General features: G+C 43.6%; 6 protein-coding genes and 1 long non-coding RNA gene across 10 annotated transcripts in view; 6 read left to right on the top strand and 1 right to left on the bottom strand.

Moving 5' to 3' along the window:
• The first annotated feature begins 11814 nt into the window (after nucleotides 1-11814).
• On the top strand, nucleotides 11815-19848 carry LOC115380254 (uncharacterized). The gene is made up of 3 exons (XR_003930304.1): nucleotides 11815-12034; nucleotides 18495-18581; nucleotides 19744-19848. It is a non-coding gene; the product is annotated as an uncharacterized LOC115380254 (long non-coding RNA).
• A 4930-nt stretch (nucleotides 19849-24778) lies between these two features.
• LOC115380253 (uncharacterized) lies at nucleotides 24779-30468 on the top strand. The gene is made up of 2 exons (XM_030081346.1): nucleotides 24779-26830; nucleotides 30338-30468. The coding sequence occupies exon 1, from the start codon at nucleotides 25802-25804 to the stop codon at nucleotides 26723-26725; it is 924 nt and encodes a 307-aa protein (XP_029937206.1). The 5' UTR covers nucleotides 24779-25801; the 3' UTR covers nucleotides 26726-26830; nucleotides 30338-30468.
• A 20118-nt stretch (nucleotides 30469-50586) lies between these two features.
• Nucleotides 50587-58855, top strand: dipk2b (divergent protein kinase domain 2B). Its single transcript, XM_030081326.1, has 6 exons — nucleotides 50587-50816; nucleotides 51767-52031; nucleotides 55125-55298; nucleotides 55397-55685; nucleotides 58077-58265; nucleotides 58601-58855. The coding sequence occupies exons 1-6, from the start codon at nucleotides 50587-50589 to the stop codon at nucleotides 58792-58794; spliced, it is 1341 nt and encodes a 446-aa protein (XP_029937186.1). The 3' UTR covers nucleotides 58795-58855.
• Nucleotides 58856-58957: 102 nt separating this feature from the next.
• On the bottom strand, nucleotides 58958-105625 carry kdm6a (lysine (K)-specific demethylase 6A). Of its 4 annotated transcripts, XM_030080276.1 has the most exons (31): nucleotides 105134-105625; nucleotides 104928-104991; nucleotides 100507-100615; nucleotides 100116-100165; nucleotides 90898-90956; nucleotides 89003-89047; nucleotides 84854-84974; nucleotides 79626-79680; nucleotides 79136-79170; nucleotides 76187-76280; nucleotides 73001-73127; nucleotides 71349-71447; nucleotides 70709-70928; nucleotides 70155-70295; nucleotides 68532-68624; nucleotides 68308-68385; nucleotides 67983-68090; nucleotides 67134-67532; nucleotides 65772-66673; nucleotides 65035-65164; nucleotides 64733-64838; nucleotides 63680-63885; nucleotides 63096-63148; nucleotides 62924-62998; nucleotides 62576-62724; nucleotides 62365-62479; nucleotides 62065-62252; nucleotides 61424-61565; nucleotides 61108-61234; nucleotides 60560-60730; nucleotides 58958-60000 (listed from the first exon to the last, which is right to left on the bottom strand). In XM_030080276.1, exons 1-31 carry the CDS (start codon nucleotides 105301-105303, stop codon nucleotides 59974-59976), a joined length of 4458 nt encoding a protein of 1485 aa, XP_029936136.1. In that variant the 5' UTR covers nucleotides 105304-105625; the 3' UTR covers nucleotides 58958-59973. The 4 variants fall into 4 exon arrangements, with proteins under 4 accessions (XP_029936136.1, XP_029936137.1, XP_029936138.1 ...); XM_030080277.1 differs by lacking the exon at nucleotides 89003-89047; XM_030080278.1 differs by lacking the exons at nucleotides 89003-89047; nucleotides 90898-90956; nucleotides 100116-100165; ... (1 more) ...; nucleotides 104928-104991; nucleotides 105134-105625 and adding an exon at nucleotides 85738-85802.
• Nucleotides 105626-111793: 6168 nt separating this feature from the next.
• On the top strand, nucleotides 111794-115372 carry fundc1 (FUN14 domain containing 1). Its single transcript, XM_030081430.1, has 5 exons — nucleotides 111794-111883; nucleotides 112421-112574; nucleotides 113438-113513; nucleotides 113624-113752; nucleotides 114455-115372. Exons 1-5 carry the CDS (start codon nucleotides 111808-111810, stop codon nucleotides 114530-114532), a joined length of 513 nt encoding a protein of 170 aa, XP_029937290.1. The 5' UTR covers nucleotides 111794-111807; the 3' UTR covers nucleotides 114533-115372.
• Nucleotides 115373-115863: 491 nt separating this feature from the next.
• On the top strand, nucleotides 115864-129644 carry efhc2 (EF-hand domain (C-terminal) containing 2). The gene is made up of 15 exons (XM_030081325.1): nucleotides 115864-115905; nucleotides 116681-116869; nucleotides 117303-117453; nucleotides 117548-117771; nucleotides 117869-118120; nucleotides 119519-119626; nucleotides 120147-120285; nucleotides 123122-123290; nucleotides 123414-123556; nucleotides 124238-124434; nucleotides 124898-125031; nucleotides 125773-125967; nucleotides 127129-127221; nucleotides 127585-127684; nucleotides 129516-129644. The coding sequence occupies exons 1-15, from the start codon at nucleotides 115864-115866 to the stop codon at nucleotides 129642-129644; spliced, it is 2265 nt and encodes a 754-aa protein (XP_029937185.1).
• Nucleotides 129645-139262: 9618 nt separating this feature from the next.
• The window catches only part of ndp (norrin cystine knot growth factor NDP), a 13828-nt gene continuing 8911 nt past the window's right edge, over nucleotides 139263-144179 (top strand). The window contains exon 1 of the mRNA XM_030080843.1: nucleotides 139263-139377. The gene's annotated coding sequence lies outside the window, so the exon portion shown is untranslated. The remainder of the gene's footprint in view (nucleotides 139378-144179) is intronic.

The raw sequence follows: 144179 nt of genomic DNA, 5'->3' as shown, positions 1-144179 counted from the left end.
TGACACAATGACAGATAATGTATTGTTCATGCATCATTAATATCATTGTGATGATATTATTTATGAAATATACAAATACAGTATATCTTTCATTTCATTGTCATCTGTAAAGTGCAACCTATAATTCACATTATTCACTCAAAGAGTTGGGGCCAAAAACAGGAAAGACATAATAGCAGGGTATATTCCACTTATAGATTTGCACCCAAACCAGGTGTTAGTGTTTTGTGACATGAAATCACATCTACTTTGCTCTTGCACACTCATCGGTGAGTTTTTCATCACAAATGCATACTGCGTGGCCAAGCGCTCTTCAACCAGAACTTTATTTTAAATCCTGGTGGACATCCCGAGGTTTCCACAGACACCAAATATGTCCTGCTGAATTACAGGGAAATGTGTATGAAATGCTGCACGAGACAATCATGTATTTCCTGTCTGATGAAATGTTGCAGCCATAAAACAATAGGTTCTCTTGGGTTTGGATATTTCACTCAGTAGAAATGTGATGTAGCTTCAGTTGCAGAGGCATTGCAATCAGAAGATACAGAAAATGTATGTGACATTGTCATACAATATGGAAAAACATGTTTTTTTCTCTCACTTTGAAGCCACTTAAGGGGAATTTTAAGAGAAAATCAGAGTTCGGGGGGTTAAATTTAAACTGTAAAATAGCGAGAACTTATAACTTGATATCAGGTATTAAAAGAGACCAGTGGCAACCTTGGCAAGCTCGCTGTACCGCACAGTTTACCCAGATGGCCTGTGTGTCTCTATAGGCTAAATCTTTACACATTGCTCGGCATAGTGCAGTCACAGTCTGGTTTCTCATTTTCCTGCAGCTCTCAGACAGATGGCCATATCAGACGCAGCCCCCTGTCTGCTGGCACCACTCACTCTCTCACTCTGTCTGCTCACACAGCTCAGCTCCCTGAAAGATTACGCAGAGAAAACAGCGCTCCATACTGTATGTTCATTTGCTCCTTTTTGAGCGGATACACAATATGACACATCCGCGCTCGCGGCTCCGCACATGTATATGTATAAGTTAGTCATACATGTTAGCGCTGGTGAGGAGGACTGGTCATTGTGGGTGAAGGCATGTGGGTTTCTTGTCCTTAATTCATACAAAATTAGCTTTCTTTATACTGCGTATGACTAAAACAGCATTTGACTCATATAATTGCAGGATATAGAAAGTAACACTCCACCAAGCAGTGATGTAGCTGTTGTGAAAAGGTAAGACAAGGTTATCGGGACATATTTGCATGCCTACAGATGTGTCATACAGCTGGTAGGCAGTGTAGGACCTGAATTTGAACTTTTAAAACCCTTACCAACAGTTTTGCATGGGTGTGGATACCATGATGAGTACGGGTGACACATGGGTGGAGAGTTGCAGTGACATTTGAGAGACCACATGGCATTATAGTGACAGTTAACCCTAAAACAACATTTGACCCATAAAACATCCTCACCCGAAGTCTATAGGTCACACAGATCGTTTTTAACCACAAAGGTCCATGTAAAAAGCATGCAACCCACAAAGTCAGAATTTTCAGAATGGCAGTAATTTCCAAGAAATGTTTTTGGGCGAACAGGCGTCTTGTACTTTCTGGCAAAAAAAAAAAAACTCCCCCAGTCACCAGACGGCCTTCAGCAGGCAGGTTGGACTTGACCAAGGTGGGCAGAGTGAGGCATTAGGGTTATCTGAGTGCTTATGAGTCTGAACCCCTGAAACGCAGAAGCACAAGCAAAATTTTACTCATTCACTAATAAAATAAGGTTTTTCTCCCACACTTTATAAAACTTTCAGTGTAACATCATGAAAATTAAATGTGTTGTGATGTTACAAAGCCATGCCATGCACTTTAATATACTGAGAGTCCAATCATCATCAGGAGGAGACTCACAGCCTTTCAGGTTTTTGCCATAAGTGCTGATATTTTTCAACTGGAGCTGCTGCTATAGCCAACATTTATGCTGATTTTCTGTATATTTCAATTTATATATATATAGATAGATGTATTCAAAAATTACCAGCATTCACTGACTTCCTTCGGGATTTTATTCGTTGTAGGGTAGGAAAAACCCTGAATCAGGCTTTAGACCATCACTGAGCACAAAAACTCTTCCTTGAACCCTGTGATAATGAAATTCTTAGGTGAGTGAGCAGCTCCTCGAGGCAGGATGAGGCGGGTTTTACTGCAGGGTTCACCTGCTGCCACCTCTGAAGCCCCCACCATATTGGCAGTGGGCAACACTGACTGTCCAATGTCAGATTTATAAAAAATATCAGCAAATTGATACAGTTGTGTGGCCCTAATTCTTATAATTGCTAGCAGAGTTGAACGATACACTAAAAAAAAAAAAAAAAAAAAAAAAAAAAATCATATTGCAGATATTGTGACTGTGAAGATTCACAGAGAAAAAAAGCAAAACATTAAAATGATAATGTGATTTTTGCTGGGTCTTTACTTTGGAGAATACAGCTTTTATGCCAATGGTATCTCAGTGGCAATGTGTACTTCATTTATAATGGTATTTTTTTTCTCACACATTTCAACTTTCTAAAAGAACTACAGCTATTGTGATTTGGATATTACATGGATATTACACGGTTTCAATATTATTTTGATTATTTGTTAAGCCTTTATTTATGGCTCCCTGCTTTACACCTTTTCACTGGACCTTTGATCGATGCACTGAACTGACGTTTTATTTCCATGCCGTATAAAGATTGCATGAGGAGAAGTCCAATATTAGAGATGGACGTCAGACTCAGAGGCACGGTTCCCCCGTCAGTTCCGACGCACTGGGACCTCTGGGCCGGGATAGCCACTCCAATAATGGAAGGTGGTTCTCCAGGAAGCCCAGAGAGAGTCCGCTAGTCTGGGGTGTGGAGGCTGGAGAGGAGGGGACCAGCCCTGGGGTGTGTGGGTGGGGAGGGGTTGCAAGACAGAGGAGGCATGCGGAGGCGATTCAGGGCCGGGACAGGCAAAGGGAAGGCAGCCGAGGAAGGGAGGAAGGGGAGGGAGTGAGGGAGGGAAGGGACAGGGAAGTGAGAGCAGGAAACGCTTGGTCGGCACGGTGGGGGAGAATGGAATGTTTCACAAGAACGCTCTCCGCCTGGTAGCGTCAGGATGAGGGCGTCTGCTGCCGATGCTGCTGCTGCTCAGACAGCCACCGGTCAGTGGAGGAGGTCATGTGTGACACAGTCATTCTCACACACACACATACACACACTCTCCTTCTTGCACTCACACATTCTCCACTGTGACCCCTCACCGCCTTGGCCAGGCTTGCAGCTCGTATATCCTGTGAGTGGGCCAGCCAGCAGCAGAGTCACCGCCTCCACAAAGCCCACATTGGGCCAGATGCAGCAACATACTCTTAATTTTCTCTTATATTTTCTCATATTTTTCTGTTGAGAGACAAAAAAATAAGAGAAGTCACCTCCAGATGCACCAAATGTTCTTAACCGTCCAAATCTGCTCTTACCCAGGTGTACTGAATGATGAATCCCACCTGTTCATAAACTGGAGGCGTGTGTTTGACCGTTTATTAGCATAAAGTAACACCCCTCATCACCATATAAGGGTGGATGTCGTGCCATGTGCTTTAAAACAAGGCTGTAGGAAGAAAAAGAAGCTCAGCAGCTGAAATCAGAGTTGATTGTGATGGTGTCAAATTTTCCCTCTTGGGACAATAAAAAGTCTGAAATGAACTACACTGAAAAAAAATGTGCTGCGAATGTCATCTCGGATGAGGGACGGACAGTTGCTGAAATAAAATGAAAATGGTTCAGTGTTAAAACGCAGACGTTGCCTCCATGGTGACGACGGCAGGAGGACAGGACAGTTTCTGCAGCCGACAGAGATGCAGTTCTTCTGTATAAACACCCTAAAATTAATTTACGCACATAACCATTTTAATATGTGTTCTAGTCTATAGGCTATTTTGCTGTTATTTTAACAAACTCTCAAATGTCTGCATTCAAATATTCTTGTTTTAAAAATCTAATCCTTTAAGTACTCTAAAACATAAAATAATCTAAATTTGATTATGCATTTATGTACATTGAGGGTTTTTTTTTTTTTAATTTTCTTCATTTTTTTTTTTTTTTTTTTTTTTCCATGTGTTGGACAACCAATTTGTGGACTGTGACAATGACAAACCTTTTTCCTGTCTTGGTAAGAGTGCTGTTGACCATTTTTCTTACCTAAGAGAAAAGCAAAAATAAGAGAACACTCATGAATCCCAGAAATCAGTGAGCACTAACAAAATAAGAGCCAAGTGTGGATACAAAAATGTGAAGAAATTTGTTCATATATCTATTCCTACGTCTGGCCCAATAATTGTGTGGCTGTGTGAGGGAGAGAGAGAGACAGGGAGAGAGGGAGAGAGAGGGGCGCCCTGAGCTGCTTTTCCTCTGACACCTCAGCGAAGGGAAGAGGAAGAGGAAAGGGGGAGGACAAGGGAGGAGCGGAGAGGAGACACAGGGCAGGGAAGGTGGGGTGGAGTGCTAGACCGGCGGGCTCCTTTAAAGGAGTCACAATGCTGTCACACAGTGAACAAACTGTACACACACACACACACACACATTCACATACAACTAACAATCCCAAAGTGGCTATAACAAGCAAACCAAAGGTAGAAAAATCCAGGTTAAGTTTATCCCCTTGACCCCATTCCCTTAAATTTCATCTTTGTTCGCTTCAACGTCAAAGCAGGAAAAAAAAAAAAAAAAAACTTTTTTCCGCATTGTGCAACAGTGTCACATACTGTACATATTCTGTATCTGCTGCTTTCTTCACTGGAGCTATGTCACATTTACACTGAGTGAAATGTTCAAACCTTAGAGGCTGTTGTTCTATGGCTGCATCATTACATAAAATATCGACAGGTCTTGATTTTATACACATTTCCCCAATAACTCAGCAGGAAATATGTGGCATCTTTGGAAACCTTGGGATCTCCACTGGAATTTAAAATAAAGTTGTTTGAGTTTGAACAAACTTTGGGCACAAAGTGTGCATTTGAAATGACATGCCCACTGTTTTATAATGGCAGTTAAATAACCTTGAATTAAATCCATGTACAGTAACACTGCCATTTTCTCTCCAATGTGGCAGTCACACCACGGTGACATCACATCACCTGGCATTAGTCCTTTTTTTCATGGTTTTTAACCAAAAAGAGACTGCATCAAATGCAAATACAAACACAGTATAAAATATATCTTGGATTTTAACAATAACTTGACGATCACCATTATTTGCACAATCAGTCCTTCTGCTGTTACTATCATCAATATTATTACAGCGAGGTCTTCATATAACCCTATATAGATTAGCTAACCATTATGTGTCAATGCATATGTGCATGTCTGATGTAATTAGAGACGTTGTCATAAGTAATGGAACATTAAGGCATGACCAAAATGCATCACAACTAAAATCCCATGACAGCAGCTGCTGTGCTCTGGCTGTGTCCTGGCACCAAGCTGCCTGTCTGTCACCACACCAGCTACTGGTGGGCTGCTGGCACTGGCTGAGGTATCCCTGTGTGTGTGTGTGTCTGTGTGTGTGTGTCACCAAAAGACATGGGTTATCAAGGGGGCATAGACACACACACTCACACACACACGCATGCACACACACGCACACACACACACATGCTACTGCAGGGCAATGGAGAGGAATGTAGAACAAGCACTCCGGAGAGATAAGACGTGAAGTCATGCCTTCCCAGCGTGACCGTGACATCACAGCTGCATCTCTGTGCTCACTCTGTCCCTGGGCAAGATACACACTGGCCTAATATAGCCATCGTAACTCATGCCACACACACACGCACACACACACACACACACACACACACACACACACACACACACATGCACATATTTCTCACACTGCTAGGGGCAGAGGTCTGCCTGACATACTTTTATCTCCTGCCCTTGGCGGGTTGCTTGTCTGTGTTGCTATGGAGGTGTGTTTGTTCATATGTCTGTGTGTGGCCGCGGGTGTGAATGAAGTGACGTCGCTGTTGTGTCCGCTCTTGTCCATTATTGGCTGGGAGACTGCGCCCTGGCAGAGACAGGTGCTGCTGCTGTTGCCGGTCCTTCATGCTGCCTGTGTGTGCCGCTCTGTGTGTGTGTGTGTGTGTGTGTGTGGTCTTGGGATTGCTGTCATAGTCTAAAGGTATCTGCTGAGCTCTAAGGTTTATGCGCCGTATCGATTGTGTGTTTTGGCTGCTCGGTGATGTTTGGATCGGTACCACAGGGCAACGACCAGGCGCCAGAGTGCGTCCGGTGAGATGATCAATTAAGATTTTGACCTGCCGAGCACTTTGAGGCTCTCTTATGGAGCCATCACTCGCCAAGTCCAAGTATTTGCAACAAATGAAAAGCCGAGTGGAAAAAAAATGACAAGACGTCCTCAGAATCACCCAAAATGTTTTTTTTTAATGCTCATTTCAGATAGAAAAAAATAAAGACATAATGGTCACAATGGCTGTGGACAGTCCCCCAGAGAATCTTAAATTATGTATTTCAACAACATGGCTGTCAATTTTACAAACAGATTATCAATGTCAGTAAAATTTCTCTTGGTCAGCTGTAGGCATTTATCTCAGTTTATGTCATTGGAATCTCTATTGGCTTTTAAAAATAATGTCAGCTCAATGTAAAAAATGTGTCAAACACATTCAACTGAATTTCAATGGATGCGCCTTTCAATATGGTAACTGTTTAATATCTATAACGGACTGTTCAGAGAAAGTATGACTGAAATTATGTGATGCATTGCAGTTTATTTTGCATTTTCTCAATAAATCATGATATGAATTTTAAACAAGTGGCTCTATTTTAGCTGGACATGAGTGTGAGAGAGGCTTTAAATGCCCAGGCAGGTCAAGTCAAATGTCTCTCCCATCTGGCGAATTTTGCGATTGTTTGATATTCCCTTTGCGTATAAATAATACTGGCAAGTGCTTTTTTTGGGGGGGGGGGGGGGTTGTGGAAAAATATTAAATATGGTCCACAATTAGCTGATACTACAGAAAAATGGTGTCTTTTCCTAAACTAATCAAGTCGTGAAAAGGCTGAGTTAGCGTAGTGGCAGTAACACAGTGCTCATATTTTACTGCCATCATTAATAGAGGCCAGTTGGAACATGTGTACACTCATATTTCTTCAAGTATGATCAAGTTGTTCTGTGGGTTTTTTTGTCATTTCCGTTCCACTAGTTGCAATAACCAAATGTCACATTGACTGGATTATTAGCGGATGCGTCACTTGATAGAATCATGCAAATGGCTTAAATGCTCTGTTGTCTTAATCAGAGTATTGGCACTAGCCGCATTATTTTGCGCATGTAAACACAGCCTCTGGTGTGTGTATCCGACTCTCAATCTGTCTCTCATTTTGAAGCTGTCGTATGCAGCCATCGCTTCCTCTGTCACTGCCTCTCTCCTTCCCAGTGCTTTTAATCCTCTATCTTTTTCTCTCTAACTAATTCTCTCCCTTTTTCTCTCTCTGTGTGTGTGTGTGTGTGTCTCTCTCTCTGTCACTAACAAGGTCGGTCACCCGTTAAAGTGCTTCTCAGGCCGACCCAGCAGAATTCCCAGGCTGCTCGGCTGCCTGGGTTCGCACCTTTTTTGTGCACAGGAATCTCAGGAATCCCCAGCTTCCTTTCCACCGCAATCTCCATTGTATGTGTGTGTGTGTGTGTGTGTGTGTGTGTGTGTGTGTGAATGTAGGAAAGGTCCCCGCCTGTGCTGTGCGTGTGTGTTGAAACACATCTCCGCCCTTGTATCCACCCAGAGAGGGAGCAGCAGCGCTCAGGCTGTGCCCACAATAGACTGAGTCACATTCTAAAATGGCAAACCTCTCTGTTACTGTGAAACTTTACTCTCTAAGACAAACTGAAGGACTCTTACTTTCTTCTCTATGCGGTATTTAGATCTGATAATAAGTTGCTTTAAATGGAAGCTTTGACTGCAGTCGGAGTCTGACTGAGCCACTTCTCAATTGGGAATCCATTCACTCTTTTGTAAATTGATTTAAGGGTTGAGACAAAGTATAATAATTATCCTCAATTTATAATTGTAAATAATACGTAGCAAGAATTCCCTTAATTGTGTTCAGAATTTGGCATTGTAAGAATATTTATTAGCAGTTTGAAAAATACAGGCGTCAGTCTGTCAATTTTTACATTATAACAAGAAATTTTAAGTTGGCACTTTTCAAATAAAGGATTTAATCTGTCCATTTTTACATTAGAACATTAAGAAACAGAAATTACTGTCATTCGTATTTTGTTCAATGGATTGTTTGTTTTTGCGTTTGAATTAATTTTCTATTTGATTTACTGTAGACAAATCATTTCTCAAAGCCATTGCTGCAGCACTATTTTCAGTTTAAAATGAAATTAGCCACTTGTAAAAAATGATTTTGTTCCCAATGACTCATTGTCCCTGGCTTGCCGAGCAGCTGAATAACAAGCTCAAGAATAATCTGTCAGATTGCTGCTTTTGGCAGGGAAGACCATTCACCAAATTAAACGCTTGAACCGAAATAGCACTACACAGGAATAAAATGTTCATTTGTTTTCAGAACAACCTGAAGGAAAACGAACAGAAACCTCGGGGTATTTCAGAGCATCCACTCGGAGGTGATAGTGAACCCGGGCCAGAGGTGATAGTGAACCTGACAGGGCTCTTATATAAATCCTCCCGGTGACTCCGACAGGTTAGCGCTGCTGTTTATCCGCAGGTCTGGAGTCATTTAGCCGCTCGATCTCACCCTGAGTCATCTCTGCTCGGGCCCAGCCTGCTGCCAGAGCCCAGCGGCACCCATTGAACACAATGAGAAACACACAGAAACCGATTCTCTGGCCTGACACACGACAGGCCGTGATTCATCCACGCCCACTCACTCTCCACATACGCGGTGATAGAGCCATAGGCCATTAACTTAGACGTTATATTCCTCCGGGATGCCTGCCTGCCTGCCTGCCTGCCCGGCCGCCGCGCTCCGCTGAAGTCCATTAGTCAGGTGGTCAGCGTCAGCGGCGAGGCGTTAACACGTTAAAACAAAGCTAACACCACGCCGGCTACCGGGGAGCAGAGACTTACTTACAGTACACACTAAAAATACAACATGTTGCACAATGAAATGGATTAGACCACGCAGCTGTAAAAAGAGGAGTCATACAGCCTCTTGCCTTCTCATTTTCTCATTTCTTTTTAACAAACAGAATTTCCAAGTGCAGTAGCCACAGTTTTATGGATTCATTTTTGTTTTTTTGTTTTTTTTTTTTCTTCTTTCATGCCGCCATGCAGGAAGATGATCTAACAGTCTGCTCTGAGCGGTGGCAGCGCGCTGAGATGTGTGTATATGGGTCAGCCATTACTTTACCCTACACTTACCATGACTCACTGAGGTCATTTAAATAATTATGAATGGAGCTTGTCAGACAAAGGCGGTGCTCGGACTTCGCTAACCTTCCTCTGTGTACACGCGCGCATGACTCTGTGACTGTGTGTGTGTGTGTGTGTGTGTGTGTGTGTGTGTGTGTGCGCACGTGAACATACGTGTTTGCGCACCACAGTATGTGTAAAGGGAGCGCAGCATGGGTGCAGCACGGCCTTTGATGAGTCACATGGCCTCGCGTGAGTAACAACCCAACTATGTAACTCTGGAAGTTTGAGTCTCATCCGAACCCCAGCCCACCCTTCCCTCAAACCCCAGGCGAGGGGTGGGTGTGGGGGCGGGGGGGGTGGAAGGATGAGGGGGGCGTCTGGGTGGGGTACAGAGGGAAGGGGTGTGGTGGGGCTGGGACGGCGAGTGCTGAGAGGTGTGGTTGGCAGGGATGCCGCGCTCCCGAGGCAGAGAATAGAAGCGGGATAAAATAGCAGGATGTAGGTGAAAGCCGGGATACGAGAAGTGCTGGAAACAAGTGTGGTGAACCAAGGGCAAGGGGTGTTTTCAGGTCAGCGCTGGAGGTCGGGATCTGGCTCGGAGTCAGGGGGTCAACAGATGGTTAAGACCCCTTTCCCTTTCATTATTTTCTCACAGTATCACTGGCTCCTCGCTATAAATAATAATCTGGTAGAGTCAAGTTTACCATCCTGTCCCTTCATCCGTAAACTCAGGTACTTTCTCACCATTGATTCAATCATGATAGGGGTTTTCATACTTCAGTCTTTTAGTTTCATTGAGCCAAGCACCATAAATCAAAGTGATTTTGCCCTGGGAACCCTTATATAAAAAGATATTTTGCATTGTGCTAAGTATTAAATGCTATTAAATTGTTTAGACGCCATATAACACTGACAATAAAATAATCAATCGTACATTTGTTTTATTTTGTAGCAGTTTCTAGTGAATTAAGCAGCAATTACAGTGAGTGAAATGAGACTATTTCTTATTTCGCTGACAGACTCCTTTGGAAGCCCCTCTGGGACACCTGGGGGGTCCTGCGACCCCACTTTGAACACCGCCCGTTTAAGCAACAAGCTGCCTGCCTGCTTACCTCAAACAATTTTAGCCACATGATTTCACAGGAAATTTTTTTGTCACGCACAAGTACACGCATGGAGTCTTTTTTTTTTTCCTGAATAGCTCTGAGATAAGAGCCCAGTCCAGCTGAGGTGAAACTGCATGTGTGTGTTCTGTATATCTGTGTATATGTTTGTTTATGTGGGGTGTATGTGTGTGTGTGCAAGTCAGTGTGGGTGGAGGGTACGGTGCTGCCGGCGAAGGCTGGAAGTCATAAAGGCCCCTCTACTGTGGGCTCTGTGTGTGTTTTCAGTGTGGGGGGCTTCTGCTCATGTCCTGCCTGCTTTCCCTTATTTAGAGACGGGCCCTTTCTACAGACGCCCCAACTCTCCAGCAGGGGAGTTTCCTGCTTTTAAAGACCCCAAGCACACATCCAGAGAGAGAGAGAGAGAGGGAGAGAGCGAGAGAGCAAGCGAGAGGCTGCCCCTATTTTTTTTCCCCTCCCTCTCTCCCTCCTCCTTCCCTCCTCTCTCTTTTTTTTCTGAATGGATGTCCTCTCTCTAACCTCAATTGAGAGCTGTGTAACAAGACACTGCCCTCCACAGCAATAGGCTCAGCCCCTCTTTAACAGCCACACTATAAGAGAGCGCAGCGTCGGTCCTGAGTGTGTGTGAGTGAATGTGTGTCCGTCTGTGTCAGTCAGGGGCTGAGGGAGAGAGGGGAGGGCGAGAGGGGGAGATAGAGATAGAGCAAGAGAGAGAGAGAGAGAGGGAGAAAGAAGGGGGAGGGGGTAGCGTAAGAGGAAGAGAGAGAGAGAGAGAGATATTGCTGTGAAACATGTGATAGTGCTACTTTCGGCAGGGCTGGGCTTAGGGAGTTTAACGGCTGTGGTGTCTCCAGAGCGCTGGGAAAGCACCTTTAGCCCAGAGGGAGCCTCACACACGCACACACACTGGCTGTGTGTGTGGCTGTGTGAGAAAGTGTGTGTGTGCGCGTGTGTGTGTGTGTGTGTGTGTGTGTGTGTGTGTGTGTGTGTGTGTGTGAGCCGGCTCGAGTGCTGCTGCTGTCACTTTAAGCCTGTTACTGATTACACTCAGAAGAATGCAACGGGAGGAGGAAAAAGACAGAGAAAGAAAGAAAGAGAAAGACAGTGTGAGAAGCAGAGATGAGGAGACGTGTAAGGATGAATTCTTTTATGAGCTGGGCTCGGGCAAGTTTTGTGTTACTCGCTCTTACAGCCGCGGACAGTGACGTGGGTGAGAAGTTAGGCAGTTGTTACCCAATAGCGTCTCTCTCAGTCTCTCTCTCTCTCTCAGTGTCCTTCTCTCTGAGGGACCAAGCAGAGATAAAAGTGAAGGGGAACCCCAGATTGTAGCAAGGACAGGGGCAAAGGGACACCCAGAGTCAGAGGAGGAAAAAGGAGACACCAAGAAAAGACAGCCGAGAAAAGGAAAAAGAAAAAGAAAACGGGGGGACCCCTCATTCCAAGCCCAGCGACGGGAGGAAATGCTACTCTCACCCAGACGGGTAAGTGAAAAAAAGACAAGAAAAAAAAAAAAAAAAGAGAAAAACGCACTCCCAGAAAGCAGTGCTGCTGCTGATGGATATCATATGTTACACGTTAAGGTTGAGAAACTGCTCCCAGATCCTTAATAGGCAGAGAAGCACAGAGGACTGGGGGGCAGAATAGGAGGCTTTCAGTGCAGGGCTGTAGACTGTCAGCAATCTGATAAAGAAACTAGATCTGAAGAAGTGTGAAAAGAGAGGAAAGTGCCTGAGTGTGAAGCTCCACCACTCGTTTTTTTTGTGTGTACATATATATATATATCTATATATATATATCTATATATATATATCCACCAAGCCGGTGAATGATTATGTAAAACATGCCTGGTCTGTGTTTGAATGGTCAGTGGAGTCAGCGTTACCTCACAGCAGTGTGTTCACATTACAATAGAGCTGATTCACTGTTACATAGCCTAGCCAAGCTGTCTGGCTCTCACTCCGCTCCTAGGCTTACTTACTATGGCCAGGATTAGATGGGAAGTAGAATGTATGGTATGTACTATCCTCGGAGCTGTAATAGTATATGTGTGATGACATAGCCTCATTTGACAATGCCTTTTTTTTTTTTTTTTTTTTTTTTTTTTTTTTTTTAAGCGAGACGTTGACGTCAGGTGTAGCCATGTGACAGAAATAGGCATTTGTAATTGACCTGGAGGCACTTGAAGACTAAAGACCGACGTACAGTGCAGTCACTGTTTTATAAATGCTACTTCCTCCCTCTCCTTCTGTCATTCGGCCCCCCACCCCCCCCTTTAATCTGACACAGATAGCACAGTCGACTCCTTTTGCTCAGCAGCAGAGGGCATGAATGAACTGAGAGTAATGGGAGGTGGGGAGGAGAGGGGGTATATACAGTATCATACAGCGCCGGCGGCACAGCAGTGTGGCTTCTTTATGAATGGACATGGCGAGGTTGATATGATTGGCTGAGGGGAGAGTGACGACTAACGATTGGTCAGCGGGGACTTGATGTTTAGATACATTCTGCCCTTTGCGGTCGCCTCTATCTCCCCCGGTTACCAGCTGTTCAGGCGACGTGGTGCGCCTGTGCGTATGCATGTGTGTATATGAGTCTGTGTGTTTTGTACACGCGCTTGTTGAGTGTGTGTGTGTGTGTGTGTGTGTGTTTGTGATTGTGTGAGACAGAGAGGGAGTGTTGGAGGAGCAGTGTGAATCAGTGCTAGGGGCTCTGGGTTACATGTGTTTGTCTAAGGGGGGCTTAGTCACAAGCTGAACAGTGGGGTGTGTGTGTCTTAAAGATGTGGACTTACAGTTGTGGCTCTCTGCCCAGCTGTTGTTCCTTAGCGCATGTCTCTCTGACTAAGACGTTACTCTCTCCAACTATCATTACTCTTACTCACTTGTCATGTAATGAGAGGGTGGGTCTCCACTGCCATCGCACTACAACAGTAAAACTCTAGGCTGAATCACTCGGATAAATCAAAGAAGCAAATGTCTCCTCAGTTATATTTTTGCAATTCTTTATTTCAGCAAATCAGCCCCCAAAGGAATAAAGACAAGAGGTTTGTGGATTTGATAGCAATTTGAGGAATTGACACCAATTTGTGGATTTAAATAGATGCTGACAGCAGCCTCACATAGTAACCTAATTACTTGTAAAGGCTGCCCCTCCTCCGGAAAGACACACGAACAATGGCCACCCCTAAAATTAGCTCTCAAGGCTACCTGTCACAGACAGGAAGACTGGGGATCGCACCCAACGCATAACTGTGTGTGTGTGTGTGTGTGTGTGTGTGTGTGTGTGTGTGTGTGTGTGTCAGTGCATGCATGTGTGTGTGTCATCTTCCTGTGAAGAACGCGGCCACAGATCGACCATGCACACCATCACTGTGTCAGCACCTATGAGCAGCCCAGCCAGGCCACACATGCACACCATCCCTGTCTCTTTGTTTTACTGCAACACAAGGACAGCCACTCCTTTTGCTCCACCAAAAGATTACTACAGCTCCTTCACTCCCCCATTCACCACTCCAGCAAGACTTTATTTGGTAGTTTATGGCACAAGGAGGTGTGTTTGTGTGTGTGTGTGTGTGTGTGTGTGTGTGTGTGTGTGTGTGTGTGTGTATTGGTGATAAGGAAGCAACCATAAGTTGGCGCGCAAGGATCTATCAGCACTTATCGTGCCAGCATTTCCGGCGAGTGTGTGTGATCGCACGGAGATTGGCGGCCAGATGCATCGCAGGTATCTTGATTATGCCGATTAAATTCCCCTGTGGAGATTAGCATGGAATCTGCCCTCTGTCTTATCGCTCTGCCTACAGTGTGAACCCTGCCCTGTCCTACTTGGCAGCCTGGCTGTGCGGCCCAGCCTAGTGCTGCCATCAACCTTAAAAGATTTTACTTCCGTGCACTTTGGATTGAAGAAAATTGACATTTTAGCTAGATCTTGCATAACAGTTTTTGTCTGCGGGCTTTAATTTTGCTGTCATTTTTTCAGTGACAGCTACAGCAGCTACAGCTCTGCATGACAATAGTCCAAGAGGAAGTGTGGGCGGTAGTGTGGAGAAGAGGAGGCGGTTAGTGTTAAATGGCCAGGCTTGTTAGTGTTAAATGACCGTGTTGCTGGTCAGCGGCGTTATTGAATCATCTGGCGGGGTCCTGCTTGGTGAAAGGTGCCTTGTCTGATTGCAAATGATTCAGTGAGGTGGGAACAGCTGAAGCCACACGGTTTCTATGACGGGGCTTCGCTCGAACCGCATGCTAAAACAGGAGCGCGCACACACACACACACTACAGTCTAATGTCACTAGGTAAGATATTGTGACATACCGTAGTTACTCCGACGGCTGCGGAGTTATGTAACTAAAACTGGGTTAAGTAGCACAAGAACAATTAACCATCACTTGACTCATTCTTTCTTTTCTATGCTTTCCTCCCCCTCACTTTCCTTTTCGCATGACTCGTCTTTGTTTATACAGCAACAAAAAGTCACTCCGGCTCAAAGTCTGTCATTCACAAGGCAGATCTCAGAGTTAAGATCTCAGCAGCATAACTTAGATGTCACAGGACTGCAGCCGGCTCACTTTGATGTAACGACACTCCAGTTTGTGTGCGCTTGCGTGTGTGTGTGTGTGTGTGTGTGTGAGTGTGTGCGTGAGATGGAGAGAGTGAGAACGGGCTTATGGCTTATGTGTGCCCGCACAACAGGAGGAGCCTGTTACAAGATATGCGTGTGTGAATGTCGGCGTGCATGTGCGTGCGCCTTTGTGTACTCAAGCACGCTCCTTCCAACAGTGTACAGCTAACCACACACACCTGGCCTGTTTCCTCCTTCACCCATATATGGGCAAAGCTTCCCCTACCTGGGCCCCGCTCTGAGAGTGCATTGAATTCCAATAAGTGGCAGTGTCAGGAAGAGGCTGTCGAGGCGGAAGCACGTCATGGAAAACCAGGATCAATGGGCAAGGCCTGCAGATCCGTGTTTTTAAGGTGTTCCTTTTGTTTTCCAAAGGTAATCAGTTAGTGCAATGACTCAACCTGGCTGGTTATTCAAATTGGCTGCAGTAGTGGGACTCCAGTAAGGAACAACGGTCATGTAGCGGGCTATTACACAAGCCAAAGACAAAATGAAGACAAGTAATAGAGCAAATCCCTGCGATTTCTGTGGATTAACTAGATTATTATATTGAATACAACGTCAAGAGAGACGGCAGAGTTCAACCAGCCACAACGCACCGCTCTTTTGCGCTGAAATCCTCTGTGGCGCAGTCACGAAGTTATCTTCCCGAGGCCCGTCCAAGCCATTTATCGATGTTTGTGTTGGTATTTAGGGTGGAGGCACTTCAGGTATCAGTAGCCAGGTCATAGCCCTCTGAAACAGAGCTTGCATTATAGCTATTCTAGGTAGCCTTGTGTTGGAGTAATGAAGCAGATTTATGGCTGTGTTTGCCGGGGTGTAATGCTAGTCTTGCCTGGAGCCTGGGACCCCACAAGGGCCGGGAGGGGGGGTGGGACACAGGAGAGCCATTACACTGGCTCTGGAGGATGGAACACCTTCCATCCTTCCATCCCCTGCTCTTATACTTCTATTTTTTCCCTCTCCTGCCTCCTCCCTCCCTTGCTCTCTGCACATTTGCCAGGCCTTCATAAAGCAGCTTAAGGAGGGAGTTAGCTTTCCTTGGTCGTCTTGCCAGCTCTTTCCCATCAGTCCAGCCCCCTGGAAGTGCCTGCAGACACCCCTCTCTCTGGGCCCGGGCCTGGGGCTGGGGCTGGGGTACAGGCCTGCTGTTAGAGGCTGGGGCTCTCTCTGGAGTTGCTCTTTGGCTGTCCTGCCTTGGGCCTGGATTCAGTCTTCAGGTTGACTGGCTGTGCAAGCCACCCAGCAGCACCCAGAGGAGCCATTTGGGATCACTTTACATATAAAGCCTGTTTCATCTCCCCAGCTTATAAAGACAGAAAGTGAGACGGCAAGAAAGAGAGAGAGAAAGGGGAAGGGGGGCGGAGTGACTTCACCAGCCTGTCTGGCAGTGGCCATCCCTTGGATAGCTGGGGAATATTCTGGGACAGGGAACTTTGGAAAGGGAGAGGGGGGTGGCAGGGAGGGCTGGGCTTCCATAACCTCTGTCTCCATCAAGCGGCAATCTGAACTATTGGCTTTCTCTCTCTGGTTGGACGCTTTCTCTCACCCATCACAACCAATCAGACTCGTCGCCATGGGTCTAATGGAACCTGAGGAACTGAGAACCGATATCTGATTGGCCGCTGGCCTCGTGGAATGACTGCCTAATTGGTGGCAAGCTGGTAGTGAGTGCTCTATTGTGAGCCTGTCTCCGACTCATCTTGCAGACTAGGCATTCCTCTCAGTCGCTTTGGGAATCGTCTCAGAAAGTCAAACCACATCGATTGGTGAAATGTGGAATTGTCCATTTTCATTTCCTGAGCCCGGCAAAACTGCTGAAATCACGTTGGTGAAAACGATCAAAAATGTGATGACTCGATCAAAGGTATTGACTACACACACGCAGCGGGGAGTTTTTTTTTTAAAGAATGAGTGAAACACACGCGTGCTGTCAGACACATGCGCACAAACCGGGACGGAGGGAGAGAGGGAATGCATCCACACCCAGCTCACACATCCTACACATCCACCCACACACACACACACACACATGCCCACACATACTTGAGCAACAGACACAGCGCGCACACGCAAACGAACCAATATCACATACAGTACTGCAGAACTGCAACTTATGTTTGCACAAATACACACACACACACACACATACTTGTACAGTGGTCACCCCCTACTTTGAGGCCAAGTCAGGGTAATGATTCAGTTCCTCTTTGCTGTCCTCAGAATGTGTGTGTGTGCGTGTGTGTGTGTGTGGATGCATGTGCATGTGTGCATTTCTGTGCACATGTCTGTATAGGTTTCTATTTGTGTGCACAGATGTCACTCTATGAATCTGCTTCTAGTGTGTGTGTGTGTGTGTGTGTGTGTGTGCATGTGCATGTGCATGTGTGCGTGTGTGTGTTTGTGTGTGTGTAAGACTGTGAATGTGGATGTGGTCAGGCCCAGTCATCTTCCAGGCAGCTAAGAGGAAACCCACATCAACTGCCATATACCACACTCTAGGAATAGCCTTGCCCAGTGCAGGCAGGAATGGAATGGCACGCCTGGCTTCACCCCTCCTCACGCTTCCTCACCCGTCCCCAGGCCTCCTGCCTCTCACCCCTTCCCAAGTCCTTCCTCCTCAATCTCCACTGCACCCTTCCCTCGGTCTCCTCATGCAACCCTGGATCAATGATTTCGTTTGAATTCAACGCTGTGTCCACTTTTCTGCCGTGTTGGCCTGTGCTGCTTTTGAGGAAAAAAAAAACAACAAAAAAAATAAATAAATGTGAGCGAGTCTGTATCAGTCCTTGGAAGAAACTGCTTATGAGCTCAGGTGTGGGAGGGTTTGAATCCCTCTGCAATCTGTCTCTGGTTGTCCCGGCCCCCCCCCGACCTTGTCCCGCTAAGCATAGCCTGTCTTCAAAAGGCGAGGCCTTCACTTTCGAGTGGAAAAAGCTGATTGGTTTACGTAAATTTGACCCCTCTTCCTGTCGGCAGTGGCAGCATCACTAAAGCATGGAAAAAAACATAAGATAAGAGAGAGAGAACGAGAGATATGAACAGAGAGAAGACCTTATCGCCTTATCGCTGGCCCTGTGAGCTTAGTCAGGCTCACTAGTCTAGACCTGTTAATATCTCACACTTTACAGCCTATTGACAGTGCGGTTGTAATTGGGTTGGCAGCTTTGACATACGTAATCTCGTTTTATGCAAAGTGACTTTCTACATGTTTTACTGAATTTGTGCTATGCGGTTTCCTTTATATCATTTGCACCACTGACCACTGCAGCTTTGGATTGCCTGACATCAATTTTTTTTTTTTTTTTTTTTTTATTCTGGCAGGTCAGCTGATCCTGAGCAGCGTTGTGCCCCACACAGAAACAGTGTTGAATCACCACATGCTCCAAGCCATTCTGATCCTCAGGAAAGGTAAGAGTCCATATTACTGCCATATATCTTTACCTCTTTTCTAAAAGTTTCTCTCCTTTCCTCCACTTCGCCCTTCCCATCTCTGTGGAAATTGCACTTTCCAAAGATAAAGCCAGAGCCTGCAGCCAGAGCCCTTATAACCCTTTGTGTCCCCTAATATAAAGCTTCCAGGGAGAGTACACCTCATTGCTTTGAACTTTCGGCTCATGTGCAGTATCAATCATTATGCATAACTTAAGAGGGTGCAAGGCACAAGAAGATGTCAAAGAGCCATGCAATACAAAGTAGTGTGGGACGATGAAACTATCGTTGCCGTCTCGACAACGGTGGCATAAAACCGTAGTGTGAAACACCTAGAAACAAAGAGGAGTGAGACAGGAGACAGCCACAGTGTGCTGGAATGTATGGAGGGCTGAGGAGAGGGTGGGTAAGGGAGAGAGCGAGTGCAGTTCCTGTTAATAAAGAGAAATTGGAGTCAAGTGACCATCAGCTGGTCAGAGTATGTTTGATCAATATAGTCATGAGGCCTCAGGTATGCAGAGCTGGACATGCGACCTCAGAGAGAGAGAGAGGGAGCTAAGCTATGCGATGCTTGTCCTTATTTCCATTCTTCCTCGCTCCTTTCCTTTCCTTTCCTTTCCTTTCCTTTCCTTCCCTGTCCTTTCCTCTCCTCTCCTCTCCTTTCCTTTCCGTCACCTGTATGTAGGTCTGTTAAGGTCTGGTCAGTGCTCCCATTATGTGTCAGAGCCGCGGTGGAGCCGGCATGGCGGTGGCCGCTGCCTGCAGTGCCTCAGGGCTAATGGGAAAGAATGACAGGAATCTGCAACTGATAATGCCACGCTCCGAGATGTTCGTCAGTGGATAATCTCCCATATCCTTCCTCTCCCTCGGGCTCCTCTTCTTCTCTGCTTGATCTTTTCCCTCAGCTCACTGCATCCACACTCTCCCTTCTCTTCTGTGCCTGCATCATCCCATCTTCGACTTTCACATCGACTTTCACATCTGCCCTTTTCGATCACATTTTTGGTCACATCATCTCTGTCAGTCACTTTTAACTTTTTCTCCTACTACCTGCAAAACATTATATAAATGTCTCTGACTATAGTAATGTGAAGTCTGTTGTGTGTAACATATTTTTTCCTTCTGTTCGCTCTTTCTTCAGATGGACCCAGCAGCGTCTACAAAAGCGTGGAGTGCAGGGCCCTCTCATCCAGGCATGACCAAACCAGCCGCACTTCATGGCCCCCGGCTCTGGCTGCTGTCAGTTGCTCAGTAGGCAGTGTAGATCCTGTGTAGCAATCAGCAGCTACATCTGGCTACTGGGTCTCTGACGACTCTGCCTACTTCCTGGTAGAGCATTCCATTCCCCTCCCATTGGCTGGTGGCACATTCCATTCCCCTGATTGGCTGCAATGTCACGGGGGCTCCATCCTGTGACCCCACAGACAGGATGTTCTCTGTGTCACAACTCCACAACGGGCCCTTGTCAGTGCTTTTTTTTTTTTTTTTTTCCTCTCCTTCCTCTTCCCCCATTCTTCTTTTAATTCGCTCTCTCCCTGTTTTAGCCTCTCTCTCTGTCTTGCTGTCGTGCTCGCAAAAGTCCTCTCCGTACTGACTGTCCTTGGCCCAAGCCACTAAATTTCGAAGTAAAAATGTTCTTTGAATGGCTGCTGTATGAAAGTATGCACGGCTGAACTGCCAAGAGGATATTTTGCTAAAAGGAGACATATTAATTGATGAGTGTACATAAAGCCAGTGGAAGGGAGAGAGAGAGATGTCTTTGCTTTGTCCTGAACCTGGCATACAATGTAGATTTCTGTGTGGTTCAAATCTACAGCTACATTGTCTGCTGGGTTTCTGGCTAGCAATATAAGCCGCGTTTAATCCTTGCAGGGCTCTGTAGGGTAAGTATCCATCTATCCTGTCATTGTTCCTCAAATGTTTGACCTTGACAATTCAATAAAGAGAAATATTGCACACTAATACCGCTGAATGACTCATGTTGTCATTTGTCAGACTGAATAGCATATTTGGACGGGGAAAAATCTCAGTGGGTTGTGGAATCTTAAAAATCTAAATTTACTCAATGCTGCTTATCTGTCCCTGGAGTTAACCCCAAGCAAGAGATGCCAGGAATATTCTAGTAGCTCTGCAACTCAGCACAATGCTGGGTCGCTGTCTGTCAGCCTGTTGTCAGACTGCTGTCAGACTGGCTCCTTATTAGTGGGACAGCACTGAGTCTTCCCTGCAGCCAACACACACACACACACACACACACACACACGCACACACACACGCACTCACAGTGTGTCTGGGACGATACTAAAATCCCACACGTAGCAACAGTGCCCTGGAAGACATCACACACCGCTACCTATGTGTGCAGCTGTGAAAGTCACATTCTGTAGGCAAACTCTCACACACACTCTCTCTCTCTCTCACACACACACACATACTCCATGCAGACCGAAAACAACTTTTACATCCGCAGAGAATTAAGTTAGTTTAGACTTCACAAAGCATTTGAGATAAGCTCTGAATCCGATGTTTCCTAAGCTGCACACAAAAATGTGTATGAGACAGAGCACAGCTGTCCATTTATTTCTGATGATAGCCTCCCTCATATCCTGAATGCATCGGTGGCTTCTTTCCATACACACACTGCTTGGAAACCTAAAAAAGATGCATGTTTAAAGCCCATTGGGAGAGGCCAGTGAGGCAGCTCTGTAAATACATGTGAAGGAGTCGGGGTATAGAGAGACAGAGTAAGGGCATGACGGACACCCAGGGATAATGTGAATTATATTCACAGGGGACGCCACGCTTTTTTTGGGACCCTGTCACTGCCTGGCAGATGTGCTCCTACAGTGCAGGTAAAAATATAATGAGTCTGCCTCCACAGCTAAGAAAAACATAAAAATTGAGGTACAGTCATCTCACAATAGCAGGGCTAATGAATGATGGGGGCGGGATGGGAGAACAGGAGGGAGAGGGCTCTTTCTGTTCTTCAAAACCATCAAATTAAATAATCAAAAAAAAAAAAAAAAGCCACCATTTCACAGCAGTCAGTTCAAGCTTTTTGATGACAGCGGTCACGAGGGGGAAAAAAAATTATTACTTACAAGCTGCACAAATGTTTACACATACATGGAAGGATGTTCATCTCAAATGCCATCTCGCAAGTGGAAAGATTTTTGCATACAGGCAAGATGTGTCAACAGCAGGTTCTTGTGATTTCAGCAGGAAATCCTGGATGCTATTTGCATATCCTAACACATACACAGGCATGGAAAATGTATTTAATGAGTAGATGCAATTCTTTATGTAATCAAGGAACGGCGTTAAAATATTTACCCAGTCGAGCTTGTTCCAAATCGTAGTAGATATAACTGTCACCATTGAGATTACAGTAGGCTAGATTATGCACTGAAATTGTAAGATTTCAAAAAGCAGACTTAATAAACAAGCAAGGGAATCTGAAGGGATTCTGATATCTTTTATCACTACATTTGCAAAAGTGTCTCTCAGAAATGGTCATGTGTGTTAATACCAGCATATCAAAATACATATCATGGATATGTGTTGCATCTCTTGCTGATTTGCATTTATTATTAATTTTAGACTTACATGAGCTTGGTATTTCCCCATTCTGAATAGCTGTATTAATTTTCGAACATCATCAAAGGTCTTATCTCTGCATTTTACCTCTATAGCTGTAAAGCTCAGTCGCTCAGGCCCTCCTTTGTGACAATGTTCACATGAGCTGAACTAATCCACTGGGACCAACTATAAGAATCTCAACAATGTGAGTGGTTGCTAATGGTCTGTAATGGTCTGTAATGGGAGGGGTGTGGGGGCGGTTCATTGTTGCTTTGATAAGCTGTTGATGACATCTGTGGAGCGAGGACTGCACACACAGTCACAACGCAGCATAACAGAACGCCAAGGGAGAGAGTGATGAGAGGGAGGAGAAAAAAGAAAGAGATAGGGCCATCTGTCTTCCTCTATCACGCACAGATATACACATTCAAGGAGGAGAGGGTGTGGGGTGAAGGTGCTGTCATGTTAAAGGTGCCATCGGTGATGTCATCAGCTGGCGGCCGGTCTCACATGCACACACACACACACACACACACACACACACACCGACTGGCTTTTCTGTGTCACCGCCGTCAGATGAGACGCGGAGTCCTCGACGCAGTAGGGCTTTCCCCAGCAGCAAGCCTACACACAGAGGAAAGCCCAGCAGGGGATTTACATAGTGTCAGTCTCTGTGGTATTTACTGTAGAGGTCGCAAGGATTAAATTATCACCTCCTTCCCTAACCTTTTAGACAGAACGTAGGGACTGCCGCGGTTGCTTTCATGACAAACTCACCGCGCCATTACCAGCTGGATGGATTTCCCTACAACCATGACTGAGTTGAAGGTTTTGTTATTTTGTCCCCTGCCTCAAACTAAACATTTATTTAAAATTCAAAGACTCACAATTTATAGTAGAGCATCATGACCTATGATTAACCGGTAAACTACTTGCTCAATAAGTGGAGTTGAATCTCTAATGGGCTGACAGTGATATCGTAGGCAGCAGCTGTTAAAGGACCGGACCAGTGATTCTCAATGTTTGGCCGATTTAAGCCAATTAAACCACATTTTACATCGCAACAACCCATTCGCAAATCATGCTGGGGTATTAAAGATTTTCCAACATATAATCAAAATCCCTCGATTTTCAAATTTGAATTTTTGGCTGAAACACGCACCTGATAATGTTCCGTTTCTGCAGCTAACAAAGTCATTGCCTTTCAAAAATTCATTGTGAAAAGCAAACGTCTCCCCGGGGACTATTTTCTGACAGAGACTGTTTGACTCAACATTTTCAAGTCATTCGAACACAACAGTGCTCCTGCTTTTCAGGAAACCTAACGTGGACATCTTTATTACAGTGATGGGATACCAGTATGACGAAAGTTTAAAGTCTCTGAGGGTCATGAGTGAATCGAGTGAATGGATTAAAGGTAGGAAAAATGACAAAATTACAAAAGGAATGTCTCAGGGAAACGCTTACTTGCTACCTTGGGGTGCTGGTCAAGCGCAGGAAATTCAAATACGCATAAGTCAAGGCTTGATCAAGATACTATTTATCTCTACACATTTTGCAAATAACATATGAGGAGCATAGCTTGATGATTCAACATGCAAAAACCCATCCTTTGCCAAGTGTTTTTACTATTAAAATATATACATTGTTGTACAGAAAGTAAATAAATTTTTGTCCTCTTGTGTGAAGTTTTGTAAAACTAGAGTTATTTAACAGCCACTGCTGGCCCTCTGGGTAATTCGCAAATTGTAGCAATAGCAGAACAAGTAAAACAGCTTTTACAGTTCGTCCAGGACTTTAATTTTGGAAATTCAATATTCAGGAGCTGGAAATGCATTTGAAAGTTAGATTATCTTGCTCTGTCTGGATGAGATGAAAAGATGAAGAGCAGAGGGAGCAGGTTCAAATACCCTGTACACTACTTCAGTTAGATTTATGTCACTGAGGTTAAGGTCTTGGTGTGAGGCTTGAACTCACAACCTCACAGTCACACATTTATTTTAAAAGCACAGTCCCTGCGCTGTACTTGTGTCACATCTCTTGTGGCTATGAGTCATGCTGAACTGAGATCTGGGGAGTGTCACTGTTGACATTAAACCAGTCTAATATATGTGATACCAATGAGTAGTTGGCCCCGGAAACATTTCTCATTATGCGGTGATATTTTAGAAGTCAATTTCCTTTAGAAGAGAGACTCATTCCAGTAAAGTACTTTTCAATGCCACAGAGTCTCATTCAGGTTGTGCTTATTTCGGTATTACAAATTTACAAGCCAGGTTTGGTGATTAAAAAACATGGAACGATTTACATTTCACATTTTGTTTCACAGTCTGTGATAAATCTGAGTGCCGCGAGGCTCCATGGGAGCTGGAAGGCTTTGTTTCTGGCTAATGTTTGGACTGGTGGAACACACTTATTTCCAACTGATCTTCTCTGCCAGTCACACTAAGTGAGTAACAAACCGACTGTCTCTGTCTCCACGGTCCAACTAAAGACGATGACCTCTAAACTCAGCAAGAAATTACAATGGAATGGTATCCTTGATCGATTTGTTCCACCTCTTTCTCCGCTGCACTTTCAAAATATTGTGATGTGAATAGTGGGCTGAACTGTTGAACTTGCCCACTGTTGGGCTGACGGGGAGCCTAATGAACTGATGAACATCAGCTGCGGCTGATTGCACAGCCGGTGGGACTCTGGGACTGAAAAGCGGAGAGCTGGGCATTGTGTGTGTGTCTGGGGAGCGTGTTGTGTGCGGTGTGGCTGCGTTCACTCCGGGAGCGGGTGGGTGTCGTTCGCAGCTGTTTAGGGCGGCCGGCGACGAAGACAGATACGGTAGCGGGGTTAGACCGTTCCAGCGTTAGGAGGGGAGGCCTGCTGCCTCCTGTAGTTAGTTAGGGCTGGGGCTATAGGAGCGCAGCCGCCGTCGCTCTCCAGCTTCGCTGCCGCCTCCAGCACGCCGCTGTTGGCGGACCCTGCCGGTCACCAGTTGCGCCGTCTGACGAAGCCGTGGTCCCCCGGGGAGTTGGACGGTGCCACAAGCCTAGACCCCGGGGGGGGGTCTCGTCGGCCACGAAGCTGAGTAGCCTACTCATTTTAACTTGTATTCGTAATGTATGTGTGTTTTATTAGTGTGGGGATTGGAAAGGAGTTTTGGGGGGGTTGAGCTAGTTCTGGGTCGGGGTCCTGTAATTGGATGCACTCTTATTCACGTCATTTAGAAGTGCAGTTGCCTAGTTTGTAGTGTGACGGGTTTTCATGCATCTCCAGCAGTTTGTAGTGTGACGGGTTTTCATGCATCTCCAGAAGTTTGTAGTGTGTGCTCTGATGTGGTGTGTATTTCATTGATGGTGTGCACATTTTTATTGTGCAGCCAGTTTGGGTGACCCTGAAGAGTGGTAGCTCCCCCGCCTTGCTTTAACTCCAGGTGCCCCGTTCATGAATGACGGAATTTAAATAAAGATTGTCATTTTATTTGTTACTCTGTGTGGCTGTGTGTTTACTCTGGGGTTTCCGACATTTGTCCCACGTGATTCCTGGTTTTGGTCGCCTTTTGACCATCCTTGGCCCAAACACGAATTCATTACACTGGTGGCAGCGGTGGGATCTTTACTGCAAGAATGTCGGAACCGGAGAATAATCCACCACAACCTGTTGAGTTTGCCCCAAATCAAGATGCTCCCCCTGTTTCAACTATTAATGGTGCAACTCCCCGTCCAGTCTTCATGCCAGAGACCTTTACTGGTGCGGGGAGAGAATGGTCTGATTGGGCTGAGCAGTTTGAGATGGCCGCTGATGTAAATAACTGGGATGAATCACTCAGGCTGAAATTTATGGGTCTCCTATTGGCAGGTCGAGCCCGTGAGGTCTACAGTGGGTTATCAGCAGCAGCTAAAACTAATTATACCCTGTTGAAAGATGCTATGGGGAGGTGTCTTGATCCCTGTGACAGTGACGATTGGAACAGGGCTAGCTTCTCCTCACGGAGGAGGCTTCATAATGAGACAGTCCGTGAGTTTGGTATTGCTTTGCGCCGGCTGGTTGCGAGAGCCTATCCCTCCGCGGACCTTAACACACAGGACCTATTGGCAAGGGACCACTTTATTACGCATGTGGGCAGTGGGGATTTGCGCATCAGTCTTCGTAGTGCCAAACCTGCAACACTGGAAGCTGCAATAAATCTGGCTTCAGAACTTGAGCTCATCAGAGGTCTAGAAAATAGCCATTTAACTCAGGATGCTAAGGTCCGGGGGGTCTCTGAACCGAAGTCTAAGAGTGATGAGCAGATGGAAGTTTTATTGGGGGTGGTGGAAGGATTGAGGCAAGAGGTTAAGGTCTTACAGACTGCTGTGCATGCTTTTAAATCAAATCTCGTACACCCTGTCCCTGTTCAGGCAGCTGCACCTCCCCCTCCCCCTCAAGCGGTTGGCACACCTGGCAATGTTACAGTTAAACGTGAGGCTATGGAACAGAGAGGGGGGTGTTGGGAGTGTGGGTGTAACAGGCACATACGCCGTAACTGTCCCTATTTGCAGGGAAACTAGAGGGGGCGTGCACAGAGGGCCCAATGCCCGCCCCCCTTCCAGCTGTATCCACTAGGGCCCTTGAGAAGGCGGAAGGAGGTTCCGGCTATCTTGCAGCCAAGATAGGTGGGTCTAGTTGTCATGTGTTGGTTGATACTGGGGCATCACACTCCATTATACCTAAACAGGTTTGGCTCTCTATTACTAAGGGGGGGTCTGACTTGCAAGAATATATTGGGGATGCAAGAGCAGCAAATGGTGGGGCAATGCAGATTCTTGGAGGCTGGCAGACCGTGTGTCAGTTTGATTCTTTAGCCCTGGTTGCTGATTTTTTGGTGTCGGACATACCGTCTGAGGAAATCCTGCTTGGTTTTGACTTTTTGTCCAGGTATGAGGCTGTGGTTGATTTAGGTGAGAAGACTTGCCAAATAATGGGGAAAACACTCCCCCTTGTGGATCTTAACCCAACATTACAGCCTCAAATTGTTGTTGTTCAATCAGACACAGTAGTTCCACCGCGGAGTGAAGCTATAATTTCAGGCATGGTACAGAGTGCATGGGGGGACTACGCAGAGGCAATGCTGGAACCATCCTCAGTCTTGTCTAAACATTGTGACTTGCTGGTTGCCCGTGTGGTTTGTAGAGTAGAGAAGGGGGCATTACCAGTTCGGGTCATTAATGTGACTAATGATGCTTTAACACTGAAAAAGGGCATGAAAGTGGGTACTCTCTTTACTGATATCGAGGTTGATGAGGTGGGAGAGTGTATCAAGGAAGGGGATGACACTTTACAGCCCTGGACTGTTGATAGTCTCATGAGTTTATTTGGGGTGAGGGATAAGGGTCTCTCCGCTGAACAAATTGAGGCAGTGAAACAGCTATTGCACCGGAATCTCTCTGTCTTTAGCCAGAGTGAGACTGACTTGGGTAGGACACATTTGACCATGCATGAAATTGATACAGGTGACGCTAAGCCTATCAAGTTACCCCCAAGAAGGGTTCCCCTCCATTTGCAGCAGGAAGTAGCTGATAATCTGAAACAAATGCTTGACAATGGCATCATTCGGCCTTCTTGTAGCCCCTGGGCGGCCCCTGTAGTTTTGGTGCGGAAAAAAGGCGGCGGGCTCCGTTTTTGTGTTGACTACAGAAAACTGAATGATGTCACCTGTAAGGATGCATATCCTCTTCCAAGAATAGATGATGCTTTGGACAGCTTAAGCAACGCCTGCTGGTTTTCCACGCTTGATTTAGCCAGTGGTTACTGGCAGGTGGAGGTCGACCCTAAGGATCGTTGCAAAACTGCTTTCATAACACGCCAGGGGCTGTTTGAATTCAATGTTTTGAGCTTTGGTCTTTGCAACGCGCCCAGCACCTTTCAAAGACTTATGGATTTGATACTTGCAGATTTGCAGTGGACAACCTGCCTGGTGTATCTAGATGATATTATTGTGTTTGGGCGCACATTTCAGGAACAACTGGCTCGTCTTGATGAGGTGCTGTCAAAACTTCAGCAGGCGAATTTGAAAATCAAGCCATCTAAATGTAATCTGTTCTCTACTCAGGTCCACTATCTAGGCCATGTCATCTCTGCTGAGGGGGTGATGGCAGACCCTGCTAAGGTGGCTGCAGTAAGAGAGTGGCCTGTCCCGCAGAATCAGACTGAGGTCCAGAGTTTTGTGGGGCTAGCCTCGTACTACAGGCGTTTTGTGAAAGGTTTTGCAGACATCGCTCGTCCCTTACACCAGCTTGTGGAGAAAGGGAAGCGTTTTCAGTGGACTGATGATTGTCAGCGAGCATTTGATCGACTAAAAGCCAGTCTTATTACTGCTCCTGTGTTGGCCTATCCAGACCCAAGTAAAACATTCATCTTAGATACTGATGCCAGTGATGTGGGAATTGGGGCAGTTCTGTCTCAGGAAGAGGGAGGGCATGAACGTGTTGTAGCATATGCCAGTAGGGCACTTACTAAGCAAGAGCGTAAATATGCTACCACAAAAAAGGAGCTGTTGAGCATGGTGACCTTTACAAAGCATTTCAAACACTATCTGTTGGGTAAAGAGTTTGTGCTACGTACTGATCATAACTCTTTGCGGTGGCTGCATAATTTTCAAGGACTGGAGGGGCAGTTGGCTCGGTGGGTTGAACAGCTTGCTAACTTCCAGTATGAGATTGTACATAGGCCAGGCAAGCTACACGCAAATGCTGATGCTCTTTCAAGGTTGCCTGCTTTTTGTGATGGGAGGGGGCTGGGTCAGAAGTCACCAGCAAGTAAAAAGCTAGGCAAGGACATCCTTAAAGTGTGTGCTGTACAGGAAACCCCTCAGGTCCCCTCCAGCGAAGGGGGGGAGGTAGATGAGCTAGCTCAAGCCCAAATGGATGATAGTGAGCTACAGCAAATTCTGGATTGTAAAAAGCAAGCAGAGGAGTGTCACATGCCCGATGGCCCTGAATTTCAGAAGTACGCCCCTGTCTGGAATCAGCTACATGTGCAAGGGTCTAGGTTGGTGAGAATCCCTCCTGCCCATTCTGATGCTGCATCTAAAGTACAGGTGGTTCTCCCTCGGTCTTTGGTGCCCAAGGTCTTGGCACAGCTGCATGGCGATACTACGGGGGGACATTTGGGGGTGCAGAAGTTGCAGGGGAAGGTAAAAGACCGTTTCTATTGGCCAGGATGGTTTGGAGATGTCAAACAGTGGGTGAAGGAGTGTGTTGACTGTTCTTCTCGTAAGACCCAGGGTAAGCCTCCTTGTGCTCCTCTGCAGCCGTCAGTTACATCTAGACCCTTTGAACGAGTGGCACTAGATATACTAGGCCCTCTTCCAGAGACCCCTAATAGGAACAGGTATATCCTGGTTGTAGGTGATTATTTCTCAAAGTGGACTGAGGCTTTTCCCCTTCCTAACCAGGAAGCTAGTACTATTGCTAAAGTGCTGACGGAAGAGTGGGTGTGTCGTTTTGGAGTTCCCCGTAGTATTCATTCAGATCAAGGGCGAAATTTTGAGTCTACTTTGTTTAGGGAGTTGTGTAGGCTTTTGCATATGCACAAGACTCGTACATCGCCTTACCACGCCCAGTCAGATGGCCTTATAGAGCGCTTTAACCGTACTCTGTTGTCCATGTTGTCGCTCTTTGTAGAGGACAACCAATTAAACTGGGATACTTTGTTGCCTTATGTGATGTTGGCCTACCGGAGTAGTGTTCATGCTAGCACTGCATTCACTCCTTATAAAGTCTTGTTTGGGCGGGAAATTGTTCTGCCTATTGATATCATGTTGAACCTAGATACTGAGGAGCAGTTTTCTTCTGTTAATGATTATGTTTCCAGGCTTAGTGAGACATTGTCTACAGTTGTGGAAGCAGTGAAAGGGCACCAGGCCCGGGCTTCAGAGCAGCAGAAAAGCTCATATGATTTTAGGGCCAATTTTCAGTACTACTCTGAGGGGGAATTAGTCTGGGTGCAGAATAAGGCCAGGAAGCGGGGGCTTTGCCCTAAGTTGCAGAGAAGGTATAAGGGCCCTTTCAGGGTGGTTGAAAGAGTAACAGATGTGCTTTATAGGCTCATGTCTGTGGAGGGAGGTCCTGAGTGTGTTGTGCACTTCAACCGACTTAAGCCCTTTACCTCTTCTTTGGCAGTGACGACCAATCCAGTGTCCAGGAGGGCTGATCAACCCGACTCTCGGCCACCCAGACCTTCCCGACGACAGCATTCGGGGTTCCAGTTTGGCGCAGGTTGGGTCCATCATCGCCGTCCAGCCGATCTGGGGACATCACCAGGGGACAGTTTACCTCCGGGGGGCTGTGTGGCCCAGGCCCCCATGTCTTCAGGAGCTGAAGGAGTGGAGGGGGTTTTGTCTTTAGATTGCTCCGACCCCCTTGCATCCTTGAGTTCTCCTCCCGAGGATGCATCTGTGGCCTGCTCCTCTCAAGAGGAGGGGTTAGTGTCAAGCAGCGGACGTCCCGTGCGACATCGGAAGCCACCTGCTTGGTCTCGAGACTATCAGATGTCATTACAGTGACTCGGGGACGAGTCTTTTTCATTAGGAGAGGGGGAAGTGTGATGTGAATAGTGGGCTGAACTGTTGAACTTGCCCACTGTTGGGCTGACGGGGAGCCTAATGAACTGATGAACATCAGCTGCGGCTGATTGCACAGCCGGTGGGACTCTGGGACTGAAAAGCGGAGAGCTGGGCATTGTGTGTGTGTCTGGGGAGCGTGTTGTGTGCGGTGTGGCTGCGTTCACTCCGGGAGCGGGTGGGTGTCGTTCGCAGCTGTTTAGGGCGGCCGGCGACGAAGACAGATACGGTAGCGGGGTTAGACCGTTCCAGCGTTAGGAGGGGAGGCCTGCTGCCTCCTGTAGTTAGTTAGGGCTGGGGCTATAGGAGCGCAGCCGCCGTCGCTCTCCAGCTTCGCTGCCGCCTCCAGCACGCCGCTGTTGGCGGACCCTGCCGGTCACCAGTTGCGCCGTCTGACGAAGCCGTGGTCCCCCGGGGAGTTGGACGGTGCCACAAGCCTAGACCCCGGGGGGGGGTCTCGTCGGCCACGAAGCTGAGTAGCCTACTCATTTTAACTTGTATTCGTAATGTATGTGTGTTTTATTAGTGTGGGGATTGGAAAGGAGTTTTGGGGGGGTTGAGCTAGTTCTGGGTCGGGGTCCTGTAATTGGATGCACTCTTATTCACGTCATTTAGAAGTGCAGTTGCCTAGTTTGTAGTGTGACGGGTTTTCATGCATCTCCAGCAGTTTGTAGTGTGACGGGTTTTCATGCATCTCCAGAAGTTTGTAGTGTGTGCTCTGATGTGGTGTGTATTTCATTGATGGTGTGCACATTTTTATTGTGCAGCCAGTTTGGGTGACCCTGAAGAGTGGTAGCTCCCCCGCCTTGCTTTAACTCCAGGTGCCCCGTTCATGAATGACGGAATTTAAATAAAGATTGTCATTTTATTTGTTACTCTGTGTGGCTGTGTGTTTACTCTGGGGTTTCCGACATTTGTCCCACGTGATTCCTGGTTTTGGTCGCCTTTTGACCATCCTTGGCCCAAACACGAATTCATTACAATATCAAAGATGATGACACAGCAAAAATAAACTCCAGAGGTAAATAAACATGGTTGACCACTTCCATGACCAAAAAACATTTTACATACACATAGACAACCGCTGCAAAGGCTGAACCTGAACGTATTTGATAGTTCATGACGCACACTGAATCACGACAATTACGTAAAACCATGAATTACTTTAAGCAGAGACCAGTGACTAACCATCACTTGGAACTTGATATGGCACACTGTGGAATGGAAACACTGCAATTACTGCAACACACTGAAGTCTCTACAAACTGTCTGTCTCAACTGTGGTTTCACCACGCTTCACCAAAAAACTCAAAGCTGTTGGTAAGCAGGGCAGATCTGAGCATGTTCACCATTATCCCTCACCAAACCCAGTGACTCACAGTGCAGAGGTGGAACCTACCACAGAGTTTGGTGTGAAGGTTTTGGCCACTCGGCAGCACCACCAGTTGCGTAGGTGCGACCAGGCATTCAAACTGCCTTACTCAACCTGATCTGTCGGCAGATTGGACATGGTACATCTACTTTTCCAACTCATTCCCACGAATGTTGGTGCGCTCACAGACACATCTATGTACTTTGGACATCAACAGTAATACAACATTTGGGTTCATTCCCACTCCGCTTGCATTCACTTTACATAAGAGACACAGTTCAAGCTACACAACAGCGTCACTGGAGCTGTAGGGATTCAGTGCCTTGCTCAAGGACACTTCAGTAGGGTGGGTGAATGCTAACAAAGAGTTTTGAACCCAGGAACTGGATTCAAGATGTATTCTTAGGATAGATCATAAGAAATGACATCAGGAGAAATTTTACAAAGATCTGATAAGATTCTTAGAATGATCATGTGAAATCTTACCCCGCTAGTGGCATTTGCTGTTGAAAGTGAGTGTAACACATCCACCAAGTTTGGTCTGTTAACTCTTTCCCTGCCGCAAGAACAAGAGCGTTAAAAGGAGTGTACTGCTCCTAAATGAATGCAGTAGATACAGACCAGAAAACAACACAGTATTGCATTACACTACTGGTAAAACTCTTGTTCTTGTGACAGGAAATGGACCAAACCTGGTGGATCTATTACACTCACATACAGCAGAAAATGCCACAATATGGGTAAGACTCCAAACTATCACTTTAAATCCCAATCCTGAATATTTTGGGAGTAACAGTCTCATTTATAATGAATTTGTTTAATCGTCCTACTTAATTATCTCAAAATAGGGCAATTACGGTTAATGAATTTTGGGCTTAATACCATTGAGGCCATGAGACTGAATTTAAATGTTCACTAAAATAAGGATATTTGTCCACATTAATCCTGTCTATCGCCTTTCCTGTTTCTCTCTACTGTTACTATCATCTAAAAGCAGAAATGTCCCAAAAAATCTTTAAAAAAGAAGAACAAAGAACCCTTGGTTTGATATATTAAGCTATAAATCCAGCACATCACATCATTAAATCCATTAAAGCTGCACTTGGTGATTTCTGACCACTTGAGGGTGATGAGAGCAAAAACTCTAAAAGTCAGCCCTGCTCCTGGGTTCACGGTAGATTGCTTGTACAAAAATGAGAGGCAAAAAAAGTGTTTTGGGGATGGGAATGAGGGATGCATTTCAGTATCACAAGGATCCTGTTGGATTACTTGGCCTATTCCGTCTCTGACCTCCAATTCAGAAATGTGTTGAAGTCGCACACTCTCAGCTGCAAGATAAGCTGCTTTGAATGAATCTTTTTCCGTCACCAGTGCTGATTGCAGTGACACTGCAGATGCACTCACACGCCTGATTTGAAATTTGGATACGCTTTTTTGCAGAATGTGCATTTTCAGCAATTTCTTGAATGAAGTTAAAGTCACAAGGGAGGGAAGTGAAGGGCAGAGGAGGAACCAAAGAAATTTAAATTAGTCAGCTCAAACCAGGAACTAACAAAAAGCTGGTTGTAAACTGTGCAGTGGAAATAAGACATAAAAATAAAAAGCAAAAAGTATTGCTTAAATGACAAACTTGTTTCATAACTTCCCCAGATATATGCTTTTATTTATGGTTATTTCTTTTATCCTTCCAAAACTTCTTGACCATTTTTTCAGGTTTTGTGCCTTCATTTGGAGTCATGAGATGAATTAATTAATTTAAAAAAATATGTTTTGACATATCATTTGGAATCATATATGATGCCAGTCAGAGGCATCAAATTCTGCCTATGTTCCTCCATAAAATTAATCTTCATGAGAACCCAGGTTTCTGTCGGGACAAGATATTACGTGACTCACAGATGGGGGAGGGAGACTTGTGAGTGTGAAGTTATTTTTTTGCCCATCCGGATTATGAATGATATTGGGATGTTTTCCTTAAACTGTCACTTTAAAACACCTAAACATCCACTGCACAAACCGATGTATGTTATGTGCCGCCATCACTACACTGCACACTGCCTGTGTCAGGTGATTGTTATGTCTGTCTTTTTATTATGCACCTTATTATGTTACAATGAGCCTTATGCTTATATTGCATCCTGGTTTTGTGTATGAAATTGCTGATACTATTACTATTATTAATATTGCTATTACTTTTTAACAGATTTCTACTTACTTATTATTAGTATTCCTATTTTTTCATAATAAGAAACATTAGAGGAATGTTAACAACATATATAAGAACTGTTTTAAAGAATGTCTTTTTCCCCTAATTTTCTATGAAGGCTTAGAAAAGCCTGGCACTGAAAAGGCTTTGTGAATGCATCCTTAGATTTTTTTTTGTTGAAGGACACTTTTTCAAACCGCCCACATTTTTCAAACCTTTTGTCGTGTCACATAGGGATTTTGGGCATCCGTCTGTAAACTCGTCGTCGGTATGATGCAACAAGATCTCTGGAGCAGGCTCACTGGCATTCACACGACTGCAGTGCCAATGTGTTTATGCATTGCAGAGAGGGTGTGAATGCATATGAGACCACGGCGTCTGTGCATGGCTGTGAGTTGAATGTACACGCCACAATGTGTATTTGCTCTCAGCGTCTCCGCGTTGCCCCTAATCCACTTTTGTTTAACCACCAAATATTGCATTAGCAAGACAATTATAGCGTTAAACATGCAGTTCAAATGACTGTAATCTGCTGCCACGCCATTTATAGCTTAATGTTACCTTTACTGAACCATATACAAAGATGTGATCTTGTGAATGAAGCAATGCCATGGAAACCCACTCCATTGCACCGCTCTCTCTCTCTCTCTCTCTCTCTCTTCCGCTCTGTTATCCTTCCTTCCTCTCTTGCCCGAGCTCTGGCCCAAGGTGAGAACATTCCAGGTTACATCCAGGTCAAGACTACATATGAAGGATGAGTTGAGAGAGAGAGAGAGAGAGAGAGAGAGAGAGAGAGGGAGGGAGAGAGAGAGAGAACAAGGTAGGGAGAGAGACAGGGAGGAAGGGAGGAGGGTGAAAGACGTAACATATTTCCCATTTTCCTATTTGTATAGGAGTTGTTTCAGATTGAACATAATACAGGTCATCGAGTTCAAACTGTGCATGTTGTGCGCAAGTTTTACGATACTGCACTCACTCACTCAGTCACACACACACACACACACACACAAACACACACACACACACACACACAGCTACCTCTACTGCCTGAATGGAATAAGTCAGTCATGCGTGCTGATGACTGTGTCAACCTTGGCTCACTGATACCCTCCTAAAAATACCAGTCTCTTCATTGGCCCCTGCCTTCGTCATGCAGGTGACACACAGGGTGACGTACGACCACACCAGGTGATCCCTGGGTATTTCCGTCGCGAGATGGGGGTCAAAGGTGAAGCGCTGGCTGCCACCATTCTGAGGCAAACTATGTTCATTATTGCGGCATGAGGTCTCGCGTCACTATATCTGCTCGCTGGCATCTCAACTCAACTCTGAGAAGGGAGAGAGGGAGCACTGACACAAGCATGAGATCAGCATTCCGGTTGGATTCCGTGCCGCTAAGGTCTATCCGGGGGAAACCCTGACGAGGCAAAACGCACCGTGTCCCCTGTCCTGTCAGGCAGATAGATGGACAGACAGACAGACAGGCAGCTGACCTCACACAGCCGCAGCATGTGACACCGCAGGCTAGAAGACCGGCCAGCGTCAGGGATGGACCCTACTGACGGGAGAGCATTGTGAAATACTGAAGGGAGTGAGAGAGGCAGTGGATGTGGTGGTGGAGAGAGAAGGGGGGGAGGGGGCTGGGTGGACGGGTGGATACCGCCGGAAAAGAGGAAGAGAGATGGCATGATGGAAATGAAGAGCACATGACAGGAGGTTGGATGTGATTCTCTGCTCTGCTTGTTTGGTCAAGGACAGTGTGTGCATGTCTGTGTGTTGAGGGCTGTTGAGGCCCCCATTTACCTAGGTAATGACATTACTAAGCACCTGACTGCCACCATGGCTAACACATAACTGTGCTTGTTGGCCCTTACATACCAGCATACTTCACTCAGGGGGGGTGGGGAGAAATGAGGTTAGTGGTTTCTTTTAGAGCAAGACTAGCCGTGCCTGACTAACTCCTACACCCGAAAAAAGTAAAGGGAAATTGTATTGACACGAACACTGGGTTAAGGCTGTTGGGTCATTTTGTTGGGTTGTTTGCACAGTGCTGAGTGGTCTTGTGTAACTCCGCCGCTTAGCTGGTGGCTCGTTTAGCCCCAGAGACAGCTGTAACAGTGCAGAAACACAGCCCACGCACAGTCCTCACCCAGCCGTTGCATTACTTCAGCCTGGTCACTGGGTCACTCTGTGGGAAGCGGTGCAGACTTCAGGGTGTCACTGCTCGGTCTTTCCGCCACCTTTCCTCACAGCAAAAGGTGTATTTTTGTGTTTACTGGAAGACGGTGTGGATCTGCTCATTAGCTCTTTCTGCCTAATTTTACACCGAAATGATCGCTTGGAAGACTAAAGTTATCCTTCTAACACGGGTTAGAGTAAAGGCAGTCTCTCATAGCCACATCTCTGTCTCAAACTCATCTTGGTTTGGAGCAATTGTTGGCAAAAATGTTGATAGCATACATCATCAACTCTTCACTGACTCTTAATTTGAAAAACATGCACCCTCTAGTTTTTTTTTTTTTTTTTTTTTTTGGTTCAGTGACACCAATGAATGTTAGCCTGCTTCAATTTTGTCAAATACCTAAAGGCTTCTTCAGTTATTACCATAGTAATATATGCCAAAATCAGTGATGAAGTGCCTTTTTTTTTTTTAATTCCAAATTGTTACCTCCTTGTTCCTCTGTCTGGTTTTCTTCCACTGTACTTACAATTAAGTAGCAACAGGAACCGGTAAGTATTTCATATGTGCTGATTCATACGAGGGAATTACACCATAAGTTGTGGGAAATTATGTGGTAAATGTTGGGGAATTACACTGCAAATCTAGCCTCTCATGGTAGGAGAACAAGCACATTTGAACACTTTCGATGTTTCAGAGTGGAGCTTTGAGGTCCAGAAATTTGGGACAGCCCTGATAATGGACCGCAGAATGCTTCAGTTGACCAATCAGAATGAAGCATGCCGCATAGCTGTGTAATAACACTGGTGTTGTTATAGGTGGTAGAAGAAGAAGATACAGCAGGAGTGTGTCTCTTAGACTTAATGTTACACCAGGAAGCTTCTATGATTCATATCATCACATATAGTGTGTCATCATTTCATGAATCAGTGTGATAGAGGAGGGTTAAAGGCTGTTTTTTGGTGTTTGGTTTGGTGTTGGTATTATAAGAAATAACAAACACAGCCCATTGCCAGGGTAAAAAACAACAACATTAAAGAAACAGAGATTAGAAATTAGAAATAAAGACATTAAAAATTAGTTTAATTGAGTCAATGGGAGACATCCAGATAGATAGATAGATAGATAGATAGATAGATAGATAGATAGATAGATACTTTATTCATCCCAAAGGAAATTCACAGTTTTCAACAGTATCCACATATTACAAGATTAAATAAATAAAAAATAAAGAATAAAAGATGACACCGGAGATCTAAGTACCCAATGTGCAAAAAACAGTGTGCATAGATGTGGGCAATGTGCAAATTTACAGCATAAACAGATGATAAATAGCAGCAAGCAAATACACTATAAACAAGGAATATATAAAAAATAGAAATATGAAATATGAACAATTTAAACAGCAGAGGAAAAATAACCTAAACCTGAGGAACAACACGCTCCGACGGAGGTTCAGGGTTAGTGTGAAACCATGAGACCAAGTGACAGAACCCGACGCCTGGTACTGGGATTCAAGGGGTTGCTAGATATTCTTCTTACTATGCCTCTTTTTTCGTTTTTCTGTATTTTACTCGGTTCAAAGGATTCATTTAAAAAAAATAAATAAATAAAAAAACGGAACTGGTCTTCCATCTTTAATATCAAGTATTCTCATGAGAAATTGATTGCAGCTCTTTGAAGGGTCATCACATCTTTTATGTTCGCCTCTGGTTTATTATTCCGCAGCTCGTAACATTTGAGCATTTCTGAGCACGCGCGTGAGAGAATCGAAAGTTATTCCACGTACGTGTACAGGCTCACGACACGTACCGACTTCTTGTCAGGAAGCTCGGTTCATCCGGGGCGCTGGGGTTCGATGAGGGAGGCAGAAGACCGATAGGAAGAGTTTGAGGAACCTGTGCAGACTGCAAAGGGAGGAACGCGTACCTGGTAATGAGTCCGTCGATGGACAGACAGTAAACTGGGGCAAAACGCTTGGGGCAGTTCATATGCGCTTCAAGGCATTTCATATTTTTGTCATCAGCAACTCCAAGCAGTCTGCACTCCGGCTCGGGAGTTTTTGAGGTGAGCGAGTCCCCAGCTGAGAGGTTTCTTCATGCAGAAACAACTGTAATTTTTATCTTGTTTTATGAAAAAAATTGTGTTTGTATTTATTTATTTAACATACAACTTCAAATTAGTCATCAAAGGCAATCATTTATAGTATGCATGAACTCTAAAGAGTCGTCACATTCAGTGTGACTTCCTTCTCATGATGCTTCATCGTTCTCAGAGCATTTACCGTTCACCCTAACTCCTTAAAAATAGTTTTGATGTGATTAATCAGTGCTTGTCATGTAGGTGTGGGTGAGACGCGGGAGAAGCATCTGGGTGCAGACTCATAGAAGCTGTAGCCGACATGCCAAGCCCTGGCCACGGCATGCCAGAACTAGATATAAAGCTAATAAAACGATGATTACTTTTCAAAAAGGCCACACCACATTGCAAAGTGAAGCAATGCGGTTCCTTTATGCATATAAGTATTTTTCTGAGGTTTTTTTTTCTCATAAATTTACCACTTTAATCTCGAAAATTCAGATTTTTTTTTCAACCCTCGCTCCCGTGGCTGCATAATTTTTTGTTTGTCTCCCTTCAGTGACCCCGCTACGCCGTCGTACTTTTGTACTTCCGGGATTCTGCGGGTATTTCCGGAATGCCAGAAGCTCGGCACATCCCAGACTCTGCTGCGAGTCTCCAAGTCTGCAGCTGGATGCCATTTAAATACGGTGTTTCTCGCTCCTGCCCCCATGTCCCCTTCCCGAGAGCTCCAACTTTATATGCTGTCTTTTGTTCAACAGTCAATCCCATCATCCCATCAATCTGTCATTTGATATTTGTATGCATATAGATTTGAGTGTCAAAGTTTTTTTTTTTTTTTTTAGAGCTCAAGAGTTTCCTGGTACGATTTTAGATCAGTGGTTCTTGTCATGCGGCACCAAATTTTACTTTTTATGGGGTGTCACTGTAAAGCTCATGAAGAAGTCACTAGATTATAATGTGGGTACTCCACAGCAGAATTTGGGTTAAATGAACGACTCGGTGTGCTGCTTTTGATTTATCCGGCAGGTGTGAGAATTTTTAAGCAGTGGATTTAAGTCACTGCTCCACCGGGTTACTCACTTTTGAACAGCGATGATTTTTGTAAAAGGGAATAATCCCTGTTTCATGCCTGTCATTGGCAGACTTTTGAGACCATTTTGAGATTACACCTCCCTCTCTACTATGTAACCCCCTATAAAAAAAAAAAAAAAAAAAAAAAATCCTAAAGGCATCCAAGAGGAAAATCAGATTGAATCTGTGTATGAGAGGCAATCCTTTCGGTTCCTATTGGACCGTACAGTGGGACTGAAAGGTTGTTCAAAATGATCCAGAGGAATTGCCTCCAAAATATAATAGATTGAATTTTCCTCCTTGAACTCTAAAAGTCTTTTTGGCCGGAGCTGTCACTCTCTCCCGGGCTCACCTTTTGAAATAGACGCATTTCACAAATGCGAGGAGAGGGCCACAGCCGCTATTCTGTGTGAACAGTTTGATCCTGGATGTGTTGCGTCGTCCACTCTGCGCCGCTTTTCAGCCGTGAATGCTGTGCGTGCACGGAGACGATGTCAAACCAAGACTGATGAGCCTGTGGACTCGTTTCTGCTGAGAGTGAAAGCTTTTCTGCGTGGGAGAGTTGCTTTCTTGTCTGTTGCGGCCCCCTCCTCCCCCGTCCCTCCTCTCCTCTCTCCTTCACTCTCTCTTTCTCTCCCACCATACCAGCTTAGAAATGAGGAGTAAGTCCCTCTGTTTCAAGAGGTTTGGAATTAGTTTGTCTCCTAGCAACAACCATACAATACAACATGGTTTTGTGTGAGACAGAGACACAGTGTGAGAGTGATGTGTGTGTAAGTGTGAGAGTCTATGGGAATGAGTTGTGTGTGCGAGTGTGTGTGTGTGTGAGAGAGAGAGGGAGTGTGTGTGTGTGTGTGTGTGTGTGTGTGTGTGTGCCCGCGCACTAATCAGCTGAGTACACTTTTTCCACTGTCGTAGATGTTTGGTGGGTTTACTCTCATGTGGAAACCTGTTCCACTCCACGCGTCTCTCTCCTTCTCCCACTGTCACCACACACACACCTACACACACACACACACACACACCTACACACAAATCCACACACGCACACACACACACATACATTCTCCATTCACAGCAGACAGCACTTCCTCCCCGGGTTGGCATTACATAAGCGCTAAGAAGCTGAATGGAAACTGGTGATAAGCCGGTGTTTTATCATGGGGACGGAGTCAGTGACCATGAGACAGACAGCCGGAGCAGGACGGACCAACCACGGGGCTGGTGTGCATAAATGGCGGAGGACATCCTCCACACGTCAACCTCCCCGTTTCACCTGCCCCCATCCCCATTTCACCCTGATGTCACCGCTACCGGCCCACACCTGGAATCTGGGTCACCAAAGCCACCTGGCAAGCCTCCAACCCTCACCACCAAAATGCAGACTGCAGGAGGAGGCTGCTGCGTTCCATCTCTGCAAGGCTGATGTCATTAGTGGCAATATTAAAGACCGAGAAAAAAAAAAAAAAAAAAAAAAAAAAACCTCTCTCGGCTCATTTTATGCCAAAACTCGTCTTAAACACTTCCCCTGAGTGCGGGTTACACGTGACTTACTGCTCTCTGATTCAAACAGAAACTGGATGGTGCCGCTGGAGAGGAGAGGGTTAAGTTCCCCTAAGTTGGAGCTGTGAAATCTGAGAAGTGACGGGGAGAGGGAGAAGGAAGGGGAGATTTCTGGGGACCGAAGAAAAGAGGAAGATAGTCGGAGGAGGAAGACCCAGAGCGCTCCCCTTTGCCCTCCTCCTCGCTGACAGCTCTTTGCCTCTCTCCCGGTGGCGCATTCTTTCTTCTCTCCTCTGTTCTCACTGTCTTGCTTTTTGAGTGGCAGCGACTCCTCTCTGGGGTTTGTAAGCTCCTCCAGACTGGTATGCAAGTCTGTGTATTTATGTGCATGTGTGTGCGTGTGTGTGTGTGTGTGTGTGTACAAGCGCATGTGAGAGCATGCATATGTGTGGGTGTGTTTGTGCGGCGGTGTTTTTTTGCCGGGGGACGCTTTTTACAGTTACACCGCTCCAGACAAGGTTCTTTCCCTCCTGGTGTTAAAGCTCAACAGTGAGCATTTCCCACTTCCTGTACAGCGCTGAATCAGCCGCCAGGAATGTACGAGCACTGACTCACACTTCCTCCTGGATATGACAGAGCTTCCTCTCCTCCACCAACTGATTTAGCCCCTCTCTCTCTCTCTCTCTCTCTGTTCCCTCCCTCCACCCTTCTTCCATTCACCCCCACCCCGACCTCCTTCCTCTAACAGTCGAAGGCTTGAGAGGCGACCCGGAGTGGAAGAAGTGACTTTTGATCCGGCGTGCGTGCATGTTTGCTAAAAGGCAGGAGCGCTGACCGACGCGAGCGCGGCACTAAAGAGGAATAAGTCACTCACTCATCAAGCATCTGAGTCATTTGAGTTTAATTCATCACATCTATATTTAGACGCTTTAGCCCGGCCAGATGACCGTTCGTAAGAGCAGAACAGATGGATCTCTGTTGCGTCGCTCGAGCTAACAACAGGTCCGCCGTCAGCGTCTCCTGGGCAGGGCTGGGGTGAACGGCAGTTCAGCGATCATTTAGAGGATCAGCTGAAATGCACAGCAACCAGGATTAATAGACTATATTCCTATACTGATCCACTGCAGCATGTTTTTGGATCGACAAGTAGAGACCTTCAGAAAAATCTAGGCTAACTTTCCAGTGGTGTCTGGACTTTAAATGTCTCAAAAGCACATAAAACTTGTGTGTTCCCTGTTCTTTTAAAGCATAGTTCATTTCTCTGCCTTTTAAGATGCTGTAATCCAGCTTTGTGGTGTGTCCTAAATCACATAAGCCATTAGAGATGTTTTCTGCTACACGGGTAGAGAGGATAAGTCCCTGACATTCATTTCTGCCACTCATTACCTCCCATCAGTCTCATCTGTAAATGTAGGCCATTCCCTGACTACTCAAGTGTGAAGCGGACGTCTTTTTCTCTGAGCACAGTGGAAAGTTTACCTTGTGACCAAGGTGTGCTGCTGTGCTGATTATGCAAACATCCCACAGCCAGTATGCGCCTGCACACACAGACACATAGACACCCTCACACACGCATGCATGCATTCACCTGAGTCACATATGACGTCATGTGCGACAGGTGCCTCGGTGGACACAGCGGGATCTGCGGCGGCCGAGGTGTGTGTGTGTGTGTGTGTGTGCGCGCGCGTGTGTGTTTGTGTGCGCGTGCTGTCGTGTGCTCTCGGGAGTTGTTTGCGGTGTTTACACACAACAGTGCAATCGTTCAAGAGCATGTTGCGCGTCAGGGGAACTGGGAAACGGCGAGCACTAAGAGGATCTGGTGATGTCACACAGTCATAACCAAGGAAAATGTTGTGCAATACCTGCGTCACTCTGCACCGGGACAACAGCAGGTCAAAGCTGGGAGCCGGGTGATCAACTTCTAAACAACATCTGTCGTATGGAGCCCGTGGTCCACACACAGACAGAGGTGTAGAGTTGCTGGTTAGTCAAGGGCCAGTGACTTATAATGTATTAGTAGCTGGAAAGCACCGTACTGTCCTGAAAAGTCAGATAATGTGATGACTGTTTGAGCTACTTCAGATGACCAAATCTTGTGGTATGCTTGCAGAGGGAAGTCGCACAACCCCAAACCTTATCTGGCTCCCTCTGCGCATACACACACACATGCACATGCACATGCACATTCACTCACACGCTCTATCCCTGACCCCTTCTCAAGCACTTCCACATAAAAAAATACAAAAGGCACATACACACCTCGTTCCACTCAGACAATCGTGTATTCTGTCCAGCCAAGTCAATGTGAAACCAATCTGATTTTTAGGGTTTTTCTTCTGGTTATCTGCTCTTGAGGGAAAGACGCCGGGTTCAGTGGTGAGTCACCCAAACATTATGCTGTATAGCTTGGGTGGGAAATGGGAGCGGGCTGGGCTTGGTGATCTCAACCAGAGGAGCAGAAGTGGAAGGCTCCATCGATGACAGGTGAGAGGATCTTAGGACATAATGCACTGCAAAAAGTCTAAATCTTACCAAGATTATTTGTCTTAATTCAAGTAAAAATGTCTTATGTCTAGTCAAAATATCTCATTACACTTAAAATAAGACATGATCAGCTCAGAAATAACTTGTCTTTAGGGTTAGAGACACAAGTGAACAAGTAAAAATTTGCTTGTTCCATTGGCAAAATTTTTTTCTTGTTTCAAGTAAATTTTCACTTGAAACAAGTGAAAATTGTCTAAAGACAAGTAATTTCTGAGCTGATCATGACTTATTTTAAGTGTAATGAGATATTTTGACTAGAAATAAGACATTTTTACTTGAAATAAGACAAATAATCTTGGTAAGATTTAGACTTTTTGCAGTGTGGGGTTATTTTATGCCAACGGCGTCAATGAATAACAAATAAACAGTTTTCTCATGCCCATCCGTTGGAGCTGTGGAGTTTCCCCTGCTGCCCAGGTAGCAGAGCACCTGTCAGGAAGGAAGTTATTTTATTACTTGAACAAACATGACATTAAAACAGCAGATTATTCTCCCTGCCGGTCCAAAAAAAAAAAAAAAAAAAAAAAATGTATATTTTAAGCATCTGCTCCTCAATCACGGAAACAAATATTAGTCATGATTCTATCACACATAATCTGAGCGTTGACCTTTCCCCTACTTACGTTTGTATGATGCTATCATATGTTCATGGAAAGTGAATGTGACAAAAAGTGACTAAATGGAAGCCAGTGTGGGTTAATGTGCCCACTGTTTCAAATTAGTAATGTGATCCATCAGATGACAGTTAGATCTTACTCAAAAAGAGAACTGTCACATCCATTACAGCCACGGGACAACAGTTGGCTGGTCTGCTGAGTGATGCCGGTTGGAAGAGTCATGGTGATTCATACACAACAAGGGAAGGAATTTAAAGATCTTGGCTAATTGCCCAGTGCATCAATTTGGCTGCCATCTGCCTTTTCCAGAAGCCCCCAGTTGAATCCTGGCTGACGAGGATAATTTTACACTTGACTGGACAGAGATTTATTAGCAGGGAGGCAGCGAGCTAGTGATGCCCCGATGATACCCCCCAACAAGCAGCCTCAGAGTCAGGAAAACCTCCTCAAGCCAGCGGTTCCTATCTCGGACATCAAGGTATGGGCTGTCCACTTCAGCTGCGGCTCAATCAGACAGGATTTGTGGACACTGCCCCCATGTGGCTCCCTTCCAATCTGAGAGCTTCGGTGACCAGAGGAGGACGGCCGGAGCCTCTCCTCTCCCTTTGCCTTTTCAGAACTGCGGAGCTCTGAAATTAGATTAGGGTTAGATAACATTAAAATAATCTGTGTGGAGTAAAATTGGAGTAAAAAGTAGTAACAACAGAGATGTATTCCAGATACTGCAACAAGAAAATGTCTTTGTTTACAGATTTGGAGGTTATAAGTGGATCAGCAAGTATGCACACACACACACACACACAAAAAAAAAATGAATTTACTAAATATAATTGTCTTCCATGATGGATGCCACAGACCTGAATGGAGAGACAGAGCCCTATCATGGTAATCCCCTTTGATACAGCTAGGACAATTTCATTAATGTCATGGAAATTAGCGGGGTTTTATGTATGGACAGCACTTAGGACCAAGAAATAATGTTGAGCCAAATTGTGCATCTGCCGAGGAAATTAATCAGCTTTTTCGGGTGTCACGCATCAGCTAATGCTCTTCTCCCTGATGATGTTGTCAGTCATTCACTGGCATCCATTCTTCAGAGTATCTGCTGAATTACCATTCGAGCAAGCTGATTTAGACGTGTCCTTCCTGTGCATATCAGCTCTGTGTTGGACACTAAGATAGTAAAATAAATTTTGCATAAGACGTGACCTGCCACGTACCACATGAGGGCACGAGCCCGCCTGACTGGGACCAAATAGAAAAACCACAGAACAGAATTGGCGGCTAAATATTTCCCTCTGTACATTTCTTTAAGTATGACTCAGCGTTGAGATCCATTCCCTCTGATTCAACCTCATATTTTCATGGGCAATCGCTATCAAAGGAATGTTAGTAACAGGCAGAGGCGTTTCAAGAAAACAAGGTACTTACCATGGGTTTTCCAATGGCTTGATAAGGGACAAATGTATGGTCCAGGTCAAAGCCACAGTAAAATGCCCCACAAATGTCCTCTTCATTGGTATGAATTAATCATAGTTTTAGTTTCACATAGCTTGTGTGTTAATTTTTTTGTAAAATTTTTCTCTCTGGGAATATGTCTGTTATTTATTGTGGAGAACTTTTGAGCTGAAAAGGGAGCACTGAATTGATGCTGTTAACAAGAATCTAGTGATGGGCATTCAGTGTGTTCAACCTTTCACTGAGCCTATAGGGTTTAAAGAGTCAGACAAATATTAAAGGGAGTCGAGCCAGGCAACGGAGGGATGCATTAAAGTAAACAGACCACTGTCAAGTTCGAGAACTATTTGAAAAACACATGAAAAAGGCGAGGTTATCCTTTAAGCTCCGCTCTTCACCAAGGATGACTCGCAGAATCACCACATTGAGTATTTCAGTAAGTAAGCAAGATGTAAAAACAGAAATAGTACATTTACGTGTGACAGCTCAACAAATGAGGCGCTCTGCTCCAAAAGAATGCTGTTTTGATGTTTGTTTTTTTCATCATAAGTTCATCCTTCAGTTTCTTTTACATAAGATGCTCCAATTCCTTCCTTTTAAGTCACCAATGAGCATTTTAAAAGTACCGAATATACAATGGTTTTTGGCATTCATCCCCACCTGTCATATTTTAATTGGCAAATGTGTCATTGTTAAAAGTGGCGGCTACAGTACAATCAGACACAATTATCAAGAAAGCGCAGAATTCGCTAAAGGCATATTACCAGCCATAATGAGCTGGATTATGAAAATTAATACTGACCTGTGCTGAACTGAGAAACTGCAGGTGATCGTTTAGTCGGTATTTGTTTGTGTGTGTGTGTGTGTGTGTGTGACTGAAATGGCAGCGAGAGAGCTACACAGATAGAGAGGATGCAGTGCTGGTTGGTTGGTGAGATGATTGAAACTCTCACCTCGTATCTGAGTAAGGCTGCATTCAGACCGGATCTGGCGACGCGGCACCTCCCTGCAGGGTGGAGGTGTGTGCGGAGGTGTGGGCATTGCCAGATCATAACGTTTTATTTCTCTGATTCACTGATTTATTCTCAATACCGCCTCTCCCTCTCTCCATTCACTCTCTAGCTCACTCAGCCACCGCTGCTCTGTCTTTCTCTCTCTCCGGAGCTTTTTTGCGCTTCTGCTTTTTCTCTTATTTTTCTGAAATTAAAGTTTAATTTGACTTTTAACTTTATCAAACAAAGAGAAAATTTCCTCCCCTCGTCTGAGTAGCATCTTTGAATCATGTTTCAGTGCAACATGGTAAACAAGTAAACAAGGTTCTTCATCCTGTGGCTGATTGGTAGCTTACATGATTGGCCACAGCAGTGTGATGCCTTCTGGCAAAATTTAATTCTGGTTCAACTTCTTGTCGGATGGCCACTGCTTTTTTTTTTTTTTTTTTTTTTTTTTATTGAACCCCACGCAGTACACACTCCCACAGCCTAAATGCACGACCCTCATTGAAATGAATGAGAGGACTGGTGTTTTTCCTGCCTTGCCAGATTTGGTCTGAATGCAGCCTTATAAATTTCATCAGTGAGTGTGTGAGCAAAATTGCAAAACACACACAGAGTTAACCCGATGCTTCCTCTGACTCACAGCATCTACAACCTCACTCATCCAAGAAGAATCCAGGGGACTTCTACCACATGGAGACCTTGTTGTTCCCCTGGCAGTGGGAAATTGATGGTTTTGAAAATATAATGGTGGATTTTGCACTGAAAGTGGTGCGCTCCTCACTTGGCAAGGCAGCGTCCTCCGCCCCCCCCTCGGTGCATGCTGGAGCCATGTGTGTGTGTGTGATGGCCGGGCTGTGATGTGATCCAGGCCAGTTGTTGTTGTTTGAATGGATTCTCATTTTTGTATCATTCACAATAGAGAGATATCAAACACATGGAGGAGAGCAAAATTCACCAGAGCTCCATGTGAATGATAGAAATCTCATCAGGGGACATTTAAATCCATATTTCTCAGGCTGCGTGTTTGGTCTATGTCTCATCATTTATGACGTGATATTAATGCCTGTCTCAGTCACCACTGCCCCAGGCTATTTCCAGATGTTCATGTTTTGGTGGAGAGTGATATCAAAGTTCAAGATTTTTCTGTATACCTTCTGCATTTAATCAATTGTGGACAAAACACTCAAATCTTTTAGTTAAGTAAAAGTAGCAACATCATAATGGAAAAATATCTCATGAAAAGTAAAATTCTTGCATTCAAAAAGTTACCTTAGGAAATGTATAGAGGAGCTGTAGGATGGACTTATGAATGAAAAGGAAAATAGTAATTATGATGAATGCTTTCTTTCAGTGTTAAATTATTGCTGCATTAATCTATAAGAAGTATTTGTTGTAATGTTGCAGCTCCATATACTGTCATCAGATTTTATGTTTTGCTTGTAGAGCCTCATTTTGCACAGTAACAGCCATCAGATAAATGTCGTAAAACGTAGCTTAGCCTTCAACATCTCCCTCTGAAATGTAACGCAGGGAAATTATTGAAATTATTAAAGGGAAATTATTAAGTCTCACAAAATGAAACGGCCTACTTGAACACTCTAAAGTACAGCAGCCTAATTGATTATATGTGTTTAGTTACTTTATTCCTCTGAGTTACACCGCTGCAAACATCTGCCTTTATCTCTGCTTGTTGTCTGCAAACTCACAAAAATGTCGGATGGAGGAAAAATATTTTTGGTAAATTTGTAAAACGTAGTAAAAGCCGCCCTTTCTCTGTGCCGTAACAGTGCGCGAGGTCGCGTCCAGTTTACAGTTTGCGGTGTTTTATTCATTCCAACAATAAACTCTGGAGCTTCCTCGCGCCCCGCGTGGCGCACGCGACCGACCGCAACGGCGATGAGTCCCGCTTGAGTCACCGAGGCGCACCGACCTGCCTATTTCTGGGCCTTATATAAGGAAGAGCAGCGCAGGACCGCCGGGAGGAACAACCTGCGCTGCTGGAGAGGAGCTGATGGTACTCCAGTGCTGCTGATCAGGTCACGGTGACCTGATAACAACACAATACAGAAATACATATCACACAGAAAAGACCAAAAGCAACATGGCACCTCGATTTTCTATCCTTGGGCAAAAAAAAAAAAAAAAAAAAAAAAAAAAAAGTGAGGTTGTCATACTCCCATAATAGCCCTTTCTTATAGAGCTTTACGGTGTGCCTTGTCTTGTTTATTAGCAGACCGTTTATCTCCCATTGTGATGCCTCTTCAGTCTGCCTATTGGCACTTATTCTTTTGTTGTGATATTTGTATGTTTTTCCAAAAATTATTTCAGGACTGCTTTTGTGCTTTTATATAAGGGATGGCTAGCAGCATTTCTTAGAGATCTTTATTTCTTTGCCTGATGACAGCTTTTTTTGTGAGTGTGTTGGCTCAACTTTTCTCTATGATGGTAACAAAGTAATAATCCTGTTCAAATATAATACATATAATAAATGCAAAATGAGCCCAAGTGTGTGTGAGTACATTCACATGGAAATAGTGCATGTCAGTGCAGACTGAACTGCATGGAATATAATAATTTTGCCCATTTATAACATGACTTTATATAAATGAATTAGAATTAACCTTCATTTAAAAAATAATTGAAATGACTATATGATATTCTCAAAATGGGTTTCAGACTATTAGGTGACATTCAGCTTTGGAAACCATCTCCAGCTGTCTGTCGTTGCCTTGTCAGGCAGTAGATATCTGGCTTTCTGCATCAACGGTAGTCTGCGCTCCTCACAGACACATTCCTCTCAAACCCAGCACTTCCACAAATGACTATGATTTCCTCTTGGCTGCTGAAAGCACTTGACCCACACAGTCCAAGAAATATAATTTTTGCCCTTCTGTACATCCATTTCCTGTCCTAAAATACTTGCATATGTTTTCTGTGTCAACTTAAGTGTGAGTCACTTGGTTTAAGAGTAAAAACAAATAGGAGCGGAACAAATACAAGCTGACTCACTGGAGTGACTAAGCCATTTGGAATACACCTTCAGGATTTAGGCACATCTTTGATCCTCTTTATTAAGGTGAATGTGTGTGTGTGGGTGTATCTGCATGTGCGTTTGTGTGTGTGTGTGTGTGTGTGTGTGTGTGTGTGGGCGCTCACACGTTTTTACGGCCATAAGATTCACTCAGCATCCATCTCCTTCATAACTACAGTGACATCTGCTGGCTCTCACTTACACTGGCTCTTGTTTCGGTTCTGAACAGAATTTTGTCAGACTTCCCCTCATCCCACCACACTCCAGCCATCTGCAATCGTGGATGAGGAACAGATGGTTGTTACATTATCATGCATAAAATATGTGTTACAGCACGTGAGGCCCTCTCAGCATATAGCTGGAACTTGAACATATGTCAGCAGTGGGCCACCAGACGTGGCCTCTCGTGGCCGTGAATAAACTCAAATGTTAAGGATCATGTCAGAATGTTCTCGTCCTAAACACACTGACATTATTTCTCTATGAGTAGGCCTGTTTTGAGATGTCGATGGTCAGTTGTGGTCAGCTCGTGGTTGCCGTTGAGGTCAGAAGGGTGAGGAAGTGTATCCATGGCGACAGAGTTATCTGCATCCTCCATGTGTTTCCTGTTGAGGTGTGCCGATGTAGGACCAAACGACTCACAAAGAGATTACAGCAGAAGCATAACAAGTGAGAAACTGAGGGACCAGGCGCTGATAGACTACCTGTGTGTGTTAGGACTGTCGGGATATGTGAAATGAGAGCTGCCATGAGCTTGATGCGTCCTGGACAGTGGACATCAGATGGGGTTACAGTTAGAGTCAGGTGTGCCAGGGTGGTGGTGTGTATCGTGCTGCTGTGTCAGGCTCATGAAGCTCTGGAAGATGCAAGTCCATCCAAGAAAGCCCTCACCCTGAGACGAGCCTACCTGGGGCTGGACAAGTGCAACGCCTGTGTGGGCACATCCATATGCAAGAAGCTGTTCAAGAACCACATCAGGTGAGTCTGGATACACTTTGCTTTTAGAAAGTGAGGATAAAGTGATGCATAAGCCAAAAAAAAAAAAAAAAGTTAAACCATATATGTAGTTCAATACGGAAATGACATCTGACATTTTGTGGCACACTCCATAAAGAGTTCCATCTGTCTCATGTCTCATGTAAATCTATGTCAGGCTGTGCCTCAGTTTTCAGCTTTGGTATTTTCTGAAATGTCATCTCTCTCCCTTTGTGCCTTTTGAAACTAAGTGGAGGGTGAAAAAACACATAGACGCAGACTGTCAGCCACTGTTTTTAAAGAAATGAAAGAAAAGAAAGAAGGAGTCATGAATAAATTAAGTGTGGTTCAGCTGATGTAGCCGTCAGACCAGCAGACCAACTCAGCCACCTGTGGCTGTGATAATGAAATAACTGTCAAGCACAATGCCTAAAAGTCTGATACAGAGCTCTGGTGAATGAGCCCACGCTCATGACTCGCTTTGTTACAGGAGCACAATGAATGTCATCCAGCGAGCACAATAAATGTCCATCATCACACATTTTCTGAAGTTTTGGAGAAAAGACTCAGGTGAAGGATATGTTTAAGATACTGTTACGTGACTCTGGTACCATACAGGACTTAAAAAATACCCACATCTCGGTGTTATAAGCTTAGTTTCCATGCACTCCTCTTTCTGTGACCATGTGCCCACTCACAAGGTTGTCACGTCAACACTTCATGCCACCAGCGGCCCTACACCAACAGCCCAATGTTTGCCAAAGATAATATTTCCATTTCCCCTTTCAGGCTGTAACCAGAAAAACAAAAAGTGTGGTGACCATTCCAATCTGCCAAGCAGAGATAATGACAGCACAGCGATGCAGTGTTAAAGCACCTCTGACTGTTGTCAGGATAATGAATACTAATCAACATACCCTACTAAAACAAATTCCCACGTTTCATACTCATAGGTTTGATTGGTGGATGTTCCCAGAACAAGCTGTACCATCGGATGACAGGCAGAGTTTCCTCGGGAACCTGACAGATGATTTACAGAGCTGGCGTCCAGTTTTGCTGTCCTTCCTCTCTTCTCCTCATCAGCACAACTTGTCTGACCTCTTCATCTGTCGCTCTGCGGGCAAGCAGGGGCCGTGCAGCATCGAGGCTGTTCTCACTGCGACGCCCCGCTTCCAGAGGTGGAAACGGTCTCATCTGCTGCTGCCACACATGGTTCAGGTATGAATGAGTATGTTTCATTTCATTCATTCTGTCATTCATTTCTTCTCTTTGCCTCCCTTTTACAGCTCAAATGGGGCTGGAAACTATCCCAGAATACACTGAGCAGGAGGCAGGGAAACAGTCGCATTCATACCTATGGGGAATTTAGAGTCTCTGTCTACCTCATTTGCATGTCTTTGGACCGTAGGACAAAATGCACAAATAAACAAGCTGGAGCTGCAAACCTCACACGGAAAAAGCTTCAGGTAGCACCCCAGGTACTCATTCATCACCGCTGCATAGCAATTACGGCTGTGCAATATGGACAAAATCACATATCACAGTATCTTTGATTAAATATTGTGATATCAATGCTGTGATGACATTGTAGGGATGACTATTGATGCTTTCATAAGACATTTACATACAACAATCATGCCCAAGCAGGTACAGGCAAACAATAGAATAAATAGCACCGTCTAATAAGTTCAGAAAATTGCATTGTCTTACTGGAACGCAGCCTTTAAAAATAGGAACAAGACAATGCTTAGCCATATCACAACATTACAACTCCTATATCTAGACTCATATGATATCTATGACTCATATCATAATGTCAGTATAATATTGATTTATTGTCCAGCCCTGATAGCAAAGTTTCATAGTCTCTCAAATAAAAATAAATAAAATGAGAATTTTTGTATGCATAATGTATAAGAAAATTGGTAGTCATTAAAATCTGACACAGCCATTGTCATTTTTATGCAATAATAAATGCAGCACTATCTGAACCAGCATCATGTATTACGCCCAGCCACTTAACATAACAGATGTGGCCCTATATGGCAACAAGCTTTAAATACTAGAGAAAATGTCAATGATATCCCTTCAGCACTGAACAAGGCACGCAGAGAAGCAAAAAGCAGAAATATATGTGGTAAACGCGTTTGAGGCAAACCAAAAAAGCAATTTGGAACCCCTGGTGAACAATTAACTAAGAAATGGAGGAACATAGCCTGGGAGAAGGTAAGAGCGACAGTCATCTCTGCTTTGTCTGAATGCAAACAAGTGGCAGAATTTTAACACAAAACGCGTTGACCAGAACACTTCTGCCAACACAAAAATTATACCCTATAAGAGGGACATCGCTGCAACAGGTGGAGAGAGAGAGAGCAGCCTGTCTGAGATGGACCAGCCACTTTGGACCAAACATTTGCCTCCTGTTAGGATGAGAGGCTGGTGAGAGGCGTCTGTGGCGTCCTGCAGTGATAAATAATCGGCATTTAAATAAATTTCTCTAAGCCTGGCGCATCAAAATACAACAAAGGCAGCAATTATCAATAATCCATTTAGCAACAGCATTCAGCAAAGCCAAATGTGCACTGCGAATGTCTGCTGGCACAGTTTACCTTGTTGCATGATGGTGCTAGTACTTATGTGTGTGCTTGGTAGCTCTATACAGACACTGGGAAATCCAGCGGTGGTGTGAAACTCCATTTTTTCTGCAGCCCGTTGTGCAGCATTATAGGCACACGGCATGCATAGTGGAGTCAGTGAATTTATGGTTCAAAGGGCTGCAGACATTATGCAGCTGATTGTGGGTTTTGAAAGTCCAGACCTGTCCTTAGTCTTATTAAAACGTGCCAGTGGGCACAATTCCTAGGGCAGAGAGAACGTGAATGTGCATCAGTATGGCATTGCTGCATTTGGTCTTTCTCTCTCGCATGGATTTGGAAAATAAAATCTACAAAGTAGGTACTCTACTCACTAAAAAAGAATTTTATCAAGGCAGGATTCACCAAACTGTTGATCCAAGCAATATGAACCTTTGCTGCATTATTGTTGCTTTTTATAGGATTGAGCTGTACTAAATTGCCTACACCCTGAACCATTCTTATAGTTGAAATTATTGTTAATTAGATATTTTAAATCTGTATGCTTAAATGGTGGACAATATGTATGCATTGCTCAAATTGTTTGGCAGAATATGTAGAATGAATGGTAGAATATGTATATAATATGCAATGGTAAAATATGTATGGTAGAATATGCATATGTGATGGTAGAATGTGTGACTACAGCTACTGTAGTCTAAGCAGTCGCTTAAAAAAAAAAAAAAAACAATTATTTGACTGTTATAGGTGCCATTTTATTGGTTAGATTATTCATTGGTTTTTTGACAGCCTGGTGCTGTTAAAGTGGTCAGAGCTATGATTAATTTTTCATATTGCCCACCGTAACTGCAGGTTTTTAAATCCCGCTCTGTTGTTGGATTTTCAGATTTGGTTTAAGCACGTATTTGTACATACAAAATGTTGAAAAATGAGGGTGAACATTCTGGTCCCTGTTCCTGTGAATGTGACAGTGACAACCACTTAGGCATCATAGTGGCACAAGTTGGAGGCAAATACAGAAAGGCATTCTGGAGGGAATGCAGGAATTTAGGTAGTGTTGGATCTAGTTGAAAATAACTCGCATTCATATCAGAAGGCATGAATGAGAGAAAAGGAGAACAATCCTAAGTTTAAAGCAGTTTTCTGCCAGGTCCATGTTTCTTTGATGGTGAGACTGGTGCCAAGCAGTGATAGCTGTCGCGTCTCTGCACCGCACTTCCCAGAGATCACTTGTTAATCAAATGTGTCCAGTGCTGTGACTATAATCTCCCCTTTCATTTTCTGAGGATGGAATTTAAGTTACTGTAGGTGGAGCTCTTTTTTTTCCTGTTTGTTCAGTCATGGTGACTATCTCTGCTCATGCTAACTACCCAGTTCTTCTATTTGGTCCAAACAAACCACGGGCTCACCAAAATGTATCACTTCCCATATGGCAGAGGATTTTTCCCCAGAAATCCCTACCAGACATGTGACTGCTGTTTAGAGCAGCAAAGTGATATAGATTCAATCAATCTGTGGAGTAAACCAAACATTTATTTATCTGAAAATGTTGCACATTATTTTTTTTAGCATGCTCAGTGAGATTAAAATTTATGAGAATTAAAATCTGGATCCCAAATTCTAATCAGTGACAGCTCAGTAGTAATGACAGTGATTCACATTATTGGTGTTATACTTATCAGAAATGTGTGGCGCCTGTCCCCTGCCTCTCTTGCAGGGCCTGGCCCCTCCGTTGCTGCGGTGCCCCTCCCAGAGGCTGCTGGACCGGCTGGTGCGTCGTTATGCCGAGGTGGCCGACGTCGGGAGCCTCCAGATGAAACATTTCACTGAGAAAGACAAACTCCGCCTCCTGTACACTCTCACAGTCAGTCAACACCCCTTGGTACTACAGGTAAACTGCAGTCAAGGAGCTGCTGGCACCAGATACTCGTTATGTAATGTATCGTCACAAACAGAATTAGCTCCCCAGTTCTCCCCACTTCGACCCAGATGTTCCCAGGCGCTGAGGGCTGGCCTTTCCCGCGCTACCATGGCGCCTGTGGTAGGTTGATGGTGTGGACAAGCTCCAGGCCTTTGTCAGCGCTTTATGGAGCCTCCATGGAGCAGAGGGCAGATGCAGTCTACCAGCTGATCCAGCTAAGCCAGGGTCTGGACTCCAACAGCCTGGGATTCAGGCTCTACTACACCCAGCTGGGGGAGGACATGTTTGGGCTTTTAGAGGATGGCAGGCTCATCATCAGTGATGCCAGCACCATTGGAGTCATAGACCTGGTGCAAGGTAAGAGGAGGGGCTCCTAACTCAGACTGCAGGAGGTATAACATTAATGAGCAGTAGCCCCACTCCACCAGAACATGGCAGAGAGTAGCTCTAAAGGGGTAATCAAGTAAAAAAAATAAAAAAAAAATGAAGAATAAGTGAGATGCAAAAGGCTCAGTGTTTTGTAAAAAATAACAGACAAAAATAGGAAATGCACAGGTGGTCTTTGGATTTAGGTAACAGCTGTGTCAGAATAGTCCAATGCATAGGAAGTTTTTGCAATTACTGTAGCTATTAAGATCCCGTCAAAACCCACGACAGCAACAACAAAAAGGTCTCTATCTCATTGCAAAAATACAATTTCACATGGCAAGGATTGTAAAAGGAATTTTGATTTTTGCAATGGATTAGAACATCTTGGAATGTATTTATTTTGCTAGGAAATCCTGATGTACTGACCTTGGATAAAACTGATGTGTAAGAAAGAATTTCCTTTATTCAGCTGTTTAAGTACACACGTGTCAGATATACAGATTTCATCAGCTGATCCTAAACACGTTCATTGTGACTGACTAATAATGTGACAGGTCATTTATTTTCAGGAGACATGTGAGAAGAGGTTGCATATCCAAAATCAAACAACCCCATAACTATTCATTTTATCGGATCAAATCAAAACCCCTAAATTATCAAAGATGTCTGTTCAGTCTTTTTCTAGCCTTTCTTTACCACGGAGGAAGTATAGGCTCAAGCTGTTCCTCTTTTTATAAACCGTTGACTGTCAAAGTTCCTCTTTTCCCCTCCAGTAAACCATGGCATCATCGGGTCTGTTTTTAGCATGATAGTAAATCCGCAGCAGCAGAACAACTTCTATGAAAACAGTTCATGCTGCTACACACTGTTTAGTTACCACAGATGATAACCAACCAGGAGGAAACATTGAGAAAACAAAACCATACCGACAGATCAGATTAAAAAAAAAAACAAGCTTGATATAGATAATTGATATAAACATCAGAAAAACTTTGATTTTTTTTTTTTTTTTTTTTTTCCAGCGACTGTGTTCAGCTTCATTATTAATTCCTAGGGTTTTTTCCCGTCCATGCTGATAGACTGCATCACAGACGAAGACAGTACCCCACCGGAGTGTGGTGACTGCATGCACCATGGGAACATTTAATGAGACATTATGCCTTTGTTATGGTGCAGGGATCTCACTGTGACATGTTTACAGGGGATTGTGTAGAGGGAAATTTAGGGCACAGATTGCAGGGATAACAGGCTCCCCTGAAGGCGTCTGCGCCAAACCACCGCACATTCAACGAGACTTCAGCTGTGTTGTAAAAATGACCACCTACTTCCATGAGAAAAGACAAGGGATTTGACTTTGTTGTTCTTTTGATATCTCATAGTGGCTGCCTGTGTGTGTGTGTGTGTGTGTGTGTGTGCAGTGTCGTTTTTTGTTTTTCAGCCTTTACTGACATCCACATGATGTAAAATATGTAACACTGTATTACACACAGAGACTCAAACAGTACTCACAGTATGTAATAACAATACAGTATAATCATTTTGTTTGTATATAAAATTACACAAGGTGCAAGGGATAAAACAGGCAAACCTCGGAAAGCATAGTAAAAAAGTACAGCGACAAAAAATGTAAAATGGAAACAGTAAATAAGCTGAATCTATTCCTTTTTAAAGAGTTGAGATCTTTATTATTTTGTGTTTTCTAATTGCAAGTGACGAGCAAACAGGAACCAGTTTGTATGACTGCTTGGATAACACGTCCATCATCTGTGCTCTGCCATCTGCATTGTTCTCACTCGCACAGTAGCCCAGCACAGTTCTTTCATTTGTTTTTGATTCAGGTCCAATAGAGAGTGGTACTTCTGATTCTGGTCCATGCAAACTTTTCAGCAAGTTTGGGATTTGAGTTTTACTCTGATCCTGGTCACCGATGAGACAGTAGATCCAAAGGTGGGTAAACTATGATCTCCACTTGGTGACCGAGGTATTTCCAAAACCACCGGTAGGAAACCCATAGGAATTGATATTTATGTATGAAGCTAAGCTGCAAAAGGTTTAAGTCAAGTAAAAAAAAAATTGGATGCACAGCGAGAGAATGCATTTAGGTGAATTTGCCTTCTGGTCCTGGTGGTCCATTTAGCAAAGTGGCAGTTGTCCTGGCAGTGTAAGTGAGAAGACAACCAAGTGAGATGGACAAATGGTGGCAATAAACTTCCAGTGCCTTCAGAGGAGAGAATGATAAGCAAGGAATAGAAGACGTCCCCCTCGTCCAGACTTTTACTGTCTCCACTCGGCACTCTTATCGCAATTAACAAGGAACACAACATTTGTTTTCATTACCTTGTTGTATTGCAGAGCTGCTGTCTCCTGTCTCCCCTCCAGGTTTCCCCCCAGATCGCCCCTCTCCCTCGGGCCCAGACGAAGACATCTTCGCCTGCCTGGGTCAGGGGACCTCTCCGTGCAGCCAGCCTCCACCCTGTCGTTCTGTGCGTCCGTCCCAGAGCTTCACCATGCTGTGCAGACACCTCCTGCCCAAGCTGCTGTCTGTCAGAGAGGCTCAGGCGGGACACGGTAGGCCAAAGCACCACACCTGTTGCTGACTGGGATGCTCTGTTTAGGCTGCATGGTGGCCTAATGTTTAAAAATTCAACAGAAATGCCGGTGTTCGAACAATAGTGTCAGCAAAAATCGACCCTGCCAGGGTGTCCTTGAGCAAGACACTAAATCCCTTCCAGCTCCAGGGATGCTGTCCTTTGCACTTTGATTTCCCTTGAGGCACCATTACATAACGCCTACAGTGAAATAGTATCCTAGATGCAAGCTTAGCTACTGCAGTTTGCCTTTTATCAGATCTTTTGCTTTATCTTCGTGACCAGTGGTTGCTGAATTTTTATCGTCCTTATCAGAGATTGGCACCGATGCGGGCCGTCTTCCCAGCAACGTAACACTGCTGCTGCGTGTGTGCGCTGACCCGAGTCAGCCCGACTGGAGGATACTGTGGGCAGTTCAGGCTCTCAAGGACACTTTGAAACCACTGAGGCCCTGCAGTCAGGACTACAGCTACAGGTTCCCCGAGTGCCGCTACAACCAGGGGTACTGAATCACACCCAAACAATATCTTGAACTACAACACCAACAATGCACCTGTGCTTCCTGGAACTGGTGAGATGAGATACTGCAGCATACCAAAAACCTACCTTCACTTTCATATATGATAGTTATGTAGATTATAAATGCAAATAACCACAACAGAGCTGAAGATGTAAATAAAGACAGTTTTTTGTTTATTGACGCATAAAACATCCTTCAAACAATAAAACCATTTCAAGGAAGGTCTCTGTACAATGCTTACTAAGCAGTTTTATTTATATAGAAAACGTATGAGGGGCCGTGCTTAAAATGACAAGGCTCCTTCAAATTTAATGGCAGGTACTCTGGAAAAAATTACAGCATTCCATCAACAAATATTTTCAAGCAATAAATATGCATTTATAAATAGTGTAAATTTACATCAAAATTAGAAGAAAAAAAGAACACAAATTAAAGTTCACTCCTTTGTCTATGTGCAACCCATTTTCTCTGTGACTTGGCTGTTGTTTCTCTTCAAATGATTTCCACTTTTTTACCCAAAGAAACCAAAAACTCAGTATGGTTCCGACAAAAACAAAATTCAACATAAAACCAATTTATTTAAAAAAAAAAAAAAAAAAATGGGGGAAATGTTGCAATCAACATGTCACTCAACTTTTCACATTACAAAACATTTTTTCTTGTTTTCCTGACCAAGGAGACTTCTATCTATCTAACATACAAAAGACCAGCTATGCTAGTTACTCATCTCAGGGGGGAGAGGGAACAAAACTCCTGTGTCAACCCACAAACAGAATACAAAAATGGAAAAAGAAAATTATCAAGTCAGTAGTCTTTGTGTGACGTTGTTGCCAGTTGTAACATAATATATACAAAACTCTTTTTTTCATCATTTTTTGTGGGTTTTTGTGTGTTTTCTGGAGAAGTCCAGCTGGGCCAGCAGTAGAACAGTCTGGTCATGATGACAGGAGAGGCTGCCGTCCCCCTCCAGTCCACCGGGGGGAGGCACACCGCTCTGGGCAGGTTGCATAGACACACAGCTTTCACACAGCTGCCTTAATGGGATAGCTACAGAACGCAGTTGGAGGACTGCCGGCTTACTTCCTGAATATCAGAAAAAAAGGTTTCCGGAGGGTTTCCATAAGTCCATTATGATTCTAATAGTCCTCAGAACAACACAATGTTACCATCAAGAGGAGGAAGGCAGAGGACTAGCCTGCAAAGATAAAAAAGGAAGAACACACTAAGCTGGATGCATTTGCTTTTCATTTTGCCTGCAAACTGATTGATATTCATTATACAGCCTGTAGGCCAAACTCCTCTATTGAGCAAGTATACACACCTGAGACCTTTCTCTTATGAGTGACAAAGGACTGACTTTACAAAAAAACATTTAAAAAGGGTACCCAGGGTTGTGAGCATTTGTAGCACTATGATGCACACAAGGAAAAGTCCCTGTATTGTTTGTATCACATCAACTTCCAGCAAGCCATGAACATGAGGGGTGACATGGTACACATGCTAATGCACAGTGTGACAGTGTTTCAAAATAAGGGTTTTGCAAATGTCTTTTGAGGCAGGAGATGCATTCGCCATGTTTATTCGACCTCAAGGACACACAAAATGCATTCTGGTGAGACATTTTGAATACAAAACCAAGTGTGATTACTTTAAATTAATCCACTTTTTGTCTATAAAAAAAAGGAACACCATGCATGAGTCGGATTTCAAAAACCAAGTGAGTGCAAAAACTAATCTTGCTAGTGTATACTTACAAGTGTGAACTGGTCGTAGACCTGCATGAGGTCCTCTATCTTGTACTGCTCTAGCACCACAAAGTTGTCCAGGTTACTGCTCCCCCTGCGGGCACAGTCCTGGCAGTGCACCACGTAAGTTTTCCTGCTGTTGCTCTCGCTGGTCACAAACAGCAAATCAAACACCTCCACCTGGGAAAAAGAGGCAGATACCCGAGTGTAAACCCAGTGCTTCAGCACCACCTGACCAAGGCCAGTCACCTGACACACCAACAACAGGCCTTGATGGAAGCACAAAAAGTGGAAAACATGGTTCCAGTAAAATAATCCAAAATACATAACTATTTAAGAGGGAAGCTACTTTTTACAGAATTGAGTTTTCCAGACACAAACAGTGACCATTTGCAATGTGTTTCTAGTATATACTCTCTATAAATGCTGTAAAATGTACATTTACTTGTCCATTCTGCCTTTCATAGTGACTTCCCACTGAAATATTTCTATATTTAACCCTTGATGGAACAAATTGTAGACAGGATCCAGTTGATGCTGTGAGTGTGTGTGCCTACCTCACAGATGCTGCAGTAGTGTGCCGGCTCATTCTGGGTCCTTCCGTGCCACACCAGCTCCTTCCCTGCCGCCAAGAGCAGGTCCCGCAGCATCTGACATTGTTTGAGAGTCCGCAGCAAACAATACCTGACACACAGGCACACACACGCACACACACCAACAGCCACAAGTTAGCCGAGTGTAAGAGGTTCTGGTCTAATTATTCAAACCTCGTACCATGGGAGCAAATAAAGGTTAAGATCTGAAATAGTGCTGACATTCATGCAAGAAATTAAGCTTGGTAATTTGAGAGCATGAGTGAGTTCATGTCCTCACTTGATCATCTCGAAGAGTTTGTGGTCCGACACTTTGATGTTCCTGGCCATGTTCCAGGAGAGGTGGATCATGGGAACGATGGATTTGACACTCTGCAGTTTGTTCCACTCGTATCGCTCCACTGCCAGCTTATACTGATGGGCTGAGGACACACAGAGGAAACAGGAAGCCGTCATTTTCATTTCGATGAAATCAGTGGAAACTGAGGGAAGTCTGCCAGGCAAGTTCACTAATTTGAGCCGCGTTCTGCTTCACATTCGCACATGCTTGAACACGGAGGCTGCTCTGTGTACCTAAATCTTTTGCCGTTCAGCTATTTCATTAGAGCAACTGGAGATGAAGCACTCTATCCAGGGGCACATCAAGTAGTTGTTGAGTGACAGAAGAGCGTTACTCTTTAAATTTCTCCACTCAAAATTCCCTTGGTAGTCTACAGATTTAAACTAACACCTCTCCTTGTCAAAAGGCAGAATTTTAACCTTTAGGCTGCACCTGTTCAGTCGCAGTACTTAAACCCCTGGGTCTACTTTATCTCACAAGCATACACTGAAATCTACAATAACCAAAAAAATCTATCCCTTTAAAGTCACTTCGCAAATCCATCATCCCAAACAAAGAGGCATCCCAGGTCCGGTTCTCACCTGTGAGGGGTCCCACATTCCACGCAATGTTGTTGCACCAGCCGATGGCCTGAACCCAGTGGACAGTGCCTGTGTTGAGCCACACGAGGTCCCCGGGACGCTGGATAAACCGGTAAACTGGCACGTTGGCCTCGTACAGGTCCTCCAGGTTAGGCCACCAGGAACCCATCAGGAAGTTGATGTTGTTCCTGCACGAGAGGTGCACACACCAAACTGTCAGTGTCAAACTCAGGCACACAACACATTACATGCCAAAGTGAGTTAGGAAGGCTTCAGGGTGCATAGTTTCTGAAGACGCACTTTTCACAGAAGTCATTGATGATTCCCCAGTACGGCTCAGGCACAGCAAACCACTCGCAGTCGCCGGGACCGATGTTGATGTTGACCGAACAGAAGTTGTTGTTCTCTTGATGACCTAAGCAGGATGACACAATATGATTATGAACGATAAGGGGAAAAAAATTTAAAAACAGTCAACACACATGCTGTTCTTTTCATTGTCTGTGTGTACCTGGTGTCCTGCTGCCAGGCACCTTCATGTAGAGCTGGACAGTGTTCATGCCCAGGATGGTATGTCCTACATGGCTAAGCAGGTTACCAGCTGACACCACCCTAGAAAAGGCTGGCAACTTAGTCAACTCCTGGAGCTGCTGCTTCCACCTGGAAAGGACAAAGGTTATAGATTAGGACTGCCGCACTGATGAGTTAAAACAAATCTCATTTCCAACATCTATCATACCGAAGTGCAACCACTGTAGAACTTGTAGAGAATGGACAGGCATTAATTGTGATATTGCATGAATCTCCAGGGTTTTGTGTGAAAGAAAATGTGGTCTTATATTTTTCAGCACTGACTTACTTCTTCTCATCAGAGAGGTCGATGTTGGTGCCAAACTTGATGTGTTTGAAAGGCCCTTTCCTTCGCCGTGCCGCACTGAGGGAGCATGGGAGATGGAGTTTAAAAAAAAAAAAATGACAAAACAAAAACTGAACACAGTCTGTGAGATGAAAGAAAGGCAATAAGAGCTCACCTCTCTGCAGAGGCTGCTTCTGCTTCCAGCTCCTTCTTCTTCTCATTCTCCTCCTGACAGATGCACAATGCAAAAATCACATTAAAGACAAAGTGGTGGAAAAACTTCATACATACCAAAATATTTAAAATGATTTAAAATTCAATGATTAAGTCAAGCAAGTTCATTTTAGACTTTTGGAAGCGGTTTTGAGATCGGAGAACTAGAACCACAAAGCAGGCAAAGTATTTATTCTTGTTCCAATAACAAACATTATTGGTGACACATTTGTCAAAACAGCTCATGAAAACAGCACACATGGATTGTTTTACATCAAGAAAACAAGGATGCTCTGGTAAAAAAAAAACTAAAAATTTGTCTGCTTAAATAAATAGCTTGCATGAATAAATAATATTCATCAAAGGGTTATGAATGTGGCTTGTTTTTTTTTTTCCCTTCAAAACTTAAATTGTGGCGTGAAAACCTTGTTCGGCTCTGGTATATCTCTTGCAAAAATGAGGAACTGTGTTATTACTCCAGTACCAGTGCACTGCCTGACAGTGGTATGTGTAGGGCATGCATCCATGCATCCATCTCTCACTGACCCGTAGGGATTCCTGGAAGGATGAGGCTTGGTACTGGGCGTATTTGACGATGGTGGTGTGGGAGCGACTGCTCTCGCAGCGCCACATCTTCCTGCTGCCGCTGGGGTCCCAGTTCTCATCGGTGGGCTGGGCCAGCTGGGTCCGCACCTCCACCAGATGGTCTGGGTTGGCCTCCACTAGCGTCTTAGTAGAAAACAGCCCCAGGTCTGAGGGGTGCGTGACACGCAGAGAGAAAGAAGCCAAGAAACAACAGCAGTTAGAAGGAAAATGTTGGCAAATTTACCTAAAAAACAGACATGCTGATGCCTGTGTTTTTCTAGCATAATGGATAGTCATGTGTAATGATCATTGTAATTGTTATTCAGTCTTTTTTTTTTTTTGAGACTGAAAGGTACTTTACTCTGCATCAGCCTTTTCAAAAAGTAGGCTGCCCTTCCAACCAACCAGGGGAGGCTCAAGGGGAACAGGGCTTTGCCATTCTTGGCAACCGTCACTTGGTATTGTTGTTGGTCGGACTGGGCAGCAGAGAAGGTAAGAAGTAGTACAGGGTGTGGTCCAGTGTGTGCTTTCTTTATTCTCCAATGTATTCAAATGTAATTAAGCATGGCCATGACAGCTTAAATACCCACATGAATGACTAGTGATTAATTTGTCAGATTAGAGTATTATATAATACAGCAGCAAAATATGGTAAAAGGAGAGCAGATGTGTTTGTCATTCTTGGCAAGGCCAGCGAACACATGCAGTAACATTTTCCACTTGCAGGTGGTGCTGTTGTCATATATGTCAAAACTCATCCAGGGAGCACACACCCTCTGATGAACACAGCGACACACCCACAGAGCCACGTGAGGCTGAAGAAACAGATGCAGAGTCGAGCGTGCACGCAGCGACTGTAACGATCAGTGCTGAAATCAAATCGCCGAAGTTTGACCAACACATTAAAGCAGAGGTACAAAGATGAAACTAGACAAAATGAACAAAACGTAGTGTCAGATGTGTTTCCGCAAAGGGGAGTGTGTGTGCTGTGGCGTCTCTGGCACAGTCTCTTACCCAGTTTCAGTGCTCCAGCCAGTCCTCTGATGACAGTGACGGGGTTGGCAGGGTTGGTGCAGAATTGATGGAGCGGAGGGAAAAATGCATCCCTCTTGTTTTCCAGCTGTACGGCAGAGAGGAGAGACAAGAGCTGTCAGGGGACGCAGACTGACTCAGACTTACTGCGAGAATCAATGGATAAACGGGGATTCGACTAAGGAGGGTTTGTGTTTGCTGCTGTAGCCAAGATACAGTCGTACAAACATTTTTACACAACAACATCATGAATACTTGTCCTTCTACGGTCAGGCTGTACGCACATAGATGCTGGGCGTCGGGGGGTTGAGCTTGTCCTTTGGCAGCGTGGGGGACGGTGGGGGAGGCGGCCTCGGTGGGGGACATTTGTCCAGGAGGATGCTGCTGGTCGACATACCATTCCTTCCCAGGTTCCTATAGCCCAGAGAAAGGGAGGCAGGGACAAATCACTATCAGCTCAGGTAAAAGCAGACTGCCTCTCAAGTTACTATAAATGTGCAACACCCTTACCCCTTAGTACGCAGGACAGACTATTTGACATATATGAGCATTTGTTGAGCGTTTACAGGCACCAGCTAGGTTATTTTGTCCCACCTGGCGGTTCAATAAACCAAACAAAACACCTGAACCCAGAATATGCTCCACAGTGAGACTGGAGTTGGTGTTTTAAGCTTTAAAATTTCAACCAAACTGTAGTAATGATACAGGCAATGCTTTCAAAACTTGGAAGGAAGGCTCACTGATAGGACCACTATTCCAATCAGACTGCACGTGCACACATCCAAACACCACAGACATAACTCCTCTACAAATCTGCAACCCACTCAGCACACATCTTACGACAGCATCTACTCAATTTGGATCCAATGACATCATAGCACAGGAAGCTTTTCATCTCAAGCAAAACTGTTACAAACCGTAACAACAAACAAACCATGCCCGAGGTTTCTCACACAAACACAAGCAAGCTAAGCGAGCCGTGTTTTGAACAACACTGAACCAGGAGAGATGGAGGCCTCACCTGCAAGCTTTGAGCACTTCACTGGAGCTGGGGTAGATGGAGACCGAGGACCAAGGCGCAAGTCCAGAAGGAGCCGTGTGTCTGTGAGCTGCCCCTGATGGCTCCACCTTCACTGGGCTCCGGGAGTCCTCCAGCCCCTTGCCGTTGATTGTGGGCCCCTGGCTGTTGGTGTTGGACGGGCTGTTAAGGCAGGACAGGCTGTTGGCGGCATGGGTGTCTGCAGAGCGGGGAGAGGGGGTAGCGGCGGACATGGCTGAGAGCGGCGAGGACGCCACTGAGTGCTCCGACAGCGGCTTGGCAGCGCCGTGGAGACCCGGGTGGACGTTGTTGATTTTTTCTGAGGAAGCCCCTCCATGGTTATTGCAGTTATTGTTATCGTCATTACTGCTAGTATTGGCTTTTCCCTTTAGCAAGGCTGAGAGCTGAGGATTGTCTGAACTGAGCACGCCGGGGGCAGGGGAGCCAGGCTGAGATAGGCTAGACGAGCTGTCCGTCACCCGCGGCTGGACGTGATTAGTCAATCCCTGCGCGGGGATGGTGCTGGGACTGAGGGGTGTCCCTGCGGAATGCCTGACGGTGTTCTCAGGCCCTGATGGCAAAGTGGCAGTGGCACCACTGCTGCCGTTGTTGCTCCCTGAAGGCGTGGTGTCTTTGGTGTGGACCCCTGAGGTAGTCGCGGAGTGGGGAGGCGAGGACAGGTGGTTGGGCGTGGTCTGGGGAGAGGTGGGGGACAGGGAGGAGGCTGAGGAGGAGGCAGTGCAGGGCCCAGAGGAATGTCCAACCTGATTTAGAGCACCAGCGCCAGAGGAGGGGAGCGAGGTCTGAGGGGAGGAGGAGGAGGAAGAGAAAGGGGGTTCACCATTGGGACCAGCCGAATGTGAACCTTGACCTTTTTGAAGCCCCTGGACGGAAGAGGACCAAAATATCGAATTAGTGGTCAGGAGTAATGGCCAGCTAAGCATTTAGTATAGCACAATATTAAATACTCCTATTACAAAACCACTTGAAATTTCAACATCAAACTCTTGCAAAACACAGAGTAAACAAATAAGCAGCTGGGGATGCACATGCATAACAGATGAGAGCTAGCACTGCCATTTTATCTTAGCCTAGGTTTAAGACACACACCAGCAAATGTAAGTCTTGTGGTGCTGAAAAATGTAACAAGTAATATGAATAAAAGCTGTATCAATACACACAAAAATATGTTGACAAAACAGAGAACGGAAAATATGAAGTAACAAGAGGCACATGAAGGACAAATTGGGTGTTTATGGAAAGAGATGCAGTCAAATGAAAAGAAAAAAAAAAAACAGCTATGTGACAGAGGAAACGAGAGGTCAGAGAACTCAGAGGAGCTACCTGAGTGGTGTTGTTGCGTTGCTGGCTCCTCCAAGCCTCGTCTGCATGACTGGGACTATTGGTAGTGCTGCTGGTGGTAGGGTGACTGGCGGCTGTGCAGTTGTGAGGTAGAGAGTTCTGCTGCGGGTAAGGCACGTTTCCGTTGCTCGCGCCGCCACCTCCCGGTCCCAGGGTGTGGTTATTGCCCAGAGAACCAGCGTCCGGGTGTCCCAGCGGCCCTGCCGGGCTCGAAGCGCAGGATCCGTTGGCTGTGGGCTGAGCGGTGCATGGGGGCCGGACGGCTGTGTGATTCAGGGGGGAGGAGCGGGATAGGCCTGCTTGGGGGTGAGAGGGCTCAGCCAGAGGGCCGTTGGGAAGGCTGGGCCGCGACTGGCCACCCACTGCTGCCTGCTGCCTCATCTGAAACAGCAAAGACAAAGAGGAGCGGTTAGAAAAAAATAGAATAAAAGGCTTTGAGAGAACAGAGTAGTTTTCTCAAAACCTTTTTCGATATAAAACCAATTTGTGAATAAGTTCCTCTGTAACTATTTGGAATGTCTCTACTATCTAATGCAGGGCAGGCAAGGATTTAGGGAGATTGGCCCATTGCTCACACAACATAGTGTATGCATATATGTTATCATGGAGCACCTGAGCGAGTGATCTACTGGACTTGGGATGATTCTGTAAGATGACAAACTGAACAATTTCACAATAACTCACTGAAAGCTTTTCCTCATGACACTTATTTGAAACGAAAGAAATATAATTGCTACGTTATTAAAGATGAAAATAGGGCTTAAGGTGCATAATGAATTCAAAGCCCTGTATGTAATAAGGGTGTGCGCACATGTGTGTTTTGGGGCACACCTGTTGCTGATGTTGCTGCATGAGAGCAAACTGGTTCTCCAGCTGCTCCAGCATCTGCACCTGGAGGGGCTTGAGGTTGGCCCGGTTGGTCCGCAAATGATCCAGGAGCTGAAGAGAGGGCAAGATCCAGGAATTTAGAACTTAACAGACTTTTAGCAAAAAAAAAAAAAAAAAAAAAAAAAAAAAAAATTTAAAATGCTGCACATGCATTTGGAAATAAATTGCTTTGGATTAACAGTAATAATAAACTTTATTTAGAAAGCATCCTTTAAAACAGAGTTAACCGAGTGCTAAAGAGTTTACAAAGTACTAGCAAGCTTCCTACCTGAAGTTTCTGTGGCGTTAGGTACCAGCTGGGGATCTGCTGTTGTGCAGGGCTCGCTGCCCAAGAGTCTGCAACACCCTGTGAGAGAGAGAAAAGAAAAGCTAAACCAATCTGTCCCAAAAATGAGTTACATGGGTCTGAATGTCCAAGAGATGACTGAACTGTTCCAGTGGATTTCAAGTGCATATGAACTGTGGATGACTGAGAAATGTTCTCTAAAGTACCTTAGCAGGACTGATGGTGCGTTTCCTCTTGGCTGGACTGGCCTGTGTGTCTGTGTGACCGCTGGATGAATGTCCTCCCTCACCTTTACATGCCTGGACAACCAGCATACAAACATAGTTTGCAAGGATATACACTTGACCAGGAGTACTAAAGCCTTTTTTCAAAATAACTCAAGTTCAAAGTGACCTCTGGTAAAACACTTAAAAAAAAAAAAAAAGAGGGGAAAACAAAACAAACCACAGATGTAATTCACGTATTTCTGTGATTTCATATCGGATACACTCAGTACATTTACATGCACAACAATGATTTCAAACACAGCTATGATAATACTCCAATTAAAATGCAAGTTATGTTAACACCTTAATCCAATTGAGGGCTTTGATTAAGGTCATAATCGGAGTATTTATGGTGTGATTACAATGTGGTGTAAGGCAACCTGTCATATTAGTAGTGGAAGGCTGTTTGCACATGCAGACCTCATATTCTGTGTAAGCTGCCCAGAGTGATACACGCCTGATGTGCTGCATTACTAATGTTTTTGTTTCTTCACACGTGTCAACACTGCATCAGTTACAGGAAATGCAACATAAAGTGCAGCAAAAATGTCAGCAATGTTAGCCGCTTAATTTTCATTTTATCATTAATGTTTAACTTACAATTCAATTCGATCTATTAAATTAGATTAGTGACATTGTCCCTGCTGTTTGTGACAGTATACTTTAGCAAAGAGTATGCAGGATGGCATGAAAACTATTTAAGTAGAATAATGGAAAAAGAATAATTAAAACTGATGCATGCATGTTAATTGCATGTATACTGTGAGCAGGATACCATTTATCGGGAGGGAGGAGATATTATTTGACATAAATAATGACTGTGGCAAGATTTGCGCCATTTTATTGACATGAGAGACGTGCAAGGTAAAAAAAAAAAAAAAAAAAATACTAAAACATCAGTGCTAGTCTGGAACAAGTACATAGCTCAGTTCAGTACTTAATATAATACCTATCATGCATGTATTTTCAGGTGTGCAGCTAGATTTGTGCGTCTTCGGATCAAACAGAACAGCTGCGGGAGATGTGTACCAATAGCACTGCCAAATCATTTTTGCACTTGATGAGATGTGAGAAGGAGAGGCACTATAAAAGGTCAACTATAAAAATGCACCGATCCACTTTTTTTCCAGTTTCAACCCGATTCAGATACCCGAATTTGGGTATCTGCCGATTACGATGACCAGAGCTCTTTTTTCTTGAATATTAATAACGTTATTATACGTGGATCAGTAACATCAGTCCAATATCTGATGGGTGAATTACGTCAGCATTGGCACCCGAAACCGATACTGGATCGTATCAGTCCCAAATCTGGTGAACTACCACTCTAGTAATTAGGCTATTACAGTCTAGGCCCAGTTCCAATTCTTTCTGCATCCTAGTTTTTCCTCCAACTTCTTAAGAGACAGTGGGCAGAGGTACAAACTGTAACTCCAGAAACTTTAATATTGTCTGATGAATGACTGACTGGGTGACACGTTTAAAAATACTGGAGCAGGGCCTTAGCTGTAATAGCAAGCATAAATTTAGTATGCGGAGTCTCTGGTATGAGCTGGGTCTCACCTGCTGTGCCTGTGCAGTGTTCAAGGCCCCCTGCCTGGACGTGAGCTCAGCGGGGATGGGTAGGCTCCATGCCTCCTCAATACTAGGAAGCATTTTACTCTTATTCTGCAGACTACCTGGCTGTAGGTTACACAACTGAGCCTAGGAGAAATTACGTAAGACATACACTTCAGTGCTGACCTCAAGTTCAACAAGAAAGGCACTACAGAACACCTACAGAGGGTGTTTTAGATTGTTGTCATATTATATAGAATAATACCCTTTTGGGAGATGGTTCAATTAAATTAAAACAATCTGTCAAAAATGTTCAATGCAATGAAATTATGCTTTACAATTACAAGTGAGAAAATGCATCAATATGAATCACTATTCATATCTCAGTGGTCAAAAATTAAAATGACAGAAGCGCAATCAACATTAAAATAAAGGCCAATTGCATTAGCAATGCTTGGCGATAAAGCACAACACTTAAGAGCACGCACGCCAATATACTCCACAACATCTAATAGACAAGGCTGGTTGATGGGTGTCACTCAACTGAACGGTGGCCCTACCTGCAGCAGTTTGATGCGCTGTGTGAGTGCAGCCGTGTTGAGGCAGGCCTTGCTGCGGGTGGCATTGATGTAGCACTTGATGGCATCGTGCGGCTGGCCACAGGACTCGTAGAGGGTTCCCAGGTCCATCCAGGCGGCGGCGTGGCTGTGGTCCAGCTGAACAGCGCAGATGTAGGCCTGCAGCGCGTCCATAGGCTGGTTCTGCTGCTGGTAGAGAACCCTGGAGGCAGCAGAGAGAGACAGGGGATGAGATAAGAAAGATATTCTCTTGCCATCCTCCTGGATTTAGGTCCTTATCTTTCTGAGCCATCCCAACTCTCTGCCACTCCCAAAGGACATACCCCTCCCTTCATATATCTATCTATAGACCCGCTCTCTTCGTGCTCTCTCATCCACCCTCTCCCTTCGTCCCCTGTCGCAGTGCAGCTGCAGTGTCCCCATGAGGCGTTTAGAGAGCCACCGAGATCCTGAGCACACACCACCCTTGCAGACACCAAATATTACACACAAAGTTTTACTCCCTCTCTCAGAAACTTATAGAAGTTACCTTGAGTATGCTGGCAGAGTGCAGCCTTAATTATGCCGTCCCAGTTAAATGTATCATAATGGCACATTACAAATTCACCGGGTGTGTTCTTACCCTATGGAGCACCAGGTGTCAGCGCTGGCCTCTGACTTGTCAATGGACTGGCGGTAGGAGATGAATGCATCCTGAACCTTCCCAATACTGGAATAGCACCTGGAGGAGACACATGAGACAGAAAGATGGAGTTGGAAACTTTAGCCAGAATAACAGCCCAATCAGAATAAAAATGCCTTATATAAACACCTTAATCAGGTGTCCTGATCAGAGGGAATTTTCAATGGGTTTGAAAGGGGCGGCGTAAACCTCTGATAATCCGTTCAACAGGAAAACATTAGCATCTGATGATCATGTAAATTCTTATACTGATCGGTTCTCTCTGGTTGGAATAAATATTTTCTTGCTGTGCATGTTTGCCTCACGTGGGGATAATGGTGAAGTAAGTTTCCAGGAGCGACAGAAACATGGCAGCAGCAAAACACAAACTGATCTGTGGCTGATACAACTTTGTTGTAAAGATTAAGCCTTAAAGGACTGTTAAATGCCTCAATTGCTGAATGGCTCAAAACCATGAAGCTGGCATCCACCTATTTATCAACCAAATCAAAAACCTGTGGAAAACTTTGAGGGCTGCCTATTACAAGGCCAAAAGTCAAAACACCAAAAGTGTTTCCAACTCAGCCAGTTTTCATTTTTACAGTCTTATGGAGCAAACATCAGCCAACATAACTTAGCATACATTATATTTATTCTTCTGCTTGTTTGGGAGCATGTTTCTGTTCTGCTAGTTTCTGTTTCAAAAACGTTTGTCCTTGCTTTTAGTTACCGTACTCACGGATCTAGGTGATACAGACAAAAAGAAATATCAAAATATCGTCAGCCTAATATCTCAATATTGGTGTGTTCATAAGATACTTACACACCAGAGATTTTTTTGGTAAACAATCATCAGTAATGTGGATATGATGACTGCGAAGGCAGAGAGAAATAACAGAACAACTAGAACTGTGTTCAGCTTCAAATTGCATCCCTTTACTATAGTAAAGCCTTTAAAACAAGGAAAACACAAGACTTATGCCATACCAAAATACTGTAATTTCCAAAATCCCAGACGATATCCAGTCTTGTACCATATTATCGATACATTTCATTTCCGTTCCATTACATAGTTAGGAGTTCTTCACTGTGTTATCTTTAGCCATAATGTTGACAACCTAGCATTCAGCTACACGTAACAGACAAGAAACAAAACTGTGACCATTTCGGTGCAGACAGCTTTTACGGCCCAGGATGTAGCAGGCCTTGCTAACACCTAGAGGGGCCAGAATTAATTGTTTGTTTAATTGCACTCCTCCATGTTTAATAATTTTATTTTCTATACAATCAATTAATCAATCAAGAGGGAACCACACTTTAATTTCATTATTCAACCTGTTGTATAATGACAAATAAACTTCCTTGTATCCTTGTATCCTTGTAATTGCCTTCAGGGCAAACACGACTCAGCGCCAGAGGAACCAGAGTATTCAGTGTGAAGCACATGCCAACATCAAACTTACAAAGAATCTCCTCGCCACACATTCAACCAGCAAATAGTCAATGTATCCAAGATTGTTATCACAGCACACTGACAGATGGCTTCTAAGTAGAACAAACAGTCTAATCAGCGCTCACAAAACCACCAGCACTCACACCCTTGTTTGTCTTACCTGCCGAGGAAGTACCAGGACTGGCCAGAGTTTGGGTCTGCTTCTAGCGACTTCTGCAGACATTGGATGGCATAGCTGTCCTTGGTGCCTTTATCCCCCAGCTGCTCCACTGTGTGATGCATCCAGCCTGGAGGAAACAGAAGACAGGACAGAGGAGGGGTGAGCCTGCAAGCTGCAGCTGAAAACACCTCTGGAAAAACCTGCTGGCTTGGCTAGCGTAGCGCGAATGTTTGGAGTCTGGAGTTAGCACCGGTGTTTGAGCAGTGGCTTCCAATGGCACCAGTAGATTTAAGGCCGAGTGTAATGGTAGAATATATTAGATTAAGGCTGAAGGTGAATCCCAGGAGAAAGTGCACCAGCCAAAGGGTGAGGTGTTTCCGTCTGCTGTCTGATGTGTAAATGCGCTGGTCTCATAAACGGAACAAATGGCTCGTCTTTCTAAAGCTCTCCGAGGACACAAGAAGGAGGAAGGGAGAAAAGAGGCCAGGAGGGAGGGGGGGAGGGGGTATTCCTCAAACACATTCATGTACACACATACACACCTACTTCAAAGGTCCCATATGACCCGGCTTTCACAAACAACTCCTCCCCGCTCTCCAACCACTCCCACACGTACACACAAACCTCCCATACAACAGTGATGGGCAATGTCTAACAAATAAGCAATCTCTTAGAAAGGCGCACACACAGTCTCACACACCTCCCATTCCTTCTCTTAAACACCTGTGGCGAATCCCACAAGTCACCATGACAACCCCAGCAGACTAGAATGGGAATGGTTTTACGATGTGAGGGGGGGTCTACTCGCCTTGGTTGGAAGAAAAAGCTGTCTGTCTGTGTTTGGACAGAACGATGTCAGAAGTGTGTGTGTGAGTGTGTGTTATTAAAAATGGTTCTGTTATGCATGCATGGTTTATAGACACTGTATGTGTGCCAATATTTTTTTTTTTTTTGACAAACCAACCTACACATCTTCTTGCAAGAGCATGTTGCCAAAGCACATCTCCAGCAGAACTGGAGCAACCGATTATTTTCATTATCATTAATCTGTTGATTATTTTCCCGATTCATTAATTCGTTGTTTGGCCCGTAAATCGGTGAGAAATGCTAATTCAAATTTCCGACAAGCTAAGGTGACGTTCTCAAATGTCTTGTTTTGTCCCAACCAACCGGTCCACAACCAAAGGATATTTAGTTTACTGTCACAGACGACTGAGGAAACCAGGAAATATGGTTGATTTGATAGCCTGCATCTATTTGATTATTCGACTAAACGCTGCAGCTCTAACCTCCAGTGTGAGAACTGACGAGTGCATTTAAAAATAGCCTCAGGGCAGGAAACTAACACCTGACCGCTCACCAAATACAGGTTCATTTCATCGTTGGAGGCTGAATTTAATCACTTTTACCCACCATATTTATAGGCAGAGGGACAACAAGTAACTGAAAATCTCTTTTGAGTACAAACACTAACATTTTACAATCGGACTCAATAGAACTACAGCTCTACATTATGCTGTTTGTCTTATTTGGATACTATATGAATACAGGCCACCACAGTCTGTCACTCAACTGCACCTCCATTGCTCTCCCCAACGACAGACTTGCTTACTTACTTCTGCAACCGGCATCATTAAATCAAATGTTCATCAATGGCACAGAGGAAGGCCATACAGAAATTATTTAATAAAAACATAGGACATAGCTCACTAATTTCTAAGCAATCTGCTTTACCACAGCAGGAAACCGCACTTAATTGCCTATGGTAAGTGGTGAGGAAGGAAACTACACAACATAGGCAGCATTATTAAAATCCACACTGCTTGCGTTTCACATTAACTAATGCAAATGGTTGAGCTTTATAAAGTAACAACTGAAGTGTCACAAAAAAATTTAACTTATCCGGCACCACCCTGCTGAAAATTTAAAGTATTGTAAACAATACAGACTAAAAAAAAAAAAAAAAAAAAAAAAAAAAAAAAAAAAATCAAGACCTGGTACGAAAAAATGTGTATGGAGTTGTATTATAAATTCCACATTGGTAAGGTTCTCATTTTTTCATTTAAAAATTTCAAATTTAAATCTCCCAGAGATGGAAACTCTGATTCAATTATTTAATCCCTCTTTTCTTCCTAATTGCCAAAGCCTCTCTGACTCACTTGTGCAATATGAATCCCAGTGTGAGCACCAGAAGATAAGCAATGATCAAATGATCTCAGTGTTTCAATGCATATAACAAGTTACTATGTAGATTTTTGCATACATACATTTGGGGCACGTGAAGTTTGGGTGTTGTTCTGTTTTTAAAATCCTAATTTGCTTACATTTTTGACACCTTCATGCTTCATGGATAAGTTGATTTTGCAGCCTGTTGCTCTTAGGACACGCACCGGTAAACCTGCATCTCTACGCTTTTCCGCCATGTATTTCCCCCTCCTTGTTTCCAATTAATACGAACTTGAGTTTGTGCTAAGTGAAGAATGCAGCAGTTAAAACCCATCAAACGGTTAACGAAAGTGTGTAAATCTGCAGTGTAAGTCATAGTGAGGATTTTTTTGTTCACATTACAACTCCTCCAGTCAAATCAATCAACTTGAAATTGTGCCAAACTTTTTTCAGTTCTCTCCAAATTAACGTAATGTATGAAACTGATATTTGTAAAAAAAAATGTTTCTGCATGGAGTTGTGTTTGGAGTACAGCACTGATATGCAACACAGAAAACTTAATATTCAAAAACTCAAGTCAAAAACCTCCTCCGAGTGTTGGCATACCATGCAACAATACTGTGTGTGTGCATGTGTGTCTACACACTCTGTGTGGGGGAAGGGAACATGAAAAAAACAAAAAAACAACGCACCGTTGCAGCAGATCATACCGTTCACATGAGCACTCAGAGGAATAGGGAGAGGCTTGGGAAAACCAGGATGAGGATAGCGAAAACTAGCTGGTGTGGTAATGGTGTGGTGTGGGAATCGCTTCAAATGAACAACATGACGTCCAAACATCCCAGAGCACACAGCATGATGCAATCCAGTTTCAAACAGCACTTGTTTATCTTATTTATCTGATCATTCCAAAGAACTCCGCAACAAAGGCCAGCAAGACGTCGAGGCAAAAAGAAGGCAAGCTGATCTGAGGTGTAAAAATGTGCGGTGATGACAGCTGTGTGGGCAAGGGACACTCACCAAGTTGCTGCAATGTAGTTGCCTTCACCTGTGCAGGAAGATTTTCCGTCTGCAAGAGACTTTCATAAGCTTCTTTCGCCGCGCGGTATTTCTTCTGCAGGCAGAAAGAGAAGAGGACCGTCACGAGGGAGAGAGACAGAGGTTGTTTAAGCCAGACAGAAGGGTCAGTGTGTTTTATGGCTCTCGCTGGACAGAAACAAAGAGTCGAGAGACCTCCTCACACTCACCATAATGACCAGCCAGCCACACACACACACACACACACACACACACACACGGGGGAGGGTCAGTGTGGATCAGGACAGGCCAGACTCAACATGTCTGGCAGCTTCAAGTGCATGTGCTTAGGTGTGTGTGTGTGTGTGTGTGTGTGTGTGTGTGTGTGTGTTTGTGAGTGTGTCCATGGCAGTGCAAGCTTTGTATTTGGGAGAAACCTGAGCTGCCCGCTCTGAGGTGAGCCCACTGTTTGTTTTTTTGGACTGACCTTACTGACCTTAAGTCTGATGCAGTGCGTAGGTGTGTGTGTGTGTGTGTGTGTGTGTGTGTGTGTCTGTGTGTGTGGTAAGTATGTTCTCTTATCTGCTCTAACACAGCCATTTTGAAAGCACCCCGCCCCCATATCTGCAAACCCTCAAGCCATGAATGTGCATGTGTGCGTACGTGCACACAAAATCACACAAATGACACACACACACACACACACACACACACACACACACACACACACACACACACACACACACACACACACACACACACACACACACACACACGAGCTGTCTGGTCCTGAGCTCTTCCTGTCTGAGGACCATAAAGCCACCTCAGGGCAAACACTGACACTTGAGGCACATAAATGACAGATAAGAGGCTCTTTGTGGTTCCTTCCTGGTTGGAGTGCAGACTGTCATGACGGCTCAGCTCACACAGCAAATACTGATATGTCACAACAACTGAATGCTTGGTAAGATTTTCATTTTCTCAAAAATGCCAAAAAATACTGATGGCACTGCTGGGGTCTCTCTCCTCTGAGGTTCCAACATTTTGCAAACACCTTTCAGAGGAACTTAAGACAGAGTAGTTAAGAGTTCTACGTCTTTTAAAAAAAAAAAAATTACAATAGGAATCTGTTTCAAATGACTCTTAGCTAAAATGTGACAGGTTTTAATTAAGATAGTAACTGATGGGTTTTAAGGTAGCTATAGAAAAAATGTCAAAGCAAAGCAATGCAACAGTGAAGCCATTCAATCATTCAAAGTTATTATGTCTGTAACACACCAAAAAAAATACGTAGTTGCTTAAAGAAAACAGGTTAGTCAATTTTACACAACTCTTGCTGCCTTAATGAAATCTTAAAATAACTGAGTGGAACGTCAATAATATGATACAATTCAGGCATTTAGGTGATGTGCTTTTCCACAGGAACCTTGAATGACTATTACAGAAGAACAAATTCCTGGGGTTGCACGCAACCAATAGTTGCATGAATGATATCACTAAGTAATAGCTCAGTGCAATAGCATCATGTGTATACTTAAACATACTGTAACAGAGCAGGTGTTTCTGGCAGATTTCAAAGGGACACCCCATTAAAAAAAAGCATAAAAGAGAATGTTTCCTCTGAGGGACAACGCACTTAAACAGCTCTTGCCGGCTTCCATGATATTAAAGTTATAGATTAGTGTCAGCTATAAAAAAAGAGCCGGCAAAAAAACACTACCCGCAGCCAGTACCTCATAAAATCAGAGAGCTGACAACAGATCAGTGCTTAGCTTCCTGAGTCCTTCTACTTAAGCAAGAGGAAGAGAGGCGGGGTTGAGGGAAATGCCTTAAAGCCTGGGCATAAAACTTTAATTTATGGCCTAAATGTTCATTAGCTTCAGTTCAGCATCAGTGGGCACTCTGTGCAGAACTGGATCGGATCTTTGCAGCAATTCTTTCTAACTCGACGCATTTTAAAATCATTTGGGGAAAAACGTGAAAGGTATATGAAATTCCTACAGTTGCATGAAGTCAGTCAGTCAAATGTGTTCAAGCATTACTGTATTTTGGTCCAAAGTGTTAATTTAGTACCACACATAACTGCAAATCAATTAAATTATTGACCGCACCACCATAGCAGCAACCTACAGTACATAATGTCAACATCTAGCTAACAACAGTCTACAGCATTAATTGCTAGATATCGTCTGGGATTTCAGATATTGTAATGTCATGATATGGAATAAGTGATGTCTTTTCCTGGTTTTAAAGGCTGCATTACAATAAAGAAATGCAATTTTCTGAACGTATTTGACTGTACTAGCTCGTCTGTTATTTGTCTCCACCGACTTATCCCATCATATCCACATTAACAACGAATGAATCAGGAAAAGAATGGAGAAACAAGGACAACAAGTGTTAACCTCAAAGACCTGATTGTCTAGAGAGTCACTGATTATTTACTGCTTGGTCAACATCAGGAAACTGTGTGTGTGCGTGTGTGTGTGTGTGTGTGTGTGTGTGTGTGTGTGTGTGTGTGTGTGTGTGTGTGTGTGTGCGTGTGTGTCTGTGTCTGATGTCAAAGCAAGATTAATTATCGCTCACTAATCTCTGTCCCGCGACACCAAAGTGCAAGACAAATGATTACTAACTGCTTTTATTTCCTTCCACATTTAACCCGCAGGACCTTGAGGACATTCAGGATAGCACAGGAGTTAACAGAATAACAATAATAACTGTTCACCAGCAAAAGAGAATAGAAGCCTGTTTCAAGTTATACACCGAGTCCAACTATGAACTACTTTTTCAACTTTGCAAAAAAAGCGATAGCAAGCTGAGCAGAGGAACCGCGGGTTATTAGGAAACTGAAAGGCTCTTTACAACCTCTACAACTGAGCAGCACCGGCTGTCAGAGGTACAAATTAAAGGCTCCGCCAGGACTGAGAAGAAAATGTGGAATTGAATGCTTACCTGAATCTCATACAAATGAGCGATGTGGAACTGAACTGTGGAAAAAAAAGAAAGGGGAAAAAATTTTTAGAGTCAACTGCTAAACGTCTGATTAGGATTATGTACATTCGCCCTATGGAACTCAGTAGGTACAGATTGGAGACTGTATGGAGCATGGCCACAGATGGGAGGGGAGGGGGACAGTTTCCCTGGTGTGTGTATGTGATCTGAAATCACAGTGTGTGTCTGTGTGAGTGTGTGTGCTGTGCAGGCTAGCACTTCCAGCTCTCCCTCCTTCTGCAGTCTCCTAGGCAACCCCAGTCTTGGGCAGAGTCAGTGGGGAAATGGCAGCAGAGAGGAAAAATTGCTCTGTAGAAATATCCAGCTACTTCCATGTGGCCTTTTGAAAATGCACTCTACCGCTGACAAGCTGGTAAATCAAATCTAATAATACATCAGTGTATGGCTAGCCTCCCCGCGTGCCCGTAGTAATTTTAGTGAAACAACTTACTCTCAGCTTTGGACAAAGTGCAGAGGTTCGAGTCGATCAAAGCCAGCTGAAAATGCTGCAAAGACAAAGAGAGAGAGGTTACTTTATTATGACAGTAAATGCAGGGACACATATCTAATCAAGGGTCTGCATATTTATATTGCTACTTTGAGAACCGACTGAAAAGTCAGAGAGAGAAAAAAAATATTTTTTCCAAATTGAAACAATAGACACCAGGATGGTGCTGAAAGCAACATGTTCTGCTGACTATAAGCAAACCAGAAAATAATGTCAATGTTTTCCCCCAGTGCAATCTGCTTTACAGATCCAGAGTCAACCATAAATGTCCCTATTGGCTGAAACATGAGAGAACATTAATGGCGGGAGGGGCTGGACCAGAAATCCGGATGATCTTAGTTTACTCTTCCTCACTCCTTCCTCCTGTGCAACTTAAGGACAAAGCCCAAAGCATGAGACACTGATAACCAGTAAATATACTGGTGTCTCATCAGCTGTCACGAGAACAGTTTCTGGCTAAGGCAGATGTCTGCAGAGGCTTAGCCTGGCTGCTGAGGCGTGGTGAGCCACCATCCAATATCCACATTTAGGGTCACTGGACAGATTAACCCACAAGTACATCACACGGCTACAGAGACAACTCTCGTCTCCAGGGTTTTTCCAGCTATGCTGTCTCTATGGCTCCCAAGCACCACCACCAACACTATCACTCCTCCTGTAACCATGGATACACTCTTAGCAGTTAATAAATGTTGGAGGCCGTGCTTACTCTGATCTTACGCTAGATAAACTCATGTGTACATAAGTGCTTTAGGGTAACAGAGATGCAACGGAGCCGGCTCGGATGCTTCTACCGGCAGACGAAAAAGCATCTGAGCAACTGATACAGTGATGAATATTAAATTACAGCAAGGTGTCTGATCCTGTAATCCTGTGCAGGGAACTCAAGCATTCATAGGCTTCAAGGTGACAGGTTCCATTGCAGTTCCTCAGCTGCACAGCAACACAATGCAGTCACACAGACTCCTGTGTTTAAAGGTGCCACCGGTGCCTTGTATCTGGGTCAGTACAAAATACACACAGTGTCTAACTCCTGAGCACAAGAACCTCCTGGATCCAGGATCATCCAATGAGAATCTGACAAAGGTAAAGGACAGACTGTACTGCCGGCACTGCCATCCTCCACTGGTCAATTACAGTGGATTTCCTCACTTTTCAATTTAAAACCACCGTTGACATTCAAAAGCCAGAATCAGTACCTGCCATCTAGGCTGATGCAAAAGGTAACTGCACCCACAAACACACACACTCACACATTTTCAGAAAAGGAGGAGCCCCTAGCCTTGCAGCAGCAACAACACAGGCGGTCAATGTCAGACAGATAAAAATCAAGAGCAGCCCAGCTGGCTCTTTCTATGCATGCTTCAGTCAGGGCCAGCGGCGCTTCATACACTTGCACATGCGCGTGTGTACACACACACACACACACACACTTGTCTATGTACGTAGAATAAGCTCATTTTTAAAAGCAGGCATGGCAACCATGAGCCACAAAACATCACATATACATGGGCAGATGCCTTCACATCAAAAGATGCATTCACACACACATACAAACACACACATTACCTAGACCGTTGGCACAACACACTCCTCCTGGAAGCCCACAGCATCTTCCAGTAGATTTCTTCCTCTGTCTCCTCTATCCTTCCCTCCTCTCTCTCTTTCACACTTCCTCTACTACCAGGCAGATAATGCAGCAGGATTGTCAGCTTGGCATTCCACCTCCCTCCCCATGTCTCGCATTTCTAGTTCTCTCTCTCCCTGTCTCTGGTATCTTTCTTTTTCTCTCTCTCCCTCCCTCCCCCTCTCCCTATCCTGGTGTCACTGATTACTATTCAGCAGACGGCTGCAGTGGAGAGTGCAGAGAGATGACACACAATACCTCAGAGCAGGAACAGGCAGGCACGCACCACCTCTCCCTGTCCCCCCCTCCCCTCCCCTATCTCACCTCCTTTTCTCAGCTCAAAGCTGTTCTCTATGGCTACACGGCACTGGAGAGGCAGCCGACTCATCACCTGACTAATATATACTGCACACACACTCTCTCTTCGCTCTCCCTCTCTCTCCCTCTCCAGCATTCTCATTTCCTCTTCTCTCACTGCCTAAATTAGCAGCCACTGAGGGAATGAGAGGCGTGTGAGTGTGTGTGTGTGTGTGTGTGTGTGCACAGTGTGCACACAGCGCAAGAATCAGACTTATGTCCAATTATATGCAAAACTGCAGCGTAATTTATTGAACAGCCTGGCTCACAAATAAGTCTACAATTTATTCACTGTGACTGCAGCATCTCCATGTTGCTGAGTGCCTCTCTTTTTGAAAGAAAGTGAGTTATTAAGAAGAGGATGAGGCATGGAAAAACCGTGCATCCTTTCTTAAACTATATTCTTATCCTTCCATGCATTAATCGTAGTAGCAGTGGCAGTCTGACCTCTATAACTCCTTCCTGTTTCCTTTTCCTTTCGCTACCTTTATTCAATCTCTGCTCCTCTAACCTTACACACCGCTCATTACACCCCACCCCTCTCTGTAGATAACTGGGGCAGTGGTGTGTATGTGTGTGAAAGTGCTGGCAGGGAGCCAGGACTCCGAGGGAGGGGTGTGTCCAAGACGGAGTGAGGACGTGCAGCACGTGCAGTCTGCTTAGCTCAGTGCTGCACCAACACAAACACACTAATACCTCAGAATCTCCCAGACACTCCTTATTTTAGCTTTTAAATTGATGGCCATACTCAAACAGATCAGATGCAAATCCATAGGTAAGGCCAGACTCCACTTGACCACACACGCCTGCCTACAAATCTATATTCAAATCTCCCAACAGACAAATTCCATTATTTCATTCTCTACGCAGCCTATTGGCATTGCTGTAAAACAATGCCCTGCACAGCCCGACAATAGGCTAATGCGTTAAAATGGATTACAACACCAAAGTCCTCCAACAAAAACATGGGAGTCCACTTCAACTCCCCATTGAAGGCCAGTCAGACACATGGCAGCTCTACTGTAGCCCCAGAGGTGTGTCTGGAGCAGGACAAAGCCCAGGATCAGATAGCAGTCTGTCCCTAAAGGGAACCAGTACTCTCAGACAACAATGGATCCATAGGCTCCAGTCAAAGAGCTTTTCGTTTCAGTCTGGACATCTATGGCTTACAGGTGTCAATAGACAGCAGGCTGGATTTAGACACAGGCAGAGAGGACAGATGATCCAGCCGCCTTTGTTCACACGAGGACTACAGAGGTCAGTTCTATTCAGGCAAGAGAGAGGCTTCTGTGACTACACATCAGGTGCACAATGCAGAAAGGCATGAATGGAAAATGATTCTGCCATGTTAATGTCTTCATCATCCACTGGGATGGACAGTCGGCTGGAGGGATGAAAGAGGAGGTGGAGGAGAATACAGAGGCCTCAGCTCATTCTGTGTTGGCAGGTCAACTTGAGATATTGAAATGTAACTAGGACTGCAGGGTTATGGCAACACAAATTATAATTCTGATTATTTTAATAGTTACCGTATTTCCCCAATTAATCACCCGGGCGTTTAATATGCAAAATCAACTTGGACCCCAGGCGTTTAAAAGAACCAGGCGGCTATTCGCTGCAGGCCTTTATTCATTTTTGCACAGACCTGCACCAGGCAATTATTGTGATGACAGTTACCGTCCAACATATTGTCGATTTAAGATTACGGTACACCCTTTTTATCTAACGTTAGCTAGCTCTCTTATTTTGACAGAAAACGGAAGTGCGGCTAACTGTTTACTTCTGCAAAAATAAGGTGAATAGCCTTATTTTGGGTTTACCTCAATATAATGCAAATAATCGCCCCGGCGGTTATTCAGGTGGGCGTTTAATACGCAAAATGGGTGCAGACCCCAGGTGTTTAAAAGAACCAGGCGGCTATTTGCGGCCAGGCGATTAATTGGAGAAATACGGTATTTAATCATAAATATGCACTTCTTGTACGCAGTGTCAATTTTTGGGCAAAAATAGTCACAGACAACCCCTTCTTTAATGACGACAAAACAATAATTTAAAAAGTTGCTCTGTGAAAACAAAAACAGAAATTATTTACCACCAATAAAAACAACATGAAAATGAGTTAGACAAATAGTCAAGCACAAATTAAAATCAATTTGACAACCTCACCGACGACTTTCACACGTAATCCAACAGCAGAATATCCGTCTTATAAATTTTTAACCATGGCCATAAGACAGTGTTCAGGGTGTAACCTCAGGATAAACTAATACTTTCGAGAGGAAGAAACTCTAAATTTTCTCCACGGGGATTACCAAGGAAGAGACCATCCATTTTCCTGAGATGACACAGTAAACGCTGCGTTGGTGAAATTTCATAGATGCTACTCTGGCGTCCCGTTCCTGTGAAGGCAGCACGGAGCTGGGCTACCAACTATCCATCTACAGAAAGTTGACAGAAACAATGAAGTAATGGAAATGATACGCCATCTCGCCTACTCTCATTGGTGTAAACTGGCAGGTTTCAGAACTTAGCAGACCAAATGTACTGACTTTTTTCGTTTTGTTATTTTTTTTTTTACAAGTAGCCTGGGCTAGTTTCAAGTTTCAACTCGTCTCGACATGAATTTTGAATCATGTTTAACGTTGCCATACTTGGAGCATAGCTTATTTTTTTGTATTGTTTCAGGTGTAACGTTAATGCAGGGTTAAAAATAATGCTCACTTATTATAAAATAGTAATTAAAAGCAAATGTTTACAAGCAAGGGGACCGGCCAGAGCAATAAGCCAAGGAAGCTAAAAAAAAAAATGCAACAGTATTTTTGGAATAGTGTCCTGTCATTTGACTAAATTGACTAAAATTATGCGTTTCTGGCTGTAACTTGACTAATACTAATGTAAAAAAAAAAAATGAGATGACAAAAACTAAAACTAAAATTCAAACACTTGTCAAAATTAACACTGCTTGCATTTTATAACAACATCTTGACTACATCCACCAATTGCTGATAAAACGTTGATGGCAAAAATGCAGTACTCCATAATTATTAAGTACGGGACCCAAAGTTCTGATACAAGGAGATTCATGTTTAACTGAGCAGCTCTACATGCAACAGCCTACTCAGTGGACATGGACAAATGTGCATCATGCTACATAGTTGCTATGGGGCGGCACAGTGGCTGCACATACCTTTAAGCTTGACTCGTAGTCCGTGTTGACTTTGAACATGAGGCCCAGTCTCAGATGAATCTCTTTAGCGCGTGAGAAACTGGGGTCAATGTACAGCACCTCCTGGAATGCCTTGATCGCCCTGGAGGAAGACAAACGGGGACACAGAAACAAAGGATGCTGAATGCAAGTAGCACACAATATTGATGCTGAAATCTAAATGAAAATCTAACTTAGTTCTGGAAACCATCCAGCTTGTCGAGCTCCTGTCATCAACAGAACGCCAGTATTTTCAAGCTGATTTTAGTCAGCTGGAAACTGATGCGTAACACACACTCGTCCTCTTCCTCTAAGCAGAGATATAGAAACTATGCTAAACTGTGGTAGGTCTAACTGGATTATGTTGTAGTGCACACTGATTTGCCACATATGCAATTGTGCAGGCTGGCAAAAACACTGATAACCATTGAAACGTGTCCAAACTTTATGTGGTCAAAACAAAATGATATTTAGTAACAGTGATTTGGCTCAGGGCTTCTGTTGTCGGCTTCACAGCGTGTGGCAGAGACTGAATGCATGAGTCTCACACCAAATGCATGTAAACTGGCAGTCCTGCTTGTCTGACTTTTATCCTGAACTCCATTTCCAGGAAATGTTTGAAGCTAGAAACACTGGACCGTTTCAATCGGATTTGTAGTTTATCGCTGCTTCAAACCAAAGGAGGGAGAGATGTGGAGTTGGAGGGGCAAAGAGAGTGGGAGAGAGACACTGAAATGGTGGGAGGCACATGCAAGCACTGCTGTCACCTTGGCAACAAACCCTCTCCTCTCTTTCGAACGTTGAAAAATAGACAGGAGCAAATTAAAGGACCAAAAACAAACAAGATTGAAAATGAATCCACTCACTGTGCAGTTATGACAACAATGGCAATCGCATGTCAGCATGAAGCCGTTTCCCTGCATGAGCCAGTACAGCACTGAGCTCACTGCTGACTGTGCCCCCCCCACACACACACACATACACACAGGATGTGCTACTCTGAGGCAAAGCACTCTGAACTCACTGGCCCCATTTTCCCCCTCCTCCTCCTCGCTTATCTGGTCCCTCCCTTTCTCCCTCCCTTCCCTGTGTGCTCTGTGTTCATTCCCTCCTCCCTCCCTGGCAGGATCCAGAGTGAATACTTGGGAGAGTGCAGCTCTTCTAATGTGGGCTAGATAGGCTGTGACAGAGAGCGTAAGGCAACTCTAGCCAGCAGATAAGTGAAGGAATATTCTCCCCTTTGGGAGAGGGCAGCTGAGGGCACCAGACAATGCTGAAGCATCGTTATGAATAAGTCAAGGAATAAGACTCTAACTCCATCATATAGACTCCATCTTTGAGTCTATATTGAGACGTGTCCCCAGTTTGGAGACAAATTAATGATCTCAATTTGTTCAACAGCAAATCTGCAAGATATCTGTAGTCTATTCTGGTGATTAGCTATTGAACCCATGGCAAGAAGGTAATTACCATTAGACATAGAGCTAGTTATTTATGACCCTAGTTCTAGACTGTACCAACACTTTGACACTTGGCCCATGTCTCTCTGTAGCCTCACTTAGACCTGTGAGCACTCCTCTGGCTCTGTGAAGTAATATTCACCATCTGACAGCTCAGCATTCCTTTGGGCCTCTGGCTCAGGCTGACGTAATCTGCCCTAGAGAAACCCACATGACCCGTTTCCCTCCCCTCCCCCACAGACACATTCCCCAGGCCTGGGAGATGGGGACATGTAAACTTGGCAAGGCGACAGCACTGGAGGCCTTCAAGGCCACGGATGGGGAGGTAGAGGGGGAGCAGATGGGGGAAAGAGGCAGCAGAGAGGCTAAGGGGGGGATGTAGGCTGAAATGTGGGGAGAAGAGGGGGAGGCAGGGAGCAGAGGCCACAGGGAGCCAGCAGGAGAGGAGGAGGAGCAAGTGGACGCAAGGTGGCCTGGTTCAGAACCAGCGCTCCATGTACACCAGATGAATGCTGGCTCATTACTCTAACCAAGGTAATGAACCAAGCAGCTATACTGAGGAATGAAATGGCGCCTCAGTGTTGCCGTGCACAAGTTTAGTTAAAAAAAAAAAAGAAAAGAAAAGAAAAGAAAAATAATAAATGCCAGCTCATCCTCTACCTTCTGAAATACAAACAAACTGACAAGAAGAGATTCTGACAGTCTCAAGAAATATTTTTGGTTTGCAAGCAACTAGCTAAAAATGATTTCCAAGCATGCTGTAAAAGTGCAAATATCCACCCCAGTCATGGTTCTGAAATTTGATCAAAAGGTATCCAAAAAGCAAGATATTTCCAATTGTATATAGCCAAGAATGCAAAGTTTAATTTTAATTTTCCTGCTGTTGACATGGGGAGTCAAAGACAGTAAACAGTTTCTCAGTTGTTGTAAGAGAACTCAATGTCAAGGTGTGAAGATTCAGCTTGATCTTAATTTTCAAATAAAATCAAGCTTCATCAAAGAACTGCAACTGTGTTGTTGTTTCTGTTGTTAACTGAGAGTTGTGGACTCAGATACACGAGAATACCCTAATACTTGGCACTACATATAAGCGCATATGTTGGACTGCTTGTTTTAGACACTAAATCAACTACTCCCTTTTTCCACAGTTAAAAATCAAAAGCAGGTGAATGTCTTTGGATGTTTCACAGTTTTGCATTTTACGTAATTAGACTGATTTGACAGATGATCCACCCCACCCCTCCTGCTCCTTCTCCACTGCTGTTCTCTCCGCCCAGCGCACCACAGTTTTTAACTACTTGGGTCAGCGGACTCGAACTCGAGCTGGGGGCGTCGGGCCCACTTTAAGTACACACTGCTTAATTAAAAACATAGATGATTGCAGGAAATAATTTTCTCAACTGCTGTAAACCATGATGAAGTTTGATTGTGCCCAGTTATAGAGGCATGACGTGTCTGACGCCTGGCTGACTGACCTGAATTGTACTCGATGCGCACAGCACCATGGGAATAACCATTCGAACACAGCAGGACTCGTGAGCCATTTTGCGATAATCAGGTCTATAGTAGCTTGGTGCTAGAAAGCTACCAAAACTAGACAGTCATGCTCGGTCAGCAGCAGCAATGTCCTACTCCCTATCAGTTAGACAGATGGAGCTCAGTGCACATGATTTAGTCCCAAGATGGCTTCTAGTCTGATTAAAAGCACACATACAACAGTAAAACCCTCTAGAGCGATGATTGTCAACTGGCGGCCCGCACAATATTAATGAATTCAGGAAATGTGCAAAGGAAAAAAATGCATTCCAGTATTTAGGATATCTAGCATTTTTGTTCATCCTCTATTGAAGCAACACCAAAACAACTGAGATGGAAATAATTTTATTACAAATGATTTACAGATCCCAAATATGTGTGGTTGACCCGTAGGTTCTGAAGATATTATAAATCCACCTGTCAGCTTAGTATTCGTTACCTGCGAGTAGCCAAACAACCTGATGCCGGAGTCAGGCCTACCTCGCTCATAAAGCTGCACTTGCTTCACTGGTTGATCACTGAATAGCAGCAGCACATGGCAGGTGAAGCTGAAACTGATTCCACTCTTATGAATGGACTGCGGCTTGTGCCACATCTTTATGCAAGCATGGCGACAAACTCATAGCATTTCATTTTATTTTTTCCACATCTAAAAGACAGTCTGGCTTTTGTTTGCCTGAAAAAACATTCAAAAGGCTTTTCTTTCTGCAAGTGTTTTCTACCAATCAAGACACTTTATAATACCATCAATACTCGTTCAAGCTGATTAATATTTCCGGCCAACTGGGCCTGCAATCTGCAAATATCTCTCCGTAATTACATATTTTAACCATCACTCCACTGTGACTGCCTCCTTGGCAGAGGTCAGTATCTAGATATTATCATGGATTTGTCATGTTCTTTAGGAGTCTGCTCACACTGATATAGGCTACTAAAAATAACATTAATTTTGTACGAAAGTGAAAATATTACACAACAATTAATAATTAGGCTAATTAGGCCTAAATAAATTTACATTCTGTTATTTGAAAGGTCAGTGGTCTACATTGTCTGCAGAAATATTCTGGCCATTGAATTAATGTAGGTGATGACCCCTGCTCTAGAGAAACTAAGCCAAGGTAGGTAATGGGCCTACCTTCTCAGTCCTGCCTGGGCCTCGGCTGAGGGGGGCTGCTCTGGCCTGGACAAGAAGACAGAGCACCTAACGCAGTCAATATCAACCAATGCTACAAATACCTTGTTCTACTGAATAATCAAAATGTGTTACTAAGGGAAATTCTCAGTTAGTTTTACTTGCACCACAAAGTGGTCAAAGCATAGGGTCGGCTACAGAACAGCACCCCTGGAGCAGCCTGGGATTCAGAGCTTGCAGCACAGGAGGGTCAGCATGGCTTTATTCAGACAGGTGGCACAAATCTGATTTTTGGCCTATCTTGAGCTGAATGACTTTTCTGCATAGCAGAAGCTGCAGGAAGCTACATGAAATCGTTGACATGCAATTGTTGACATGCAACTCAGTTTGAACTGGCAGATCAGCTTCATGTAGGATTTTTATTTTATCTCATCATATCCCACACAACATGCCTTGACATTCAATACTAAGTCTAACAGACTGCAGAGCATCTAAAACTTCTCCCTCTGCATCTTGAAGCTGTAAAGCCACCTGTCTTCATCAAATGTTCCCAACAGATCCCTCGCTTTACTGTGATACCAGCTGTGACAGCAGCAACAAACAAGGTACATGACAACGTTCTCCATTGTCATATGTTGATGACTATTTTCAGTGCCATGACTGGATATGCATGCACGCAGACCAACAGAATAATCCACAGCAAAACCTCCATTTTGCTTTTGAATGTGTTTTGTAAACAAAACAACTGTGGGCACTTGTCAACAAAGGTTTGCCTTCATTGTTTATATGAAAATCAGTGTGGACATGCCCAAGTGTGGACTGCTCAAGTAAAGTTTGAACAGGTAGCCTTGAAGACTAATATCAGATTTTCCCTGCAATTCAAACAAAGCCAATGGGACCTTCAGTTACAGGGCAGTCTTCCTATATGCTACCTCTGTTTTCCTGGCAAACATGGCTATCTCCAAGCTGACCTCCAAAGTCACTATCAACATGACTAAATCTAGGTCAAAGTCCACAGCTGATCCTAACTTCTAAACCTCTCAATCTTATTAGATTAGGATCAAACTCTTAAAAAAAAAAAAAAAAAAAAAAAAAAAAAAACCTGTCATGCAAAGACTTATGGTGGCTGTGGTTTCAACATGGTGAGCCAGCATATCCATCTATGGAGACTACGGCGTGTATTCTAAAACAAGGCATAAGGATCTAAGTTTGGGTTAACGACAAGGCCTGGTGCCTGGACTTGGAAAAACCACAGGGCCACTGAAAGGCCAGAGTGGTGGAAAAGCCCCAGCGGGGACTGAAATCCTTTTCTAAGGCCAACATTAACCTCATTCCACTGAGGACAGTTCAACCCGGGACACGACCACTCTGACCCCAATGCTGTGTGTGGGTTTTATGTATGTGGACATGTGTACGGAAATGTGTGTCTTCACTGTATGTCTGTTGACACATGAAATTGTGAGAGGCTCTCCCATTGCCAAAAGCCAAGACTTTTCAGTAAGTGCAATATCTAACACATAATGAATCCCCCTCAAGAGACAAGTGACTGCAGTTGCACCGCGGCACAAAGCTCCTCTTCCCTGGTTTCTCCTTCCCAAAGCAATCAACCACATATGTACGACATCATAAATCAAGCATCTCAACCTCAAATCAACACCTGAGAATCTAGGCTTTACTATTAATAACAGATAAACAATTAACAAAAAAGAAAAAAAAAACAACAACAACACATGTATTAACTAAGAAACAAACATTTTCACGAGTTCAGTGCTGCAAAATGCCAAAATATGATGTCAATGTTCAAACTATGAAGAATAAAATGGGCGGATCAGCATTAACACAAATCCTCGTGAAATTGGCTGACTATAACTGCAACAGTGAAATAAAAAGGTACTTACCATTGAAATGCGTTGTAATGGAAGTAAACCATGCCAAGGCCATATAAAAAGGCAGCGTTCTGTAATTTAAAAAGAAAAAAAAGAAATTTGTTATGAACAGCAGCATAGACATTCCTCTGAACATCGCAGGGTTACAAGCTGAAAACTAAATTCCTAAAAAACTGAAGTCACTGTTGGAAATGTCAAAGCGCAGAAATCTAAATTGCTGTGCAAAAAGCCAGGCATTACCAATAAGACCGGTTTACAGCTCACACAGTGTGTGGCTTATTTTTTAAAAAGAATAGTTGCAACCTATATTATATTCAACCATTTTAGATTATGTTCACTATTCAATGACAGCACACAGCACAAAATAATTATTTCATTCCATACACTATTGGATGCCTAATAATTCTGACAAAAAGTAGTCCATGCAAAATTGTGTATTCACATAAAAAAGCATTTTCTGTTAAAAGGTTTGAGTCCACCCCTTCACCCCTATGGTGCATAACTCATTTGGAAATTGAGCTCTTCACATACACATGGGCATGAGGGGCCCTTGCTCAGGGGCACTTGAGCAGCTTTGGGCATCACCAGCACCAGTCAGAGATCGGACCACAAACCCTTCAGTTACTGGAAGATTTCTCTAACCAAGCTTCCAACCTTCTAATCATGTCTGCACAGTATAAATGTGTTGAGGCTAGCCTTATCTTAGAAACAGCAGCCATCTATCTGGTTATTTAGTGTTAGTCTCACTCCTGAGATTACATATCAAGGTGTGAAATGGGTAAATGGCCATGCATCAGCACAAGAGTTTCACGATGTTGACCTCCGTGTGAGGAAATCACAAATGGTTGTGACAAACAGACACGTCGCTCAGTGTCTACAAGCAAGCCTTGTGGTTCAACACAGGTGTAGGCTGAGTGATCTGATTTGGTTTGGAAAGATTCAGTTTCATTTCAAAATGTGTAGTAATTATCGGAGTGAAAACTCAAACTGAGTCAAAACTGAAAACCACTGACATGTCTCTGACATCTCTTAACCACTGAACCTCCCACTACTGCCCTATACACACACACACACACACACACACACACACACACACACACACACGAACCAACATGATCACCTGCATGCACACACGCTGAAAAATCTTCTGAAGTAACAGTAAGTAACAAAGTTTAATGTAAATTCACTAAATCGCTTATACACAGACAAACTATGAGAAAAGAAGAGACGATTATTTAGACTACAGGCTCTGGTCTCATCATTTCACATATTAACAAGAGTTATGCTGAAAGGCAGGGGTAACTCCTGGGTGTGTATGGTGTATGGCTTAAGGGAGAAATCTTCTTTAGATCAAAGCCTGGAAAGTGCTGAGAGCAGCCTCTGCATCATTTAGCGATGACAGTGTAGACAAGGGCACAGAGAGAGGTGGAGGTCTGTGGCAGCCACAGAGAAAAACGCAAACACTGAAAAGGGAATAAAAGGTAGCTACGACGCTTGACTGGCTTAGGAAAGAGAGAAATGTATGGAGAGAAAAGAAATCAATATGAATAATGGAAAAGAGTAGAGAGCAAAACAAAAACCTGTGGGTAGCACCAGCGGTAGAGAATCTGGGTTTGATAAACACTGTGGTGAGAAATGAATGTCAAACAAAAAGATGCGTCCGACCACCTGTCAGTCTATCCTACGTATAAATAGGATGGCCCTAATTTACCTACAGAGCCTCTGACCCAGTTATTAACGTTAATCAACCGGTGCTCCAGGCTCAACTTGAGTTTTAAAAGGTTCATTACAGAATAATTATTTCTGATAAAGCGCTCTGAATTATTTACTCCCTTAAATTACTTTGTTGTGAATCTTTGAGATGTGTTAATCATCGATGCACCAGTGCTGCTACAAATAAGGTAATGCAACACTAGACGGTGCAGGGCTCCGCTTAAAGTGGCGTGCAACTGAGCGCCTTTACAAAAATGCATGTAAATCAGCCTGCACTTCATTGTAGAGCCCTGCCAAACATGGAAGTGTAACCGAGCTCTTAAGTGTGTGGCCTTCACACTGGATTTAGCACGAGAAACAAGTGGGAAGGTTTCATAAATCAAATATATATCCCGCTGATCACTTCACTGTTTTAATTTGCAGTGGTTTTCTGCAAGAATATGATTAATCGCAACCGGCGAGGGACCGAGTAAGAAGTGAAAGTAAGTCACATACGCAGAAGCGCTGTACCACTACAAAGCCCAAGCCTAAACTGGATACAGAAGATGTAACTCAGACACAATTATGTAAGCTAGGCAAAGCACAAAACAGTATAATAATGGAGGCTGTGTACACACTAAACCAGATAAATCTGAAAATGAATCTTTTTTTCTGTTTTGACATTGGGTTGACAATAACCTGGGCCTCAAAAGTGGATAGATTTTAATATGCCACTCTTGTGTTGTAGTGTGGATGGGAAAAAAAAGAAAAGGTCAGGTGATCATACTCAGGATTGTTAGTTAGGTAACTGTTCATTAGACTTGACTGTCTGTCCAATCAAATAAGTCTGGTTTGCCTTTGTCCATTTTACTTCTTGATGTTGACATCCTGTTAGCTTTTCATGCTTTTCGCTAAGTTACCACTGCTGTCCAACAACTGAGTGGATCTGTGTTTCAACTACAAATGATCAGAATGGCCACAAAAAAAAAAAAAGTCTAAATGCTCTGAGAAAAGCCGCTGGATGCAGCACTTTTTCTCAAGAAGACTGCATGTCACCGCATACACTTTTTCCTCAGGGAACAGTTGAAAAAAAAAAAAAAAAAAACACTGGTGCTCGGACAAAAAACAACAACAACAAAAAAAACACTATATGGACACAAGCCCTTAGCCAGCCAGATTCACCAGCTAGAGTCCAGCCAATTCGATCAACGCCTCCTGGCCTGGTTACCCCAACCTGGTCAATAAAAATCCTGCCTTAGGGCTCAAAACTCAGGCTTGTTAGATCGCAGCTGCAGCAAAGTAAACTCTGCCCTGCTCTATTATCCAGCTCATGGACTTCACACTCTCACTTCACTGTGAGAGCTGTATTCCCGGAGAGCCCAAAGCTGTCAGGCCCGGTCACTATCATACTCCAGGCACCTCTCCTTAATGGGCCCTCGACAACAAGGCAACACCATACCGAACCAGCCCATCCACCCACATTGGGAGCAAGGAGAGGACAGGCTAGACAACCCCCTCTTCTCATTTCTCAGTTTGCACCTCCTCATCTCCTCTCCTCCTGTCTCTTCTTTGTGTCTCAGTCCCCGCCCACGGGTGATGTGAGCTGAGGAGGTGTGGCAGAAACGCAAGGAGAGAGGAGCCCAGGCAACAGGCATTTAATAAATGACACATCCTTGGCCACTTGAGCCTCATTTTAATGTGTCGTCAATTACTTATGATGTATTGGACATCTGCAAGTTATTATGGTCACTTCTTCTAACAAATTATGTTGTCATACAAAATCTGAGATTCTCTCGCAATAAATCATCCCATATACCAACTGCACTTCTTTTCTTTCCATTCCACTTTGTTGTGAAGCACAACAGGTTTTTAAAAAGTGTTGTCTAAATAAACGTTATCATGATGATGTAGATCTGTCTGAAAGTCTTCAGACTTATGACCTGGTATACTGCATTGAAGAAATAGTCTATTGTGCGTAAATAGTTTCACATTATTACAATGGCACAGGCACAGCAAATGCATGTCGTGCCAGATAGAGACAAATAACCTGATGCAGAAAATTAACAAAGTAAATTTGGAGTGTCAAGCTACAAAGTCGAACTTAAATGTGCAAGCAGGGCAGCGCCCTTCCACAGTTGTTGGTCTGTCGTCAGAAATTACAGACAAGGTACATAAAAAAAAAAAAACTACACCCAAAGCAACATGGTGAAACAAGTGGCAGGTAGACAATCCATGTTTTTATTCACTTAACAGCTGTTTTATAGCCTACCTGCAGTTCATTTCGCATTTGGCCCATCAGCTCTGATAGTTCAGCTGCATTCAGAAAAACTACACAGGACATTTTTTCTATTGGAAAACTGAGGGGTCGGGCCAGTGTTGGGATTAAAACATAGGGTGCTGTGCTGGACCAGATTCTGGTCAGATAGGGCTTTGATGTTAGGGCTGGTTAAAATCTCTAAAGAATAACACTTTGATCTTTGCAAAACACTATTAAACTTTCATCTTTGCAAATCACTATTAAACATCAGCCCCGGAATGATATAAAATAAATAAATGTAACTTATATGTCAGGAGAAACTTTAAAAATGGACTTTAAAAACAAACTTTATCTGGCATTCAGAATACGTTGTGAATACGTTTTTAAACAAATTCTGAAGTGGGAGGAGAATAACAGCCTATGTCACTCATTCAGGCAAAACTTCCACATAGGATACACCTGTGTATCCTCGCTCACAGCTCCTCCTGAAAACCTGCTCTCTGCTCCAAGTGCATCATAAGGAACAGAGACATCCTTAAAGATGGCACGCTGAGGTCTATTTCCAAGTCACAGGCAGAACGCAGAGGAGAAACCAGATGAGGTGGCACAAGAGAGAAATGAGAAGAGGCCAACATCATATCATGGCTGATTGGACAGTTTAACTCCAGGATGGGAGCAGGAACTGGAGGTAATGTAAACTGTGGCGTTGTCTCCACAAATAATGGTGAACCACTGCTATTTCCACACTCTAAAATCACATGCACAGTCCTTTGCAACAAAGTTCAGTGGGAATAACTGATGCTACCAGTCGAGCATCAACATGAGCACCACAGCATCACTGAACACCATCTAAGCATATTGCATTCGTTGTTAAAAGTATTTTGAGCCATTTAAGTTTATTTCTTGCTTTCAATTGTACTCTAGACGAAAATAGTACCAATTTATTTATATATGTATATATTTTTTCATTATATGCTATGCTTCACTATGTTTATGTTGCGTTTATCAAAATATATCTGTGCTTATTTTGAACCTGGGTCTTGTTTTCCTACATTTTCAGTCCTTTTGTCCCTTACTTCACCCTAGAGCTTTACAATGCACACCCGCTGGGCCAACACAAACTCCCAACAGTCAAATGCAAAATGTGAATAAAACACACCCTTTCAAAGTAATGGCACTTAGACTGCAGTTACAAATCTTTGTTTTTTGAAACAATTATCATACAACATTTCAGTTTTAATAGTCCATTTGATTATTTTTGGCTTCGCTCACACACTTCTTTGTTTATGCTGCTGTCTGCCATTCTGCCATGTTCACGTCATATCAAAGCAGCAGATGAACAGGATTTTGTTGCATCAGCTTCAAAGTGTTCACAGAATTCGTGGGAATACCAATACAAATGATAAGTCTAAGTTTCTGTATGGTGGCTATCACTGTTCAGGCTAACAACCCACTTCTTCTATTTGTTACAAAACAAACTGTTGTTTGTAGACAGACACAAAATACATTACTTCCACATTTTTCCGAGGAGAGACCTACCCAACATCATGAACTGGTAACAGGTTGAATCACTACTGTGTTAAAGTCAATCAGAGGCTGCAACCTGGGTGACCCTGCATCATAACCAGAGGGAAAAGGGACAATTCCCCTTTTGAGATACGTTGAGTATCAAAATTTATCATTGGGTAAGACCAAGCTGTTCAATGAGTGCATAAAGTTGGTAATGAGATACAACAGAAAACACTGACTTTTGAAAATCCCACACGTGGAACTGTCATATCCTGCGTAGCAGTGGTGAAGGCGAGTTTATCCTTATAAAATGTTCAATCATGTTTCTGGTGTGTAGACTCTCGATTAAAAGGGAACTAATGTATCCCAGTTTACTCTACCACTGAATAGGCAGTAGGGGAAAATAGGAAGCTGCTAATCCACCTGAAAGAATTGCATTAGTCTGGGTTTCCCTGGACAGTTTGAGTATCAGGGGTGAAACTAGCCGGTATGGGCCGGTACTCTGTACCACTAAAAGATTCAGTGCCAGTACACCAGGAAGAGGAAGAGGGAACGGCCAAAACCCACATGCAACCTGTCACGATTATATTTCCACCAAGAGCACACAACTGCTAACTAGGTCTGGGCGATAAAATCGATTTTATGAATCAATTTTATGGGTAAGGATGATTTTTTTAAAATGAAAATCGTTTGTCTCTTTAATTTCCTCCACTGCCGCTCCCCTTGGGCTCCCATGGTTCATAGTGGCCTCAGCAGGCTCCGCCCTCCCCTGCATTTACGTCCCACAGAGATATACCCACATACACAACAACGACATGGCAGCAAGCAGAGAACACTTCATTCCCAAAAAAGGCACGGTCTCATCAGCCGTTTGGAACTGGTTCGGTTTTGTGGCATCAGACCTCGAACAAACTACAGTCCGCTGCAAAGTTTGTTTAGAGGATTTTGCAGCTAAAGGCAGCAGCACGACCAATTTATTTCAACATCTCAAACAGAGGCCTGCAGTGGAGTAGTTGTTCACTAAGAGATGCACAAGACCGCAGCAGCCCACAAACATCCGCTAAAAAAAAGAAAACGCCAAAATTAGTGGAATCAATTTTGCCTTGTACCCAATATGACAAGAAAGGGGCACGGTGGAAAGCTATTACAGATGCAGTCGCATTTCATATCACTACAGATATAGTGCCCACATAGAGCAGAAAAGCCGGGCTTTATCCACATGCTATAAACTTTCGACCCTAGGTTTGTGCTACCAAGTTGAAAGTATTTTAGTGAAGTTGCTCTGCCTCTTCTATACAAGTGTGCATCTTCAAAGATCGCTAGGGAACTGGAGATGGTGCCTTTTTACTCCACTACAGCAGACATATGTGCCAGTCGGAAAAGAAGGGGAATAATCGATTAAAATCGTAACTTGAGTTTGGTATGAAAAAAATTTGAGATTTTATTTCCGTTTAGTTTTAGTTTTAGTTTTACTCGATCATATCACCCACTACTGCTAATGTCAGAGCGTCAAAATAACAGACTTCTGTTGGAGAATGGCATTTGATTAAACTGTTCATCGGTTGATGAATTTAGCTGCAATTTTCTTCTAATTTAATAAAAAATAAACAATTACGATTTTGAATGTTGTGTCAGCATTCACTAATTATTCTGTGGCACTTGAAATATTTAAATAAATTATTTGCTATACATGATATCAAGTGCTTCTAATTTCTTCGCCATACAAGCTTTAAAAACTGAATGTGTGTTCAGGGGTAATGCATGAAGCTGGGGCAGAGGGAGAACAACATGAAGCAATGAAGGTTGGGGTAGTATACCCCTTTGCCATTACATGGTACGAGCTCTATGTGCTTTTTTTTTCTCCATTAGGCAAACATTTTGGACAGTATCTGGTTCAGGATACTATTTTTAGAACCAGTTCTGTTGAGGTTTCCAGTTGAGCTAAGCAGATACTGAAAGGTGATGCTGCTGACCTCTGATTGGTCAGATAAAAACTGAACAGTGAAGCCCTACAGGTTGCTGCTTACAATGAGGAAATACCAAAGCCAGACTTGCAAAACTTGTGTCATAGTTGATAATCTATCCATGCAGAAAAATCTTTTTCAATGAATCTCTTAGTTACATCAATATTGCTCATACGAGTCAGCAATTTTGATTTTTTTTTTTTTTTTTAATAAATCTCTTATGTGGGGCTCTGGTAGAGAAGGGAGGGAAAACTAGTCAACATGCCTACAACCGACTAGCAGGGCTTCACCATGAGGAAGCACTATCTGCAATGGAAACCGAAATCCAGGAAAGTGTGTAGTAAAGTAAAGCAGCAAGAACTTTCACTTTCTACTTTCACCCCTGTTTAGTATGCCATTCTCCAGCCTCTGTTGCAGAGGCTTGATGATTGCCATGAGTGCCATGATTAAAATTCTGGAGGCGACACTAAATGCTTAAAATAATTTTATGGAGTGAAAATAGTCCTATTTAAAGATATTAAAGACCAGAACAACATATCACCAATTGGGGACTGTATCAGAATGCAAAACAAACATTTTTTTTTTTTTTTTTAAATTGATCAAACTGACCCGTAATTTTGATAATATAGTAACAATGATCAAAATTGTCTTGGTCATGATCATGCAACCCAAACTATAATGCATAATGAAATCTGCATACCGACACAAACATTTATACCAAAGCACCGCAAACCACATCTAATTTTGTTGTACAGTAGGGCTGTACGATATGATGATGTATATCATGCGATGGTAGGAAGACATCTATCATTCAATGTTTTGCTCCACTGTTTATTTCCTCTCGTCACAAATCAACTTGTTCCGGTAATTTATTTCGGAAGTATATTTTCTGTAGTTTGGATGGTGCTTAGCGTTCCTCTGAATGGCACGCATAAGAGCAGGCAACATAAACTAAGTGCATAACATATGTAATTACACAGCTTTTGTTACATCCTGTGTGGAAGTGTTGCCACAGCTACGCTGTAATGGTGGACACGGTGTGAGTTATTGTTCTGAGTGTCACACTCTGCCGAACACTAAAGTCTGGAAAGCTGTGTCATTTTATTAACTCTGCAATAATGAAGCTCAGATATAAAAGGAGAAGTCATGGCTGCATTCACTGAAACAAAATGTTCACTCCAAAGCAATGTCTTGATTTATTTCTCGTCGTGAATTTAGTGACACCGTGCAGTCTGTAGAATCTGGAGATGAGCTAGCCACATCACAACAGATACGTAAACCTCCTGCAGTTCAAGCCGGTTAACGAGACATGAAAACTGGCATCACGTTGTCTTCATCAACCACAGACCTGCGCGATCTCGCATTGCCCAACATGCAGGTACAGTACAGATGTGCAGTAAGCCCCAGCAGCAGCAGGAAGCTCAGACGGCAGCCTCTGCAGGAGCTACACACACACCTGTGGTGCAGCTATGGCTGTGTTTTGACAGAAAAGTAAATGGCCTGCGCAACTGACTGAAGAAATGTCGCTCTGTATGGCGCATTCACAACTCTACTGTTGCCCGGGAAAAAACTGTGCTAGCATCAAGAAGCATGTACAGATCGCCGATAGACTCCTTTCATCATTACATTTCTATTTTTCATGTTTTATATTTTGTTTACTGTTGAAATCATGTAATTCACTAAAAACAGGCTATATTGTGATGTAAATCGTTACTGGGATATGAAATAACTTATACTGGGATCTGAGATTTAGGTCAACTCGCAAACCTCTATTATGCAGTAACACTGCACATGTGATATGAACTCACCTTCCAGTAGTCCGACTGTAAACTGTAGTACCTCTGGTATGCAGATAATGCTGAGAAAATTGACAAACACAGGGAGATAGTGAATAGTTAGTCACATTGCAAAACACTAAATACTTAAATCAGCTGTGCTTCAACCATTCCCTGTAGTGTTATTCCCAAGTGTCAACGGTAATGGTCTTTTTTGCTTTCTAGGCAACCATAAAACATTTAATGAGGAAAGGATAGTTCTGTGCCTGCAGGATATACCCAAATTAACCAGGAAAAACAGAGATGACAGAAAAATCAACAGAAGAGCATGTCAAATGATAATAGAGCGAAACAAAGAACATCACACAGTGACAGAAAACAACAAAAGAAACAAGCAGCAAGAGACAGAGAGCAAGACTCTCACCTTTTGGATAGTCCTCCAGTAGGAGGTTGAAGTGGCCTAGCTGACAGAAGATCTCTGGGTCCACTTTTCCCTCTGCTTTCAGGATGAGAGCATCATAGCAGCTAACAGCCTGGAAAGAAGAGCAATGGCAGTGCAAAATTAGAGGAAAGTTACACATCTGCAATGCAGAATACCCAGGTCAAGGAAAGGGAAAATATCACGCATTTTAAACAAAACAAAAAAAAAAATATGGGGTTTGTTACATAGCAAGTGACCCTTCTGCACAAAACCTTTCAAAAAAATGTCAAAACAATTCCATGTGTTAGGCTAATTAAAATGCCTGAATTTGACCTTAAATCACATACTCTTTATGCGCCAAACAGGAAGTAATGAGTAGTTGGCTCTGCTCTGAACAATGCACTGGAACAGTTCAGACCGTCCTTGTAACTGGATTTTGCTTTTTGCTTTTTTTAAACCTAGGATTACTCGTTAAACTAACTTGTGTCACTGAAACGTGGCATTTTCTCAGATGTTCCATTTCAGAGGTCTCTTATTACATCTAAGCTATGAACATAAGACCAATCCAAAAGATCGTGATTTATTGGTAATTATCATATTACAAAGGTTTAGCTTACGCTGAGGTCAGAAATGCCTGATGAAATGCTGATTAACCTATATAAATTAATTTCAAGTCTCAGACGGTACTAGGATTAAACGTCAGTGAAAATTTGGTGAGAGATCCCTATTTGGCTGTCATTCACACCAGATCTGCAGGTTCCCATGTAAATCTTTTAATGTTTTCTACACCACTCTGAAATGTTGCTCTAGAACATCACTATATTCCCAACTATCCATAATTTCTAAGGTGGCTTGCCATTTCGTTTGTGTCTCCTTGTAGCACAGGTTCAGAGTGTTTAGCTCAATAAACAGCGGAGACTATGAATAACTTGTTGTATGTCACATGCGTGTTGAAAGCACAGACACCGTAGTTTTCCACCCATGAAAACAGGGCTTTTCAGAAATGTTCTCCAAACTGCACACATTTGAAAACCCTGGTCTGGCATTATAGTGTGCACCAGGGAAAAGTCGCACTGTCATGTGATTTAAAATGCAGTCTAGTGTTGACCGTGAACCAAACTTTAAGAATTTTGGAGCATTTCACTCTGAAGTCTCTAGTGTGGTGTGGTGTGGTTTCAATACCAAAACACTGTTATTTTTTTAATTTGCCTGGCTTAGTGTGCACATGGCCTACAGTTTGTGTCAGACCTGATGACGCGGCTGACTCATGCCCTATCAATGCACTGTTTTACCAGCCTTCCATGGCCGTTTTGCATGGGACAATCTCCATGCCCAACATGGTAGTCCTATCCGCATTTAAATAACAGCTAAACAAATTAATCTGAGAGCCCATACTGTGACCATTAACAGCCGAACAGAAGGAGTGTGTGTGTGTCTGTGTGCAAACATAGATGAAAGGACATGATAGCTTCAACAAGAAATTAATGCTGCAACTAAAATGTCATAATGCTAAAACCACAGAATAAAGATATGTTTCTGAAAGCCAAGTGTGCCGGCAGCCTATTGTGTTTATAGCCTGTGAAGCTGAGAGCAGAATCAGTACAACAGAGGGTAATTTTGTGTTGACTGGAGAATCACCTTCAGTGTTCGCTAATATTGCCATGCTTCATCATTACTCACACTGATTCGAATGAACATCAACTGTTTTGAAATCAAATTATTCACCACAAAAATTGTCATGAAGCTAAAAACTCGAAGCACAGCAGGGCTGGGTAAAATTAGGCAAGGACTGGGTGTTTTCTCAACTGTACCATGCCATAATTAATGTGAGGCTATCTAGTATGCTTTTACATTGTTTTCTGCACTAATCATGCTGGTAAGATAGCAAAACAGGATAACAGCTGTACTAATGTCATATGCATGTGACAAGTAAAGCACACAACTGCTCCATCTTCCAGAGGACCAAAGCAATCAGATTGTGCACTATAACCGTAGTAGCTCCGGTTCAAGTACAATGTGTTTTTTTTTTTGCAATGGAAACATTAACAGATCAGATCCTTTTTTGGAAAGATTTCACATTAACATGGGGTCATGTTTAATAGTCTAATGAGCACCACCCCTCCACTGGAACTGCAATACTGTATCCCATTGCAACATTTTCAGAATCCTCCATAGCCATGTGGCGTAATTTACATCAGACTTTGACTGTGCATGTATTTAATGGTGAGTAGCAAAAATGATATATACCAAAGATAAAAGATTTGTATTATTCTATTATTATTTGTATTATTCTCATGCAGAACAATATGATCGGGGATTCTGGGCAAGAAAAGCTTTAGTTACAAGTTGGACCTCAGTTCTCAGCATGGAGGAGATCTATACATGGTGTTAAAAATAAAAGTTATGTATACATGATTCTTTGCTGTCTAATTATGGAGCACATTGAGTAGAGCGCGCGCACGCGCACACACACACACACACACACACACACACACACACACACACACACACACACACACCATTTTCTCTCATTAGGCATATAGCAAATAAAAAAAAGCTTGCATGATTAAACACATTTTGTAGGTGCTGGCATCATGCCAACAGCTGCACTCCCCCCCTTCCAATTTTATTAATTTGTTCCACAGAGGTTAGCACAGGCACTGTGCGGGGCACCCGGCAGACACCAGTGTGATTCAGCAAACAAAACTATACATAGTGACACTCTTCCTCCAGTTATCAAATCTACAGAGACAATATTAAAATGAATATTTTTTGTGTTGGGCCACTACATCTAAATTTGTTTGTACAGCGTCTGATACCGAACTATTACTCCCCCTTCCTCCACACTTTAACATGGTAGAGTCCAGAGAGAGGATGTAATGGGAACTTAGGTTAAATTTGCATGTATTGTACCTTGAGCATAACAAATTGTTTAATGTGATATAGGCCTTAAGGATGAGTAGCTGTCACGGATAAAAAGATCGCACCAACAAATCTGTAGATTTATCGCATAAAAAAAGGACAGGCCTGCCCGCCGCCAAGCAGCACTCAGAGTGTGAAGGGCAACAACAAGAAATAGTCAAAAGGACAACTGGCCAGAACTGAAAGCAGGGCCAGGCCTGGTCTGAAAGTACGCCCTAACAAAACAATGAAATAGGCTAACCCTACAACAAGAAAGCGAGAAGCCACATGTTGATGACACAGATGAAGCTCAGGCAGCGTAATGTTAGTCTTGCATGGACTGGATGAACATGGTTGCTTCTGTCTGCACAGACAACTGTCCCATTCAATGAGACAGTAACATTACCAGGTCTCTACTTTCATTTATTGTTTTTGTTTGAAAAATAAAAAAACACCCAGCATTACAGCTTCATCGTGATATATTTCTTTGCGCAGGCTGATTAGCCTAGCTGTAGCTGCTAGCTAGCAAGCGTTTGCTGGGTATTTTTCCTCCCCACACCGCCATCTTGGGCCGAGCTAAGCAGCCATTATTTTGCAACCTAAAATTAACAACGTCAACTTGTTCGTCACTCGACAATATCGTACGGTTTTGAATCACTAGTATGATACATGCGAGTTTGGTCATGGAGAAAAAACGCCGGATAGTTAGCCGCCACATGCTACCGAAGTGGGCTGACGCACAGCCCAAACTCTGGCCATCGTTATTGTCGCCGAGGATGGGACAGATGGCTTGGTGGGATACAAACACTTCTGACAATTTACCGTGTCTCATTTTGAAATATATCGGCGAAATGTGTACGTGGGCCGTTCCGGTGCATCTTATCTCACTTTTGCAAGAAATTTACGGCCACACGGTGCATTAGTAACCCTCCTCGCCGAGCAGTCGTAATAGTTTACAATGGCTGCTGGACTGTTGAGCAGATGAAACACGCAGAATTGTAACCAACATGTTTGTGCATCACGCAAACGCCTTGTTGGAAATTGCGTGCTACATTGTTGCAAACACGTCCACTCCCGTCGACACATTGTTAACACGTAACATGTTACCTCTCCTCTCAGCACCCGGCGCCACCATCGCATTTCGCAGGGTGGAGATTCATATCGCCTTGCAGTTTTACTATAGGAATATGCCTGGCGGTTCATCCTGCCTGATTTTTACGGATAAATATTACACAGAGGTATTCGCGTTATTCAATTCAAGGAGTGCACGGTGGTGTAAATGTTACTTGGCGAGATGCGATGTATGCATCGATTACGTCCATAATTAAAAAAGCTGTCTTTACAGTTTCAGCAATTTGACTGATTCAGCATGAAAGTTGGGGAAATTGGTGCTTGTGTAAGTCGTGGCCAACCGTATAGCTAGGATGGCGTTGTGAGGTCTGTACCACTTATTTCAGGTGGGATATGCACAAATCAGAGGAGATAACGGAGAGAGGCAACTCTGATCCTATTCTGTGGCATACCTTTAACAGCAAGGCCTTCGTTCTGGCGCCATCTTCATGAAGCCTCTGAAATCCAAACAGTGAACTGCAAGTAGAGGACAGACAACACAGGCGGTTCCGTATTACTTGGGGGCATTCGTATTTATTTTTTTCAAACTGCGCGAAAAAACACACAAACGTTCAAAAAAAGAAGCAGAGAAGACTGTTCACATTACAGAGGGCCTAACCTGTCAATTGCGGCCAAGCTGTCTCTCTCTTGCGCTGTTAGCTTTGGAAAGTCCTCTTCGATTTCATTCGCTTTTCCCGACGCCATTTTCTTTTCCTCATCACCAGCAGCGCCGAGACTCCGAGCAGCAGCAGAGGCAGCGGCGGTGAGCGACACTCCGCACGATTTCATGGAAAGGAAACGGGGAAACCAACGGGGCTGAGCAACTCCGCCGAAATGCAATAACAACGAAAGTGCAGCACCTTATCCAGGACTAAAACGGGGCGTAGCGTAATTGTTGCCAAATCCTCAAGGAAATGATCCCTTCAAGTTATCTTCCACACACCTCATTGTACATCAAAACACAGCGTGTATTCCAGTGCCAAATTATGCATGAAGTTGATGTAATGTTGGGTTTTACGACAGAGTGTTATTTCATAATATCGCAAACTTCCCCAACCATCAGCTCAAAGTTGTTGTAATTGTGTCACATAGGCAAACGCACGCCGCCACCGTCGGCACGCCCTCCGCTCGCCCCAGCCAATCGCCGTCCGGCGTGTGTAGTCACGTGAGGGTCTTGACTAGGGGTGTCACACGCACGCGCACGGACATGAGGACGCACACATCTATTGGGCTGGCAAGACCTCCGATTGGTTCCCAACGCTGTATTATGATTACGTAACTGTGATTTGGAGCAGCCCATTGGTCAAAACAGCTGTCATTTTACTGTGTTTGTCTATGGGGGGGCTGTCAAGGATGCTACAACGTTGCAACATTGCACTCACTTTTTATTGACTGCTACTTGACAGCTTATCCGCAAGATAGGTGGTCAAAATGTTGGACTATTCTGTTTTTGCAATCCGCGCAGTATCAAGTATTTTTACGGGCTTTGGCTCTGTTATTTTTTCACCCTTTTGCCCTTTTTTGGCTTACCCACTAAACACAAATCATGTTTATGATGAAGCTGCGGACTGTATTATCAAGTTGTTTCCATACACTGCTTCCAACAGTAAATTCATATGCAAAAGCCTGACATGATTTTGTGATTGATGTGTCTGAGCAGCCTCATTTGAATTTCCATCATACCGGAATAAATATACTATCAACAAAGTAAAGGGTAAGAGGCTGGCCTGGTGGGAGATGGCCTTAATCTAGCTGTTGTTCAAGTCTGATTTTTCAAACATGAAAGGGGACTCGTGGAAGACTAGAGGTCAATTTGTAGTTTGATTGTAATACCACAAGCCCCACTGAAAAAGATTGCAGGGCTGTAAATCTGCCAGCGCTGTCAGACCATCAAAGACTGATGGAAAACTGTCATCCCACCTGCACCTGAGGGGATGAAATATTAGACATATGAAGGAACAAATCAAGTTCCAGATGTAACTGAATAAGCACAACACGGTGGTTATCAAAGCAAGTTGAAGTCAGGACTTTTAGGTCCACAGTGTCCATCAGAGTCATTTACATTCCTATTCAGGGTGAAGTAAAAAGGCTGGGAAAAAGTAATGAGCTCTTCAGAATATCTCTAGTCCTTGAATTCCATCAGTTATTTGCATTTTGCCAGAACAAAAAGAACAGGAACAGAGATGAAAGAGAATTGAAATGCATTGAAATAAAAGAGGCTATATTAAGGTTTTAAAAAAGCATTTTTCTCCCTACCTGGGTCATTTATAATAATCAAGAGCACATTTAGAGGATATATCAGATATATTGAAGAAACAATGGCCTGAACTTGACATTAACTGTTACTTGAAAGTAAGACTTTCTCATGCATTATACACAGTGCAAAGACTGGAGGAAGTTGGATGTTGTGTATTGTGCTCATACAGGTATGTATTATTCTCACTAGTCAGTGAGTCAGTCTCATATTACTGCAGCTGTAGAGAGGTAGCTAAGGTTTGTAAAGGTAGCTCAATCCATTTTATACTATCTATTATTTCATTTTTAGGGGGAGGGATTGTGTCACATTTTGTCCTCCAACCCTCTGTTCTGTTTGTATTTGTCTCTTATTTGTCTGAGATAGTCTTTGCTTGTTATGAAATATAATTCACATTTTTCTCATAAATGTTGTTTTCAACAGCACCTCTCGCTGCATTATTGTAGCATCAATGAAAGTGGAAGGTCAACAAATAAGAAAAAGTATTTTCACAAATTTTGTGATAAATCTTGTTTTCAGAAGAAAGGTTACCACACATTGGAAATACACTTTTTAATATAACCAACTGCTTCAGAATGAATCAATACCAGTATATTTTCTCCACCATTCCACCCTTAATAGTAATAGATTTAGTTTCAAAATCCTTTACTAGAAAAAGCCGCAAATGAAAAGTCGATGGACTTCAAATGCCAGGATGAATAATTTGAACAATTCCTGTTTGGTTTCTGCCCCTGCTGCAGTGCAAAGACAGCTAAATGTTACCAAAGATCTCTTTGTGGTCTGTTGTGTTTTAATTCCCCTGAATTGGACTCCTGTGTTTGTAATTCTAGCATGACTGTTTTGTGGTTCGTTTCCACTCAATCCGATATACAGTTCTCTGTATGCACATATAACTTAGTGGAGTCCCTCAGGGGTCTATTCTAGGTCCCCTTTCCCCCCAGCTTATGTCATGGAATTGGAGTAGAACAGACTTTCCTAATCAAATCAACACAGAAGGGATGGTAAAAGCAGCAGCTATTTTTATGTGAATTGTTTCCATTGCAAAGAACTGTGGCCACTGGACCAGGATAACTGCCACAGATGTTGCCAGACATACAATAATTATGGTATTTGTATAGTAATTTTGCCCTTTTTTAAGATCAATAATGCCAAAAAAGTGGCCAACTGTATGGGAATCTCACAATTTTTCAGAAGTAATGTCTAAATTAACTTCATTTCCTAGCTGTTGATTCTGGTTCAGTTTTTCTTTTTAACATTCACAAGCAGTGTTAAAGAAATCTGACCCTAGATCTGTGCTTAGAGGGAAACATTCCCAAAACCATATCTGTCTAGTATCCAGCCAATCCTTGTTGCTGCATGATGTGTGTACATCCACAGGAGTGAGAGCACATCACTCCACACAACATAATCTGTGTCAGCAAATGAATCACAACATACAGTATCTCTCAGATCTCAAGAAAGTGTGGCACACTTTATTGCCATATGTGTGAGCTGAAAAGGCAATTTTTGTCAATTTCATTTGAACTAGCCAAATAACCACCGCAAATATTTCCATTACCATTCTACTCCATTCAAGCTTTAGAAGGTTTACATGCTCCCACTTCATAGCATTAATCATTATTCATAAGCATGGATTTCTTTTAATTGATTTGCTGATGACATTTAACCTTACTCATCTGTAAAACCAATTAAGGGCATGCAGTTTAAATCTGGCAGCATAGATAGGTACATACATACATACATACATGCATACATACATACATAAACTACTGTGATTATGACACCTAAACATTCTGCAGACGTATTACATGTTCATGTGAACCACTGCTGTGTTTTAGCGTGTCCCATTACAAAGTGAGACAAATTAGACAAGGGCAAGCTCCTGATGCTCCTTTGAAACCGAGTCAATTGCCCCAGCAGGCATTTTGGTAACAAAACAAAGTACCACAGAGAGCATGGAGGAGAAGGAAAAATGTCCCCTAAATGTAGGCAATCTAGATAAGTTTAATAATATATTGTACATATGCAAGCATTTATAGAAAATCTGTCAGACTAAAACTGATGGGTTTTTAAGCTTTAACATGTGTGTGTCATTGCTAGAATATCGAATTGGCAAAATGTTAAAGAAAGTGGTTTGAAATGTAAATGCATCATACTACATGAACTGGCTGTAATTCAAATGACTATAATATGCCTATTTAATTAGGAGAAAGTGAAAAAAAATAGATGTGGATTTGCCACATTTTGGCAGAACAGTTGTGTAGCCTACATGGAGAGATATTGGACTGTTTGATGCTTGTGACGTCATAAAAAAAAAAAAAAAACAGTAAATCAAAGTATAAAAGTTTATGTAAAATTAACACATAACCTCTCAAGTAGAAAAATTCATTTTGCAATTGAACTAGTCCTTTAAATTACACCTGCTATGCTGGTCATTTATATTGATGGTTTAATATATGAAACCAGTCTACAAAACTAGTAATGAAATTCATGATACACTGAGGGGTGCATACCAGAGCTGCTGCAATTAGTGCCAAGATTCTTATTAAAGGTCTCATAAACATGTGACTTGAAAAACATACTTTTACACCTCTAGTGGTCAAATAGGAAAGTATCAGGTGCTGTGGAGATTCTGTGTAAAATTATGCTTTGTGAATGACTAAAATCCCCAGTTGTGGGATGAATTTATTGACATGTATAATATAATATAAGCCAGGGAGTATTTCCTCAGGACATAGCTAATGATAAATTATATGTTTTGTTTTTGAATAAAAGCTATTTTTCTGTGAATAACGGTCATGTGGAATATTGGTCATTTTACAAAAGCAGACTTCCAGGCGTCATGGCTCAGAGGTGGAGCAGTGGTCTGGAAATCGGAAAGTTCCTGGTTCAATCCTTGGCTTCTCCAGAGTGTGTCCAAGTGTCCTTGAGCAAGACGCTGAAGCCAAAACTGCTCCTGATGGGCAGCTTGGCACTTTGAATGGTACCCTCTGCCATCTGTGTGGGAATGTGAGGCAAACATTGTAAAGCACTTTGAGCGGTCAGTAGACTAGAAAAGCACTATAGAAATGCATTCCATTTACCATATTGAGCAACTTAGGAAAAATGAGGAGGCTCATCTTTTTAAGTTTTGCAAGACAGAATACACACTTTGGCACTTTGAGAAGGAGATAATAAAGCAATGCACAAAAAGCAATATATGTGCTCCCGCTAACACACTGATCTCCTCCCATTTCTCTATTTTGTGCATCTTTCTGTCCTCACATCTCCATGCTACCCCTGTGAGGAGGACGAGGAGACATGAGGAGATGTGTGTGAGTGTGTGTTTGTGAAAATGTTGGTTAATGGTTGCACAAAATTTTAACAGAATGAGAGTCAAATTACTTAAATACAGCTTTTTCTTTTTTCTTTAGGGATGTGTGTTATTTTCATACTTACAAAAGTGATAGCCACCTATTTATTATTAAACAGCAGGAGACAAATGCCTGTCTGTTACAGATACACACCTCCCTAATAAATTTTGTAATAACTCTCTTTTCCCAGTTTTCACACATCTTGTTTAATTATAAAGGTTTGAAATTTCTGCATGATGTAGAATATTGTGAATAAAATAGAATGATTTGATTTTTAAAATGGAAATTCCTATACAGACCTAACACTTATTTTTATCAGAATGATAAAAATAAGTGTTAGGTCCTTTTTCTATATTTCCTTTTTCTATGGTCCACATCCACAGTTTTCATAGCTTCCTACTGAATGTGATGCTACCGATCTGTCACTTGATCAAGAAAATCCAGGCAGAGGGCAGGGTCTCTGCAGATAAATACACCAACACACATTTCTAGTGGTTCAGAAATAATGACTGAGTGGGATTATTTTTGTATGAGTCTATATAATGTTTTGTTTTACTCATTGTGACTTAAACAAAAAGCACAAACTTTATTCTTTGCTGAGGCTGATGTCTTCCTCGGAGCATTGAGCTCTGTCTCTCAGTGTTGTATAATATCATGGCCTCTGTATTGTTTCCATATTGCATCAAAAGGTTGTTGGCAATACCCAGAGATTCACTGGGCACAGACCCTGCTGTCCTCGGCCCTGGGTAAAATGTGGCCACAGTTTCATTAGTTTGAGAGCTTGAGATCATGAAATAAGTCAATTACAATTTTGTGAGCTTCATTTTTCATGGGCATGATTTAGTACATTGTGCGCATGAAAAAAATCGTTGGCCTCTCCAAGGGTCTGTAAGGGTGGATTTTTTTCCCCCATAAAATTACATTTTATTCTAGTTTATATTTTGACAAAAGCAACTGTCTTGCTACTGTCAGTCAAAATATTTTGTGGTCATTCTTTTGTTTTGCTGATCTGGTGACTCATATGTGCAATTATTTCCCTGGGCAAACTGACTTTTTTCTGTGTACAAATAGAAAAAAGTTCTCTTGCCAGCAATTAGTGCAAAATGTAGCTGCCAAGCTTTTTTACCAGGGCAAACTGGAATGACCACATCACTCCAGTTACTCTGGCTTCCTGGGCAGACCAAAACTGATTTTAAAGTCTTAACCACCTTCAAAGCAATGCATGGTTTGGCACCAGATTATACTGCAGATCTTTAACACCAACTGAGCAAAAGCACAGCCTTACAGCAACAGACAAAGCTCTATGAACCATTCCTAACTAAAGCTAAAAACTGGTGACCAGCCTTTTGGCCAATAGTTTCTCTAATATCCTGACAGTAAGCTTTAGATTCGAAGATTATTATTATTATTATTATTATAAGTTACTTTTACAAAAAAAAAAAAAAAATTAAATCAATTTCATAATCGTATTATTATCGTATTATTACTATTATCGTATTATTATGTCAAACCCTTCTTGTGGTCTATAAATCTAGTTTGTGTAGTTATAATTATATACATATTATAATGTATTTCTTTAAGGTATGGAAGTGTGCTGCATGTTAGGAGTACTGTTATAGTTTTATTCCCACAGGGCTGACTGTGCCCAGTTGGCTCTGGCTCGTCTTCACTTTGACTGACAAAACTATGCAAATGACGGCGGGAGGCTGCGGGGCAGCGGAGGACAGACCAGCCTACTCCAAAATGGCGAACCGCGAGAAGGGTAAGTATGGAAACTAATAACAGTTCTTGTGTTGGGTTGTTTTAGACCACGAATGATTATCCGAATCTCAAACGTAATGTCACTCTGTCGTTTATTTATCTGAGGATACTGTAAAAGTGTTTGGGCTGTCTCCGCAGACCCACTGCGTAGCTTTAACGTTACATTTCCCTACGTAGCTTAGCTTCAGTATCACCATGCTAACTTACTGCCAGGCCTACTCACTGTGGCCGCGGCAGTAGCCTACATCATGGAAGTTACATTTGACTCTAATGTCGACTCTGTTATCAAGTAGACGTGTGACATGTGGAGCCACTCTTGTGGTAACAACATGAGCGATACAAAGTGACTCATGTTGTTACCATGAACAGCCAGGATGTTGCAGGCTAGCCGAAACTTTGTAACACTTTTGTAACAGTTTGTATCAGTTTTATCCGTTTTCATAAAATGTTTTAGCCAGTTTGTTATTCACTGTCCATGGGCATGCATCCTTTGCATTATTGTTTCTCAAGGCTGTTATTTCCCCTCGTGTTTTTAAAGAGATCGAAGAGGAGATTTACGACAAGGTCGTAGATCTGACAGAATACGCCAAACGTCAGCGATGGTGGAACCGCCTCTTCGGAAATAACTCCGGCCCTGTGGCAGAGAAATACTCTGTGGCCACCCAGATAGCCATAGGGGGAGCCAGCGGATGGTAAATAGTCACCATGGAAATACATGACATTATATTATGTTGGTGGTCGTCAAAGCTGGCCTGCTTGTGTTCATTCTTGCCATCAAACTAGGGAGTGATTGATGTCTGAGACACCAGACGAGAGCGTTTAATTAGCTGGTAGGATAGAAAACTAACAGCCCTCTGGGTCTAAGGATGAAGGCCAGTATGCATTATCTAATAAGTAATAATAATGCAATAAAAATTATACTACCTCCAAGTGCTTCAAGACCCATAAACCCTTGATTAGGCCAATAGTTTTTACAAAAAGTGCTTGTTATTATTTTTTATTATTTGTTTGTGACAGTTGCAGTGTTTCAAAAATCAAGCAGCACTTGAGAATCAGTTTGGTGGTTTTATTTGCCACCTCTTGAGCCATTTGTGGTCCAGCTGGCCTGGGATCAAATGCTGCTGGAGCCTTGTCTCCTGTGTCCTCCCTGCTCCCTCTGGACTTTGCCTCTGTCTCAGTGAAGAGTTAATAATCCTAAAAACAAGCAGACTCTACACTCAGAGAAATTCAGGAGCACAGACCCTAATCTGTGTTGTTACATCAGCTTAAAAAGGGAGAAATGCACCCCAGGCCCATAGCTGATGGTTAAGTTCATTCACATTCCAAACATAGCATATAATTTTTTAAAAAATAGCACTTAAACATCAATTGTTAACATGAAATCCATGCTCGTCTCCCCCTAATTACCACAACTTACTAAGCATTATTGAAAATTCCCATTTTACTAGTCATGTTCACCATTTTGGGTTTAATTGTTTGTTCACCTCAACAACTGCATGTGAAGGCATCATTAGTCTTACATCTTTGTCAACAGAAATGTTAACGCTTCTTGTAGGTGTGCAGGATATCTCTTTCAGAAGGTGGGAAAGGTTGCTGCCACAGCCGTGGGCGGAGGTCTTCTGTTGCTACAGGTATCTAGGTGTTACAAGGCACAAACACGTCATGTCTAAGCCTCATAACAATATTTCACATTCGTTTTTGCCTCTGTCTTTTGTTTGACTCATTCTTTCCCTGTATCCAGATAGCTAACAACAGTGGCTATATCCAAGTGGACTGGAAGCGAGTAGAAAAGGATGTCAACAAAGCTAAGAAGCAGCTAAAGAAGAGCACTCACAAAGCAGGCCCAGAGCTGAACACATTTGTTGAGAAGGTAGGGCCTCAAAGTGTTGGTGTTTATTATAATGTAATGCTGTGAACATGCCACCGCACTTTTGCATGGACAACACACACACGTCAGTCGAAACATGTCCCTCTCTCTCAGTCTCATCCGACTCTGTCACAAAGGTGATCACAAATGATAAAAAACCCATGAAAGAAAGTAAATTGAAAACCCTTAAAACCTAACAGTGCCATTAATAAGACGGTCGATATCAAAACTGAATTGCAAGCACACTGAATTATGAATTGTGGAAGTATTTTCTAATCAGAGAGGCGGCACTGAATTTCAGCCATCATCAACATGCTTGACATTCAGCTTGATGTTTATGTTTAGGCAGTCTGCACCAACATGCCAAAGAAGCTGCACACTACTCTCCATGGAAATTTGAATGGATTTGAAACCGTGTTCAAGTTTTGTTGTTACTTTCTTTGTTTTTTTGGAAGTCCCATATTCAATAGTCAAGTCTGTTAGCATTTACATGGTGTGGTTGAAGCCCCCTTCTCCCTTGAAAATGAGTTTGGTTCACCAAAAGGGGCTGAAATGAGGCATAAAAAGCTTAATGAGTCAGACGGTTGACACATTTTTCCACATTTCATTGACCGAAAACAAAATTGCCTGACATGGATTGTGATTATTTTGTCCCATGATGTATTGATTCATCTGTCCTGTTATATATTTTTTTTTCTTTTTCAGTCCACAGAGTTTGTGAAGAAAAACATTGTCGTCACAAGCGGCTTCATCGGAGGATTCTTACTGGGCCTGGCGTCTTAGATTAACGAAATGAGAAGAGCCTGTATTTTTGTGGGGGGAAAAAATCATTGCATCAAGTGTTTGAACAGAAAGCAGTCAACTTCATATTAGCTTGTAGCTGTGTGTTTTTACATAAGCTGCACGTCTTTGTTTATTTGAATACTGTACCTGTGCAAGAGTGGTACATGCACTGAATATATCAAAGTAGGGTTTCCTGGTTAGACCAGAATGGCCCTCAAATTAAAAGTTACACACCTGTCAAGGCCAGGTATGTCACGACGAGGCAAATCTTCCAAAAAAATCAAGAAAAATACACCAATATTGTGCAACAACACTCCGCTCAATTACACAATGTTGCACAAAATCCAGGTTATTTTGATTAGGCCTCATGCCAGTTTTCATAAACCATGAGAATGTTGCAATGTTGTTTTGTTTTTGTTTTGTTTTGTTTTGTTTTTTGTTAACAAACGGTCAGCGAACCACAGTAAAGGGATCCATGCTGTTGCTGAAACTTTTTGCACACAATTTGGCTATTTACTGCAGTTGGCTGAGAACAGTATATTTACTTTTGCTACTATATGTGTGAAAGTGTCCGTGGCATTCTATAAGTGTCATTATTATATTGCTCAAATCTCAACAATCAGTCATCTCCAAAGTGAAAACTTGAATTGTATTCTAAAGGGCTGATATAGGGTTGTTATGCCTTTGCAATATGTGTGATGGGTATTATGTCAGCCTCCCCTGTATTTTATTTTTATGTATTTTGTTTAGCAATAAAATGTTGATGCTGTAGGTACTGAAGGTTGCCTGTGTATTTTCTATGTAAGGCTGTTGAACAATAAAAATAAGTCAATTAAAATACTTTCTTTTTTTTTTTTTTTTTGTAGACTTTATAAATACAACAGGATTCTCACACTTTTTACCATCAACCAAATTTAAGAATTCATGTCATGAAAGTAGCACTCAATTAGTTAAACACTTATGCATTTTGTTAGCGGGGTTTACACTATTCTGGTCATCTTCCCACACTTTAGACTGAAAAAAAAAAAATCAATTTGAGAATATGTTTAGAAATATTGACCGTATAGCTGCATTTTATCCCGTGCAATGTAGACCTACAGCACATTTTGAACAGATAAGTCTCAGTGTCGTCCATATCAAACATACATTCAAATATATTCTGAAATGTGATATGAATTATGGTTAACGTCGCACTAGTTAATGCAAGAGCAAGCATAGACACTACAGTTGTTTAACGTTGCCTAGCAACGCCCAAAACAGGCTCAATGTAAATATCCACGGACAAGTAGGTTAACGGCTAGAACCAGATTTAAGATTAGATTAGATTAGTCATGCCTCTCCCATTTCTTCGCGGGAACTCTCAAAACGAACATGTAAGTTGGCTAAAATTTGTTATATTTGACAGGCCTTCCACTGCACTACACAGCATGTCTGTGCATGTGGCGAGCAGGCTGTCGTTACATGTAGCTAATTAGCTTGAAGGCTAAAGCGTTACTTTGAACAAGTTCCCTACATTTCATTTTGAGCCAAAATTACAGCTTTATTAAGGGTAATGTGAAGTAACATGGCAGCCCATAACTAGCACGTAAAAGTAAAACGTCTGTAGTAACATGTTGTAACTAATGCTGGGTCCCCTGCTAAAGCCATGAGACAAAAAAAAACAGCCTTGTATTCAGGGGTTTAGTGGAGGGCATCAACTTTTTCAAACCAATATAAACATTTGAAAATTAAAGTGTTTGAAAGCAGACATGTAAATTACAAGAAGAAAAAAAAAAACATCTTTTGATGAGAAACAAAAAATGAATACTATAAAATTATTGAATATGACCAGTATGTAACAGGCAAAGTGGTTATTTTGAAACTATTATGTGGTTTGTTTGTATTGTTGGTTGCTGGCCCACCTGTGATCACTGGCCACCGTTCAGAGCTTCTAAATTACACCTGTATCACTGCTTACAATGGTTAATAAAGGCTTTTAACTGCATAACAGCTTCAAGGAATCCATTATAATTGTCAGTAAGAGCTCTTTACATGAGATATGATTTTTATAGAAACTGTTGGTGCTGTACATGTTGCACAATAGAAGAATAAAAATTGCGAATTCATTTTTTTTTTTTTTTTAAGTAAGTGTTCATTCCTCATTTCCAGCTGGGGAAAGAGAGATTCCACAAGTCCCAGCATCTAGTTTACGCAAATGGTGTCCCCATGCTGGCGGGGTCTGAGAAACCAGGCATTGGAGGAGAGCTGCTGGCTGACCAGAAGATCCAGCCAAAATATTCTGTCTACCCCAAAGGAGAAGGCAGTGATGTGCCTTCGTGGGTGGCCTTCGACAAACAGGTAAACTGTCTGGAATAGAATCAGAGCTTCCTTTCTTGTCATAGAATAACTGGATGGATGCACGTTTGGTGTACGCCTGTCAGATTTGTAATGGAATATGACAACATTTCTGAGTGTTAATATTTAGAAATGACTGAAATACACCACCAGAGATAAGGTTACATACAGCTTTTGAGAAGATTGAACACTAGCACCAGCACTTATATAACACCATCTACAGTCACTTTGAATGATCGTGACCACCTTTAATCAATTAAATACTAGTGCTTGGTAGAGATGAAGTTCCTTACCATGCAGGAGCTGAGGAATTTCATGAGTATCCCCAAATATTGACACTAATAAAACTTGTCTAGCCATGTTATGCAACCCAAACTACTACTAACAGTTTAATTAGCCTTACAGAATGCACAACATCACATTCTGTCCTTTGTAGGTTCTGTGTTTTGAAGCGTACTTCCAGGAGGCTGTGCCGGAGAGCAAGGACGAGATATTCAGAATCAGGAAGTGTAAGATCTACTTCTACCTGGAGGATGACACCATACAGGTTGTGGAGCCAAAGTCCAAGAACAGTGGCATCCCTCAAGGTGAGACTGCATGTTATACCTGACTAACCCTAATAACCCTGCTAACTATAGTGCTCATTAATTTTCAATATTGTGCCATTTATCCCTGCGACAGGAACACTTGTTCATCGGCAACGCGTGCCACTGCCTCCCCCGGATGACAACCAGTTCTACAACGTTTACCATTTTAACATCAACCAACAGATGGTGCTGTACAACCGCACCTTCACCATAACCGACTGTGACCCCTTTACCCGCAACTTTCTCACAAAACTTGGGGTGTGCCTAAATGCCCCTGCATCCATTCCTGATGACCCCTACAGCAAGCTGCGGGAAGAGGTAGACACTGGGGAGTCATGTCATATGTGCACAGAGTTATGAAGAGTTTCATTTCTTTTTTTAGAAAAATTCTCACACTCTATGTTGCTTCATCCAGATGGAGAAAAGCATTCAACCGCTTCGACCGTATGAGAGGCTTGACACACTGAAGCAGTTCCTGGACCATGACGGCAAGATCCTGCGCTTCTACTGCTTCTGGGACGACACGGTGAACATGTTTGGTGTCCTTCACGAGCTCATACTGCACTACTTCCTGGCTGATGACACCATAGAGATCAATGAGGTCATCTACCCAAACTCTGGGCAAGACGCCGTACCAAAGTTTCTGCGCCGCTCCAGACTGCCCAAGGTGATCTGGGAGGGGATAGCATTAAAGTATGAGTTCAACCAAATACAAAAAAGACACCTCCCCACTTAAATCTAGGCTAGTCCCAATTTAACCATCCAGATAGTTTTTGTGTGATTTGGCAATGTCTCCAGTTTGCTGCAATCTTCTGTGTTTCCTGGCTTCCCAGTAAAATGGGGCTAGATGGGGATTAGTTCATGAAGCTCAAACTATCAAAAATGTACATGTGACACTGACACAGACACCCAACATAATCCACAGCCCTCAGGGGAGAAGAGTTTTGTTGGAAACTAAGTCCTGGGTTTGTACTCCTTCAGGCAGATAGATACATTTTTGTGGTATGAGCTCCACAAAAGAGTACACATCCAGCCTCATTGTACCAGGCTGGAGAGACACAGCGAAGATCATGGGGGTAAATGGGAAAATACCTTTTTTTGTGCTTTTGGTAAACTGTCCTAAGAAACGCATTAGGAAGAAATGAAGAAAGGAGGACTGATGAAGATGCATGGTGAAGTAATTGGGAGAAGGAATAAAAAGCAAAAAGGAAAGAAATATATTGAATGATAAATTAAAAAGAAAGCAGTGATGCAGTTTTAAGATTTGCCATCAGGATGTTTTAACAGTTCCTTGAACAGGGGTATTCTGAATCTGAAGGCTAGTGTTGCCTCTCTGTCTGCTTGGATGGCTTTATTTATTTATTTATTTATTTATTTTCATTTTCCTTGCACCATCCCTCCCTTCGCCGAGACCTCATTCATTCTGACAGGAGTGCCGTAGTGTCTAGTCTCCCTCAAGCATTTTGGCTGTCTCCTCCAGTTACTGACCAGAGCCTAATTCACCTTGAAAGACAGCCAGGCCTCAATCATTTCCCTTGTCGCTTTTTTGGTGCGTATATGTGTGTGTTTGTGTGTGTGTTTGTGTGTGTGGTGTGTGTGTGTGTGTGTGTGTGTGTGTGTGTGTGTGTGTGTGTGTGTGTGTGTGTGTGTGTGTGTGTGTGTGTGTGTGTGTGTGTGTGCGTGTCATGTGTGTGCTATCTTTCAGTCCGGTGATTGTCATTTTGTTTGTTCTGATGCCTCTCGTTAAATGTCAGCCCAAAAGGTTGATCTGAATCCTCCATCCAATGGGAAATCATCACGTCCCCAGACACGAATTAAGCTTGTCCTTCACGACAGATCGCTAGTATATTCTGTCTCACTTTATCTATCAGCCAGATTGTTTTTCCTTTTTTTGTTTTCTGCCTCTCTCTTTTTCCAATTCCCACAAAGTGCCAGCTCAATGAAATTGAGTTTGTGAGCATTGTGTTGAATGACGCTCAACATTGTGACTGTCTTAGTCCATGTGTTTTTGTTGTAACAATATCTGCCTGTCCCTGCCTGCGTCTTGTTTGTTATTTCTCTGCAGCATGCTCCAACCCCCAAGAGGCAGCCTGGAGAGATCACAGACCGCACAGTGCTCAATTTGTTTGGCTCCAGGGGTCAGGGAGAACGCTACATTGTGGACAGCCTCAAAGTATGTCCTATCAACTGACCTGCCACTAACATCTGAGGAAATTATGGTGACATGTCATCAACGCAGTACAAAAAAAGTGGAAAAACTGTATGTTATGTCATGGCAACTTAACAGCAGACTGTCCCGTAACTCAAAGGCTGCAGCGTTGACAACAAAGATAAATATGGCACGTTTCAGCACGTGGCATTTGTCAGGTGCCGAAATATGCCAGATTCACCAATAAATCTTTTTTGTCAGTGTCAGGGGAAGTTGCACTAGAAAGCCACTGCAGCTGTGATGCAAAGGTCACAGGTCTGAGCCTCACACAATTGCTCAACAGACGTGTGTCTTGTGTAAACTAAGCAAAATGCCTAAAACATGAAAGAGTAATCTCACATATGTGGTCTTTCACCTGCCTCATCTCATTCTCTGTCATCTCTCTCTCTCTCTCTCTCTCTCTCTCTCTCTCTCTCTCTCTCTCTCTCTCTCTCTCTCTCTCTCTCTCTCTCTCTCCCTCTCTCCCTCTCTCTCTCTCCTACAGACAGGGGCTGTCCAGGAGGAGTATTATAAGGACTGTGATTTGACTATAGGTGGGGAGGTGAACGTGTGGGGCAGGAGAGTGATCATCTGTGACTGTGACAATTTCACCAAAGACTATTACCGCTCCAAATATGGCATCGGTAAGCTATACTCCTATGCCATTACTACAGACTGGGGCTAGCCTGACACCATCCATTGTTTTCCTTGTAATCCATAGTTATCAGTGAATGTTAGCCCATTTAAATCCAGTGTCTTACCCAGACCTTGCCTCAAAAGGCAAAATGATTACTTCACTTGTACAGCAAAACTGGAATTTATTGACTTAGATAGTACATGTACAAAAGTAGATGATTCAGTAAAATAACCTTTAATAAACAACGCTGCATTAGTGCTTTATCCATGTGTAAAGCAATTTCTGCAAGGGCAAATTGCAACTTTGCTCAACTATTTCCACAGTATACAGGGAAAAAAAGTTCATGCCTGCCTTACATATGTCTGACCACTTGAGGGCAGTAAGAGTACGCACAAGAAGCACCTTCCCAGAGAATCCGAGTAATGAAAATGCTGGCACAGGAAGATCTTATTCAGGAAATTATAATATTTATAGCTCTACAGTTAATACAGCTGATGTGTCTTATTACTTTGAGTAATGTTCTTTTTCCTTGTCCTGGCCTGGACTGATGAAATGTTTCTTCACAAGTATATGAATTGCTATCAGTCGTTGGGTCTGTAACAAATGCACCAGCACTTTATGCACCCAAGCAGTACACATATTCAGTGTTTCCTAGAAGCTGAACATTTAGTTGATGTGGTGGTTGATGGGTGGGTAGCTAGGGGTGGAAGTGAGAAATGAGGCTTAATTGCAATGATTAATCACTTGTACAGTGACAGAACTGTGTCCATTGGAATCCATCTGGTGAACAGGGTGCAATATGCAAGCTTTACATGCCTCTAAATAAAAATTGTCAAATTAATATTTACAGAAAAATGTCACTAACTTATAGTGCATTGGAGCAAATTGTATAATTCTACGTTTCACTTTCATTTTCACCGCAGAAGTTTTACACATGACCAAACGAATTTGTTTATTTGTTAATTTTTAAGGATCCCCATTAGCTGATGCCTAGACAACAAAGTAGTCGTCCTGGGGTTCAGACAGCATATCATATAATACACATGGAAAAACAGCCTAACATGTAAAACCCAAAAACCCAACCCAGAAACTAAACAATAAATTGAAATAAGGTGCAAGGCACAATTAAATCAAGCACAATACAAGAGATAACCGACTTAGACAAAAGCAACCAACTCATAAATCAACAAAAACTTCACCACCCATAAAATAATAAATTGAAAGAGTGAAAATGAAAGACTGAACGTAGCCTGCCAAAACGCAAAATACCATCTGGCTCTTGGAACCATTTGAGATTCTTTCACAAGCGTGTCTTATCTGGTATTTCAGGAAGTGTGACAGGGAATTCCAAAACAAAATATATATGTTCTATGTATGTTTTCTTGAAGAAGTTTCATTTTGGTCGCGTTAGTGTCATCAGCCCCCTACTGGCTCCCCTTGTAAAGTGAGAATGAACATTTTTCAGTAGGTAAATTTACCAAAGAGAAGGTTAGGAAACCTGGAATCAATTACACAGCTAAAAAGTACGAATAAACTGGTAGATAATCTCTTTTCAGCAGTTAGCCAGTTAGTGCATATCCACTATACTACACTGTATGGGATAGTTCAAAACCAATCTGGCTGTCCTGTTTTGAGCCACTTGCAGCTGACTGATATCACCTCTTGATGCTGATGACCAGACCACTGAGTGATAGTCCAAATGATACAAAACAAGAGTTTGATCAATGTGAGCAAGCAAAACAAATAAATGGACAAACAGCTCCCATTGAATGGTTGGCACTAATAATGTCTAAAGAATGATAAGTCATGCAAAGCCCGTTACAGGATTTCTGTATCCCAGAATAAGTTCTGCTTGTATCGATCCATTCAGCAGCCTGTATACTGTTCTCGGGTTCCCTCAGCCCCCATCCCATCAGGCCTTAGCAGGGTTTTCCTTGGCTGATGGACAGTCTCTGCAGGACCAGCAGTACTGTTCAGTGCCAGTATCTGACCGACTGACATAAGATATGAGATCCCTCAAGCACTGGACTCTCTCCATGCCTCCACAGCTAAAGGCACTGGGGGCCTCAAGAGGCATGCGGCTCCCCAGCAGCAGTAACCCAAGCTGGCCTGGCTGTGTCTGCCACCCAGAGCCAGGCAGGTTGTGGGGCTTGCTGCATTAGTCACAGTAGTGATTCAGGCAGAGCCCCCAGTGACAGTCCACTGTGATGGAGGGTCCTGTCTGACTCTCAGGGTCAGAGGTCAGCACAGGGTTATTATCAACCCAGGTTGCTCCACTCCCGTCTTAATGGATTACCTGCTGCCATTTCATCCTTCCAGCTCCCCTCCTTGTTCTTGGCGTGTCTGTGTGCATGTTTGATCTTTTAGTACCCCACAGTCGACAATCAGTGAATGGACTATGGATTGGGCTTTAACTGTCCTTCTGAGTGTCACATATCACTCCTGCCTCTTTTGGACACAACGGGAGATTTTGACACCAGGGTTCGACATTTTGAATATATACCCCGACTGGCCCACTACAGTGCTACAAGCAGGCCAACAGGGCCCTAACCTTCACACTCAATATCTCAGACACTGCTGGGTCCAATCTGATGAATCTTTGGAAAATGATGAACTTTTATATTAATGTCCAGTATCCCGAAAATGAAACTGATTGACCCACATCGTGCCACTAATACGCCAAAATGTTACCAAGTTTCAAGCAGCAATGTCGGAGACACATCACACACACAAAAAAATCCCAAGACAATAACCAGTCGCAATATTTGTAAAATCAATCACAGTATGATTTCATTTTTACCATAATGTTCAGCCCTAATGTTGTGTTTCTCTCTTTTTCTCAGAGGACTTTACACCAGTTCAGTACAAGGCCCCCCCAGCCCCTAAGAGCCCAAGGCTGGCGCCCCCTTACAACGGCTTTGGCTCAGAAGAGGACTCCCTGTGCTCCTGCCAGGACAGCCTGCAGCCCAAACCCCCACAGAAGGACTTCCACAAGTTCATGGAGAAAGACAGGTTGGACAGAGAGACAGTCGCAATCATCAGATCACACACTGCAAAGTCAGCAGTTGTGTGTGTGTGTGTGTGTGTGTGTGTTAGTGTTAACTTCCCGACTCTGATGTGTGTATGTCCCTCCAGATATGGCATAGAGAGTAACATGCTGCGATTCCGAGCCAAGATGGTGACCAGTGACCCCATTTTCCGAGAGAGGGAGTTCATTATCTCCTTCTACCTTTGTGATGACACCATCAGCGTGTTTGAGCCTCCACAGAGGAACTCAGGTAGAGTTAGGGTTTGCCAGACTGGTCGACATCCTCTCCTAGGAGTGCAGATCTCTGGCTCCCATGGTAAACATTAGCGTTGTCAGGCTCCGTTTCCATTTCCAGAATCTTATGAAATCAGATGAAAAGTGGGCCTTCCAGTGCTCTGCTGAAAAACATTTTGTTTCCCAAACCCACTTTTTTCTGCTATCGAGAATGTTGCTTTAGTTTTCCCATCGATGTAAATCTATTTGACAGAATTTTTTTTACAACACATGATGAATAGTTTGTCTATATTCCAGGGCTCTGAAACATTTCAATTGAGTTTTGCTCCAAAATAAGATATCCAACCACTTGAACGAAATGACGTCTTCTCTTAAAAATGATTGACAACACAATATAAAAAATCTTGTTACTTTTTAATGGATGTATTACATCTTTACATTAGGGTATATAATATCTTTGATTAACAAATTACACGTTTTTACAAATTGTGTCACCCATATTTTAAAGATATTGAATGATGAACTTGTTAGTTTTTTTTTTGTTTGTTTTCCAAAATAGGTATACAGTATATTATTTTGAACATAAATGTTTTATTGTTTACATTTAGGGGACACTGGGTGCTGTCAACTAAATGTGGACTGAAGCTCTACTTACCCTTCATTCTTTAATTCCTCCCTTTCTCCCATAATGCACCAGGTGTGCTTGGGGGTAGGTTCCTGGAGCGTGGTCGTGTGAAGAAGCCAGGTCAGGAGCTGTTTAAGAGTGAGATGTCTGAGTATTTCACGGCCCAGGATCTGTATGTCGGAGCCACCCTCATCCTCAAAAATCAGCCCTTCCAGCTTTTGGACGCCGATGAATACACCTTTTCCTACATGGAGAAACATGCTGAGGAGGTGGGGAGGAGAAAAAGCTATACCTCTTCTTTCCTTTAATTTTCTAGGGCCATATGTGGTTTTGTGTCCAAAGATTTTTAGCATTCAGTGGTGCTCAGTTGTACTTTGCCAGTTGCAGGGGACTACAAACTTTTTTCATGTTTGTTTGGTTGCATGCAACTGAGTTGTTTTGGAGTTCCATCCAATGAAAATCATGAGCTGGGATTGCATCATCATTTGGAATGTCCCATATGGGTTTGGTGACATAGCAACAGTAAAAATGTTATTTACAATATGCAGAAAATTGCATGTAAGTTGCACTGTGTATTGTCAGACTTAGAGAGATCTCACCAGCAACCTTTGGACAATTCGGCTTCCCTAACCAATGTACCAGTCACCTATCCAATTATTTTCTAGCAGGCACCTATATGTGGTGCATGTTGTTAATGTATATATGTGTGTGCATCTGTGTGTTTGTTTGAAGTTCCCCCAAGCCAATTTGGGCCACATCCTCAGCAAGCTCCGTTCCATCCCAGAAGAGAAGCAGAATGAAATCAGGAAGTTTCTGGCCCTCAGTGACCCCAGCAACACTGGCCTCATCCCCTATGAGCCTTTCAGGTAGTCCAGCCAAAAACTAAACAGTATAGTTCAATAGGTTCCTTATGTCTCTGCGACCTCCTTTACCCCGCAGCATTATCATGGACTATAGTGGGTGATCAAATTATATCTGGCTTGAGCAAAGATTCATAAAATCCAAATTTAAATGTACCCGAGCCACAGCTAAGATCCCATCACTCCAGAAGTGCTCATATCCACATTTGGCCACATTAAAGGAAAAGTTCACCCAAAATACCAAAAAGATACTTTCCCTCTTATCCCTAGCCCTTAAAGGCTTTGGATTATGTCAGGTATCTGTGTCACTGTTTTGGAAAGAGCTGTTGCTGTTGAGTTTTTTCCCATGTGAATTTTTGATGGTTTGAGCACCGCCGATTCAATACCCAAGTGCTCATCAGCCCCATTGTATTGGGGTGATGGAACATAAGGACGATTTCAGCAAACTGGAAACCTCACCAAGTCACACAGAAAATAAACTATCTGGATACATAGACTACTCTGTGGGTTAGTGGGGAAAATGTTGTTTTTTATGATTTGGGTGAACTTCCATTAAGAATAAACTTCAATCTTTATATATAGGAACTGTGTCAATCCAGATAAATGTTATTTAAATACAGCCCAGATACAATGACAGATGTAAAGGAAGCCTGTGATCACAAACACTTATTATACATATATATATATATATATGTGTGTGTGTGTGTGTGTGTGTGTGTGTGTGCGTGTGTGTGTGTGCATGCACAGGGGCCTGCTTCTGGACATGGGGTGCAACATGTCAGAGCATGAGGTGACGGTGCTGGGTCGATGTTTCTTGGAGCGTCAGAAGTCTGAGTTAGACGTGGGCTTGCTGCTGGCCGTGACCCAGGACCACCTCAGGAGGAAACACTTTGAACAGTTCCCTGAGATGACCAGAGCCTTTATACACCGCGACCGTCACAGGTAGGCCCACACACACACACACACACACACACACACACACATACATACACATATACACATATATACACAGATGTTGCATTAAGCACCATAGCCAGGCCTGTGTAGATAGTAACATCTGTGAACACAACAGTTTGGAACATCAACAACACATTGCTTACACACATGCACACACTTATGCACACGCACGCACATGCACTCACACATCGCTATCATACACACATAGGCAGATAGCGTCACAGCAAGCCATCAATCGTACAGCCAGTGGCCCCATATCTCAGAGCAACGATTAGTTCCAGCAGTGTGAGAGTGGAGCATTGGAACCAGATGGTCCCCAAAGACTGTATGGCATGTAGCTCTGCAGGCCAGAGAGAACACACACACACACACACACACACACAAACACATTCACATTCAATCTCTCTCTCTCTCTCCCTCTGTCTCTTTTTCGTTCTCCCTACCTCCCTCTCTCCAGCACATGAAATCAACCACTTCATGCACTTTCATGTGCAGTATGCGTGCGCGCACACACACACACACACACACACACACACACACACACACACACACAGATGCAGTTGAGCTGTGGTGTGTTTTAGGCTGGCTGAGGTGAATGGATGGTCCATGGTGCCATAGGGTCAAGCTGTGCAATCTGTTTGTGTGGCGATGTGGACACCCTCATTTAGTTTCAATTTTTCTTCAACATCTCTGTAATGAAGTTGGCATGTCAAGAATGGACTTCTGGACCGTCTGCGGAAAATAACCAGGATCTTAGAGAACACACCGTCTCACATTCACTTTGGGATGTTTCTAGTTTGTTGATCCATTTAGGGATGGCTACTTTTTCAGCAAACAGCAACAATCAAGTCTGTATTCAAGCACCTTTATGGAAGTAAAAATAAATGGTATTGCTTTATTTGGACTGTCCAAATAAAGTGCAACTCGGTAAACTAATTCTGATGCTCATGTGATCTGATCTGAATGTTGTAAAGTGAAAAATGGATTCCTTTCAGCCCAGCACCCAAACACAACGTATTTGTCCTGAAGACCCAGCTTTATTAACATAGCCCACTCCAAATAGGCACATGGTCCATCTTGGATAACAAGTCATAGTTAGATAATGCCTGTACCTGTGTGTATCTCTGCTTTTCTCTGTGTCTCCAGGACAGGCCGTCTGTCTACCAAAGACACAAGGACCATCTGCAAAGCCTTCCGGCTGCCTGTAGCTGAGGCTCTGCTCGGAGCCCTGCTCACCAAGTAAGAGCCCACCAGTCACTTCAGAATTGAACAGACAGAAGTCCCACTGCTGAATATTGTTTTTATTCACTGATTGTTAAGCATATATTATAGATGTCTATGTCCCCTGGCCATCATCCTTAGCGAGGTTGAGCAACATCTGAAACCTCTGAACCTGCAGTTACATGACACTCAAACAATCTCCACTGGAACCAGTACAAATTGAATTCTTTTACATCTGGTGGGAGCTGTCTGAGCTGCAGTTGTCTGCAACACCCATCAATGGCCAGAGAAATGGAGGGACAGATTCCAGACTGGCTTTGTCCTCCAAATGTCTTCATACAGGATGTACCTGCTTTTAATCCCAATGCATGTCTGCTGCAGGTTCACAGATAACGAGGACATCGACTACCATGCCTTCCTGGCTGGCATCAACTGGAGGGAGAACCCCGCCCCCCCAGTCCTGCCTGATGACACCCTGAAGGTGAGAGAAGAATGACAGCAAGATGGAGTAATTGAACCGTTCACCGAAAATACAAAAAAGATACTTTTCCACTTATCCCTCATTCAATTTATCCATCCAGATAGTTTCTGTGTGATTTGGCGAGGGTTCGGTCTGCTGCAATCTTCTCTGTCTCCCGGCACCCCAGTACAATGGAGCTGGAGAGGTATTCATTTGAGGAGCTTAAACCAGCAAAATCTTTCATGCAAAAAACTCCACAGCAACTGCTCTTTCCAAAAACAATGACAGAGATATCCGTAATCCACAGCGCTTGGGGGGGGCGAAGAGTTTCTTTTGGAATGACTTCCTGCCAAAGAACACCGGCAAACTGAATCTTTGTGCCCCCAGTGAGTACAAATTAGAGGTCAATAGATACAGTTTGCCAGTGAGTGTTGCTGCTGAGTTTTTCATATGTAAATTTTTGACAGTTTGAGCTGTACAAACAAATACCCATCCAACCCCATGGTATTGGGGTGCCAGGAGACAGAGAAGGTCACAGCAGACTGGAAACCTCGCCAAATCACACAGAAAATCTGGATGGATAGATTGTACTGAAAGTAAGTGGGAAAATATATTTCTTTTACGTTGAACTGTTGCTTTAAGACAAAAGCAGCAGTAAGAAGTAGTCAGCGAAAAGAAAAGAAAAAACTTGAGATGAGAGCAAATGAGAATAATCAGAGTAAGGGATTTCACAATGTGTGCACAGATTTTAAAATAATTGTAAGTGAAAATCAATAAAAATCTAACTAAATTATGAGTGACTGGATGACGGAGTGGTAGAGTGAGCCAAAAGCAGAGTGGGCAATCGAATGGTCAATTGATTAGTGAGCAATGTATTGGGCAAGAGAAATGACGAGGGAGACAGAGAGAGAGATAGAGAGAAAGAGAAAGAGAGAGAGAGAGAGAGAGATAGGTGGTTGAAAAGGAAAGAAGTAGCTTCTCTGATCTTCGTTCTCACATCTGTGTCTCCGCTGTGTAATGCTGATTTAACATGGCTCCCCAACGCCAGAGCTAAGCACAAACAGGTGAACAGGAGAGAGACGCACCGTGGCAGGACGACAACGAAGGGAGACAGGCGCGGACAAAACGAGAGAGGAGCGTGACTGTGTCTGTGTTTTGCGCGTGTGAATGTGTGTACATCTAAATACTGCGCTCTCAGGTCCCAAATTCTCCTCTGTCACTGTTTCCCAGCTGCTCTCTGCCTCGCCGGGTCCTAAGCCCAAACTAGTCGCTTGGTCTCTGCTCCGCTACTCTTCCTTCCTTAACAAGCTCGACGGAAACCCTCAAGAAGAATGAAAATGGCGGCTGTGCCTTTAGCGTCTTTGCGGGTGCATTCTGTCTCATAGTGATGACATCACAGGAATATCATGTTGACTGGTCCAGATTTACCGACCGGTTTCTGGTGCCTCTTTGGCCTTTGCTGCCATCCAGACTGTCTTGCTCTTCTACCTCATCTACTGCCTCAGCCACTAAAATAGTTTAATCCTTATGTGTAATATAATGTGGAAATTCAACAGGGGAAATTACATTCATATATTATGAACTATAAATACCTATGTGATTGTGTCCTGGTAAACAGGTAATCAATTAATCAAACAAAGAAACAAATAAACATAAAAACAAAAACCTGATAGATTATTGTTGGTGTTCTCATACAGAAATAAGCCCCAAAGTGACTCCAAACCAAAAATGCTTCATAGAAAAAGTTAAAAAAAAAGATTCACTTTGCCTTTAGAGTGTTTTCTGCACGGCAGTGGTAGGTTTTGATTAAGGCCAGCCGCTGTAGTGAGTTGTGTGTTCCTGTTGTCTCCAGTTTGATGTGAACTGCAGCTTTGAGGCCGGCGGCCCTGCAGTGAAGAACATCAACTACTCTGCCCTGCTGGAGGAGGTGTTCAGCAGTGCCACCAACAACAGTGACCCAACACCAGCCACCTCACCATAGACACATGGAGGGAGGTGAACTTGATTGTGCTTCACACACGCACAAACACACACACACACACACCACTGTATGTCTTCTTTAATTAAAGAACATTTGCAAACCAACATCTGTGTTTTGATCTTGCTACATCTGGGAGATTTGTAAAACAACAACACTTGAACATGGTACATGCTAATCTGGGTGGAAGTGTGTGTGCGTGTGTGTGTGTGTGTGCTTACACGAATTGGCATGAATCCCTCACAGACACTGTAAAACATATGAGGCGTTAAAGCAGAACCATATTTCAGCTCTGGGCAGACAGGCACTCACATACGTTATGATTACCCTGTATCCTCCAGCACTGGGCTAAGTTGATAAGGGAGGAAATTGCCTTTGGAATGGATTATGTATTCTGTAGGCTGACTGCATGCTGGCAAAATCTACCAACATGACACAAGCCACCCATACTGTCTTCCCACAGCTCTGGAAACCACAGTCATAAATGAGCCAAACTGACACCAAAACCCAGAAAGTGTATCCAAACCAGATGCTTTTATAATACCTCATACATTTACAGGCTATTTTATAATCAGGACTGGAAGAGGGAAAACAGAGAAGGTAGAATGGTCCATTTTCTTGCCGTTTCTCATAATCAGTCCTCAGAATCTGTTTCAGATCCTTTGAATCAGAGCGGGGTCTCAGTAGGCGCTGATGATAGCGAGCGTAATTGTTTCACTATATTTTAAAAGAGGAAAATATACAAAAGAGAAACAAGATGACAAGTTAAGAGGTCAAGAAGGTAAGGAACCACTGGTTTTACATGTGTGACCATATGTGTGTGGCAGAGTTACACTATAAACGGCACAGGTTGTTCAGGTTGAGGCGCCACTGTAATCAGAGCCTCCATCGCAAATTCTGGTATGGGGATAAGTCAAACATTTGGTAATCAACCATCCGATCCCCTCTATGTAACCATGCTGCACACACACGCACACACACCTCAAACACAAGCCACCCCCAGTGTGTCACAACCCCCCCTTCCTTCACACAGAGCACAGAAAGGGTGCATTACATCACCCCAGGCATTATCAGATCCTCACCGTCTGCTTTCACACATACTAAAATATTAGCCTCCCGAGTCATCCGCTACCCATGTCCGACACAAAGGGTGACGTCGCGGAGCTTTCCCGAGTGCATACTTGGCCTTTTATGCCTTCTGAAACATGGTGTGAGAGGGGGGAGGACAATAAGGGAAGAACTTCCATCTCCCCAGCAGCCCCCCTCGTCCCTCTGTCTGTGTCTCTTTCTTTGCCTCGTACACCCACACATCCCATTTTCTGCCCTGTCATGCTCTGCAGCACAGCAACACTTTGGCAACTGTGGCATATCGAGCAAACTGCTCTCTTGTCCAATCATCTTTTAAACCTTGCTGCAATATCTGGTGCACATCCACCAGGGTTAGTCTGTTATATTGGTTTGTCAGTGTACTGGGCCATTAATGGTCTTAATTAAAGGTGTATTATGTAATTTTATGATTCTTTAGCACCATCTAGTGGCTATCATTTCCTGCATACAGACTCAGGTGTCTGGGAGTTATCAGCTAAATAGTATTTCATTTATCAGAGAGGAAACAAGTTGGGCTTATACGTGAGGTTGTTCATTTTAAAGGACTACAAGTCGAATCAGGCCAAGCAACATTTCTGCGATAGTGACATTTTCAACAGTCAAATTACTCTTGAAGAACACCAAAAATGAGTAAAAAATTATACCAAAGTTACACCCACAAACATCTGGCAATTTAGTATATATAATCCTACAATTTATTAGTTAGAGTGAGAACTGCTGGCATATAAACTGCAAGATGCACAGTTACTCTCCAACAAGTTTACATTGCTACTTAATGAAGTGTAGCTTGAAGCATGTTTGATTCAGCATGCTGACAACAGAAGGTGACTGGTGATGTTTCAAAAAAAAAAATCTCTAAATGAAGTGTTGAGACTGAGAATACCATGGTGGCAAACAGTCAACTGAAAGCATGAGCAAATCTATTAGGAAAAAAGGTTTTTATGTAGACTTAAATATGCTGAAAACTTCAGCCAAACAAAACAATGTCACACTGTGTAAAGCTAGAGGTGAATTTCACTTTCACATATCTGAAAAAAAAAAATGCTAATGTAAAATATTTCCAATTTCACGGTGACAGACACGGGCATCAGACATCAACAGATAAATCTACTGGAACAACGTGCATACCCCTGAGGTTTTTATGAAGCAGCAGGTATAAGAATAATGTCCTCATAACATGTATATCTAATCTCTAAATCACAGAGAGAGAGAGCGAGACTGCAAGTTTCACTCATTCTGGCTCCACACTGTTCCCGTAGGCTACTGTAATTACTCCGGTAGCAGCACAGCTATTTAAACGCCGGCTCACTTGGCCACAGAGTCTAGACAGTGCACCGCTCACTCACCTACACTCAGCAACAGACAGCTTCAAACCCTGATTATTCATACAGTTAAGCCTGTGTAACTCTGATTTATTTTTGAATATGACATAATCACCGAGGTCCGGACCTCAGTGTCCGCACACATGGTTACACAGAACATGATGCCTGCCTGAATAACAAAGGTGGTCCCCGGGTCCATGGATGTGGTTACTTCGCTGTAATGTTACTCCACACAGACTGAACAAGTCCGGACATTCGAGTTCCCCCCCTCCTCCTCAAACAAAACAAAGAGGCTGGACCAGCTTGGTTATTTTTAAAGCCTGAAATCTCAGCAGGTATCAAGGTAACAGACTGGCACTGGTCAGCAACATTCACAAACCCCTACTGCTGCTATGATCATTTGCACATTTCATCAGGTAAATTACATGTCATATCTTTAAATATCAGATATCATGATCGTCAGCTGTCTCCAGTGTGGAGGATGATGATGCAGTCTTTGATTATGTATTTATTTTAGAGCTGATTAGGCCTAGTATCACACTGGTTTATCTATGGGAACCCCTTAAAGTGAATTGATTCTAATGAGACATTTTTATTACTGTCCACACAATTATGAATGACAGTGTTTTATTATTATTAATGGTTTCAGTGGGGAATATTCATTGGTCTGAAAGCTTCTTCACTAACCGTTTTCCGGGACCTTCCAGCCAAGAATAAAAATTTAAATTCTTGTGGGTGGTTTATGGCATAAAAATGGTCAAATTTAGAGGTACTGTAGATCTGTACAAAGAGCCGGATGTCAGCGTGTTTATTCTGAAAATATTAGTGCCAGTATCAGCGTTCAAAACTAATTTCGCTGAACCCAATCATCCTCGTTGACTTACATGTGAACCGTAATGTTGTACCAAACACAGGGATAAAACTCCCCTTGAGTCAGCCTTCCTGACTTTGCCTCCTCACAGCAGGCAGTGTTGTGTTTGTGGCTTGTATCCACTGCATCAGTCTCCCGTCAGGAGAGAGAGACGAGAGGCTCGTCGTAAAGAATCTGCTCCTCCTGCTCTCCCCTTGTTCCACTTTACTGCTGTTCTGCTCGCGACCGCTGCACTGTAAAAACTGATACGCAGGAAGGTCATAAATGTCTCTGGGGTTAACAGGATCTCCTGCGAGGAAGGTGAGTGTGTGTGTGTGCACGCATGTGTGTGCGCGCACTTAATGCATGTCTGATACAGCCATGACTAATCTACAAAGTCTAAACAGACATCTGAGAGCAAGAGGGGAAAAGTTTGTGTTTACTGGCCGCTTGCCCCTCTTTTCTCATGACAACAGTTCCTGAATCTGGAAGCGTGCACACACATGCGTACACACACACACACACACACACACACATAGAGAGAGAGAAATCACATTGCACCTGTGTTCAGATGTTGTTTATCTCTGTGCTGTTCCCCCAAAGTATCGATTTTGGCGCGACAAGTTCACTCCAAACAAGCTGAAGCTCCTAGTAATTTATATCACGGCGAATTCTCTTGTCAAGCATGGGTTGTGCTCATCTGTTACCGCAGTGCATGCACAATTTTGCAACTGCATATATAGAAGACAACTTTCATATGATGCAGGTGGACAAAACACAGACACAGTTTTTACCTGCTCTTGGCCACTGATCAGAAAGTGGTCAGATACGGTGGGTGTTCACGCAAAATTCACTCACTGAAATCATTTCCAGTCATTTTTTAAAAAAAAGACCATGTGCCAAACATGTGCAGGGAATTGTGGGGAATAGAAACGGGGCTGCCCAGACAAGGCAAAAAATAAAAATGGACACTGCACACACAGCCAGTTGGGTGACTGTGGGTGAAAACCCAATCCATTTTTGGCAGTTCCATCTGAATATTGATTAATAAAGATGGATGACAAACTAATAATCGCTGTACTGGCTTTCTGTGTCCTGTATGGCTATCAATCTTTCTCTCAACACAGGAATTTTTTGCATTTCTGGTCTTTTTTAGTTAGTAAGACGAGAGAATTTGTCCATGCTTTGCTTGCCGAGCGATAAACTAAACAGTATTAGCAAATTCTTTATGTTTTGCTAAATGACTGTGTTGAAATAACAGTTTGATGGTGGAAATGCATGCAGGTGGCTTCCAGAAAGGCGAAGAAGCCGCGGCTAACAGGAGCACCGCCTCGCATGGACAGCCACTGTTCGCGTCGCAGAGCTAATCGCGGTCCCACGAGGGCTGCAGAACAGACCGAGCGGCTTTGCTCAGTGATCTACAGCTGGGCCAGTCCCAAGGCCCTCTGCGAAGCCACTTCTATGGAGAGATGAAGGGAGTTTAGCAGACTGTTTTTGGCCGCTTTCCCTCATTCCAGTGATTCCTCAGTGCCTATGGGCATTGGCACGGCGAGCAGGTTGGAGGCAGAGGGGGCTGAGTCTTAGACCCCGCTTTACAGGGTCAGCCACTGCCCCAGGTGCACATGGGGAAACACTTAGCCGCTCTCTCTTTACTCCATATCTCCCAGGCCCTCTATCTGTTTCTCAGAATACTCCACTTTTCTCTCTCTGTTATCCCCCCTTCTCTTTCTCTGTCTACTAATCCCCCATCCAGTTGCAAGGGCCGCTGCTGTTCTCATTCCACACGCGATATAATGCATATGTCTGCGTGTGCGTACGCATGTATATGTGCGTGCGCAGGTATGTTAAGATCATCAGCTCTGTTCTCTGTGGTCTGCAGTCACAGCGTCCTCACTGCTTCTGAATAGGGCAGCTTTCTTTTGATACCGGCGATTTTATTCCCGTAGTAGACGTTATCCATTTATTCGCGCAGCCTAAGAGGCTCCGAGCACTTGTACTGGCTAAGTGTGTTTCCTCTCGCTCCAGAGCCAGACCTGGTGCTCTCATCATGCACTGGTTGTCTTTGGCAACAGCTGTCACATTATTCTACCTGGTCAAGAGAAGAGAAAGTTATTCTACACCGGCTGTAAATTAGAACTATGGGACTATTTTCAATGGAGTTTTGGCTCCCAGCGAAAACCATTTCTGGGGCGAACACGGCTGTTTTTCTGTTGCACGCGGGTCCACATAAATCTCCCAAAATTATAGCCCCCCTCCATTTTTTCATGTAGCTTGAAATAAGGCTGGAAATCAATCTCCTAAATGAAGACTGAATATGTCCTTGCACTCAGTCAGTCCATAGCGCTACGCCTCTCATGGATAATGCAAACCGGCTTGAAATAGCCTTTCCTTTTCACGGAGAGAAAGAACAGGCAGCTTCAGTTCAAAACACACAGAGGAACATATTTAACTCTTTGTGATGGGCACCAGAGTTGTGAGGAAATCTGTGTTATTATAGGCCTCTGAAATCATGCTGTCATTTATTTACAATTTGTCTAAATTGGAAAAATTAATGCTTTTTTTTTTCTTTTAGTTTTGGGTTGTTTTTTTATTTCTTTAAAATTTTATGATACTTACACTTTTATTTGAATATGTAAATTAAAAAAAATCCCACAATTTTCATGATCTGAACACATAAGGTCTAATTTTTAGAAAACAAATTGCTAACAGCAATTAACAGTGATGTGATGACAACTGTGATTTGTAGTGATTCTCCTTTCTTAATGCTTTTGCTGTCATCCTTGAACAAAGATTGGCAAACGAAACGGACATGGGATCTAGCCAGCCAGGTATTTTTTATGGCTCAGCAGTGAGCTAGAATATTGTAAATTTAGTTATAAATTTATTGGACAAAGCCAGTCACAGATCGGCCAGCTATGTATTTAATGTGCGCTGCAGTGTTTGCCTTCTCTGAGCAGAATAATTATTTCTGTTGGAAAGCCGCAGCAGCAAAATTCAGTCGATCCCATTTTCAAGAGAAACATGTGCAGATAGAATTTTCCAAGTTTAAAATGCAAATCACAGACTATGACAGGGATGATTATGTGAAAACCCCATGTAATGTCCCCATAGAGAAATGCATTGGATCCGGAAATCCATGTTTGGGCAAAGGATTTTCGTCAACATTATGTCAGACTTCTGAGCTCTATTATCTTTGGCCAAACCAAAGCACAATGGAACAAACAGACTTGGATGGTCAGAGGACACAGAGCCCGTGGGCCAGTGAGCATGTGTGACTCAGGTGTGAGTGAGCTGTTATGTGACCCTGCCCTACTAATCCCTTTCTGATGAGGTGATGACTCATGTCATGTCACGTCCAGTCACATCTCTGACTCCTGCCGCTCGTGGGGACAGCCTACAGCCAAGGTGGGACTTTGTCAAGACAGGGACAACTGCCACGCACCACTCTTAATAGTCATTGGCTTATGTAATAAGGGTGCAACCTGACCCGGGGCCTGGCGAATAGTGTTAACTTCCCCATGTGAACAGCCGCAGGCCGTTGTTCAAAAAGTTAACTCAGCCGTGACACATCAATAAGATGGACTTCACCCCGAGATATTCTGGATAAAACAAGGTGAGACATGATTTCCAGGGCATGTAGAGAGTTTGTCATAAATCTATTGTCTAAATAAGCAAGTCCTTGTCGACAGCAGTGACCTAGGGCCAACACGACAAAGCCTTTGCTTTTTTATTGCTGACCATTTACTGACTACAGCCTCCGTGAAGGTCCTTTTACAAGTTCTGCTTTGTCAGAGAGCTGCCGTGAAGGTACTATGTCAACTTCCCTCAGTATATCTCCTGCTTTAGCTCGATATATACTGTCGATCTTCCCCCCTGCTCTCTGTGTTTTACCCCCCCACCCCACTTTCTGCATATGGGATTCACATTTGGCTTTGCTGACCATTTTCTTAATGCGATATTATGATACATCATCTGAAGCCATTTACTCTCTGTCATCACCTCTCATGTGAGCACAAGCTGAGTAAGCCAAGGAGAGACACTCAGATTCTGTCCCGGTGAGTTATTACCATTTAATTTGACACTATTCACAGGGGTGATCATTTAAAATGCCTGAAAGTGTAATCAAAATACAAACTGTGCTTACTTGGGTCCCTCTCTCTAGGCATCTGTTGTTGGCGTATAAGTTTTCACCCTCTCCTGCTGGTGGCTGTAAATCGCCTCTGTCGAGGGTGTGTGTGTGGTGTGTGTGTGTGTGTGTGTGTGTGTGTGTTTGTGTGTGTGTGTGTGTGTTAGGGAACAGAAGGTGAGAAATTTGGGGGTCAGCCGAGGTCTTGCAGGTAATTGTGTTTCTTAAACTTTTGACCCACTAAGCCCTACTTAGTGTGGTGCAGCTTGCTCCCCTTATTTCCCTCGAGAGTTTAGACTCCACATACCAGGACATGTGTGTGAGTGAGTTTGTGTGTGTGTGTGTGTGTGTCTGTGTGTGCGTGGTAAAAGTGAGTATCTGAACATATGCTGTCAGCCACACACAGCTCAGGTTATTCTTTTTCACCTATTTTGGCATTTGTCTCATTGTTATTCTCAGGCTGGCTGACAGCCCTATTGTTACTGAATGAGGTTTTGAAAAATACATTAGTTCTTCATGACATGCTCCCCCACCCCCCAACCCCCCTTCTCGACCTCTTCCCTCCCTCTGCCTGGGTAAAAGACGTCAAAAGAATGCATCTCTGATACTAAAGCAGTAGATGGCATGACATATTTGTTTGGGTGCGTCTTGTTCTTTTTCCCCTGGACTCCATCCATCCCTGCCTCAATTAGAGGATTACGTCTTCGCCGTCGGTGCCAGTTTTTGATATCACACCGATCATGTTGGTAACTTTAGCTGTGTTTAGAAACCTAAAGAGCGCTAAACATTCCAGAAATGCTGGGAGAAAAGAAAAAACTCACTGATGTCATGTATTCCAGTAATTTTTGCGGCTGGAGACGATTTGACAGCTCTCGTCTCACCGCAACAGCGACGGCTTCCTTGTTATTAGCTTCTCATTCGTCTTAATGCTTCCAGTTTGTATCTTCGGGATGTCTTATCGTCGTATTAGAGTGATAGATAAGGTTGTTACAGTTTGGATCTGCAGCACCCTGGACCGTACCGCTGTTGTTTTCATCATTCCCAAACACACAGGCACAGCAGCATCATATAATTGTTTACAGATGAAGGCAAAATGTATTCCGCGCAGTATGTCCACCGAGTGACTCCCGCTTTCAGAAAATGACTGATGGTACAAAATTAGAACAAATTATGATGCTTTTCACTGAATGTTAGGTTACTTGGTAACTTGGCAAAACAACATACTGGGTCATTATATTTCATAAGGACAGAACAATGAAAATAATGATATACGATGTGTAGGAAATGGACTTTTCATTTCAGTTTTTGCTTTGAAAATGTGAATCATAGGCACGTTTGATGATCTTCCACTTGGCCGGTGCATAAATCAAATTTCAATTTTGCCAAAGTCTGACTCTTTAACACAACAGGTGGGGGATATTCTAACATCACCAGCCCAGTTTGTTTAACTGTCGTTACAACATGGATGGTGCCGTTATGAGAAGTTGCTGAGGTGAGTTACTTAACGCCCCCCCTTTCCTCCTTCTCCTCCTCCTCCTTTTCCCCTTCTTTCTTGCCACTATCTCTCCCCCTGACCCTCGTTTCTGCACACACACACTCACACTCAATGTCCTGGTAGGAGAAAGCGCGTGAAGAGGAAGGCCAGGGGGACCAGTTGTTTTTAAATAAACTAAATCTGCTAACAGTTTTATAACCCTGACCTCGTAAAACTGGCTGCAGCTTTTGGTCAGCTCCGTCCTGATGGTGCGAGCAGAGCTGTCCAGAGCTGGAATTCCCATTTGCCATTGTGGAGCGTGTCGGTGTGTCAGCTGGTGTGTGAGTGAGTGTGTGTGTGTGTGAGAACGAGGGCGAGAGAGAAAGAGAGAGAGGGTGTGTGTGCATGATATATGACTGCTGTGTCACGATTCACATCTGACCGGCACTGTCCTCACAGTCAGAGCATGCAGGCTGCTCCTTTTTCTAGTGATTTCCCTGTAACAAAAAAAAAAAAACAAAAAGTGAGGGACAGAGGTGTGACTGTGGGACAGAAACGGAAAAGAGAGAGACATACCAAGAGAGCATTGTGTGTGTGTGTGTGAGAGAGAGAGAGAGAGGGAGAGAGAGAGAGGTGGAGGGAGAGAACAGAGAGGAGGTGAGTGAGACAGAGCGAGACAGAGGGAGGAGAGAGTGGAGCTCAGACAATCAGTGTGTGTGTGAGAGAGAGAGAGAGGTAGAAACAGAAGGAGAGAGGGGTTGAAAAACAATAGTTGAACAACAGTGCAGGGCTGAACGCAGGATCCCCAGCCTCTGTGGATACCCCTGCTGCCTTTCTGCTGCTGTGGAGCGCTGAAGGTAAGACCACCAGCCCGGGCTCTCCAAACCCGACTCCACACCCCAGGATCAGTAACACCTCTGCTGGGCTGATGCCACGCAGCCAAGGGGGGAATCCTCCACGCCTCGTCTGCTGAAGATATACTCTCTTGACGTAACGTTGCCGCTTTTTTGACCGTGAATTGCCTGTCGATAACACACTGCCTAGAAACTGACATCATCCTAGTTGTAATTCACTGGGTGTAAATGAGATGATGTGATGCGGGTTCACTTTGCTTGAAATAGCTCAGTGTATTTTCACAGTGATGAATGAAGATTGAGGCACGGGCGCGTATCCATAATTTTGGGTTTCGCTTTTGCACATCCACAGACTCAGGTATGCGTTCCTGTTTTATTGCAGGTATTTTCAGCTCTGCATGTGTCCAGGCACGGCAAGTGGTTGTGATTAGGACACACAGTGTGACACGATGTGTGACAGAAAGGTAAAATGTTTGCTTTATTTCTGGTAGATTTCAGTAATAAGGCACTGACAGGTAGGCTGGGAAGACAGTCTTTGCCGAGGCAGAGATTAAGTGACTAAGTGGAGGAGGCGACGAGTGCAAGTGAGCCGTGTGTGTGAGTGAGCAAGAGGTTAATAATGGTGTTAATAACTTCGGATATGTGTTTTGCAGGTGTGTGTGTGTGTGTGTGAGCGTGTAAGATTGGGTTGGCCTCTTGTATTGGACCCTAAGGCTTCTGGCTTATGCTCGAAGTAGATGCTGACAGATGTAATGGACTCTGTGGTAGGTAGGAGGACGAGATGAGCTGCCACCTCCATCAAACTGAGAAAGCGAGAGGTGTGCATGTGTGAGAGGGGTACAGAGAGAGCGTGAGGGAGAAGGTGCATGAGTTAAAAAAAAAAAAGAAAAGAAAAAAGTGGCGCTAGAAAGAAAAACAAATCTGAGCAAGAGACAGGAACAATGAAACCCGTCGGAGGAGAGGCACTGCCAAAGAAGGATGCAGCAAATAGGAGAAACAGAATGAAACTGAGATGTGTGAGAGGGGGGAAGAGAAAGGAGAGCTGGAGGAGGTGAGAGTGACGGGGAGCTTTGACACAAAAAGAGAGAGAGAGGCAAAGAAGGAAAAGAGAGACTGTGTGATGCAAACATCCCTCCAGACATCCCCGTCCACTTGACTCCAATGACACCAGATGAGAAAATGTGAATGTGTGTCTGTGTGAGTGTGTGTGTGTGTGTGTGTGTGTGTGTGTGGTGAGTCTGTGCCCCCGGTTAAAATAAGATCACCTTTGATTTGTTTGGAGAAGGAAAGACAGCGGAGAGGAGTAGGAGGTGTGTTTGAAGCATCGCACGTTGATCCAGACGCTGATGTAGAGCAACGCTCCGGCCCCAGCGGTGCATGTTCGGTGTGCGCGCGCGTTCTCGTGTTTCATGCTCTCACACACTCGGGTCATTGTGAGCGTATTTATTTGGACGGTGTCGAAACTCCGATAGGCAGTTGACAATGTCTCACTGCTGCAGGAATGTGCTTCTGACAAATGGATGCTCTGCACGAACCGAGGGCCACTGCCCAGAACCAAAACACCACCCCTGTCAGACAAGCATGTGACAGATTTCTGATTTAGGAGGAAACATGGCCCACTGAGATAAAACGAACCTGCCCGTGACTCTGTCTCCCCTTCTCTCACTCCTTTTGAGTGCCTTAGGCTTAGAGCTGAATGGAGGCTTGATCTATCTTCACATGCAGCTTTTAGCCTGAAGCTCATTATGCTCCCTCTGATGTGGTCGAGTAAGGAGCAATGGGTTTGGGGAAGGGGATGGGGCGTAAAGGATCGGTCAGCTACTGAACTCTTATCAAAGCAAGGTGAACCCCCCCATCCTGAACAGGGCTTGTGCAATAATATGGTACAAAATTAGACCCGAAAAAATGATGGCGAGAGATGAAAACATCTTAAACAGCCTACGCAAATACGTGAGAATATTCATCTGTGTCCTCTGAGCGCCTGCTTGCTCTCTGTGTGTGTTTCTGAGAAGCCCAAATTGTAATGCTAACATGAGCTTAGCTCTGGCTCACATGGCCGCCTATCACTGGCTGTACACTGCCCTCAAATCCACACTGTTTGTCTTATCTTTACCGGGGGGATATATTTAGTGAGGAGCTTAGCTTTTAGGAGGTTGGCGTGCGGGGAGGGGAAGAGAGGGTGACTGTGGGTGCATGTGTGTGTGTGTGTGTGTGTATGTGTGTGACTGAGCAAGTTTGTGTGTGTGATTCGGGGGTTGGCGTCAGCAGACAGTGGCAGAGCTTGGCACTCCGCATGCCAAACTGGTGTGTGTGCGTGTATGTGTGTGTCTATAGGGGAGGGGGGTTAGGCTCACCCCCCCCTTCACGTCCAGGAATCTGCCCTTTAGTTTATTAAAAGCTGGTGAAACAATGGAGGGAGGTGAGGCAGAGGAGGGGAGTGACGAACAGAAAATAATGACGTAAACTCTGGGCACAGTGCAGCAGGGGAGAAAGGGAGAGCGAGACGGAGAGTGGAGGTGCAAAGCAGGATGAAGCAAGATGATGTAGTGGGAAAGAGGAGAAGGAGGGCGAGTGACGGAGGAAGGAATTCACGATGGCTGATAAAAAAAAAATATCATTAGTTAAACCCCACGATCCCAATGTACCTGTCATTTCATCCTAATTCGCCCTCCTCCGGTGTCCTTTGATGCACCTGTTTCTGGTGCCTGGCTGTGGGCCTCTCTCGACGAGCCGCCCCATTGCCAACGCAGACAAGCCCGTCCTGGGACAACAAATGTGGACTTGGCCGCCGGTTGGCCTGGGAGATAAGGCAGAGGATCCCTCTCTCACACCAGGAAGGCTTAGAGCCACAGACCACCATGTGAATGCCACACCACACAGCCTTGCACCTAAGTCTGTTTGTGAGTGCATCCGTGTATGAACAAAAATCCATAAGTAAGGTGGGCAGGGGATATTTATACATGCACCCCACTGCTGAGAACAAATTGTGCAGCTAAACTTGATAGAAATGAGAAATTCTCTTCTACACAACATATGGCCAGAACAGTTGGGAGGCTGCATGGTGTCGCTTCCCATTGCAGAGTTTGAGATAATGTCATTGTTTCACTTTTACCTCTTGAACAAAAGTCTCAATTATGACTTATTTGGCAGCTCCATGTGCTATTTTGTACACGCCTTAAGTCTGTCAGTGAATTTCGCTCGCAAGGAGGAAAGCTGTTATTCTCACCCTTAATTTTCTGCGAGAGTCTGCCTGTGATTTCGCTTTTCCTCTCTTCATAACAGATTCCTGTTTTGTAGAGCTTTATACAACTGTCTTACATTGTAGCTGTGTATGTGTGTATGTGTGTGTGTGTGTGTGTGTGTGTGCATGCGCGTGTGCATACGTGTGGCATCTCTGCCACTATAGCCTGTATAAGAAACAGCATAAGGTCTGTGCGCACTAAGCTCTGAATTACCTTCCCATAAGCCCCAAAGTCCAAAAGCTTCAAACCAGAGGGATTGTGGTATGTAGGAGGGCTTGTATTGTGGTTCCCCACATGTTCTCAAACCAGGTTTGATTTTTTTTGCAGTTATTAGAGTATGTGGGAGGGATGCTGGGCCCTTCATCGCCAAGTACCCCTTGGCGATGCTGCTAAAGCCATACCTGCTAAATGGAGTGGAATTTACAATATTTGATTTACTCTCTGACATCTGATATGTCTTATAATAAGTAATAAATGCACATCATGAGATAGTTCTCCACACTTAATGTGTGTATATATACATGTAGTGCATGGTATTTATTGTGCAGTATTTTATCTGCTTGCGAGTGTCCAGCTCTGGGCCTCTTGTTAGCTTTTGAATGCCAGAAAAGCTATGCTACTAATAGCCTAATGAAAGAGGAAGGCGGAGTGCCTTAGATCAATTTGCTGTTCTGCCAAATGAATAAAGTTATGATTTGTTTGACTAAAAGCTGGCCCTAATTCTGAGTCACAGACTTCCACTGACTAAAATAGCAACACTCCTTACATCAGAGGACAAAGGGGGGAGATGCCTGAGCTGAATCCATCCTTCCGTTAGTGTATGTTCAGGGGCTCGGTCTGTTGAGACATGCTGATCCACCTTAACGGCCTTTCTGCGCACAAAGTGCCTCCCCTGCCCACATGATTTGGTTTTCCTACCACATCCTTCTTTTCTCGCCACATCCTGGAAGTCTCTCCCGGATACTTACCCTAACCTTAACCACAGTAAATCATTGCCTATCCCAATGCCTAATTTTGATCTCTACCGTAATTCCTAAACCTACCGGTGTGGTTTGGTGGGCCAATCACAACATGCTGTGGTGGGCTCTGGGTTTTTTTTTTTTTTTTAAAAAAAGCCCCCTGCCACCCCAGATAATAATGCCACCACTCTTCAGGACCACTGGGAAGGTGGGCAGGTTGCGATAGCTGATTCCTGGAAGTTTCCCCAGGTTCCCCCCGAGCGTCCACACAGTAGAAGCCACTTTCCCCTCCTGTCGTCCTGGCCAAGAATATCTCTTTACCTACTTGAGCCAGGCCTCTTTTTAGACAAGGGTGCTTGCGTAATAGAGAAGGAGTTAATTGCTGGGGTCGATATCTTAAGTGTGGCCACTGCTCTCTAGTGTTTCACCAGACATATGGTTTCCCTCTCCACTGAGCTCACAACAGGGCATTGATGTTTGGGCAGAGGCGTTAGGATGACACAGCCAAGGACCTGGAGCTGGGCCATTTCCTCCTGGTGTACCCTAGACATTAACCATGGCCTGACTCAGCATTATTCTTTCCCAGACCCCAAAGTCACTGGAG

The sequence above is a fragment of the Myripristis murdjan genome, chromosome 21, assembly GCF_902150065.1.
Source record: "Myripristis murdjan chromosome 21, fMyrMur1.1, whole genome shotgun sequence".
Lineage (NCBI taxonomy): Eukaryota > Metazoa > Chordata > Actinopteri > Holocentriformes > Holocentridae > Myripristis > Myripristis murdjan.
This window is presented reverse-complemented; position numbering and strand designations above follow the sequence as displayed.

Coding starts and splice junctions, on each gene's coding strand:
- LOC115380253 (XM_030081346.1), top strand. CDS start 25,802: ATGTCGGAACCGGAGAATAATCCACCACAACCTGTTGAGTTTGCCCCA.
- dipk2b (XM_030081326.1), top strand. CDS start 50,587: ATGAGCTTGATGCGTCCTGGACAGTGGACATCAGATGGGGTTACAGTT. Junction 50,817..51,766: donor CTGTTCAAGAACCACATCAG/GTGAGTCTGGAT, acceptor TCATACTCATAG/GTTTGATTGGTGGATGTTCC. Junction 55,686..58,076: donor AGTCATAGACCTGGTGCAAG/GTAAGAGGAGGG, acceptor TCTCCCCTCCAG/GTTTCCCCCCAGATCGCCCC.
- kdm6a (XM_030080276.1), bottom strand. CDS start 105,303: ATGAAATCGTGCGGAGTGTCGCTCACCGCCGCTGCCTCTGCTGCTGCT. Junction 66,674..67,133: donor AACGCAACAACACCACTCAG/GTAGCTCCTCTG, acceptor TCTTCCGTCCAG/GGGCTTCAAAAAGGTCAAGG. Junction 60,001..60,559: donor TCTACGACCAGTTCACACTT/GTAAGTATACAC, acceptor TTATCTTTGCAG/GCTAGTCCTCTGCCTTCCTC.
- fundc1 (XM_030081430.1), top strand. CDS start 111,808: ATGCAAATGACGGCGGGAGGCTGCGGGGCAGCGGAGGACAGACCAGCC. Junction 113,514..113,623: donor GAGGTCTTCTGTTGCTACAG/GTATCTAGGTGT, acceptor CCCTGTATCCAG/ATAGCTAACAACAGTGGCTA. Junction 113,753..114,454: donor TGAACACATTTGTTGAGAAG/GTAGGGCCTCAA, acceptor TTTCTTTTTCAG/TCCACAGAGTTTGTGAAGAA.
- efhc2 (XM_030081325.1), top strand. CDS start 115,864: ATGCCTCTCCCATTTCTTCGCGGGAACTCTCAAAACGAACAT. Junction 116,870..117,302: donor GGGTGGCCTTCGACAAACAG/GTAAACTGTCTG, acceptor TGTCCTTTGTAG/GTTCTGTGTTTTGAAGCGTA. Junction 127,685..129,515: donor TGCCTGATGACACCCTGAAG/GTGAGAGAAGAA, acceptor TGTTGTCTCCAG/TTTGATGTGAACTGCAGCTT.